General features: G+C 43.1%; 5 protein-coding genes and 2 pseudogenes across 9 annotated transcripts; 1 reads left to right on the forward strand and 6 right to left on the reverse strand.

Moving 5' to 3' along the window:
- Positions 1–3,212: 3,212 nt before the first annotated feature.
- SPA17 (sperm autoantigenic protein 17) lies at positions 3,213–18,994 on the reverse strand. Its single transcript, XM_055415975.2, has 5 exons — positions 18,867–18,994; positions 17,602–17,782; positions 11,155–11,225; positions 9,289–9,363; positions 3,213–3,524 (listed from the first exon to the last, which is right to left on the reverse strand). Exons 2-5 carry the CDS (start codon positions 17,753–17,755, stop codon positions 3,381–3,383), a joined length of 444 nt encoding a protein of 147 aa, XP_055271950.2. The 5' UTR covers positions 17,756–17,782; positions 18,867–18,994; the 3' UTR covers positions 3,213–3,380.
- Positions 18,995–19,005: 11 nt separating this feature from the next.
- SIAE (sialic acid acetylesterase) lies at positions 19,006–58,371 on the forward strand. 5 transcript variants are annotated; one of them, XM_088832380.1, is made up of 11 exons: positions 19,006–19,197; positions 23,745–23,906; positions 32,994–33,169; positions 42,919–43,057; positions 46,895–47,072; positions 48,694–48,803; positions 49,546–49,679; positions 53,987–54,144; positions 54,400–54,524; positions 55,105–55,298; positions 57,160–58,371. In XM_088832380.1, the coding sequence occupies exons 1-11, from the start codon at positions 19,131–19,133 to the stop codon at positions 57,409–57,411; spliced, it is 1,695 nt and encodes a 564-aa protein (XP_088688506.1). In that variant the 5' UTR covers positions 19,006–19,130; the 3' UTR covers positions 57,412–58,371. The 5 variants fall into 5 exon arrangements, with proteins under 5 accessions (XP_088688506.1, XP_055271942.2, XP_055271944.2 ...); XM_055415967.2 differs by lacking the exon at positions 54,400–54,524 and having other exon boundaries at positions 19,013–19,197; positions 23,745–23,915; positions 32,997–33,169; positions 55,106–55,298; XM_055415969.2 differs by lacking the exon at positions 54,400–54,524 and having other exon boundaries at positions 19,014–19,197; positions 32,997–33,169; positions 55,106–55,298.
- Positions 58,372–58,623: 252 nt separating this feature from the next.
- Positions 58,624–73,454, reverse strand: TBRG1 (transforming growth factor beta regulator 1). Its single transcript, XM_055415971.2, has 9 exons — positions 73,074–73,454; positions 70,894–70,964; positions 70,046–70,278; positions 69,322–69,458; positions 68,880–69,026; positions 65,293–65,390; positions 64,953–65,063; positions 64,417–64,559; positions 58,624–62,302 (listed from the first exon to the last, which is right to left on the reverse strand). The coding sequence occupies exons 1-9, from the start codon at positions 73,221–73,223 to the stop codon at positions 62,157–62,159; spliced, it is 1,236 nt and encodes a 411-aa protein (XP_055271946.1). The 5' UTR covers positions 73,224–73,454; the 3' UTR covers positions 58,624–62,156.
- A 3,518-nt stretch (positions 73,455–76,972) lies between these two features.
- Positions 76,973–77,313, reverse strand: LOC129548981 (large ribosomal subunit protein mL53 pseudogene; annotated as a pseudogene).
- Positions 77,314–78,135: 822 nt separating this feature from the next.
- Positions 78,136–85,501, reverse strand: PANX3 (pannexin 3). The gene is made up of 4 exons (XM_055415972.2): positions 85,321–85,501; positions 84,216–84,358; positions 81,236–81,450; positions 78,136–78,775 (listed from the first exon to the last, which is right to left on the reverse strand). The coding sequence occupies exons 1-4, from the start codon at positions 85,499–85,501 to the stop codon at positions 78,136–78,138; spliced, it is 1,179 nt and encodes a 392-aa protein (XP_055271947.2).
- A 35,082-nt stretch (positions 85,502–120,583) lies between these two features.
- On the reverse strand, positions 120,584–121,574 carry LOC129548347 (olfactory receptor 8A1-like; annotated as a pseudogene).
- Positions 121,575–135,836: 14,262 nt separating this feature from the next.
- On the reverse strand, positions 135,837–136,766 carry LOC129548976 (olfactory receptor 8A1). The gene has a single exon (XM_055415973.1). It carries the CDS (start codon positions 136,764–136,766, stop codon positions 135,837–135,839), a length of 930 nt encoding a protein of 309 aa, XP_055271948.1.
- Between the last annotated feature and the right edge of the window lie 6,465 nt (positions 136,767–143,231).

The raw sequence follows: 143,231 nt of genomic DNA on the forward strand, positions 1-143,231 counted from the left end.
ATAAAATAAGATCATGGGAAAATTTCACAGGAGAAAACCCAGTTTGAAGAAAATATAGCACCTGCTGAAATGTTTTCAAATGTTAAGAAACTCAAACTCAAGTTGTTTTGAGGTACAGAGAGGAATGATTAGGTGAATTTTATTGAGAAATTAGGGAAGAAAGTATTTATTTTGCTTTAGAAAAACAACAAAAGTGAATGATACTATTGAGTGTGGAAAATTATTAAACACTGAAAGAAATGTTGGTTTAATTAGCAAATTTTGACATTGATGCATGTTCTAAAATATTTTTTTAAATGCAACACTTTAAAATGAAGATTATTTTAAACTAAAGTGTTCTGGGAAATTCCCTGGAGGTCTAATGGTTGACAATAGGCTTCCACTACAGGTGGCATGAACTCAATCCCTGGTTTGGGAACTAAGATCCTGCATGCCATGGCAGGTCAAATTTTTTTTTAATTTAAAAATTAAAAAAATTAAAGTATCTTGGACCAGAATAACTGTATGAAAAGGCAAACATATTTTGTTATAGAAAATCTAATCTGACTTAAAAAAGAAATGAATTAAGATACCTGTTTAGACGCAGAATCATAGGAACAATCAGATTCTTAATCTGGGCCTCATTTCTCACTCACAGAAACACTGATCGAGCTCTGTACACAGCACAACAGACACCATGTCCCTCCAGATGATACTGGATTTACATTTACTGAAAAGGACGGACTGATGATCTTGACAGAAGACTCTTTTTCTCTAGATACAGTGTTCATATGAAACGTTCATATGCACGTTTTATGAAAAATGCATGTTCATAGACTCTCACACGCAGCCTCCCACAGAGCAACATTTTGCGTTTTAAAAAAAAGTTTGTTTTTTCTCTCTCACATGATCTTCATTTTCTCCTAGAATCCAAAGCTCTTTCTTTTGGGAGGTTCCCCTGTCTGCATCACACAGCTCCAAGGAATACCCTTTCAGATTGCAATTTCTGTGGCAGGCGATTTAAATCCCTGCAGGTCTGTTTGTTAAGCTCTCATTCACTGTTTTAACTATTTCCTTTTTTTCTCGATACTTCCCCAGCCTTTGCTTGTGACAGAAGATTTAATAGGCAGTACAAGTGTAGTGAGAAGCCCTATGGATTCAAATATTGTGAAGGGTATTTGTTGTTTGCTGCCCAGCATCCACTATTGCTTTCCCCTGACAATATTACACTATTTCCTGTAAGGGACTTCAAACTGCCTTGACTTTCAGCCAGGTGACCGGTTACTCCAGGGAAGTGTTATAAGCAAAGGCCTGGAATATTCTCCTCTGTTGGCTTTTCCTGCTTGTGCTTCTGTGACCACCATGAGAAGAACATGCCCCAGGTAGTGTTTTCAGCCTAGGCTCTGAATAGGAGATGTGAAACAAAGGGACTGCAGATGCCTCTAGGGCTCACAGCCTGAAGCAGACCTTCCACAGCCAACCCACAAAGCCTTAGCTTACAGCAGACCTGAACCTGCTCTTGAGCCTAAAGTCCAGCCCAGCTCGCTTGGGTGTCTCTAGAGGTAAAGAATCTGCCTGCTAGTGCAGGAGATGTAAGAGACATGGGTTCCATCCCTGGGTCGGGAAGCTCCCCTGAGGAGGGCACGGCAACCCACTCCAGTATTCTTACTTGGAGAATCCCATAGACAGAGGAGCCTGGCAGGCTATAGTCCATGGGGTCACGAAGAGTTGGACATGACTGAGCATGAGAAAAAAATGTTTGAAATCATTGAATTTGGAGTGGGTTGTACAGCATTAGTGCGTCAATGACCCAGATAGAGGGAACTGGGATGCTTCATGGGAGAGATGATGGGAACTAGAACCAGGGTGGCAACAGAAGCGGTTAGATGCCGGGTAATTTTAGCCATAGAGTCTACAGATTTTGCTGACAGATTGTAAACGAGGACTCCTGTGCCACGACTAAGACCTGATGTAGCCATAAGTTAGTAAATAATATACTAAAAAAAAAAAATAAAGCCAAGACTGGACGGAATCCACAAGTGTGATCACTTGAAAAGAGGTCCAAGGACTAAGGTTGGGGGCATTTTGTATTTGGTGGTTGAGGTGTTGAAGAATCAGCAGCACAGAAGATTGAAAAGGAGCAGCCAGAGAGATAAGAAGAAAATCAAACACATGCTAATAAAGTGTTAATTCATATTCCTTGTCCTAACACCACCACCATTTCTTTCTTTTCCTCCACCAAAAATTACCATCCCTAGATGTGTCTGTGTATGCGTGTGTGTCTGCGTGTATACTGACTACATGGAAGACACAGTTTTAATCACTTCCCATGTATAATAGAATTATTGAAAAAGTTAACTGGCATCTTATTTTATAAGATATATATTCACTAGGGAACAAGTCTTTATCTCTTAAATCAGGCAGAACATTACCTTAGTCTGCTGGTAGATGGCAACAGCACTAATTAAAAGATAAGACTCCATTTTCTCTCTGTTTTATTCTGGGAAGGGAACTAAATCTTTTGGCCTAAGACATGAACCCTGCAGTCTTTTTGATATTCAAGGGTGGGGAAGCCTCAAAAAAAGGAAAACTAAACTTTCCAAAAATAAGGCATTGAGAGACTGAGTGGTTCACTGAAAAATAAAAGGCATAGGCTCTCGAGTTTGTGAAACATGTATTATTATTTACAATTTAAAGAAACTTGGGAAATTGTAGCTAAAGAATAGAGCATCTATGACATTATGATAGGTTTTGTTTTGTTTGCAAATATTATATATTAGTCTAGTTCTGTGCAATTCTGGAGAGCAAGACAAAAGAAAAAAAAACACAATAAACTGCCAGCTGCATGAGTGTAAGAGCAGATGTTTACTACTAAATCCCAGCCCATGAATCATGCTCAATGCGTTTTTGCAATAAAAGATTGTCTGCATGCACGACAAATGAAAACCAACGAGTGAAACTTCCAGGGAGACAGGTTTTTGACTCAGTTTATCTTTCTAATAAAATTTGAGTTACTAAAAAACTAAGTGGACTATTTTAGAAAGGCAGTGAAATTCTTTACTACTGGGAGTGAAACAAGAGACAAAGGACTAGTTTTCAGGGATGTGATAGAGAATATTAGGTCAGACACTCTAAATCCAGCTTTGTAATTCTAAATCCAAGGACCTCTAGACATACACTTGGGAGAAGTATAAATAAGACTCATGATATCAGAGAAATCTTCAAGAGGCATGTGTTCAATGGCATGTTTATTAAACAAATGCTCACGACAGATTTTTCACAACAGCAACAAATGTTATTTCACTACATCAAATCTCACTTACTAAGAAAAAAAGACAATCACAACGAGGTTGATGGATTTGGATTTTTTTCTTGTTTTCTGTGGGGTAACGCCAGTTTCATCACTTGTTTTCCTCTGTTTTCTCTTTTTCAAGATCATTCGATTTCATTTTCTTTACCTCCTCTCTGGCTAAGTGTCCCCGGAAGGCTGCCTGGATTTTGAGAGCAGCATTCTCTTCCATGTCCTTGTCTTCTTCAGGAGATTCCTTCCCGGAAAGGAGAACAAGTAAGAGACTTTTAAACATCCCCCATATTTTGATGCCATAAAAATAAATGCCTAAATTTAATCAATTTAGGGATGTAACAATTGAGATGGGCTGCTTCCTGAGGGAATTTTACATATCATCACATTGTACATGTACCAAATGTTGTCCTGGTTCAGTCACTAAGTTGTGTCCGACTCTTTGCGACCCCATGGACTATAGCCCTCCAGGCTCCTCTGTCCGTGGGATTTCCTAGGCAAGAATACTGGAGTGGGTTGCCATTTCCTTCTCCAGGGGAACTTTACAACTTAGGGACTGAACCCTTGTCTCCTGCATTGGCAGGCAGATTCGTTACTGCTGAGCCACCAGGGAAGCCCTATATACCAAATAGTGAATGCCAAAATAGTAGGCATTTTGTTTTGTCACTCTTTGATGTGTCTCTGCAATAATAGATCGCTGTCAATTTCTTCCTCCCTGAAATAGCTCCTATTTAACAGCTTCTTATTTAACATTTTTTGGGGGGAAATAACTCAGAATCCTTGAAGCAGGGTAAAAATGCCAAGAAGAATAGTAAGTGTGATGTTCAAAAGAATGGTGATTACACAAAATGGATTAAAGTGTTCTTAAATTCTCAATGATTAGCTAATCAGAACCATACATTAAAATGAAATGCCACAGAGGAATCCATTTAATTCGACAAAATCAGTTTTAACATGATTAGTTGAAAATTGCATATAGTTTCCATCTTTAAAAAAAACAGGTATAATTTACAGATATTGAAATGCACACATCTTCATTATACAGGTCAATAGACATACAGCTTTTAATATATTTTTAAAATTTTAAAAGTGATACATATATATTTAAAACCTTAAGCACAGTGGTAGTGAAGGTTTTCTCTGTCTTACAAAGTTCTACACCTAAGAGGTAACTGTTATTATCAGTTCAGTTCAGTTCAGTCGCTCAGTCGTGTCCGACTCTTTGAGACCCCATGAATCGCAGCACGCCAGGCCTCCCTGTCCACCACCAACTCCCGGAGTTCACTCAAACTCATGTCCATCGAGTTGGTGATGCCATCCAGCCATTTCATTCTCTGTTGTCCCCTTCTCCTCACGCCCCTAATCCTTCCCAGCATCAGAGTCTTTTCCAGTGAGTCAACTCTTCGCATGAGGTGGCCAAAGTATTGGAGTTTCAGCTTTAGCATCAGTCCTTCCAATGAACACCCAGGACTGATCTCCTTTAGAATGGACTGGTTGGATCTCCTTGCAGTCCAAGCGACTCTCAAGAGTCTTCTCCAACACCACAGTTCAAAAGCATCAATTCTTCGGCGATCAGCTTTCTTCACAGTCCAATTCTCACATCCATACATGACCACTGGAAAAACCATAGCCTTGACTAGACGGACCTTGGTTGGCAAAGTAATGTCTCTGCTTTTTAATATGCTATCTAGGTTGGTCATAACTTTCCTTCCAAGGAGTAAGCGTCTTTTAATTTCATGGCTGCAATCAGCATCTGCAGTGATTTTGAAGCCCAAAAAAATAAAGTCTGACACTCTTTCCACTGTTTTTCCATCTATTTCCCATGAAGTGATGGGACCAGATGCCATGATCCTAGTTTTCTGAATTTTGAGCTTCAAGCCAACTTTTTCACTCTCCTCTTTCACTTTCATCAAGAGGCTTTTGAGTTCCTCTTCACTTTCTGACATAAGGGTGGTGTCATCTGCATATCTGAGGTTATTGATATTTCTCCCGGCAATCTTGATTCCAGCTTGTGCTTCTTCCAGCTCAGCGTTTCTCATGATGTACTCTGTATATAAGTTAAATAAGCAGGGTGACAATATACAACCTTGACATACTCCTTTTCCTATTTGGAACCAGTCTGTTGTTCCATGTCCACTTCTAACTGTTGCTTCCTGACCTGCATACAGGTTTCTCAAGAGGCAGGTCAGGTGTTCTGCTATTCCCATCTCTTTCAGAATTTTCCACAGTTTATTGTGATCCACACAGTCAAAGGCTTTGGCATAGTCAATGAAGCAGAAATAGATGTTTTTCTGGAACTCTCTTGCTTTCTCCATGATCCAGCGGATGCTGTCAATTTGATCTCTGGTGCCTCTGCCTTTTCTAAAACCTGCTTGAACATCTGGAAGTTCATGGTTCATGTATTGCCGAAGCCTGGCTTGGAGAATTTTGAGCATGACTTTACTAGCATGTGAGATGAGTGCAACTGTGCAGTAGTTTGAGCATTCTTTGGCATTGCCTTTCTTTGGGATTGGAATGAAAACTGACCTTTTCCAGTCCTGTGGCCACTGCTGAGTTCTCCCAATTTGCTGGCATATTGAGTGTAGCACTTTCACAGCATCATCTTTCAGGATTTGAAATAGCTCAACTAGAATTCTATCACCTCCACTAGCTTTGTTCGTAGTGATGCTATCTAGGGCCCACTTGACTTCACATTCCAAGATGTCTGGCTCTAGGTCAGTGATCACACCATCGTGATTATCTTGGTCGTGAAGATCTTTTCTGTACAGTTCTTCTGTGTATTCTTGCCACCTCTTCTTAATATCTCTACTTCTGTTAGATCCATACCATTTCTGTCCTTTATTGAGCCCATCTTTGCATGAAAAATTCCCTTGGAATCTCTAATTTTCTTGAAGAGATCTCTTGTTTTCCTATTCGGTTGTTTTCCTCTATTTCTTTGCATTGATCGCTGAGGAAGGCTTTCTTATCTCTCCTTGCTATTCTTTGGAACTCTGCATTCAGATGCTTATATCTTTCCTTTTCTCCTTTGCTTTTTGCTTCTCTTCTTTTCACAGCTATTTGTAAGGCCTCCTCAGACAGCCATTTAGCTCTTTTGCATTTCTTTTCCATGGGGATGGTCTTGGTCCCTGTCTCCTGTACAATGTCACCAACCTCCGTCCATAGTTCATCAGGCACTCTTTATATCAGATCTAGTCCCTTAAATCTATTTCTCATTTCCACTGCATAATCATAAGGGATTTGATTTAGGTCATATCAGAATGGTCTAGTGGTTTTCCCTACTTTCTTCAGTTTAAGTCTGAATTTGGCAATAAAGAGTTCATGATCTGAGCCACAGTCAGCTCCTGGTCTTGTTTTTGCTAACTGTATAGAGCTTCTCCATCTTTGGCTGAAAAGAATATAATCAGTCTGATTTTGGTGTTGACCATCTGGTGATGTCCATGTGTAGAGTCTTCTCTTGTGTTGTTGGAAGAGGGTGTTTGCTATGACCAGTGCGTTCTCTTGGTGAAACTCTATTAGCCTTTGTCCTGCTTCATTCCGTGCTCCAAGGCCAAATTTGCCTGTTACTCCAGGTGTTTCTTGACTTCCTACTTTTGCATTCCAGTCCCCTATAATGAAAAGGACATCATTTTTGGGTCCTGACAGAATGTGGTCCACTGGAGAAGGGAATGGCAAACCACATCAGTATACTTGCCTTGAGAACCCCATGAACAGTATGAAAAGGCAAAATGATAGGATACTGAATGAGGAAATCCCCAGGTTGGTAGGTGCCCAGTATGCTACTGGAGATCAGTGGAGAAATAACTCCAAAAAGAATGAAGGGATGGAGCCAAAGCAAAACCAATACCCAGTTGTGGATGTGACCGGTGATAGAAGCAAGGTCCGATGCTGTAAAGAATAATATTGCATAGGAACCTGGATTGTTAGGTCCATGAATCAAGGCAAATTGGAAGTGGTCAAAAGGAGATGGCAAGAGTGAATGTAGACATTCTAGGAATCAGCGAACTAAAATGGACTGGAATGGGTGAATTTCACTCACATGACCATTATATCTACTACTGTGGGCAGGAATCCCTTAGAAGAAATGGAGTAGCCATCATGGTCAAAAAGAGTCCGAAATGCAGTACTCGGGTGCAATCTCAAAAACGACAGAATGATCTCTGTTCGTTTCCAAGGCAAACCATTCAATGTTACAGTAATCCAAGCCTATGCCCCAACCAGTAATGCTGAAGAAGCCGAAGTTGAACGGTTCTATGAAGACCTACAAGACCTTTTAGAACTAACTCCCACTATAGCTGATTTCAAATATCAAAGTGATATTTGGGGTAGTGTAGATATGTGCACAATTGTCTCTTAAGAGCTAGCTTTAGCACACCACTGAATAGAAGCATTTTGAGAGTGGACGGAGCCTACCCCACCATCACTTGGAAGTAGACCATCAGGCAGAATTTTGTAGAGTGAAATGCATGGAAGATGAGTAGGGACTCACTGAGTGAAGCCAGTTAATTTCACTGTAATAAGTAATTCCCCATGAGAATAATTTCCCCATAAAAAATTTCCTTTGTTATGTCTGAACCTTTGCCACTGTGTGCTGGGGACAGCCTCGATTAGTGAAAAGTTCCCCAAGTGGAAGAGGAATCTGAAGGATCAAGGCTGAGACTGTGATTTCGGTCTGTTCTCCTTAGGGAGATTTTTCCCATCTGTTGATAATCTTGGAAAATAAGATTTTCTTTATAAGGGGAAGAATAGTTTTCTTTAAAGAGGCAGGGCTAAAAATGATCCAGCAGTTAGTACATCACTGTTACTGCTGCTGCTGCTGCTGCTAAGTCACTTCAGTCGTGTCTGACTCTGTGTGACCCCCCAGACGGGTACTGTTACTAGTTATCTAGAAAGCAAAATCATTGTTTTCAGTTCAATTCAGTCACTCAGTTGTGTCCGACTCTTTGCGACCCCATGAACTGCAGCACTCCAGGCCTCCTTGTCCATCACCAACTTCTGGAGTCTACCCAAACCCATGTCCATTGTGTTAGTGATGCCATCCAACCATCTCATCCTCTGTTGTCCCCTTCTCCTCCTGCCCTGAATCTTTCCCAGCATCAGGGTCTTTTCAAATGAGTCAGCTCTCTGCATCAGGTGGCCAAAGTATTGGAGTTTCAGCTTCAACATCAGTCCCTCCAATGAACACACAGGACTGATCTCCTTTAGGATGGACTGGTTGGATCTCCTTGCAGTCCAAGGGACTCTCAAGAGTCTTCTCCAAAACCACAGTTCAAAAGCATCAATTCTTTGGTGCTCAGCTTTCTTTATAGTCCAACTCTCACACCCATACATGACCACTGGAAAAACCATAGCTTTGACTAGACGGACCTTTGTTGGCAAAATAATCTCTCTGCTTTTTAATATGCTGTCTAGGTTGGTCATAACTTTCCTTCCAAGGAGTAAGCGTCTTTTAATTTAATTGCTGCAATCACCATCTGCAGTGATTTTGGAGCCCCAAAAAATAAAGTCTGACACTGTTTCCACTGTCTCCCCATCTATTTGCCATGAAGTGATAGGACCAGATGTCATGATCTTAGTTTTATGAATATTGAGCTTTAAGCCAACTTCTTCACTCTCCTCTTTCACTTTCATCAAGAGGCTCTTTCGTTCTTCTTCACTTTCTGCCATAAGGGTGGTGTCATCTGCATATCTGAGGTTATTGATATTTCTCCCGGCAATCTTGATTCCAGCTTGTGCTTCATCCAGTCCAGCGTTCCTCATGATATACTCTGCATATAAGTTAAATAAGCAGGGTGACAATATACAACCTTGACGTACTCCTTTTCCTATTTGGAGCCAGTGTGTTGTTCCTTGTCCAGTTCTAACTGTTGCTTCCTGACCTGCATACAGGTTTCTCATTATTTTAGCAATATGGATAAGAGACTGGATTCATATTTGGAGTATAATTTTAAATTGAGTGAAGTAGTTTTTTTTGTAGGAACCCAACAGTGTGCATGGAAAATATAACTTACTAAGACTGTCTTCTCTTTCATTGATGTCTGAGAGTTTTCTTTTCCAGGCTCATGTTTTTCAGGTGATTCTTGCTCCTGGAGAAAGGGGAGAGGTCCAAATAGGTAATGTTTCCAAAACAATAAAGTCTTAGATCAAACTGTTTAAAGATGATTAAAGATTAAATTATTGATAAGTATTGGAAATTAAATATATATTATTTTTAAATAAGGAAAGCTGGTTGGATAAAAAAAGAAAACTCTCATGGGATTAGCATAAACAAATATTAAAGACCAAGGAACTGGTTGAAAAAAGTTTGACCTTCTGCTTTTGGAATGTGTGTAATATTGTTTTATATTAAAAATAAACCATTGTTTTATACTAAAACTTGATATGATGCTGTAATGAACCTTGAACAAAGAATAAAAAAGAGATGCCAATAGTTCCTCAAATAGGAATGAAATAAATCCTATTTTGTTCCATAATGTGAAGTCAAGTTGACTTTTTAATGAAGTTTGTAAATTAAAAACTAAGTCAAAGAAGTAAGTTTTGCTGTGGGGAAGGATTTAAATAGAAAAAAGGAAGCCAGTTCTATCCTGACATGGTTACCAAAATCTTCCTGCAGAAGAACACCATTGTTAATTCACAACCTATGGGAAGAGCTTCTTTAATTCATAAAACATAAATATAAGGACTTATAAGCTAATCAAATAAAGCCTTTAGAATTCAAAAGAGAAAAAAATACTCTAAAATTGCTATGTGACTTAAGATTTAAAATTTTTCAACATTATTCCTTTGCTTTCAATATAAAGGAACATAGAGAATCTAGTTAGATGAAAATAAAAAGAACACCCCTATGTCTGGCAGGCACAAATGGATGGAACTTCACTTTTGAACTCAGAGAATAAGTCTCAGTGGGATTTGCCCAGAAAATCCCCCAAATCTACTCTGTAGCATCATCAAAATTTGACCTTTGCTTACTAATTCTAGTACCTGTTGATGCTTCATGGCTAATGTATTATCATAGTTGTCTAAAGTAGTGCTTCTCAGACTACATCCAGATTCTGGCGTAACTACAAGTTACTTTGTGGCTCTTGTTAAAATTTAACTTCTGATTTGGTAGAACTGGGGTAGAGCCTGAGATTGAATTTCCACCAAGTTCCAAGTTGGTGCCAAAGACGCTGGATCACACATGGCCTTTCTCAACCAGTGTTCCTCATTGGAGTCACAGAACATAGAATGCTTTAAGTGGTTATTTTCTCAATTTTCCCAAGGATGGTACATAAACATAATCATTCTAGATACAAGGGGGAGACACTGATTCCTGACATGCAGTGGATGCCTTGGGCTTAGGGCTTAATTATTTCAAGGAGCCTTGGTTGAGAAAGGCTGGTTCTGAGAATGCTACTGAGAAGAAGATGGGTTCAGACTCTGAATAGGTTGGGTTAAGAGAGAAGGCTCTATACCATCTTTAATTCTAATCAGTCTTTTGTAAGATATCAACAATAATGAATAATTGTTTTATGTGTTTTGTTTTATTTTATTTTATGAAATAGCATTCATTAATTCAACCACTGTTTATTGCACATCTGCTATTGATAAGCACCGTGATACTCAATAACATTTGCACAATAAGTGAGAGTAACTATTCTATCTCTTTCAAGTACATTTTTCCTGTTGATCATCTGTAAATTTAAACTAAGTATGGTATACGATTCAGATACCTTAGAAAAGAATTTCTTTCCAGAAAGAATAGCACAATTAGAAAGATTTCATAAGATATTTGTAACGCCTTTCACAATATTCATGATTATGGGCAATCCCAAGGATCTCTGTATTGGAGACAGGGAGAAGTATTAACCAAATCCAAAAGCTTATTGGGACCATACCTTGAATGCATGGTTGTTATAGAAGCGGTCATCAACCTTAGCCCCCCATTCTGCTGGATCAAAGCTGGTTTCTAAATAACAAAAATATAATTCCAGACTTACTTTGAAGTTCATTAAAGTAAATGCAGACTAGTAACATAAAATGCTTTCTTTTTCAAATTATAGGTCCTTTACTGAAGGACCCCTGAAAATTTTATTGACATTGTACAGAGCCTAGTGCTGTGGATATAACCAGTGATGATGATGAATTAAACATTAGATGAACCCTTGAGGATATTTAGAAAGGCAGTTAAAAAGCCTACTTGATGCCTTCATAGAAGTTATAATAAAATGGGAGTGGTAGAGAACAAAAGCCAATACTTAAATGTCAGTATATAAATGTATTATTATATACTTATAGAAACTTATTATACATTAGTAAACATAAGAAAAATGTATGGTGAATAGTGAGGAAATTTGGAAAAATGAAAGATGGGAGAAGTTTTTTCTTAAAAAAAAAGTAGGCATATTATGTAGTCAGGTAGACAGAAGTATTTATATTTAAATAGAATTTTTCTTTAACTTTTCATGATGAAGTATTTCAGACTTAGAAAGTAGAGAGAATAATATAACAAATTTCCAAGTGCACATTACTCAGATTCAATAATTACAAGCTCATGATTGATCTTATTTTATCTGTAACTTCATTCATTTTCCTGCCCTTTCTTCTGATTATTTTCAAGCCAACCCCAAGCATCTTACTATTTCATCTATAAACACTTGCATCAGCATGCATCTCTGAGATATAAAGCCATAATGCCATTATCACGCCTAAAAATAATACCAATAATTCCTTAATATCATCAACTCTCCAAATTCCTCCCATTATCTGGTATTGCTTGTGCTCAGTTGCTCAGTCATGTCCCACTCTTTGCAATCCCATTGACTGTAGCCCGTCAGGCTCCTCTGTCCAGGGAATTTTCCAGCCAAGACTACTGGAGTGGGTTGCCACTTTCTACTCTAGGGGATCTTCCCGACCCAGGGATAAACCTGTATCTCTTGCATCTCCTGCATGGGCAGTCGTATTCTTTACTACTGAGCCACCTAGGAAGCCCCATTATCTAGTGTATTTTTAACTATTTATTTTTACTGTTGATTTGTTCAAATCAGGACCCAAACACATAACCTTTTGTAATGTCTTTTAAATCCCTTTTAATTGAAACTTCCCTATCTCCCACCCCACATTTTTTCCTTGCCATTTATTTATTGAGGAAATTAAGTCATTTTTCCTTTGGAGTTTTCCACAGTTTGGATATTTCTAATTCCTTTCCTATTATGATTTTTTAACAAGTTCCTCTGCCTTTGAATTTCCTGTATATTTCCAGTTAGATCTATAGGTTTGATCTGATTCAGGTTTGATTATTTTTTTCCACAGAAATACTTTATAGGTAGTATGGTATAATTTTGTTAGGAAATATATATCTGGTTGTTTCTCTTTTTCACAGTTTTTATGGGTCCGTTGATGATGACTCGCTTAGATAATTTCTTTAGGGATTGCAAAATGGCATCGTTCTAATTTGATTATTACTTCTCTATTTCTGGAGTATACAACAAAAATTACTTTACCTATTTGGTTACCCTGAAATACAGTTCTTACAGTAAAGACAGGTTAGAGGTTTGACTATACCAATTTTTAGATTAATAAGTAAATTTCTTAGGATCTTCTCAAGGAGTGTTTTGTTGTTGTTTGTTTTGCTTTTCAGTAAATAATTATGAACCAATGAACATTTAAGAAATGGAATGAATTTCAATCCCCTGCATTTATTCATTTTGCTGATGTTCTAATTGTCCAAAACTGGCCAGTATGAGCTTATTCAGGTGTTCAGATGTTCCTGAGGCCTATGGAAACAACTCTAATAATCTTTGATAGTTTTTTTACTTTCTGGTACAAAAAGGTGATGAGGCTAATCTTGCATACTTTCTGTTCAGTTCATGGGATTGGTTAGTTCTCCAGGAAGCCCTGGTTTTTGGAAAATGGTAGTTAGAAGCCACAGTCTAGGGACCAAGGGCTCACTGGTACTGGGCTGGTCATTGTTTTGAGGCCTTTAAAAGAGTGTATAGAGCTAGAAAATAATACTGTCATTTTTTTAAAGAGAAATACATCATGAAGCCACACTGACACTTTTCAATTCAAATTTAGAATTATGGGAGTTTATTAACTTCTTTCTTTTTTTTTTTTTGGCTTAAAACAATCATCATTTTATTTAACCCATGATCCTGTGAGTCAGTTGGGGAAATTTTCTGTTCTGGGTCAACCTAACTGAACTCTGCATTTTCAGTCAGCTGGAGGGTCAACCGATGGCTGGGCAATCGAGGATAGACTCCCTCACCCGTCTGTCTGCAGTTAGCAAGCTATTGAGGGAGCTTCCGCGGTTCTCTTCCTCTGCACTTTTTCCCACTCCTCCTCCCTCTCACAATTTGATTTTGTGCAGGCATCTTTCCCCCATCATCCCAACTCCCTATATGTAGCATGAGCCTCAGGGAAACTGCTGGAGAATTGACACGATAATTAACATAACTGCATTTCCCTTGCTGGTGATTGGTCAGGAGAAGGCACATGGCCCAGGTCTGGCCAATGAGGAATGTGGGCAAATCTGTTCAGAATGCCCCTAGGAAAGCTTTCCTCATTCCATGGAAAAGCCATAGAGAGAAATACCTAACTCTGATTGTGGGCTTGTTATGCCTGCTGCTGCAGGTGCTGCTAAGTCGCTTCAGTCATGTCTAACTCTGTGTGATCCCAGAGATGGCAGCCCACCAGGCTCCCCTGTTCCTGGGATTCTCCAGGCAAGAACATTGGAGTGGGTTGCCATTTCGTTCTCCTAACTTCTTTCATTTTTATATTTGTATGTACTTTTTCTTACACTAAAAATCCTATTCCTAATACCAATAGGATAGTTAATTATTTGCTATGTCCTACAATGTATAAAAAACTTCAAAATAACTATACTGTAATATTAACAGTGATAAATGAAAACAATTGAAGATTTTTTTTTTAAACTTCATTTTGTTTTTAGGCTATATCCATCAGGAATGCACAAAGCACTGTGTTATAAAGTACCATGAAATAATTCTTTTTTCTGTGGTCATGTTACCCATTTAATACTAGTTAGGTTCATTTATTTCATTTTACTTCTAAATTTAGAAATTGTTGAACAATTTTAATTCTATTTTTATAACTTTGTTAAACATACATGATTTGACTTAAGATATAGTCAGAGAAGTCTAGCTTCTATGCTATTCCCTCCACTCTGTTCCTTCTCCTGGTAGGGGTAAAAATAATTTTTAGAAAGATTTATTCTCCTTTTAAAAATATGTGAAGTTATGTATTCATATCAATACCTCTGTTAGATAATTGGTAGCATACTAAACAGATTTTCCTCTACCTTATTCACTTAATATGCCCTGAAGATCACTCTATAGCATCATAGAGATCTTCCTCATTTCATTTTTGTTTTTTACAGCGGCATGTTTATCAGTAGTCTAGTGTAGACTTACTCAAGTTTATTTAAAAAATCCCCCCTATAATGAATATTTGGGTTGCTTCAAGTAACAATACAATGAAAAGTGAATAAAATACGGGTCAAAGGTAAAAATAGATGTAATTTGGTAGATATTGCTAAGTCCCCTCCTTGGGGTTGTTATCATTTTGCATCTCCTCCAGCAATGTATATGAGTGCTTGTTGCCTACAATAAATTGGCACACTTTTGGCTTTTTGTCAACTTGATGAGTGGAGTCCTATTGGAGAGTGGTGGAACTTCATTGTAGTTTCGGTTTGGACTTCTGTTATTCTGTTATCATGGGTTATTTTGAATACATTTTCATATGTTGAGGGTGAGTCATTTGCACTTATTTTTGTGCAAATTGTCTGCTCATATCACTTGCCCATTTTTAATACAAGGTGGTTGTTTTCTTCTCATGATTTTGACAAGTTTTTTATTCAGTACATTTATTAACGCACTGTAATAGAATTTGCAAACATTTTTTTCTGTCATTTGTAGTTTTATTTTCCATGTGGTGATTTTTGTAAAAGTAAAAATCTATTTCTATGTTGCCAATTTTATCAATATTTTCTTTAATTGCTTTTGGATTTTTAAAGTATAGTAACTTAGCTAGCAAAATTTTTTCCTCTTTTATTGTAACATAAAAAAAACTATCCATGCTTTCTTCCAGTATTTGTATGGTTTCATTTTTTAAAATATTTAAATTGCTGATCAATTTGGAACTTTATCCTGGTATATGATATAAGAAATAGATCCAATTTAATCTTTTAACATCTTTATCTCAAGATCATTTAATAAAAGCCCACATTTTCCCTAGAGGTTTGATACCACTTTATGTCATATACAAAAATATTTCCTGTCACAAAAAAATCTTCACGATTAAGATGAATAATTACCTATGAGGAATGCTGGCAAGGGAATTCTTGCACTCTGTGAGAGACTAGGCGAGGGGACTCTTCTCTGTCTTTTTGGAAAGGATAAATTCTGATCCTTGGATCACCTCGTTTACATGAGTGGAAATGGGTGTGGTACTTACATTTTTCAAAATAGTTTTACCCATTTTGTATTAGTTAGAAAGTTTGTATTCTGAGACCATTAATCTGAATTACCAGTTACTTTAATTATCATGACCTGGCCACAAATGACTCATATGGTTTTGTAATGGGATGTTTCTGAGGCCTAAAATCAAATAAACAAAGACTTTTTAGTCATGGGTTTGTAAAATTAATGTTATAATAAGAAAATTAACATTCATTGCAATTCACCTCTTACTCTAAAGGATTTCTGTTAATAGTTTTTTTAGTGGCATTTAAATTTCAGATTGGGTAACAAATATTCACACTGACAGGAAATGGAAAAGACCAGCAATTCAGAAAATTGGCAGAGATTCTGAGCTTGGTAAAGGTAGAGCAAAGAGGAGGAGGTGGAGCTACGTAGTGTGTATGGGTAGTGTTTCAGTTCAAGCCTCATGGTAGGTTTCCTCCCTCAGTAAAACGATTAAAATGGAAAGATTATTTGCTTGTGACTATTTCTTGCTTCTTGTTGTTGTTTAGTCACTAAGTTGTGTCTCTTTGCGACCCCATGAACTGTAGCCTGCCAGACTCCTCTGTCCAAAGGATTTCCCAGGCAATAATACTGGAAAGAAAGTGAAAGTGAAGTCGCTCAGTTGTCTCCAGCTCTTTGCTACCCCATGGACTGTAGCCTACCAGGTTCCTCCATCCATGGGATTTTCCAGGCAAGAATACTGGAGTGGGTTGCCATTTCCTTCTCCAGGAGATCTTCCCCACCCAGGGATTGAACCCGGGTCTCCCGCATTATAGGCACATGCTTTACTGTCTGAGCCACCAGGGAAGCTCAATAATACTGGAGTGGGTGCCATTTCCTTTTCCAGGTGATCTTCCTGATGCGGGAATCGAAACCAGCGTCTCCGTCATAAGCAGGAGGATTCTTTTGCCTTTGAGCCACACCAGGGGCACCTTTAGTACTCTGTTGGAATACTGTTATCAAAAGTAATGATAACAGCTTAAACAAAATGGTTGTTCTAGTCAGGGTTTTTAATAAAAACTTATAGCTGAGAATTTGGAAATTTTATTTATGGAAGTGAAGAAACTCTGCTTTGGCTCTCAGCCGAAGAGTTAGCATGAATCTTAGTATTTGGACAGGGTGGGACCTTGGAAACACAGAAAAAGAACATAAATTACTTTCCCAAGCTGGAAATTCACTTTTCAAAGCAGTTTTTCTCTGTACTTTTATTGAGGAACAGTTTCATACACCCCTGCGAATACCAACTTATTTAATCTAAGGAGTATAATTTTTTTTTACAACACTCAATAATACTTTCAAGTAAGGAGAGTCAAAATATAAAGAGAACCAAAGAGAGTCAACTGCCTGGGAGGCATAGGAACAGTATGCAGGAAAAGAGCTAGGCTGGGTGTTCTCAAGAGCTCCCCTTCCACCCCACCTGTCCATGAGAAATACAAAGAAGGTCTGGGTGATAAACTGGTAATCTTCATAATGTGAAATAATGTGATTCAAGGCACCCGCGTGTGTTCTAAGCCACTTCAGATTCTTTGCGACCCCATGGACTGTGCCAGGTTCTTCTGTCCATGGGATACTACTAGAGTGGGTTGCCATGCCCTCTTAAAGGGGATCTTCCCAACTCAGGAATCTAACCCGTGTCTTTTAGCTTTCCTGTAGTACTACTGTATAAAGTTGGGTACTTCACCCTAGTGCCACCTGGGAAGCCCCCCAAAGGCTGTTTCAAATAACAAGAACTATTAGTTGAAAGCTCCCTGCCTCATAAAGGATTTCTGTGGAATGAGGCTGGTCTTAAACAAGTCTCACCATAATCAAACGTTTAGTCTCCCTCTCTTTTATTTTTAAAAGCCTATTTTTTAAAAAGCTTACTTTCTCTTTTCTCTAGAAGATTCTCAAAATATGCTGCGGCAAAAGCTGGTATATTGTCCGGTTGCTCCCTCAGAATCTCGCGTGTGAGCCCTTCAAGAAGATTTCCAAATCCTTGTGGAATTCGGTAGTGGGTGTTGGAAAATGGAATCGACATCTCCTTGGGAGGAAGTGTCTACTGTACCTAGAGATGCATGAAAGAGTACTGTCTTTAAATTTGTCTCATTTCACTCAGATAATCACAACTAAGACCACAAATTACTTCTGAGACCCCACATTTCTGGACTTCAATCCTTTCCCCCCTAGTACAACCCAAGTCTGTCCATTTCTTCCAAAGAGTTTTGAAATTTTCCATTATTAGAACATTAAAAATATTTAATAGGTGAAATCATTTTTAAAAAATTACAAAAATCACAGATTTTCACTATGATACTAAGTACTTTCTCATCTCTCCCTTTAAAAGGGTAATTTTTCCAATCCCACAGAAATTTAGGGAATGATTGCTAAAAATTCATCTTAAATTGCCGAAAAAAAACCCTGTTTAAGGTCTTTAAAAAAGTCAGTCATTGAAACTAACTTGTCGAATGAATGTGTTTTGGACTTAAGTCGTTCCCCTGGCTTCCACTTCTTAAGTATGACCTAGGATGCCTCGTCGAAGCATCTCTATACTTGTGGAAGAGGCGGTGCGGCGAGAGCTGGGGGCAAGATCACGACATAGCAATTCCAGCCTCAAAAGGTTTGGGATTCTTACTTTTTTGTTTGTTTGTTTTGTTTTCTCTCTTAGCATACAAGGGCCAGATAAGGATAGCTGCTAAGCAGCGGGTTGGGCTACTGAGTCTGCAAACAACACTCAGGGACCTGGCCTGTTTGTGACAGCGTCACTGCGAATAAGCCCGGAAGTCGTGGTGGGGGTCTCGGTGGGGGTCTAGAAGGCTTAATGAGGCCGAATCTGTGGACTTTCTTCTCCTTCTTCTCCTTTTCTTTTTTTTTGACGGAACAGGAGGTGAAGCACTGAATCATTGGTTGTGAAGAGGAAGAAAGCCTGGACCGATGTGGGCAGTGGAGGACGGTCGGAAAGGGACCACAGGTCTCCTGGGGGGCGGGGATGGACGTCGAGGATCTGGGATTTCAGACTCGCAGAATGGGCTACTGGGCTCCCAGCCTGACCTCGGCTTCCCACTTTACGGGAGCGGATCCTGAGAAATTACCAGAGACGAAGGGAAGGTGAGGTCTCTATTTCAGAGAGGAAATGGGGTAAACCGCCTCACCTCTGCGTTCTCTCAGAGCTGGAGCCGATGGTTCCGGTTGTTTTTTCTCGTTGCCGGGGAACTGTTTCCTCCCCCGCCCCCGCTCCCTCGTTCCGCTACGGTGGCCGAAGAGAGACACGGGCGCGCCCGGCGGCCGCGGACGGCTTCGCGGACTGACTGGCGTGGGAAGGGCGGAGTCAGGCCTTTTCCGCCCCGCCCCGCGGCCCCGCCCTCGCTGGCGTCCATCCCCGGAGGCCTGCGCGGCGGGGACGGCTTCTGGCCAACATGATTGCGTCGGAATTTGTCTTGGGTCTGCTGCTGCGGTTATTCCTGCAGGCCCACGTAAGTGCAGGTGAGGCGGCCGCGCTCGGCCCGACCCCTGCCCATCCGTCGGCCTGAGAGGACTCCGAGATTCCGCGTCCTCTGCAGGACCGCCCCCGGCACCTGCTTCTCTAGGTCGGGAAAGGATGCCGGGGCTGGAGCCGGGTTCTACGGCCCAGGCCTAGGTTGCAGGTGTCTGCTGGGCCGGAACCCAGGCCCGTCTGCTTCCTCCACTTCCTTCCATCGCCCTTATGACGCCTCGCGTGGGGCAGCGAGAGAGTTGGGTTTATCTCAGGAGGGGAGGCCCAGGTGTGCCTAGACCGAGGCTCTTAGGGTCTTTAAAGAACTGCGGGGGAACTCGAAGGGGAGGGGGCGAAGCTAGTTAGATAATATTTGGAAACGGGTGACTGAGTCATCCAAAACGTTTCAGTGCTGCCCCCTCAGTGGTACAGTTGGGGAGGGTTTGCCCCGGGCTGGATTCCTTGGGGGAATTAACTTTTACTAGTTTAAGTGGTGATGATGGCTAAGACAGACAGCCCCCTCACCAGCTCGGAGTATTTAAGACAGCTTTGATTACTGCTCGCAGGTATCGATAGTGGGATAATAGCCGTCTTCTTGGGGAGGAGGAGGACGCATTTTGACTATTGTCCTGGTCATATCGTGTCGTTTGACCCCGGGCTGGACGCTGGGTCACAGAAAAGAAAGTTTAAGTGGTAGAACAGACGGCGTGCAGAAAAAGGACTGTTGCTTTATGTATGAATCCGCAAAGTACACAGATGCAGACAAACTGCAGCTCATAAGTGGTTTTCCGGGTTTAACAAAGGCATAAACTAACACTCTATCATTTCCTGATTCATCCCCACACAGTGACCTTTGAGTCCAGTATATGAAGTGGGGAGAAGGGAAAGAGGGCCATTATTAGTTTTTATGTTAACTTTAACAGAAGTATTTTATTTATCTTTGCCTTTGGGTCATATTGTTACATAACCTTCATTAACAATGACTATTTTTTTATTCATTGATGCTCTAGATTTTCTTTCGTTGGTATTTGGTTGCATATCCTGACTTCTTCAAATCATTCCCTCTCTTCCTATGTTCATCATGTGATGGACAGGGAGGCCTGGCGTGCTGTGATTCATGGGGTCGCGGAGAGTTGGACGCGACTGAACTGAACTGAACTGAAAATGTGTAGCAGTGAAGCAATAAAATGAACACCCAAGGGCTTTACACACAATTTAAGAGCTAGACTGTTGCAGTTTTATTGAGACTCCAAGGATATTCCTCCCCAAGGGAGCTAATAGTTCTTCACCAGAATTAACCACTGCCCTCATGTTGTCAGTCTACTTTAAATGACTACTTTTAACATCCCAGAACACTAATTCCTGTTTTTCTACTCTGACACCCATATGAAGACAAAATTGAAGACCTAAAACAAAAATTCAAATGTTAAGTGTCTTGTAGTTGACAAAAACAATGACCAGTCCCACCACTTTTCTCGTTCTGTTTTGTCCATTGCTGCAGTCCTTGGTATTGTACCACTATCTACTGTTGTCAGCTTGGAATGTGACCTTTGTAACGACAAGGAATGTGACTTTTCTTTGCTTTACCGCCAGTGTCTAACTGTGGTAGAGTAGTGATTGCAGTAATCTTGGAATCAGGTGGCTTGAGTTCTTGTCCTGTCCTGAACTACCTGTGTGATTTGGGGCCAAAGAAGTTAAACATCTGTCACGTGTCTAGTTCTCTGCCTGCCACAGTTAAGCTCTCCTGTAGAATGTAAGCTTCCTGCTGGCAAGGAATTCTGTTTGCCTTCCCCTCCTTCCCCACCGCCCCACTTCTTTCCCTGTTGTATCCTCAGTGCCTAAAATTGTGCCTGGCACATAGTGCATGCTAAGACACTTCAGTTGTGTCTGACTCTTTGCGACTCCATGGACTGTAGCCCGGCAGGCTCCTCTGTCCATGGAATTCTCCAAGTAAGAATACTGGAGTGGGTTGCCATTTCTTTCTTCATGGCACAGTCAGTTCAGTCGCTCAGTCGTGTCCAACTCTTTGCGACCCCATGAACCACAGCATGCCAGGCCTCCGTGTCCATCACCAACTCCCGGAGTTTACCGAAACCCATGTCCATTGAGTCAGTGATGCCATCCAACCATCTCATCCTCTGTTGTCCCCTTCTCCTCCTGCCCTCAATCTTTCCCAGTATCAGGGTCTTTTCAAATGAGTCAGCTCTTTGCATCAGGTCCCCAAAGTATTGGAGTTTCAGCTTCAACATCAGTCCTTCCAATGAACACCCAGGACTGACCTCCTTTAGGATTGACTGGTTGGATCTCCTTGCAGTCCAAGGGACTCTCAAGAGTCTTCTCCAACACCACAGTTCAAAAGCATCAATTCTTCAGCGCTCAGCTTTCTTTATAGTCCAACTCTCACATCCATACATGACCACTGGCAAAACCATAGCCTTGACTAGACGGACCTTTGTTGACAAATGAATGTCTCTGCTTTTTAATATGCTGTCTAGGTTGGTCATAACTTTACTTTCAAGGAGTAAGTGTCTTTTAATTTCATGGCTGCAGTCACCATCTGCAGTGATTTTGGAGCCCAGAAAAATAAAGTCTGACACTGATTCCACTGTTTCCCCACCTATTTGCCATGAAGTGAACATAGTGGGCAACTTTAAATATTTGTTGAAATAAATAATATGCAAATTATTTTTAAAAATTACCTAATCTACTTGGGTCTCAGTCTGTTGATCAGTAAATAACATGATTCTACCCTAGGGTGTAAAAGATCCTTTCCTTCTCTAAAATTCTGTAACTCAGAATAGAGTCGTGCACAAAGAGGTTCAATGAATGTGTGTGGTCAACAGTAGACTGACTGAGGGGGTGGGGGCAGGTATTTTTCCCCAACATTTGGGAAGGTGGCTGCACACACCCAGAACCCCTCATCTGCAAGGTCTCATGCGGTCAGCCAGCCCCCTCCAGTATTCTTGTCTGAGAAATTCTATGGACAGAGTAACCTGGCTGACTAAACAACAATAACGCCTGCAGCAGCCAGTTTTCTTCAATCCCTTCCCTACCCCATCCTCTTTCTGCCTAGCTCTTAGGCCTTGGATTTTCAGGTTTTGTTCCATTTGAAGCACTTGCCCAAGACTAGGCCTTCCCACGCATGCACCTCTTCCCTTCCCTCCAGCAGGCTGCCAAAAGTGCTTATGCAATTCTAGACTGTTGTAGTCTCCTCTTAGGGCATTTTGCTCCTGGTGGCTGTGCATCTCCAGCCCATTGGGTCTTCTGGATGATCTTTGACTGTCATGTAGATTTTATGATGGAAGAAACTCCTAAGAGAGAGCTGGGGATGTCTAGGGACTGGGCTGTTACTTGAAGTGCAGGACAAATAGGCCACCGAGTCTGTGTAGGCGATCCAGTTAGTGAGGCTGCCCTGTTAAGTATAGCCTGAGGGGCTGTCATCATTTGGAGCTTCCGGGGAGAAAAAAATGTCAACTTTGTTAGTTCTGATTCTCTTTCCTGCCTATCATTTTTGTTTAAAACACTTGAAAAAAAAATCTTAATTTTGTTAATTATTTTCTTCTAAGGGGTTTTGGTCTGTTTTCTTCAGATAAAGTGGGATGTAAGTGAAAAAGTTTTTTTTTTTTTCCCTTCTCATTAAGTTTTGATGAGGAATTCACTGAGATAATTTGGATAGATACTTGTTATTAATAAAATACTTCAATATAGGCTGGAGGTTAAAAATAGGAATGATCTCGTTAAAGTGAATTCTTATTCAGCCTTGTTAGTGACTGTCTAGAATAGAATCCACAGTTTCAAGGGCTCTTTCTCTTTTCATATAATTTAGCTTGCAAAATGGGCGAATTGCAAGGAAAGTCTTTTGGTTCAGATGCTTTAACCTTCTGTCTCTCACTGACCTTATTTTTTGCATCTTAATTGATTTAATTTACTTTAGAAGTCAGACTTGTCACATATACTCATAAAGGTTTATTTAGAATTTTCAGTGGGTTGTCAAAAAAACACAATAAGGAGAGTTATTTGAGGTAAATTGCACTGAGAGAATGGAAGAGGGGAGATAAAGAGTGGAGGGAAAAGATTAGAAAGGGCTGTGATGGAGAGAGGCAGCCTCTTTATTCCAAGCTATGAGGAGTGGGAGTGGTAATGGAAAGTAGGGAAAGGATGTGGTTTATTTTTCTCATAAATACCATCTGTGAGATGCATAAAAAGAGCGTGTTTGGTGATTTTGGGGGGAGGGAGTCAAGCATTAGGGCCAGGCCTGAGAGCAAAGGAACATGACGAGCTTTGAAGGGGAGGAGGTACGTATTAAATGGGTTGCCCCAGGCTCTTTGAATTTTCCTTACTGGTCATCTTGTTCTATGATGCATACTGCTGGAAACTGTCCTTGTAATGCTGCTTACCTAATTAGGAGGAATAAGATCTGGTTTTAGAAAATTGAAAGGCCAGGGTAACTTGGAATTCTCACGTATTAAGACTGCGTGTTCCTCGCTGTTTCACCAGATTCAATCTGGCACTGAATCTTTCCAAGGATGCTCTTCTAAATGTTTGGTGAATTTTTCAGATGTTGGTTTTCGCTTTGCTTCATACATCGACGACTACATGGTGCTGCAGAGGGAGCCTGCAGGGGCAGTGATCTGGGGTTATGGCGCACCCAGAGCCACAGTGACAGTGACGCTGTGCCGAGATCAGGAACCCATCATGAAGAAAGTGACCAGTGTGAAAGGTAAGACAGGTCAGCCTCTGTTCAGCTTTTGTCTTCTTCTGCCACCTGCTGGATGATGTGAAAATGAATGCTAATAGTCCAGCTCAGTTTACCCATCCATCCATCCATCCAAGTTACTTGAGTATTTACCATGGGCACTGAGGATCCAAAGAAAAATAAGAGTCAAAGAGTCTTTGATAAGAGTCAGAGCCCCTGTCCTCCAGGATCTCGTGCCGTAATGGGGATAGACACAAAGCCATATAGTGAGTGTGGTCAGTGCTGCTGGGAGGTGGACATGGAGTGTCATGGGATGCAGAAGAGAAGCACCTCACTCAGGTTGGATGGTAAGGGAAGGTTTCCACTGGAAGTGACATTTGAACTGAATCACGTGTACTGGGAGGGTTAAGAACCTAAGCCCTGGGATTCACCATTCCCATTCAGATCCTAACTGTTTCTTAATGGCTATATGCCCTTGGACATTTTATTTAACATCTCTGCGTCACAATTTCTTTATTTTAGAACAGTATAAAAATAATATTTAGGATTATTTTGAAGATTAAATGAATTAACACATATCAAGTACTTCGAACAGTGCCTGGTGCATAATAAGTACTGAATAAGTGTTCAGTTCAGTTCAGTTCACTTCAGTCGCTCAGTCGTGTCCGACTCTTTGCGACCCCATGGATTACAGCTCCCTGTCCATCACCAACTACCCGAGTTCACTCAAACTCGTGTCCATCGAGTTGGTGATGCCATCCAGCCATCTCATTCTCTGTCGTCCCCTTCTCCTCCTGCCCCCAATCCTTCCCAGCATCAGAGTTTTTTCCAGTGAGTCAACTCGTTGCATGAGGTGGCCAAAGTATTGGAGTTTCAGCTTTAGCATCAGTCCTTCCAATGAACACCCAGAATTTATCTCCTTTAGAATGGACTGGTTGGATCTCCTTGCAGTCCAAGGGACTCTCAAGAGCCTTCTCCAGCACCACAGTGTTAGCTGTTGTTATTTCTGGGCTTCCCACTGGCTCAGTGGTAAACAATCTGCCTGACACTGCAGGAGATGCAGGTTCGATCCCTGGGTTAAGAAGATACCCTGGAGAAGGAAATGGCAACCCACTCCTGTATTCTTGCCTAGGAAATCCCATGGACAGAGGAGCCTGGTGGGCTATAGTCCATGAGGTCACAAAGAGTCAGTCATAAGCTAGTGACTAAACAACAACAACATTGTTATTGCTGTCATTATTATTATGTTATTTAGTCAGTCACTCGGGTACTTACTAAGTCACTACTGGGTGTCAGATACAGGGTTAGGTATTGGTTATCCAATGATGAGCAAAACGGAAAAGCTTGGAGGTTAGTTTAGGAAACAGAAAAATAATAAATCAATTACAGTGAAGCGTGATGCCACAGTGGGGAAGTATAGAGTGCTGTGGGAGTGCTTAGGAGGGATAGTAAACTTAGTCTAACTATCCAGGGTCAAGAAGATCCCCTAGAGAAGGAAATGGCAATCCACTCCAGTATTCTTGCCTGGAGAATCCCATGGATAGAGGAGCTTGGCAGGCTACCGTCCATGGGGTCGCCAGAGTTACACACGACTTGGTGACTAAACCACCACCACCACCAAGGCTTCTTTTGAAAGATGAACAGGGCACACCAAATAGAGGGAGCAACCTGGGAAAAGGTATGGAGGTGTGAGTGAGCCTGGGTTACTGGAGGAGTGACAGGCAGGTTGGTTTGTCTGGACCACTGACAAACCACATCAGTGTGTGACTGATGGTGGATGGCAGACGATAAGGCTGGAAATGTAGGGAGGCTTGTTTGTCATTGCCAGGGAGTATATACTCTACTTTGGATAGATGGCTTTTAAGCAGCAAAAGAACACAACCAGATCTGTATTTTAGAAAGATTACTCTGGCTCCACTGGGGAGGAAGAATTGGAGATGGATGAAATGAGAGGTAGGTGGGCCCTGTTAGTAGGCTCTTATGATATTCATGCGATAGACAGGGAAGGCCTGACCCCAAGTAGTGGCTGTGAGGATGTTCAACAAGGTGAGAATTAGCAGTTAGCAGACTTCATGAGCAGAGAGGTCATACAGAGGAGTCTCTGCCTAGAAGAGATAAGGATGTATTAGGTAGTGTGTGGAGGAGCTCGAAGTTCGAAGATGCAGGAGGGCAGGCTCAGGGCTGGGTCAGGTGGAGACCTGGTTGTGTTATGTCTCAGTTAGACGTCTCTCTACAGCTATGGGAAGTTGAGGTGAGAGTCAGACAGGTGAGGAGGCTTCTCTGGGGCGGCTGGTGTTAATGTGGGGGTTGGTGGCTTGAGAAGGGACTTGACTATATATGTGACAGCGAAGCTTGTTTAAATTTTATTGGCCCCTGAAAACAAAGATCACCTGATTAGTTTTGTCGATGTACAGGACCAGTGTTCAATCCAGAGTGATGCAGCCGCTGGTGCAGACTTCTAATAATTCATTTCCAGGGCCTTCCCTGGTGGCTCAGTGGTAAGGAGACACGGGTTCCATCCCTGAGCAGAGGAGACCCCACATGCGATGGAGCAGCTCAGCCTGCCCACCACAACTACTGAGCCTGTGCCCTCGAGCCCGTGCTCTGCACCAAGAGAAGCCCCCACAACGAGAAGCCCATGCGCCACAGCTGGAGAGTAGCCCCCATTTGCCGCAACTGGAGAAAGCCCTTGTAGCGACAAAGACACAGGACAGCCAAAAATAAAAAAATAAAATAATTCATTTCTTTCAACAAACATAAAAAAGTATGTACTAAGTACTAGGCATAGATGCAAGGTAAGTGCTTCTGGTTCTTGGGTTTTAACAAGACTTTTTAGCAGAAGAAGCTTATTGGGTGAAATTCAGAGAGCCAAAAGGGAAACTTAAGCTGATTGAGAAGTTGTTCTCTGTTAGATATAAATGCTATTGGTGGCTTGTAGGATGTACTGAAAATGAAGAATTTGGGAGACCAGTAGTGCTTTCTTTTTGTGTTGTGTCATCTCAGAAATAAGCAATATGGAGTACAGGTCGTGGTACTCTCAGTAAAATGACGTTGACTTAAAAGAGCTAAAGAATTGATGCAGTTTAATTAAGTTTTGGCTTCCCAGGTGCTTCAGTGGTAAAGAATCGGCCTGCCAGTACAGGAGATGCAGGTTTGATCCCTGGGTCAGGATTATTTTTAGTTAATTTTTAATTATTTATTCTTTAAAAAAATTATTTAATTTTTTTTTGACCGTGCCCCACAGCATGTGGGATCTTAGTTCCCCAACCAGGGACTGAACCTGCACACCCCCCAACCCCCCTGCCCCTGCACTGGAAGCACAGAGTCTTAACTGCTGGACTCCCAGGCAAGTCCCAAGAATTGATGTAGTTTAAAAATAAGAAATAGGATTTCTTTGGTGTTAATAATTAATACTTAGGCAACAGAGATTGCACACTACTGTAGAAACAGGGAAAGCACATATGTAGCCTTTCAGTCATAAAAAGGTTCTTATGCATTATTTTTAGGTTTTTTACCCATTCATGGCTGTTGCAGGACCATGTTTGGAGTGGCCTGAGACAAGGCATGAGAGTAGGTGGTGACAAGAAGAAATGAAAGCTGATAATTAGGAGATGAGCCCCTCTCCTTCTTTAGTGAAACTGTTCACTTATCTTGAGTTCAATTCTGTAAATGCCAACTGAGGGCGTATTATTTATAATAAGCTAGAAACCCTAGAGAATTCAAAGAAGAATGTAAGTAGTGTCCACCCTCCAGGAACTCACTCACTTATGCTATCCTTTCCTTTCCCATTTAGCAGTTTAGGTTCAGGTTCAGTTGCATCACTGAAAAGTGATGCATCATTTGGAGTCTGGATGTATAGCAGCAACTGAAGGGAACCAAGTGATTCATGGACTATTGATGGTAGTTTCACAGGAAAAGAGATTGTTGTTATTGATGGGGTCGGAAAGGGGGCAGATCTATTTGGTAGGCTCTCCACACTGGCTTGGTAGAAAAAAAAGGTACAATAGTTTACACAGATCCATAAAATAGCTTCAGTGGACAGCTTGCTCTGTCTTGCCCATGAAGCAACATGGATAAAGTGTTATTTGGAATAAAAAAGATAGACATGTAGGAAATGTCACTGGGAGGTGAAGAAAATGTGTCGCAAAGGAGACACTGTGGGCCTTTTTGAAGGGTTGACTCCTATTTAGATTCTGATGATGACCCTGGGATTTTCAGCCAGACTACCTCATTTGGCCACTCTGTCCATCTCTGTTAATATTTAACTTATAATTATATAATCCCCTAAGTGCCCACTGCAAAGCGTAATTTAATGACATAAAGGGTTTTGTCCAGTAGACCGACACTTGAGCTTTGGGAAAATTGAGATCTGAGGGATGGCTGGGAATATGGTAAGGTTCTGGGCCTGTTCAAGGTATGTCGTCAGGTGACACATAATGCTTCTCTCAGACACAAGGAGTAAACTTGGGGCAAAGGGTCTGCCTCCTCTCACTTTGACACACGTGGGGGATGCACCTACAGGTGATAAAATGAAAGTGTATCTGCTTGAGTTTGTCATCATGATTGAGGTAAACAGAAAAACACAAAAAGCCTAAACCTCTTAGAAAGTAAAAAATCTCCTGTGTTAGTTTTCTATGTCACATAGTAAATTATCACCAACTTAGGTGCTTAAAACAACTTCCTTTTACTATCTCTGTAGATCTGAAACTTGGCCATCGTTTAGCTGGGTTCTCTACTCAGAGTTTCAGAAGGTTGAAATCAAGGTGCTGACTGGGCTGAGTTCTCATCTGGAGGCTCGACTAGGGAATGATTAACTTCCAGGCTCTGTTAGGTTGCTGGCAGAGTCCTGTCCTTGTGCCTGTAGAATTCATGGCCCCATCTCTGCAGCTTCACATCTCTGACCTCTAGACCCTCCATAAAGGGCTCACCTTCTTTAGGTCAGGCCCACCCAGGACAGTCTCCCTTTGAGTTAACTTCAAGTCAACTGATGAGGGATTTTTGATTATACATGCAATCCCCCTTCATCCTTTCCAGGTAACATAACCTAATCATGAGGATGGCATCTAATCCCCTCTCCCATTTTCTGGTGATTAGAAGAAAATCATGAATTCTGCCATCACTTGAGGAACTCTGCAAGGGTATGACTTATTGGGGGTCATCTTTGGCTGTGTCTGGCATAGCAGGCTATAGATTAAGGAACTTCAAGGAACAGTTTTATTGATAGAAAAATATTTAAGCTTTTTTTTTTTTTTCATTCATGGTGGTGGTAGAGATGAGCTTTATACAGAATAATGCAGGTCTGGAAGGGGTAGTTTGGGCAGTAAGGCCTCCTTTGCTTCCAGGTCACTTCCACAAACCAGTGAGCCTGTCTGCGGTTGGTGGGGTGGCAGGGTTCTGTCGAGGAGCAGTGACTGGGGGCTTCTTCCTGATCTAAGTTTTTCCTCTTGGAAAGGGAAGAGTTGTTGGATAATTTTCCTTTTTCTCTTCTTGGCTGCTGAGATTTGGCACAATAACCTGAAAAATAATTAACATCTGATGTGAATGGCAAAGAGGAAAAAAGCAAGATGTGCTTTCTGACTAATCATGTCTCTAGACCCATTCTTTTCTTTTTTTTGCCTTTGATTTGTTAATTCTTCCCATTTTGAGGTGGGGGCTGGTCTGGGGGATGGAGAAAACATGGAGAGAGCTCTTTTCTTACACCCATGGCTGGAAAATGAAGAGAAGAGGGACAGTGAGAAATAGGCCACCAGATACGCTAGTGGTTGGGCAGGAAAAACAGAACCCCAGTCAGTTTGCGTGGCTTTCTTGTCACTATAACCCGGCACTGGGGTTTGCTCTCTGCCCTTACTTGTGCCCTCCTGGCACATGGTGAGCACAGTGAAGGAAGGACATGTGTCCTCCTGGATGGAAGAAGAAAGAATGGAGGAAGCAGATGTCTGACTGCAGCAAAAATGAGCACTTATAGAAACCTGGGCCTGGATTGGTAAGAGGTATTATATGACGGCAAGTGATGGGGACCTGGAGGAATGACCCAGAACAGCTGTTGCTCAGAAACCCCACTGGGGTCAGCAAACGCCGGCTGGATAGTGAGCTTCAACTCTTGGTGGTCGGTCACTCAATGTTATCCCTTGGACTCAACCTAATGGACTTGGTGGGTCAGTGGTTTCTGAAATCTACAAGTGGACTTCACTGGCCTATGGCCAGCTCCACTTTAAACAGCCAGTCCTAAATGGATGGGCCAAGGCTGAGTCAGTGCTCCCTGTGGACCGTCCCGCCCTAGGTTTCAGTCTAAGAAACAGTCTTCACGAGGACTGCGCTCCTTGGTATATACACTTTGTTGTTCAGGCGCTAAGTCACGTCTGACTCTGTGACCCCATGGACTGCAGCACGCCAGGCTTCCCTGTCCTTCACTATCTCCCAGAGTTTGCTCAAACTCATGTCCGTTGAGTCAGTGATGTCATCCAAACATCTTATCTTCTGTCGCCCCCTTCTCCTCCTGCCTTCAGTATTTCCCAGCATCAGGGTCTTTTCCAGTGAGTCCATTCTTGGCATCAGGTGGCCAGAGAGTTGGAGCTTCAGCCTCAGCATCAGTCCTTCCAATGAATATTCAGGGTTAATTTCCTTTAGGATTGACCGGTTTGATCTCCTTGCAATCCAAGGGACTCTGAAGAGTCTTCTCCCGCCCTTGGAAATAAATCTGCATTGTTTTAAACTGATTGTTTCTGAGTTAGTTTGACCATTAACCTCTCTGTAGTGGAGCTGGTTTCTCCTGCGTTGTGTGGCAGTTAACTTTACTTGACCCTCATTGTGTCAGAGTTTTTCTTTTATGAAGTTGGAGAGGAAAAGAGCTAGAAACTAAAAGAACTCGGGGACTAGAACAGAAGGAAGTTCTCAAGGTCTTTGAGGAAGTTGAGAGGTTTCCTAGGGGGAGCGGTTCTGGAGAACAAGGCTCAGATCTCAGATGCCTGGTTCTCTTCAGACACTTTGGGCTCTAGGGGGAGTGCCTCCTCTGGCTGAGGTAGCGGGGTGGTGCTGTGTTTTGCCCAGCTTCCTCCCCCTTTCCTTCTTTGCCTTTTTATTGCTGGGCAGCAGTGCTTTCCAGAAGCTCTGGTGAAAGTGGTTTTCCACACCAGCCATATTGCTTGGATGGAGACTAAGTGCAAACACCTAATTAATAGCAGTGACTCAGAATAGCATGTGTTGTCGTAGAAGGCTCAAAAAATAGCCCTGTCCTAGGTTTTCCAGGGATTGACCACATAATCACAAATGAGTAGTGCTGATGGCAGGAGGACAGAACTCTGATAAGAAGCCTGGGAAGACCTTGGCAAGACTGTGGTTGGTACAGATTGGACAGTCTGCCTGCTCAGATGAGAGCGCCATACGGATCACCTCACCTGTGCAGTGCAATCTGTGCTCGCTGCCCACTGATTCCAAAACAGTGGTTTCTGTGCTTTAGCATTCTGCATTTAATGTGTTGATGTCTGTGGCGACTGGTGGTGTAAAAACAATAGCAGACATTTGCTCCTGGGCTCAGTTGACCTCTCACGGGTGGGAATAGCAGACTGTCGGCCTTGCTTCTAAGAGGAGTGACCCGTGAGCCCTTTCACTGTTGCCTAAGGGTTTTGGACATTTCTCCCAGACTCTGAGTAATCCTTTACCACTTCAGCCTTTGTCTGGACTTCTCCCCTGAGCTCTTACTGACTAGGAGGATCTTAGCATGTGGTACAGAGTAGGCACTTGGCTAGTATTTTTGTTTTTTAGTATTTTTATAATTGATATTTTTTTCTGGTTGGTACAATAACCTTGGCTTCCCAGGTGGCTCAGATGGTAAAAAATCCTCTTGTCAAGCAGGAGAAGTGGGTTCAATCCCTGGGTCAGGAAGATCCCCTAAGAAGGAATGGCAAGAGAAGGAATGGCGACGCATTCCAGTATTCTTGCCTGGATAATTCCATGGACATAGGAGCCTGGCGGGTCCGTGGGGTCGCAAAAGAGTTGGACATGACTTAGTGGACTCAACAACAACAACCACCACCATGGGATGCCTCATTTGCAGTTCTTGCCATTCCTTCCCTTTGAATTGACATTGATCTGATGGGCACAAATTATCAATTAGTCCATATTCTTCAACATTATGCCAAGAATATTTCTTTTAAAATGATCATCTCTCTATTTTATCTATTTTCTGCTTCCACTTCTTCGACTTTGTTCGTGTGGTTTGGTTCTCCTCGGCATAATTTTGCCACTTGGAAGATATTCTTCTTGAGTTTCCGAGTATGATGTTGGCAGTGGTGGTGGTATGCGTGGGTGAGAGGTGGGAAGGTGGTAGGGGGGTGGTTCCTAAGGAATATGCTATGAGTTTCTGAAATAGGGCCTTGGATGGCTTTTCATCTCCTTAATTGAGTCCGAAAACATTAAGACTGGTAAATAACTCTGTGAAAATATTTAATTGGGAAAGTCTAAATATCTTCTTCAAAGAGAGATGAATTTATTTGCCCCCTACTACTTCTCTGTGTCAGTTTATCCACTCACCTGTTTATCTGTAGATAGAAGAGCCCAGAACCACTGGTGTTTTTAATCCCCAAGAGCAACATGGGGAGGAGGTGGGGGTGTTGATGACAAGGATGATACCATCAAGTAAGTTTCAGATGATGAATGGTTTTCTCTAACCTGTGCTCACATTTGGCTGGATAGTTACAAGTTAGTTTGGGGTACTGTAAATCTATTAGATTATGATTTTGTTGATTTTGACAGTTTGGTGGTATAGTAAGAATTTCCATCTTGTGTTTTTGTATTAAACTCCCTTGCATTTAATATCTGTATTTTTGTCTGTCCTCACTTAGGATTGTGAGGATTATAACTGGGTGATTTATTTTTCTTATAAATGCTTCAGTTAAAAGTAAGGAGGGATTGGTACAGACTAAAGAGAGCCACACTGCTGCTTTTGTTATTTCTGTTGACATGTCTAAAATTTGGCCGGTCTTCATAGCTTTGGATCCAATTCATCACAGAAGAGGGGAATTGCCACAAATCAGTCTGATGCATGACTCTGGGCTTCAGTTTCATTTTGGTGGATTGATTCATTAATTCCTTGGAGCCTTGTTATTATTTCAGCAGACTCTAACACCTGGACGGTGGTACTGGATCCTATGAAGCCTGGTGGACCTTATGAAGTGATGGCACAGCAGACTCTTGGGAGGATAAATTTCACCCTGAGAGTTCATGATGTCTTGTTTGGAGACGTCTGGCTTTGCAGTGGGCAAAGTAACATGAAGATGACAGTTTCACAGGTAATTTGCAAAGTCTCAGTGATAAATAACGTTGATGGTGAAGAAAAAGAAGGAAGAGGAAAGGGGCAAGGAGGAGAAGGAGGTAGAAGCCAAGATCTGTTCTAGGTGCTTTCTCTGCATGTGCTAATTAATTCAGTTTAACAACTTCACAGGGTGAATACTTATAAGACATTCATATCTCACAGATGAGGATGCTGGCCCAGCTGAGGTTAAGCTCCTGCTTAACATCACAGCATAATTGTAGAGCCGGGATGTGAATGTGACCCCAAATCCTGCTTTGCTAGTCATGGCCAGTGTGCTGTCAGTGTGTGGGGCACTCCTTTTCACCTTCCTGGGCTAAAGGCAGAAGCGAGACAGTATCTGATGGTAACGGAGATTTAATAGCAAATCGAGGGCCATGTAGGTTACTCTTCTTTTTGAATGGTCTTAGAAGATGAGCTTCTGGAGACAGCCTAGGAGATCAAAACAATTAGATTTTGTTTTGATACTGAGCAGCTAACACACTCTGTCTTTTGTTGCCATGGAGATTTAAAAATTGAGACTGAATGTTGGCTTTGCCTCTTACTGGTTGTATGGCTTGGAGCAAATCACTTGGTGTTTATGAAACTTTGTTTTTAAAACATGCTTTTAAAAACTGTGGTTAAAATGAATATAACATAATGTTTATCATTTTAACTGTTGGTAAGTGTACAGTTCAGTTCAGCAGCATTAAATATATTCACAATGCTTTGTGTACACAGTCACTACTATCTGTCCCCAGAACTTTATCATCATCTCTAATGTTTTCTCTGTACCCATTAAACAGTAAATCCCCCTTTCTCCTCCCTCCTGCCACTGGTAACCTCTGTCTTGCTTTCTCTCTGTGAATTTGCCTCTTCTCGGTACCTCCTAGAAGTGGAATCATCCAATAGTTCTTCTATGTCTGACTTATCTTTCTAAGGATCATGCTTTGAAGGTCCATGCATGTAGCATATATCAAACTTCTGTCCCTTTTTGTGGCTGAGTTTTTTTCCATTGGATAGGCCACATTTTGTTTATCCGTTCACCTGCGGATGAACACCTGCGTTGTTTCCACCTTTTGGCTATTGTGAGCAATGTTCATAGCAATGTTAAATCAATGCTGTGAACACTGATTTACAGGTATCTGTTTCAGTTCCTGCTTTCAGTTCTTTTGGATATTTGCCTATGAGTGGAATTGCTGGGTTAGTTCTATGTTTAACTTTTGAGGCCCCATCAAACCATTTTCCACAATGGCTGTACCATTTTACATTCCTACTAGCAATACACCAAGGTTCTAATTTCACTGCATCCTCACTGGCAGGTGTTAGGTTTCATTTTCTGATTATAGCCACGTTAGTAGGTGAGAAGTGGTATCCTAATGTGGTTTTGATTTGCATTTCTCTAACAACTAGTGATGCTGAGTATTACTTCATGTACTTATTAGCCATTTGTATGTCTTATTTGGAAAAATGTTTATTTAGGCCTTTTGCCCATTTTTGAATTGGGTTGCTTATTGTTAAATTGTAGGAATTTTTAAAATATCTTCTAGGTATTAATTGCTTGTCAGATGCATGATTTGTAACTGTTTTGTCTCATTCTCTAGTTTGTCGTTTCATTTTTTGAGGGTGTCCTTTGATACATAAAAGTTCTCAATTTTTATGAAGTTCAGTTTATCTGGGTTTTCTTTTGTTGTTGTCTGTGCTTTTGGTATCATCTTCTTGATACTGTTGCCAAGTCCAGTGACATGAAGATTTTTCCATTGTTTCTTCTGGGAATATTTTAGTTTTAACTCTTAAGTTTAGGTCTTTGAGTCTTTTTGATCACTTTTTTATATGTAGTGTAAGGTGAGGGTCTAACTTCATTCTTTTGCAAGTGGATATCCAGTTCTCCCAGCACCAACTGTTGAAAAGATGGTTCTTCCCTTATTGAATGGTCTTGGCACTTTTTTCAGAAATTCATTGGCTGTATATATGAGGATTTATTTCTTGGCTTTTTAGTCTATTCCATTGGTCTATATATCTCTCCTATGGTAGTACCATACTGGTTGAATTACTGTAGCTTTGAAGTCAGTTTCAAAGTTGGGACATGTAAGTCTCCTCCAAGAATTTCTTTTGTTAGTGTCAATTTTTCTCTGTTTTAGTCATGGCCTTGTAGATTAATTTTTCTTAAATTTTGAAAACTAGCATTTTTTTCTCCCAGAGGCTTCACTGGGCTCTGTTTAAGCCTGATAGAAGGTCAGGAGGAAGAGCACTACAAGGGCTCCCAGGTAGGGATGGGCATACTCAGTAAACAGAAAACCAAGTGCAAACAGGGGGAATGCCAGCCTGTCGAAATGTTGTCAGGAAACTCAACTTGAAGTGTCCCTACCTCCATTGCTATTAGAGCAATGAGTGAGTCTGACACATAATGAGTGAGTCTCTTAAGTGAAGCAGGATAAAGAGGACATCAGAAGGGCTTCCCTGGTGGTCCAGTGGTTGAGGATCTGCTTGCCAATGCAGGGGATACAAGTTCGATCCCTGGTCTGGGAAGATCCCACATGCTGCAGAGCAGCTAAGCCCGTGAGCCACAACAATTGAACTTGTACTCTAGATTCCAAGAGCCGCAACTAACTTTAGCCACTTGCCCTAAAGCCCATTCTCAAGAGGAGCCACCACAATGATAAGTCCGGACACCACAACTAGAGAGTAGCCCCTGCTTGCCACAACTCGAGAAAGCCTGTGCACAGCAGTGAAGACCCAGTGCAGCCAAACACAAATTTAAAAACAATTTTTTTTTAAAGAAAAAGACATTGAAAAAGTCATCAAGGAAGCAAGCTTCTTAATTGTTTACTGGTACTGGTGGCTCAGAGGTTAAAGCGTCTGCCTCCAATGCGGGAGACCCGGGTTCGATCCCTGGGTCGGGAAGATCCCCTGGAGAAGGAAACGGTAACCCACTCCAGTATTCTTGCCTGGAGAATCCCGTGGGTGGAGAAGCCTGGTAGGCTACAGTCCACGGGGTCGCATAGAGTCGGACACGACTGAGCGACGGAACGGAACGGAACTCTAGCAAAACAAGAGTGGTAGAACAAAAGCCTTGGGGTCTAAGATTTCTTTCTGGAAACAACTCTGCTTTCTGATTGAACACAAAAGCAGTCCAGAATAAAGGGAGTGGATTTCTGGATAGAGTGGGATGGGGTTTTGCTTTTGGGCCTCAGAATTGTCCTTCCTTTGTTTAGTGCAAACTATCTGATTTAAAAATAAAAGTAAGGGAATCATTGCTGTTTCATTTATATTAGGATCAGGGCTGGACAGTAGCAAGTTCATAGTTATATTTAAAGTTTATCAGCTTAAAACACTGCTGAAAGGTTAGAAGATATTTTTTTTACTCACTCTCAGACCTCCAGAGAAATTCATGTGAATTAAGTCCTTTGACACATTTGAGATTAGGGTTGATTTTCTTTGCTTGTCTTTATTATCTGATTTTCCTATAATGAGCATGAATAACTATAGTTTTTAAGAAAAACAAAGTTTTTAACAAAGTTATAAAAACAAGAAATTGATATTCACTTAACTGATACCTTAAATATCAAAGGCTCAATTTACAATAAAGAGGCATGTTATATAAGTAAGAATCTTAGGAATAAATGATTTAATTTACATTAGGGATCAGAACTAATATGTTTATACTTTGACATGTACTTTTATTTGTTTCCATTAATAGGTTAAGATCTTGAAAAGATTATTATCTTCCCTAGTAGCTCTTTCTCTAAAACTCAGTTCCTTAAGTTGATTTTTATTTTCTTGCCTTTTTTTCATTATCTGCTTCTTTATTTTTGAAAGATATTTAAGTTTGAGTTTTAAAAAACTCTACAGCTAGACCATGATCTCAATTAATCTTTAAAAAAATGTATAAAATTGAGCCCTTGCACATACTTAAGGTCTCTTGTTTTGCGTCTGTAGCTTCTGCCCCTTCTGGCTTCTTTTTTTTTTTTAAAAAAAAGACCAGTTAATAAATAATGCTTTTAAAAATATTCTACTTCAGACATATCTATTTCCTTTCATTATTTTCTAGTTTAAAAATCTAAATTCTTGCATTTATGTCTTCCTAGTACTCTTGCCTGGGAAACCCCATGGACGGAGGAGCCTGGTAGGATACAGTCCATGGGGTCGCTAAGAGTCGGACACGACTGAGCGACTTCACTTTCACTTTTCATGCATTGGAGAAGGAAATGGCAGCCCATTCCAGTGTTCTTGCCTGGAGAATCCCAGGGACAGAGGAGCCTGGTGAGCTGCCGTCTATGGGGTCACACAGAGTTGGACACGACTGACGTGACTTAGCAGCAGCAGCAGCAACCAATATTTTACTTAGTCTTGCTTTCTACCCTACTTAAATATATGGAAACCTTTTAAATTTAAATGTTTATTAAATTGGACTTAACTGGGCTCCATTTTAACATCAGTGAATAGAAGCAAAATTGAAGTTTCATCTCTTGATAGAAGGCATGGTTTTATATAGAAGTGGGATTGCTGTTAACTCATTAAGGAAAACAGTATTTTCCTTAATGCTTTAATTGCAGTTCCCTGTTTGCACAGAGAGGCATGGACCAGATCTGTTTGTATCTGCACAGTCAGGTTCTCAACTGCACTCTGTGCCAGGGGATCTCATCCCATTTTCTGTCAAGCTAAGTCACAGTTTGATTGTTAAGACTGAACACATTTTTTCTGCCTGGAATTTACTCTTAAGCATCTTCTATATCGAACTAAGGCTATACAAGCTCTGAGATACAGGAAAATAGAAAAAAGATTCCATCTGAAAAAGCCAAGTGTTAATTTTGTTTGTTTTAAAATCACGCGCTTAGTCTGCAAGACAGCATTTTAGGCGCTGACAGTACCAAAAGCCAAATTTTCTAGTCTCTTAACACTCTGTAGAACTTTGTGTTTGGATCATGAAGACGCTTGACATGACTCCTCCTGTATTCATTTTCCTCCCTTCCCCTGAAGACTCCCAACACACACACACACACGCACACACACACACACGCACACACACACGCACACACACGCACACACACGCCTACAGTGCCTCTCTTTCCCCTTCTCACACACACACATGCACACACACGCACACACACACGCCTACAGTGCCTCTCTTTCCCCTTCTCATACACACACACGCGCACACACACACACACACATATGCCTACAGTGCCTCTCTCTTTCCCCTTCTCACACACATACACACACACATACACACACGCACACACACATGCCTACAGTGCCTCTCTCTTTCCCCTTCTCACACACACACACACACATACACATGCGCACACACACACACGCACACACACACGCACACACATGCCTACAGTGCCTCTCTCTTTCCCCTTCTCACACACACACACACGCACACACACCCCCACACACACGCCTACAGTGCCTCTCTCTTTCCCCTTCTCACACACACACATGCACACACACACACACACATGCACACACACGCGCACACACACGCCTACAGTGCCTCTCTTTCCCCTTCTCACACACACACACACACGCCTACAGTGCCTCTTTCCCCTTCTCACACACACACATGCACACACACACATGCGCACACACACACACGCACACACACACGCACACACATGCCTACAGTGCCTCTCTCTTTCCCCTTCTCACACACACACACACACATACACACACGCACACACACCCACACACACACGCCTACAGTGCCTCTCTCTTTCCCCTTCTCGCACACACACACACACACACGCACACACACATGCATGCACACACGCACACACACGCCTATAGTGCCTCTCTTTCCCCTTCTCACACACACACACACGCACACACACACACACGCCTACAGTGCCTCTCTTTCCCCTTCTCACACACACACACACGCACACACACACACACACGCCTACAGTGCCTCTCTTTCCCCTTCTCTCACACACACACATGCACACACACACACACACACACGCCTACAGTGCCTCTCCCCTTCTCTCACACACACACACATGCACACACACACATGCACACACACATGCATGCACACACGCACACACACGCCTACAGTGCCTCTCTTTCCCCTTCTCTCACACACACACACACACACACACGCACACACACACACACGCACACGCATGCACGCACACACATGCCTACAGTGCCTCTCTCTTTCCCCTTCTCTCCCTCCATGTGACATTTCTGGGGAGACAAAATTTCCACTATAACCAACCACTCTTCACAGTCAAATGAAGGAAATGGCAGATTGTGTGCCCATCTTGTTGTTAGGGTAAAGTGGAATTTTAAAATCGAGTGTTATTTATAACACCGAGTGAGATGTTTATAAATGGCGGAAAGTCTAAATGCTCATCTGTCACCTTCTAAGTCAGGGTACAGCTTAAGACTTTGCTATTTCTAGTTAGGCTCAGAAGAAGATGGCCAGTGTTCTGGCCGGGAAACCCGGTTTTCCGTATCTCAGCAGTCGCCACATTCCTGCTTTACGAATCGGGCAATTAAAATCCAGAAGAGAAGGGCTGGTGCCACTGTACAATAAAAGGTTCCCAGGAGGTCTGAGGACTGGCTTATTTATAGTTATTCTCTCATCTTACATCTGCCATATTGTAATGTGGTAGAAGGTAAAGTGGTGCTTCCCTGGTGGCTCCATGGTAAAGAACCCGCCTGCCAATGTAGGAGACATGGATTCAATCCCTGGGTTGGAAAGATCTCCTGGAGAAGGGAATAGCAACCCACTCCAGTATTCTTGCCTAGGAAATCCCAAGGACGGGGGAACCTGGTGTGGTCCACCAGTCCATGGGGTCGCAAAGAGTTAGACATGACTGAGTGACTAACACCCTCACTGCAAAAGCTGATATTATTTTGTAAGCTAATAATAATACGATAATTACACAGTCCATCACTGCCCTTTGGACACAACTGAGCGACTGAGCACACACCACACACTCACACCCACACACCCACACACACACATGTGCCTTGCTCCCTTGTGCAGACCCCATGCCACAACTCTCTGAGGAAATAGATTCTTGACGTTTCTTCATTAATTCAAGAATGTGGTGTAAAGGTTACAAAATGAACACTGGCGAGCAGCTGCTTTGATGGTGAACCGTGGGTCCCCAGAGAGGCGCAGGGCTCTCCCCGTCGCTGCAGCCTTAATGACTTCAAATACCTTGGTCTTCATTTACATCCTCATTTCAATACTTGGTAGAAAAATAATTACGCCGAGGTGTTTGATGAGATGAAATTTGATCTCAGCAGATGGAGGAAAGCTTCCCCTTTCATCAGCAGGAAAACCAAGTGTCATTTAAATGAAAATCTTCCTGAAATCTCTTTATTCCTAAGTTTGCTGCCAATATCCCCGAGGAAATGCTTCCATCAAAAATGGCTTGGTGAGACCTACTGTAAGCACAGGGAACTCTCTGCTCAGTGTTATGAGGCTGCCTGGATGGGAGAGGAGTTTGGGGGAGAATGGATACATGTATATGTATGGCTAACATTGTTCCTTAATCAGCTATACCCCAATACAAAATACAAAGTTTTTTTTTTTTTAAAGGCTTGGTAATTCTGGGAAAGGATACCCACTTCAGAAGTAATTGTCATCAGGTCCAGCAAGAATTCTCCCCACCCCCATTTTTTGCTAACACTTTCTGTGGCTTTTGAGTTTTGGCTTGAAATACTGCACACATGTGAGTTTGAAAATGGAAGTTTTCCAGCCAGGGCTTTGGATTCAGTTCCGTGTGTGCTGGTAACAATAGGGGACGATGCCACCCCCTCCCCCAGTTCATTTGGCCTTGCCATACTCTGGAGTGTTAGCAACGGGTCACCGCGCCACATCCCAAGCTGGCCCTGGAGTTCCCAGTCGGTGCGGAAGCTGGTGTGGGTGGAGGGAGCGAAAGCAGTTTCATCCTCCGTTTCCATGGAAGCAGCATACGATCCTTAGCGCTCGGTGCTGAACTGAATTTCAAGGGAGGTGACTTTTTACAGGTACTTGCCGCTGAAAAATAACTTCCCTGCCAAAATAGACTGAGTGCACTAGCCTGTTCTTCGTCTTCAATGTTTATTCTGCATGAAACTTGCCAGGCAAGATCCAGAACGGGCAAGCCTGGACTTCCTGTGGAATTTTTCTGAGACCATGTGTAGAAGCCCAGTAACCCTGGCAGCCCGGAGCCACGTCACCCAGGGAGCACTCCAAGCTGCAGCTCCCACTGGGACCAAAGGGCCATTGCCTTTGCATCTGGCCGGCTTATTGGCCACAGCAGGCTCAGCGGCAAGTCAAAAGGCGGTTCCAGGGGCAGCGCATCTCAATGACATGCTGTGTGGGGGCACTGCGGCTGCTCCTGCCCGGTGGGCCGCAGGGCCAGCTGTATTCTCTGCGGTGGGTGGGAGGGAAGGCGAGCCAGCTGCACACCCTGTGGCCAGCGGCCAATGGAGAGCGGCCCGGCCTCCCGCAGCCTCCACAGTCTTGTCTCAGCTGGAGCTCTGGTTCCCTGAGGCGAGTGATAACTGGCCTTCTTGAGGCTCCTATTAGGCCTTTGTTTTGGGACGACCAGACTGTCCAGAGGGGTGGAGAGGAGACTAGAAAAAACAAACACTCATTGAAAAGCAAAACAATATTTTTATGACACAATCATTTTTATTTATTAAAATATTTTTAATTGGAGGGTAATTGCTTTACAAGGTGGTGTTGGTTTCTGCTGTTCAACAAGGAGACTCACCTATGAGTATATTTACATTCCCTCCCCTGCCATCCCACCCATCCAGGTCATCACAGGGCACCGGGCTAAGCTCCCTGTGCTGGACAGCAGCTTCCCATCAGGTACCTATTTTACACATGGTAGTGTAAATGCTACTCTCTCAATTCATCCTCCCCATCTTTTTAAAAAATAAAGAAAAACATGCCTACTCCACATCAGGATTGAAGGAAATAGCACTTATGTGTGAGCCCCGAGAGGAAAGATGCTTGATAGGTTAACAAAGAAGCCATCAGGTGTAGCACACGTGTTCATGTCCAGAGGAACCCTTAGCCAGTCCTGCCACATTCTTGGCAGCCGGTGAGGTTTCATCCAGGGGTCTGGGAACAAGTGACGTGCCTTTGGATAGACTCTTCTCTTTGTCTGGTTTCTTGGGATTGATCTCAGTAATCACCCTGGACCTTACCTTCCAAACTTCCCAGCCTCCTGTGCTTTTCTTGGGTGATTTTCCAGGACTGAGATGAGAAGATAAGCCTTTTGAGGCTGATTTCAGGATGTTTCAGGAGTTCAAAAATCGTTTTTCAATTGTTTCTTTTTAATACACATCTCTTATGGGGTATGGATTATATAAATCTACCTCTCCATGGCCTTTTTGGTTCCTTTTTTTTTTTTAGAAGATAATGCTATGGCTTTAATGGATACTTTTCCTGAATAGAAATATTTTACTTTCAAGGTGCCGACCTTTTTTAGCCCAAACCCATCCACAGCTCCTCTCATCCAATACAGACTTGTCCTTGAGATTGCAGATGTCGTGGTGTTCCCACCTTCTTTGGGGATATGACTTATCACGGTGTCTGTGGGTCAAGGTGGATCCAGGCAGTCTGGACCAGCCCATCGCTGGTTTAGATTATGCATTGTTTCTGTATCCTGAAGGCGCAGAAGGAGCTGCAGGCGGGGGCTGGGTGCCGTAGTGTTTATGAGGGGGCAGCAGCAGCATCAACCGTCCACTTGGTTGGTGTAAGAAACGATGTCCCTGCTTCTTTTTCAGGTATTTAACGCCACAGGCGAGCTGTCGAACACGGCTTCCTATCAGTCTGTCCGCATCCTCTCCGTGTCTTCCACCCAGGCTCAGCAGGAACTGGAGGACCTCGCCAAGGTTGACCTGCGATGGTCCAAGCCCACCTCGAGTAAGTGATGGCTGGAGCGCATGCCAGCTCCTCTGTGAGTGGTCGGCGCCCTGTGTGGCATCTGTGAGCCCAAATTGTGTTCTGTTGTGTCTGTCAGAATTTGCCCATCCATTTACTCATTTCTTATTGATCTGCCTGCCCCGCCCTGGTTCCTGGTGGCTCAGTGGTAAAGAATCTGCTTGCAATGTAGGAGACGCAGGTTCGATCCCTGGGACAGGAAGATCCCCTGGAGTAGAAAATGACAACCCACTCCAGTATTCCTAGCTGGGAAGTCCCATGGACAGAGGAGCCTGATGGGCTACAGTCCATGGGGTCGCAAGAGTCAGACACGACCGAGCAACTCAACTACCACCACCCACTTACTGATGGTACTCGTTTCATGCGTTTCTTCCCAGGACTCCACAGTGAGTCTTGCCCCCTTGCTCTGAGCAGATGGCGCTTCCTCCAGCTTCATCGGCCTCATGGAAGCCACTCAGCACAAACTCCGCCAGAATCTCCTCAGCGCCGCCCGGCGCTCTCCTCTCCTCTTTCTTCCTCCGTTTCTGCATCTGAACACAGCTGGCCGTTTCCCTCAAGGCTGCCCCTGACTTGGGCTCTTACCTTCTCCAGGGCCTCCTCGTAGCCCTCGGGCTCTCTCCTTTTACCCCACTGTCCAGCCTGCAGGGAACCTTTACTCCAGGCTGCTCTGCGCCGGTCTGTGTTCTGGGTCCCGAGGGTGCAGCTGTGATCAGGACCCAGTCCCCACCTTCAGGGCTTCACTTATCTGTCAGGAAACCAGGCGAAGCTGAGCATAACACAGCCCTTCTCCTGGAACCGCTCCTCTCTGCTTTGCTTTGTTAAACCCTCTTAGAACATCTTTCCATTCTTTTCACTGTCTTCCCGAGTGTGCACTCTTTGTTGTCCTTCATCACTAAGCTGCATCCGACTCTTTAGACCCCACGGACTGCAGCACGCCTGGCTTCCCTGTCCTTCACCGTCTCCCAGAGTTTGCTCAGACTCATGTCCATTGAGTTCGCGATGCCATCCAACCATCTCGTCCTCTGTTGTTCCCACTCTTTAACCCTTTATAATCTGGCTGCTGTGTCCGGGTCAACAACTGGTTCCCCCAAGGTGTCTACTGTCCTGTGATGCGCTCTGGACAGCCCGTGGCATCGGCTCTGCTGACCGCTGCTCCTGGAAGCTGCGCCTCCCGCTGAGCTTGCGCGGTGCTTCCTCTCCCTCCTGCTCCCTCTCCGTCTGCACCCTGCCTGTTTCTTTGCTTTCCCCAATCCCTCCCTTGTGCTGTTTATAGTCCCTTTTTTCACCTGTACATGCTTTACCTTGGTAACCTTGGTTACTTCTACATTTTCAAGTATTCATTCAGCAAATATCTGGGTGTCTTTTGTGTGCTCGGCGCTATTCTAAGTCCTGGGAGTGATAGAGAATAAAGCAGGCAGGCTCGCCTGGTCTCCTGGATGGAGCTTACAGTCTAGTGGGAGAGTACAGAAGAGGAATAAGAAAATTAGTAAGTTATATATGAAGTATCGTACTATTGAGTATCACGCTGTCTGAACTTTCCCTTTAAGAACTCAGGAACTGAATAGATTTGGGTAAAAATTTTTTTAATGAATCCTTTGGTCTATGAACTCTTCCTGCATGTCCTCCAAAACCCAGGAATCAGTTAGATTCAGATAAGGTATTATACCTTGCTATCGGTCCCCTTTCAGTCTCTGAACTCAGAGACTCAAATGTTTGAACATCAAAGGATAGGTTAGATGGTGGTACGTGCTGAGAAATAAATTACATAATATACTTATGCAGGGCAGGGGGCAGTACTGCTGGGACTGGGGTGGGCTGGTGGTTTCCAGTTCAGAGTGGCCATGGAGGTCCCGCTGAGAAAGGCAGCATTTCCGTAATAACTTGACAGAGGTGAGGCCATGCAGGTGTCTGGGGAAGAGCCTGGTAGGTCAGGACCCTCTCATATTTCAAGTCTCTTCTGCCTCTTCTACTGTCCTCTTATCTCTGACTGCAGTTGGGAAAGGTCTCTGATTTTTTTTTTTGGCTCTGCTGGGTATTCATTGTAGCACACAGGCTTCTCTACTTGTGGCTCATGGGCTGAGCTGCTCTGTGGCACATGGGGATCTCAGTTCCCCAATCCAGGGATTGAACCCATGTCCCCTGCATTGCACGGTAGAGTCTCAACCACTGGACCACCAGGGAAGTCCCGAGGGTCTCTGATTTTAAAGACGCTTGTATTGAGCTTGGACCTCTCTGGATAATTCAGGACAGTTGCCCCCTCTTCAGGTCCTTACTGTTGAAACATCTATAGCGTCCCTTTAGCCACATACAGTTCACTCACAGGGTCCAGGCCTTAGCCTGGAGACACCTTTGCTGCCCACCACACATTCTCATTCCCACGCCTTTCCAAGTGACTTTCCATTTTCTTTACTCCAACCTCCCCTCCACTTGTCTCTTACACTATTCTCCTTTTGTAATTGATACTCTACTCAAATACTTGAGAAACTTTCCAGTTCTGCAGGTGTCTGTACATATTGTTTCTTTTGCCCAGAATGCTAGCTCTGCTTACGGCATTCCTGTCTCCCAAGGTCTCCCCACCTCCCTCCCTTCCCTCTTAATTACCTTCTCCCTCTACCTCCCCATCAGTGAATCCACCCTTATTCCAGCCACCACTGCCACCCAACACCAGCCAACAAACATTCACTGACTCTGTACTGGGTTCCAGACGCTGAGAATACAGAAATCCTAATGGTTTAGTGAGGTGAGGGAAACCCCCAGGCACAGAGCAGGACCAGAGCACAGGGAAGGAGCCTGCCTTTCCTGAGCATGTTATGATCTGCCTTTCATTTGCTATTCTTTATTTTGCTGTTAGAACCCCTTAACATACTTTTGTACTTCTTAAAGCACTAAACCATATTTTGCAATATATTTGACTTTGTTGAATATTTGTCTTATTCTATAGGATAGAAGACCTCTGAGCAGAGGTTCCATGTCTTTCCTTTTCCTTTCTATATCACAATCATCTAGAAGTCCCTGGCACCTGGTAGGTGCTCAATCCATTTTAATTGATTTGAAACTGATTTTCAGCTCCTCCTACCACACTTTCCACCTTTCGAGAGCCAGAAATGTGCTGTTTGGATCTTTCATGCGCCAAGGCAGTGACTTACACCTCGTGGTTCTTTGACGGCTCTTGGGTTGGGTTGATCCCACCAGTTGCGTGTGTGCCTGTTCCCCTGTTCAGCAGCCTTCTTCTGATGTGGAAATCACCCTTTCTGGTCTGTGTTGGTTCCTGGGCTGTATGGACGAATGAACTCAGTGGTGCCGAACTCTGAAATGCTGGTTTTGGTTTCTGTTGCTTTCCCTTTTGGCCAAACTCCCCGTCATGTGTTTGTTCTCATCTTCATTACCGTGGCTTTAAGCTCGGATATAAAACTGCCTGGAAAAAATATACCTTTCTTCTCGACATTCTCTGCACTTGGTTGTGCCCTTCCACAGAGCTAAGTAGGGGTGGCATGGCTGTTGGGTAGGAGTGCAGGGGGCGGGGATTGGGGGCCGGCAGCCTTTCTGCCCCTCACCTGTTGCAGAGGGGTATCAATATTCCTAGGTTCTCAGGGCCCTGCACGTGGTGGGGAAGCCTCCTTGCCTTGCTGAATATACATGTATATTTGGCTTTCTGCTAGCCAGCCAGCTGCCTCTCCATTTTCTCTTGCCCTTGGAAAGTCTTAAAAAGGAATGCAAGGCCTGACCCACACCCGAGCTTCTCACCTAGGTCCACCCAGGAGCTCCAGGCCGTGTCCACCTACTTCTCCCCTGACTGTCTCTATCTGTTTCTCTGAACAGAAAACTTAGGCCACGGAAACTTCACGTACATGTCAGCAGTGTGCTGGCTCTTTGGGCGTTTCCTGTATGACACCCTGCGGTATCCTGTGGGGTTGCTCTCCTCCTCGTGGAATGGGACACCCATTGAAGCTTGGTCATCTAGAAGGCCCCTTGAAGCCTGTGGGGTCCCGAGATCAGGGTAAGAAAGCATCCTCTGGTCCAGGAGAAAGCCTGTCAGGAAATTCTGTGAGAGAGAAGGATCATGGTCTCCTTGGGGAAGTCAAATATGAGCTGAATGTACAAATATGTGTTAAATGTATGTGACTTATTCAGGTGTTATTTTCACTGTCATCACCACCACAATCATTTGACGGTATGTCAAGAAGTAATTATGACCCTTTTCCTTAATAATAGGGATAGCTAATATATTTTTTTAATCAGATATTTTTAACTTTTTGTATTGGGATATAGCCAGTTAACAGATAATGTTGTGATGGTTTCACGTAGACAGAAAAGGGACTCAGTATACATGTATCCGTTCTCCCCCACAGTCCCCTCCTGTCCAGGCTGCTGCATAACATTGAGCTGAATTCCTTGTGCTATACTTCGTTGCTTATCCATTTTAAATACAGCAATGTGTATATGTCCATCCCAAACTCCCTAACTATCAATAGGGATACGTTAATACTTAATAGAAGCTTTCTAAATGCCAGATACTGTCATAAGCACTTTATATGATATTAACTCATTTAATGCAACACTCTCTTGAGGTGTGGGTACTAGTAACACATGAGGATAAAGGGACTAATTGCGAGAGCGGTTTGGTGACTTGCTTGGGAACGCGACTAGTGAGTGATGAAGTCTGGTGTCAGTATCTGTGCTGTTAACCATTGTGAGAACAAACCTAATCTCACAGCTTGGAAGAACACGGTATCTGTGTCGTCAGAAAACGGTATTGGAAGACTGCTGGTGAAGGCACACTCAGGAAAAGTGGATCAGGAATAATAGTGGTTCGGGCAGGGGCAGAGAAGAGGCTAGTTGATAACTTCTTGACACTAATGTTGCCATGGACATGGATACTATGTGAGCTGCCTTCACAGAACTTGTCTCATCAGTTCTGGCAAGAGCATGGATTTGAGCTCTTGGTGTGTCTTGGGTAAAGGCCTGCCTGCTGGGAAGTGAAGTCCTCCTGCTTTGGAAAGGAAAGACTTACTCTCAGTAGAGGTGGAAGAATCTAAAGCCAGGCTTCCCAGACCTCAGGGGGCATGGCAGGGACAATACCAAGGGGCCATGGGGGTTCTCACACACAACCGCTCCAGGAGAGATTGACACAAGTTTTTCCACAGAGACAACTCAGGGCCATGTTCCAAGTCATCAGAAAATGTGCCTTCTGACCTGGCTATCTCATTTATGGGAATTTAGCCTAAGGAAATAATGAAGACTGTGTATAATGATTCAGCTCTCAGGAAGAGAATCATGGCATTGCTTATAAAAGCAAAGAACTTAAGCTCAGTGTCCATTCAGTGAGTGCTGGTTAAGCAAACTTTTTGCCTGTGTGATAGACTCATTCACACCTGCCCGCTCCGCCCCCCACCCCCGCCCCTGGTCTCAATCACTTGATGGAAACGGAGACAGTGCCACTGAACTCACACGAGCCGACTGACACATGTTTTCATGGAAACAGAGTGGTTGAATTGAGCTCTGAGCTGCTTTCATCAGGGGTTTGCCCCGAGTGAAGCTGGATAGATACCTAGCTCAGGGATTATCGTGGGATCAGTCACTGGTTCTCTCCTGACACTTGTGTGTCTTCCTCATTTTAGGTCCATGCCATCTGACCATAAAATTGGTCCGAGTGCACACTCTGTTCTCTGGAATGCCATGATCCATCCGCTCCGTAACATGACACTGAAGGGGGTGATATGGTACCAGGGTGAGTGTTCAGTTTCCTGGTTTTCCATTATATGAGTCAGCTGTTGCCACATAACAAACCACCCTGGAACTTAGTGACTTCAAACCATTGTAATTTTCTTTGGCTCACTATTCTTCAAGTTAGCAGGGGAGTGTTTCTGTCGGGGCTGCTTTGGCTTGTTTCTGCTGGGATCTCCTATGTGTCTCTGGCAGCCTGGCAGCTGTCTGGTGGCTGGATGACCCAGGATGGCCTCTGCCTCATGGCTGTTGACTGGGGCTCCTGGTTCTCATGCGGCCTCTCATCCTTCAACCAGCTGTGATAGTGATGGTTCATTGCTCTGTGTCCGGCTCCTGTGACCCCATGGACTGTTGCTCACCAGCCTCCTCTGTCCATGGGATTCTCCAGGCAAGGATACTGGAGTGAGCTGCCACTTCCTCCTGCAGGGCATCTTCCTGACCCCGGGATTGAACCCCAGTCTCCTGCATTGCAGGTGGATTTTTTACTGACTGAGCCACCAGGGAAGACCTTCAGCAAGCTAGTTCAGCCTTATTTACCATCTACCTGGCAGTGTCAGGCTTTCAAGTGTGTCAGGAGAGAACAAAGTCCAGAGCCGATTTGCTCTTGCAGTCGTGTTTGCTGATGGCTCATCGGCCAGAGCAAACCCAAGGCCAGTCCAGAGAGACCTCAGGATGGAGGCTAGGGAGCAATGTGGGGTCATCTTGTGTCTACTCCAACTCCCTCTCACAGTTTGGACTGTTTTCAGGGGAGTCCAATGTAAACTTTAACAGGGACCTGTACAATTGTACATTCCCTCTGCTCATTGACGACTGGCGCCAGACCTTCCACGATGGCTCACAGGGGCAGACAGAGCGCCTCTTCCCGTTCGGATTTGTCCAGGTAGGTGCCAAAAGAAAGAGGGTGTGTGGGCTTTGGTGGGGGAGATGCTGCTGAGACCTCTTCCCTGGAATCTGTGTTCCTTGCTTTTTGCCCTCATAGCCTGCTTGCTGTTCATCTCAGCTCACTGACAGGACAATTAAATCTTAAAAAAATTAATAAATAACCAGTATGTGGGCTCCCAGTGGTAAAGAATCCGCCTGCAATGCAGGAGATGTTGGTTCAATCCCTGGGTCAGGAAGATCCCCTGGAGAAGGCAATGGCACCCCACTCTAGTATTCTTGCCAGGGAAAACCCACGGACAGAGGAGCCTGGTGGGCTACAGTCCATGGGGTCGCAAAGAGTCAGACACGACTGAAGTGACTTAGCACACACACAACCAAGTTCTGAAGTGCCTCACCTTGCCTGTTCACACGACCCCTCCAGAACCAAGATGTCCTAGCGGGGCAGTAGTTCTGACTTTCCTGGAACATAGGAATTAAACAAGTAAGGTGTGACAAAAACAAGACCCGCCTCACAATATAAGACACGAAGCAGGCGTTAGTATTTGAGTTGGACACCCCTGTCTGTAGGCGTCTGCCTCTGGTAGCCCACAGATGCTTCCCTCTCACCATCCCCGCTTGCCTCCCCCCACCCCGTTTCTCTACCCTATCCTAGTTCACAGGCCTTTTTTTGGATAAAAGATTTTTATAGACTTGCTTTCCACTTATAATTACTTTACAATCATTTCCTTTCTCCTTTCTTACACTTGTTTTGACTTTGAACCAGAATATTCTGCTCATTATTTTCAAAATAGCAGCGCCTGTCACCACTTCTGTATTACTGTTGGTAGAAACTACATTTGGTCCTTGGAGGTACTTTTTTTGCCTCTCAGCCTGTGTACATGGTGAGTGGAATGTGACTTCAATCAACTCAGGCCAAACATACGTTTCCGTGTTTATTATATGCCACAAACTGTGTGAGCTGCTAGAAATATATAGCAGGAAGCAGAGGGACCTGCTCCTCGTCCTGTACCCCTGGTTTAGTAGAAGTGCTGTAGCCTCGGGCGCCAGCTTTATCATCATCAACAACAGTCTGTCGGTCGCTTGTGAAAAACTGGGACGATAAATGTTTAACTTCAAAGGAAACTGTCAAATACAACAGTTTAATGGTTCTGAGCGTAGTCTGGGGATTTGAATCTCAGCTCTGGCACTTCCTTAGCTGTGTGATTTCAAATAAGACATCGAACCTCTTTGTTATTTTAAGTCTTAAATGAGCTAGTCCATGTAAAGCTTGGCACAAGTGAGAAAATGCCTGTGTTTATTATTATTATTGAGAGAAGTCGGAAAGTCTGGAGGGACAGTTGGTCTGTAAAGGAAGATGAATTGGCTTGATAAAAGGGCTGCATGTGAAGCCATGGTGACAGTAACGAGCACACAGTTAGAGGGGGGATGCAAGGTCTGTGGAGAGGGCAGGGCTACATCCACGTGTCTGCGAGTTTAATACTGATGTGTGATCTGAGGCACGGGGAGAGAGAGGAGCCGGAGTTCAGGGCTGGAGACCCTATTATTGTTGTCCTTCAGTTGCTAAGTTGTGTCTGACTCTTTGTGACCACATGGACTGCAGCACGCCAGGCTCCCCTGTCCTCCACTGTCTCCTGGAGTTTGCTCAGATTCAGGTCCATTGGGTTGGTTATGCCATCCAACCATCTCATCCTTGGAGAAGGCAATGGCACCCCACTCCACTACTCTTGCCTGGAAAATCCCATGGACGGAGGAGCCAGGTAGGCTGCAGTCCATGGAGTTGCAAAGAGTCGGACATGACTGAGCAACTTCACTTTCACTTTTCACTTTCATGCATTGGAGAAGGAAATGGCAGCCCACTCCAGTGTTCTTGCCTGGAGAATCCCAGGGACAGGGGAGCCTGGTGGGCTGCCATCTCTGGGGTCGCACAGAGTCAAACACGACTGAAGCGACGCAGCAGCAGCAGCAGCATCTCATCCTCTGTTGCTCTCTTCTCGTCCTGCTTTCAATCTTTCCCAGCATCAGGATCTTTTCTAATGAGTCAGGTCTTCGCATCAGGTGGCCAGAGTATTGGAGCTTCAGCTTTAGCATCAGTCCTTCCAGTGAATATTCAGGGTTGATTTCTACAGGGTTGACTGGTTTGATCGTCTTGCAGTCTAAAGGGCTCTCAAGAGTCTCCTCCAGCACCACAGTTCAAAAGCATCAGTTATTCAGCACCCAGCCTTCTTTATAGTCCAGCTCTCACGTCTGGACACGACTACCAGTCTCGAGGGAGTATATGCTTTTTCAAAAGGATTTTGGAGAAACGGTGAACCAGACTACAAACCGCAGATGCTATTGTAAAATCCTGCAAGTGCAGCCACTTTTATATTCTTTGGCTGTGACATGCCTTCTTTAGCAGCAGTGTTTCTCCTAATCCCTGCAAGTGCCCTGCTTTATCTCAGGGGAAAAACACAGGAATTTCCTGTGGGTGTAGAGTCTGCTGGTGCCCCCATGTGGTCAATCTGTTGTAATACAGCTGATGAAGTAGTGGGGAATGACTGCAGGAATTCTCAGCCAACTGCCATTTTGAAACAACTTCCTTGGCTTGAGTGGCTCTTGGTAGCATTTTTCCCTCAGCACTTCAGGCTAGAACTCCCCCTAGACTCTTCCAGGGGGTTCTTGCAGGGATCCACATCATGGCACCCGTTGGCGCACATGGCCCCACTTTCAGCCTTCTCTCTTGGGTGTTGTGTGGGAAGCAGCAGGGTTACTCAGTGGATGCCATTTTCTAGTTTTCATGACATTTCATTGCGAAGCTCCACCACCTTTTATCATTTCATGTGTTAAGGCCAATTTGCACAGGAGAGTTTAATAAGAATCAGTGGTGGGGAAAATGTCCTCTTTCTTTCAGTGGGAGAAACCACACGACCAGGTGGCAACAGGGCATGGCTGCTGGAACGTGCGAGGGACTGGGGTCTTTGATGAAGTCTGCTATGTGCTCAAGGAGAAGGCAATGGCAAGCCACTCCAGTACTCTTGCCTAGAAAATCCCATGGATGGAGGAACCTGGTAGGCTGCAGTCCATGGGGTCGCTAAGGGTCGGACACAAATGAGAGACTTCACTTTCACTTTTCACTTTCACACATTGGAGAAGGAAATGGCAACCCACTCCAGTGTTCTTGCCTGGAGAATCCCAGGGACGAGGGAGCCTGGTGGGCTTCCGTCTATGGGGTCACACAGAGTTGGACACGACTGAAGTGACTTAGCAGCAGCAGCTATGTGCTCAAGGGTAGATGCTGAAGCTGAAGCTCCAATACTTTGGCCACCTGATGTGAAGAGCCGGCTCTTTGGGAAAGACCCTGATGCTAGAAAAGATTGAAGGCAAAAGGAGCAGGGGGCGATAGAGGATGAGATGGTTAGATAGCATCACTGACTCAATGGACATGAATTTGACCAAACTCTGGGAGACAGTGGAGGAGAGGAGCCTGGTATGCTGCATTCCATGGGGTTGCAAAGAGTTGGACACGACTTAGCCACAAGGGCAGAGTCCTTTCCACTTCCATACAGAGCTTTGCCCTGTGTTGTATACAGATGTACAATAGGTCAGTGACCTGCCACTTTGTAACAGACGACCTCAGAACTTTGGGGCTGACAACAGCAGCCACTGCGTTTGCTCCTCATTCCATGGGTTGGCCAGGCAGGGAGAGGTGGTCCCCCAGAGCGGCTTATCTCTGCTCTGAGACATTAGCCAGGCTTGCTCATGTGCCTGCAGCTGGAACTGAAGGATCCAGAATTCACGTGACTGGACCCTCAGCTGGGAAGGCTGGGACATGAACTCCTCTCTCAAGACCTTCTGGTTCCCAAGGCCGCTGTCTCCACATTTCTTCAGCAGGGTAGCGGCACTTTTGTTCCGTGGCCCTCTCAGGATTCTGAGAAGACGAAACCAGAAGGCAAGCACTCCTGAGGCAGAGACTCAGCTGCTCACTGTCACCTCAGCTGGATGCTGTTTGTCAGAGCAGCTCACAGGCTTAACCCAGGTTCAGTGCGAGGAGAAATAGACTCCAGGTCTTGCTGCGAGGAGTGGGCTGGAGGGGCCGAGTTCCACCACGGCTTGTGGGATGAGCCGTTCAGCCATGTGGGTGAGAGACTCAGTAAGAACGTGTTGGATCAGCCTGTGGGCGAGTGAGTGAAGCAGAAGCAGGGTCTGCTTGTGAAAGACTCCAGTGTAGGTTTCTTTAAAAATTTTTTTTCTTAATGTTTTTCTAGCTTTTTTGAAATGTAGTTTTCTGATGCAGTGAAGTTCTGATGCACAGTGTCTGCTTTCTAGTTATCTTCCTATTTGTTTGGTGAAGCCCCGAATGATGGACTTCCCCAGATCCGTTGGCATCAGACAGCCGACTTTGGCTATGTCCCCAACCAAAGGATGCCCAACACCTTCATGGCTGCCTCCGTGGATCTCTGTGATAGGAACTCACCTTTTGGCAGGTAGGTGCTTCTCGGGCTTTGCTTGAACAGTAATATGTGTTCTCTGTGGCCTTCTCTTGATGTTCACTTGTGAGGGGCCCTAAGGAATGGAGCCTAGAAGCATGATTTATCCATCATTCACACCCTGGATGTGCTGCAGTAACTAAAATCCCTCCCCACCCCAGGGCCTTGATGTCACCGAACCTTATTTTGTGTTGACACTCCCATATCCAAAGAAGGTCCACAGAGGGGCTTTGCTGTCATCGTCATTCACAGATCCAGAGTGTCAGAGGCTCCGGGGGAGTTTGTGCTTCCACAGCTGCCTAACGGTCTCATATTCACAGCTGGATGCTTCCACCCGAAGCAACACAAGTCTCTTCTGCTCACACTGCACTGGCCACAACAAGTCCCATGGCCATGTCTATTTTCAGTATGAGCAGGAAGTAGAATTCTACCACAGACTCAGAGGAGGACTACCGGGACGTTGGTGAACAGCCCTGATGACTACCGCCTGCTAGGATACCAGGGAATGTCAGTGTGACATGAAGCCCAGTGCAGACTGTCCCGATTACAGTAGGAGCTTGAATGAATGAATGTTTGTTGAGTGAACACATAAAACCTGGAGGGGGCCAAGTAGTGAAAACCTGATTCAGATGAAACACTTTGAGAACTTTGAGTGCTTGTGAGTCTTACGAGAGTTCTCCTAGGTTAGTTCCAAAGTCTGCCCTCCCTCCCTCCCTTCTCCTCCCGTTTTCCTTCCTTCCTTCCAAGCCGTCAGTTATTTCAGGGTTGTTGACACACAGAAGACCCATCTGTGGTTACAGTTCACCATTTCTCTTAGACTGACTAGCCCCAGGTCACTGGCTGTTAGATTCAGTCTCACCTTCCTAGGGTTCTTTGTATAAGATTTCCTTTTCTTTTTCTTAATGTGACTATTGTTGAGCCCAAACTGGAAGTTCTCTCCCCGTTCTTCGTCCTGTAGCATTCACCCTCGAGATAAGCAGACCGTGGCCTACAGGCTGCACTTGGGGGCCCGTGCCTTGGCTTACGGGGAGAAGTTGATCTTTCAAGGACCACTGCCTCAGAAGATAGAACTCCTGGCCGACAGGGGGCTGCTCAACCTCACATATTCACAGCCAATCAAGGTGCAGAGGCGTGACGACAAGATATTTGAGGTGAGAGCTGCAGAAAACAATAGGGGTTCATCCTGTGTGCAGATCAGGATTTCCTCCACACCGAGGCTCATCTCTAATTATATACGAGGCAGGTCTTGGTTGGTCAGGGGCTAAGTTTATCTCTGAGTGACAAGTAAGCAGCTCTTGATTCATTCACTTAGAGGCAATTTTGATGGGACAAAAGCGAATTTAAAAATTACATCAATAGTAAATAAAAAAATATATAAATATTATAAATCTAATTTTATAAAAATATATAATTTTGTTTAAAATTTATAAATCAAATAACTAAGAAATATTAAAATTAATTAACAAATTAAGAGTCCATATTAAAAAGATATTGTTTTTGTATTTTCCCTCCCAGAGCAACCATTTTTGCTCAGGACAGGTAGCATTATTTGTGGGTACCTATTTGAAAGGAAAGGATCTTGGCTGCAGAATATTTCCCTCATCCTTGGACATCTTTTTTTTGTCGTACTATCCTAAATTCTGATTTTCTTTTGAGTTTAATCTCTCCTTTAAGAGATTTAAGTGTGGTGATTTGCAGCTTAGTTTGAATTACTCTAATGGGCTTCCCTGGTAGCTCACTGGTAAAGAATCCGCCTGCAATGTGGGAGACCTGGGATCCATCCCTGGGTTGGGAAGATCCCCTGAAGGGAAATGCTACCCACTCCAGTATTCTGGCCTGGAGAATTCCATGGACTGTAGTCTGTGGGGTTGCAAAGAGTCAGACATGGCGGGGTGACTTTTACTTTCACTGTAATGGAACTCTGTACTTGCTTCTAATACCTGGTGAGGATCATTCCACTGTGGAACTAGGACTGTTGATGAAACAGCTTATTTAGGAGTCTCCTAAGGTTGAGGCTTCCTTATTGGCTCGGTGGTAAAGAAGCTGCCTGCCGACGCTGGAGACTCGGGTTGAATCCCTAGGTTGGGGATTCCGATCCCCAAGAGAAGGAAATGGCAACCCACTTCCAGTATTCTTGCCTGGGAAATCCCAAGGACAGAGGAGCCTGGTGGGCTACAGTGCATAGGGTCACACAGAGTCAAATACAACTAAGCAATTCAACAACATCAAGGCCAGGGTGGTGGCTGGAGGCGTCCCAGGGTGGAATACTTAAATGCGTGAGAAGAGGGCATTGGAGGGACAATGAAAGAATGTAGAAAACAAACTGTAATTATACAAGAGTTCGTGGGGCTGTTCCTCCTCTGGAATCCCCCTGCCTCAGGTGCTTACTTAGCACCTAACTCCACTAGGCTTCCCTGGATGCTGGGTTTTAGGTGAGTCCCAGCTCCCTAGAATCTGTGCATTCTGAGTTCCCCTCTGTAGTCAGCTGCTGGCAGTCTGACTGGCCCTGGAGTCTGAGTTGGGGCCAGGACAGATTTGAACCTTTGGGAACTGGGTATTTTAACACTCCCTTCACCAGAATCGCTTTCTGACTTGAGAACGGCTTACCATCCACAGTTCTGTGTGGCCCTTCACCTTCCCCCAGCTCTGCTGGGAGCCAGAGAGCAGCCCAGAGGCTGGCTTGCTCACTCAGATTCCTGCCTGCTTGGCGGGAGGACCACAGGAAGATTGTTCAGGGGAGCCTTTCCTAAGTGCTTCTTGTCTCCATGCTGTCTTGTCTCTCTCAGTAATTTGCTGTTTTGTTTCTTCATCTCAGCTATTTATCTTGTGAACTCTTATTGTCAAATCTGTGGCTGTGATAACCAGACCGAGTTTGTCCTGGTTATTGTAGAAAACGTGTTCTTGGTCAAAAGCAGCCCTTTTCTCCCTTCAGTCTGTCTGCAGAGCAGTTCCATCTCTCGGCACATCCTGCCAACTATTCTAACCATTCCTTTCTGTGACTCTCCTGTTTAGGTCTCCTGTTGCAGTGACCACCAGTGCAAGTGGCTTCCAGCTCCCATGGGCACCTTCTCCACCCAGACCCTGGCCCTGAACATCACGTCTTGTCATGACACCCCAGCTGCTCTTCGGTATGCCTGGACCCCATGGCCGTGTGAATATAAGCAGTGTCCCCTGTACCACCCCACCAGTACCCTGCCAGCTCCTCCCTTCATTGTTCTCATTACAAACCCGAGCCCTGGCTCTCACAGCAGGACTGCTAAATGATTTCATAGCAGTGCAATCACGTTTTAGACACAAGTGTGGATCCTTTAGATTTGGGCATTTAGGAGTTTAAATGACAACTACTGATTTTTAATGGAAATTAATCAAACTGCCTCACTGACAGCACCCGGCTAGCACACGGCTGTTTCGATTTTCTGAGATGCCAGGGCTGGTAGGCGAATGCAACGCTTGCCTTCTGCCCTCAGCCACACCAGGTACCCATAGTAGACTAATTACCAACTACAAACAAGTTGAATCCGTGTCATTCACTTCCTTCATTATTTGGAGTGAACAGTCTTTAACACTTTTGTGTTACCTCTAGACTGTGGAAACTCAGGATTGGAAGAGATTTCAAGGCCGTGGAGGCTGACGAGCATTTATGTGTTTGTTTTTTACTAAAATCTGACAAGTGGTTATTCCATTTCTGTAGTTTCCATTCTAAGCTTCCCAACAGTTTTTCCTCATGTGGAACTGAAATGTTTCTTCTGGTACACAACAGTCTTTCAGAGAATTGAAGAGGGCCCTGTTCTGTGCTAAGCTAAAACCAACTCTGTTCCTTTAGTCTAAATGATAATGTGAACGTTTAAAACAAAGAAACCACAGCCACGTGCAGGGATTTTGGGAGGCGTGAAGGGGCGGCTATGAGGTGGTGAGAGAGGGTGTGATGGGGCAGCCTGTGCGGGAACCACATGACTGCAGAGGTCACTGAGGGTAGATAGCGGTATCTGGCTCTTGACAGGTAAGAGGTTTAACAGCGAAAATAATCCAGAGGGGAGAACAAAGAGTCTTAAAGTAAAGCTACATAAGCATTTAGAAAAATAATCCAGATGGGACAAATGTGAAAGAGGGCTTTGGTGTATACTGTTGAGAATCATAATGGTGTTTACTGGCTGATTAAAAACAGCTGAAGGCACTTGGTAATTGTCATCTATTAAGAAGCTGGAAATAAAAGTAACATCCTGAGTCATGGGTACACATTGATCTCTAGACAAAAATGGGTTTGGAACAGGCTTACAAATTGTCCTTTGAAGCTGAGAAAGGAGCGAGATTTATCTGCGAGTAGTTTCCATTGTCTTAATGTGAAAAACAGGCACAGAACCACACGCATCACTCTCGACACCTGCCCCAAGGGGTCCTAGTGTAACTGAACGGCAGGAATGCTTTGTTAGTGCCAGGATTTTATTTAAAATTTTATGTATTTTTAAATTTTTTGGCTGCACCACACAGCAAGCAGAATCCTAATTCCCTGACCAAGGATTGAACCCGTGCCCCCTGCAGTGCAGTCTTAACCACTGGACTACCAGGGAAGTCCCAGTACCAAAACTTTAGTTAGCAAAAACCAAAACAGCTATGCAGCATGCAAGCAACTTTGGCTTCTTTGAGGACTTCTAGTGTACAATTGGAGAAGGCAATGGCACCCCACTCCAGTACTCTTGCCTGGAAAATCCCATGGACGGAGGAGCCTGGTAGGCTGCAGTCCATGGGGTTGCTTAAGAGTCAGACATGACTGAGCGACTTCACTTTCACGCATTGGAGAAGGAAATGGCAACCCACTCCAGTGTTCTTTCCTGGAGAATCCCAGGGACAGGGGAGCCTGGTGGGCTGCCATCTATGGGGTCGCACAGTCAGACACGACCGAAGTGACTTAGCAGCAGCAGCAGCCGTGTACAGTTAACTCCTCATACCTGCACTTTGGCCTCTGATTCATTTGACCTCACAGAAACCACGAACCCTGCACCAACTCCTGAGAAAAAAATGAATCTACTGTCTACCCCCAACATACAGGCGCTCAGTAGCTATTCTAATCTGGAAGGAGCAAGAGACAGCCAAGAGCTCTAGGCTATGCTCCCTTCCCTCCTAGTAAGTAACCTAGGGCACACCATATAACTAGTTAGATTTCGGTAGTGGATATCTTCATGCAAAGTCATGTGAAAATTAATTTATTTTTAATGGTTGAATAATTTAAAACATTCTGTAGGAATTCAGTTTATTTCTCAAATGAAAATAATACTGTTTGAAAATGAAATTCGTGATCACTGTAGAAGACCTGGAAGCTCAAGAAGAGTAAAAGCAGGTAAAATCACTCCCAAATTCATCATCTGGACAGTGTCTTGGTGAACATCACTTGATTTGTTTGGGTCACATTTTACATACCACTACACTGTCTAGTCAAGGCAATGGTTTTTCCCGTGGTCATGTATGGATGTGAGAGTTGGACTGTGAAGAAAGCTGATCGCCGAAGAATCGATGCTTTTGAACTGTGGTGTTGGAGAAGACTCTTGAGAGTCCCTTATACTGCAAGGAGATCCAACCAGTCCATTCTAGAGGAGATCAATCCTGGATGTTCATTGGAGGGACTGATGCTAAAGCTGAAGCTGCAATACTTTGGCCACCTCATGCGACGAGTTGACTCACTGGAAAAGACTCTGATGCTGGGAAAGGTTGGGGGCGGGAGGAGAAGGGGACGACAGAGAATGAGATGGCTGGATGGCATCACCGACTCTGTGGACATGAGTTTGAGTGTACTCCGGGAGTTGGTGATGGACAGGGAGGCCTGGCGTGCTGTGATTCATGGGATCGCGGAGAGTCGGACACGACTGAGCGACTGAACTGAACACTGTATATTATTTTGGAATTGGTGTTTTTGACTTATTCTAACAAAATAATTTTCCTAGGTAAAGTGGAAAGAGATTTCATTTGCTTCAGTTTGTGGGTGTCCCATACTTTAACCAATTTGCCATGAGTGGACATAGAGGGTTTTAAACTAATACTGTGATAACTGTTACATGTCAACATCATTCTGCACTTAATCTCTTAGGGTCCTTAACATGGACTAACAGGTTTAAGGATAAATATGTTTAACATTTTAATACCTACAGCTTAGCCCTTCCAAAGGTTTCAACAGTTGACATTCCCACCAAAGTAGAGTCCCATATTTTCCCCTATTCTCACCGACATTGAATACTGTCAAACTTAAGAAATCTTTAACAATCCAATAGATGAAAAAAATTAAGTGTATAGCTAGGACAGTATTTTTCAAGTTATTTAAAACAATGATTCATAGTAAAAACACTGTATCATTCCCCATGTGTACTGTGTGAATGGGAGATAAACACCTATATACACAGTATAGTTGAATTCAACCTTTCAGCATGTGATGCAGCCGAGTATGTTCTGTCTTCGAATTTAATTTTAAAAGATGTGGGTCTTGACTGCCAAAGTTGAAAACAACCAACAAGGCTGAGATTTGTAGTTTGAAAAACACTTCTACGGAAGCTACAAATGAATACTTATCAAAGTAAACCATGCACTAACTTATGGGCTTCCCTGTGGCTCAGCTGGTAAAGAATCCACCTGCAATGCAGAAGACCTGAGTTTGATCCCTGGGTTGGGAAGATCTCCTGGAGAAGGGAAAGCTACCCACTCCAGTATTCTGGCCTGGAGAATTCCATGGACTTTGTGGGGTCGCAAAGAGTTGGACACAACTGAGCGACTTTCACTTCACTTCATGCATTAACTTATAAAAACTTTTTTAATATCTTTCTTAAAATGAAGCTCACTGTGAACTTGTAATTAACTTGGGCTGTAACAGAATGGAAAGATACAGGTTATGTCATAAAAGCAGCAGATACCATTTCTGTGTTAAGTGCAAATGGGTTCTGGAATCTGATATAGAGAAATAAGAAAAATGAAAAACATGCAACAGTTTTGAGTGACCTTTCTATCCCTGATTTGCTATTATCCATATTTGATTATATTTTTGCACTGTAAAAGTCATACAAACTTTTAAGACCATAATTAAGAGTCATAAAATGAACATTAGTCACTTTAGCTTCTGATACGTTATGGTGGCCAGTGTGATGTGCTCTAAAGGCTGCATTTGATCCGTCCCTCGGCTATCCAGATACAGTCCCATAAAATGCCAGGCCCCGTTTGTTTTCTGTTAGTGGCTATGGATTGTAGCACAGTGACAACCCAGTTCTCTCCACTCCTTCCCCATCCTTCTACCTCTGGCCTCCTTTGGTTCCTTCCATTCCAGCCAGCCCTGGTTCCTGGCTGGTTGACAGTGAATCATCACACAAGGTACGGTGGAGGTGAACTGGCTGGGCTTCGGTAATAGGGTAAGCCTCTACCTTAATGCTAATAAATGGAGTCCAGAAAATTCTGTTATATGGAATGCAGTGTTATTACACAACTAATGAACTGACGGGGTGAGTCTGTTACGGAGGATGGGACCCAATCATGTTATTTGTGTTAGTCTATGGCTTCAATGTATTCAGCGGAGCCACAGAGGGGATGTAGACAAGGCTAGAGATGATTTTTTGGATCCTCTTGTGAAATGTGAAAAAGATGAACAGTGGGCCTTGGACTGGACCTTCCAGCTTGGGGATGAGTAGGATCTGATTCTGATCACACTGACATGAAGATAAAGCAGCAGCTGGCTGCAAGGGCTGAGACAGTCAACGACCCAGGCTCAGAATCAAGGGTGGAGGGTTGTCAGAAGGTGTAAAATTCTGATTATATCGTGATGACAAGATGAAAATAAGCAGAACTGTCAACAGAAATTTATTACTAAAAATAAAACAGCTGAAGTTTCTCCCAGGTAGCTGTCACCATGGGAACCTCTGTGACAAAACATGTTAATTTACTATCTTCTTCACTCCTGAGTTGCTGCCTGCTTCTATATAATCTAATTAAGCTAAAATACCCATCCTGATGAGAATGATGTGGTATCGATCCCTTTTACTTCAATCCGAAGACCGAGATGGGCTACAAGGTGATGGAGACTTCAGGTGCTGTAGGTGAGCGTCTACCAAGGGTTCATGGGTCAGGAACATGGGTTGGTAAGAAGACACAAAGGCTGTAGGCTGAAGCTCCGGGAGGTCCAAGGATCCTGGAGAAAAAATTCCTTAAGTTCCACTGCTGCCTGGGAATCTTAGGAGACTGGCCTGATCAAATACACACATATCCTTTTAATTCTTTCAACTCCTTCACATCTGGCAGCCCAATTTTGCCCTTGTTTGATGAGATAGGACAGATATTTACTTTTACAATGAAGCAAACTGGCTGAAATACAGCCAGTGGTGCTGGGAAAGCTAGAAAGCCACTTGTAAATCAATCACAGCCCTACACCCTACACAAAAATAAACTCAAAATGGCAAAGACTTTATATAAGACACGACACCATAAAACTAGAAGAGAACACAGGCAAAACATATGACATAAATTGAATGTTTTATGTTTTCTTAGGTCAGTCTCCCAAGGTAAAAGAAATAAAAGCAAAAATAAACAAATGGCATCCAATCAAACTTACAGGTTTTTGCACAGCAAAGGAAACTATAAAATGAAAAGACGACCTATGGACTGGGAGAAAATATTTACAAATGATGCGACTGACAATGGTTTTGTTTCCAAAACATACTAATAGTTCATACAGTTAAAAAAACCCAATTGAAAATGACCAGAACATCTAAACAGACATTTCTCCAAAGAAGACATACATATGTCCAATAGGCACATGAAAAGATGCTGCTGCTAAGTAGCTTCAGTCGTGTCCAACTCTGTGTGACCCCATAGACAGCAGCCCACCAGGCTCCTCTGTCCCTGGGATTCTCCAGGCAAGAATACTGGAGTGGACTGCCATTTCCTTCTCCAGAAAAGATGCTTATCATCCCTAATTATTACAGAAATGAAAATCAAAATTACAATGATTTACTACCACCTCACGTTAGTTAGAATGATCATTTAAAAAGTCTACAAAATAATAAATGTTGGAGACTGTGGAGAAAAAGGAACCCTTCTACACTGCTGATGGAATGTAAGTTGGTGCAACCACTGTGGAAAACAGTATGGGGGTTCCTCAAAAAACTAGTTATAAATATGATCTAGCAATCCCACTCCTGAGCATATACCCAGACGAAACTATAATCCAAAGATATGTGCACCCCTATGTTCTAGCAACATAATAGTCACGTCACTGACAGGTGAATAAATGGAAGACGTGGTATGTAAACATATATACACATACATACACACAATGCGATGTAACTCAGCAATAAAAAAGAACGAAATTATGCCATTTGCAGCAACATGGATGATGGACAGAGGTTATTATACAAAGTGAAGTCAGTCAGAAAGACAAATACCATATGATATTGCTTATATGTGGAGTATAAAATACAACACAAATGAACATATCCACAAAACAAAAACAGACTCATTGACATAGAGAACAGACTTGTGGTTGCCAAGAGAGAGGAAAGGATTGGGAGTTTGGGATTAGTAGACTAGACACGCAGACTAGTATATACATGGATAAAATGCATGGATATTTTATGGATGGATGGATAAAAACCATCCATAATGGAAAAAAAAACAGGGTCTTAGTGTATAGCACAGTGAACTATAGTCAATATCCCGTGATAAAACAGAATATAAAGTATATATGTATAACTGAATCACTTCGTTGTACAGCAGAAATTAACAGTGTAAATCAAACTACAATAAATGTTACAGAAAACAAAAAAGGAGAAAACTGGGGCTGAAACAGATTAAGTAACTTGCCTAAGGTTACAGAGCACAGTAGGCAAAGCCAGAGAAAAGACTATTTTCTCATTTCTAGTCCAGAGCTCTCCCTATGACTCCCATGCTGGATCCTCTGGTCACTCCACTCATTTGTGGGGGGAATCCATGGAGCATAGGCAGGACCAAGGCCATGAATTTCCTCACTACATATTATGTTTCAAGTCCCACAGTAAACTTCCCCTTAGAGTTCTGCTGAGGACATCCAGTTTAGAAAATGAGCTGCTCTAAGTTCTTGGTGAGCCCTGCCACCCCAGGATCTCAGCCACGCGTTCAGACTTCTGCTAGGGCTACCTGTGGCTGGAGCAGGGCAAGCCTTTGTCACTCACTGTCCAGGTCAGTGGGATACTCGGCGATGAAGGAAGAGGGAAGGGTAGCCTAAAAATGGTCAACTTTCAAACCAGAACGGAAAAATAAAAAAGATACCTTGTAGAATGGGATCACTATGATCTTCATCGAAGGTGTGTCTCTGAAAGGCTTCAAAGCTTGTAGCTATGTCATTCTCTAGCTGTTCTTGTGGCGGGGGGCTGTCTCCAGGTTTGCACACATCAAACTTCACCCACTGGTAACTGCAGGACCAAAGGGAACATTATTGAGTTGTCTTTTGGCTGTTAACAATCCATTCGTTCCTCCAAAGGGATCAGGTATTTTTTTCTTTAGGTCTCTCCTATATATATCTGAAAAACATATTAACTAACCAAAACTGAAAAGGACACAGACAGGCATCTCTAGTGACACTTATTCTGCAGGACTTCCCCATCCGTTTGGTGTCATGATGCACACAAATGATAAGACCTTCAGGACAGCAGGGTACCGTCCACAGGCCGCAAAAGACAATTCTGTGCCTTATGTACTGAAGCAGCTAATAAATAGATGAACAAGCAGAGCAGTGACCACCAGTTTAGTCCCTGGCCCACTGGTCATGGAGCTTCTTTCAAGGAAATGGATTCGACCCCACTTACTTGACACATTTTCGAGCTCCTGGACAACTCTGGATCAGGTTGTGGATGGCTGGATGAGAAAACCCAAAAAAGTCAGCTCCAGATGGATGCAGGTTGGGTATTAGTTTTCCCCTAAATGGGAGAGAGAGAATTTTTGCTTGAGAGCTGAGAGATGAGTATGAACACAGAGTGGTCTTTCCTGACTTGGAGAGTCTGGAGACTGTAGCTGCCAAGATACGCCAAGGACATAGGCTAGCTTTCTATACAATAAGGGATCTCTACTCATTAAAAGCAAGAGAGAAGGTCTTACTGTACCCCAACTGACCTTTCTAGCCTGCCTTCTAGTTATTGGTCAACTTACATAGCCACGCTGATGGTCTTGAGCAGCTCTGCGTGACAGGCATCAGCGGAGGAGCTGATGATAGCATTCTGGGGGTCGTCTTCAGGAACAATTTCAAACTGAGAAAGATAAAGGAGCAATAAGCCCAGTCTTCAGGGAGAAGGTGGTAGGTCACACTGCTGCTACTGCTATTCTTCACTCTGGAACCTGAAGCAAGGTGTACCTCTTGTTTAACAGTGTCTTGGCTGTTAGACACTCCAAGCCATAAAACAAAGAAAGGCTTTCAACTGTTTGATTCTACACCCTTTGTTTAACTACTGTCCAATGCTTAATTTGTTCCTTTCCAGATGCTTTCTTATCCACTAACATATTTATAAGCTATACAGATATTTTAAAACAAATGAGATTGTTCTCCACATAATCTTACGTTGATTTTTACAGTATCTATGAAGAGATCTAGGCCATTCTGACTACAAATCCCCACTTCACTTTATTTTTTGAGTTGTAAAATATCTTGATTGTTTATAAAAAGAAACTGTTAGATCAAAATTCTACTGAGGAATTTTTGCCAGGAAAGTATTTTGTAACAAGTGCGATCTAGCTAACAATTTCCTTTCGAGTTTTCTATACTGTTTAAAGACTTTTGACAAAAAAAAAAGAAAAAGAAAAGTTCTTTTCTGTAACAGGTTCTATATTTAGTCAGTTAAATTCTTTGATCAGTTTTCTATATAGTTCACTTAAGCAGTTTCCAGTTTTTCAAAGTTTAATCAAATTATCCCACAGGATTAATCTATTTTCTGTATACCTCTATATATACACCCACACACATATACACTATATACATATAGTGTGTATGTGTTTATAATTATGTGCATTTATCATTTTTTTTTAAGACTCCAAAACAAACCTTACTGAGTAGCTTCTACTACTGTTAGTTTTCTTCTGTGGTTATTATTTCATTTGATTCAATCTTCCTGTGTCAAATTTCAGAGCTCTTTCAACTTTGTCAATAATATATTATCTTGTGAGTAGTTTCAGTCAGAATGGTTTTGTTATTTCAATGACATATGTTGCAAATTTAACATTCTGATGGTTTATATTGCTTTCTCAGCTAATTCATGAAAAAACTGTGAGCAATTATCTTCAAATATTTCAGGGTTGCTCTTCTATTTGATATTGATCACGCCAATCCCAATCTTTTATAGTGTGTGTACACTTATATATCCTATCCGAGCAAAGCACAGTTAAAAGCTTAAAATGTATTATTTTGGTCTTGGGATCTTTCTCTACTTCATTCTTTTAACTGTTGTGTATAATATTACACAAGGTGGATATATGTTAATTTTTAACCATTCTCCTACTGATGGCTATTTAGGCTACTTTTAAATTCTTGCTATTGCAAACAATGTCACAATTATACTGTTATATGTAACTCTTCTGTTCACATTTACGCATTTCTCTAAGACATTGTAGAATATCTAGAAGTATCCTGGACCAAAAATTCACACATTAAAATTGTTGATACTACCCCAGCAGCCTTCCAAATAAAGGAACTTTACAATTTTCACTCCTACTAATGCCATTTGTACTTGTTTTCCTACATGCTGGCCAACATTTGCTGTTATCTATCTGATATTTGCGTATGAGAAAAATAAGATCTTTCTATTTTCATCTCCCTAACCACGAGTGATGTCTGCTCTCATCGACCATCTGCACTGTTTCTGTGAAATACCTGTTTTTTCCCCATCTGATTGCTTTTGGATTTTAATCCACTGTGATATGTTTTCTTCTTGTTTGTTGCTTGAATTTTAACTTTGATTATGGTAGTTTTTGTCATTCAGAAGTGTTTAAAATTTTAATAGTCAAATCTGTTACTATTTTCCATTATGGCTTCTACTTTTCACATCTTGCTAAAGAAAACCTTTCACCTCACCCTAGGACTATAAAAATATTGTTCTATGTTTTAACATATTACGGTATAGAACATTCTATGAAGCTAAAGCAGGTAAAACTCATTCTGGCATTTATAGTCAAATAGATAAACAGAACTGTCTGGAAACACAACAAAGTATTACATGTATTTAGTATACATTAAAGGTGTCACTTGATGTCAGTTAGGGAAAAAAATGAAAGCTCAGTCTGTAGAATTCTCTAGGCCAGAATACTGGAGTGGGTAGCCTTTCCCTTCTCCAGGGGATCTTCCCAATCCAGGGATAGAATCCAGGTCTCCCGCACTGCAGGCAGATTCTTTACCAGCTGAACCATAAGCAAAGACACTTCACTTCAAAGGTGGCACTTGATGTCAGTTAGGGGAAAAAAATGAAAGCTCACAAGGTACCTGAAAATTCTGTCTGGATGGACTAATGGCTTAATAAAAAAAACAAAAAACCCTACAGAATCTTTGTTTTCAAAAATACTTTAGCATTTGTCTTTCAGGGCTCCCTTGGTGGCTCAGATGGTAAAGAATTCACCTGCAATGCAAGAGACCCAGGTTCAATCCCTGGGTTGGGAAGATCCTCTGGAAAAGGAAATGGCAACCCACTCCAGTATTCTTGCCTGGAGAATCCCATGGGCAGAGGATCCTAGTGGGCTACAGTCCATGGGATGGCAAAGAGTTGGACTGAGCAGCTAACACTTTCAGAGGAAATTAAGGACCAGCTTGTTGGTTGCCATTTACATTCTATTAGGATTCTGATTAGATTTTCCTTAAATATATAGATTTGTTATAAACACTGCTACAACATCAAGTCTGTCTGTTAGAACACTTTCTAAAGAGAAATGCTGCATGGCCACGGTCATCAGAACTGTCAGCTGCATTTAAGAGCCTTCTAACAAGGATAGGAGCGATGCAGTATTATCCACAAGTGGCAGGCAGGTTCTCAGCTTCTGCTCAAAGCTTCCACCCCATTTTCCAGCCATCTGCAACATCATCAGACAGCGAAGCCTGCAACTCTGACAACAGTCCATCTTCCCCAAGGATCAGAGGACATGGTGTGGGAAAATGAACCATCTTGAACCACAGCACTGAGAGGACGCGCAGTCAGGGATTTCCCTGGTAGTCCAGTGGTTAAGAGTCTGCCTACCAAGGCAGGGGACACAGGCTCAATCCCTGGTCCCAGAAGACCTCACATGCTGTGCAGCAGCTTAGCCTATGCGCCACAACTACTGAGCCTGCATGCCTAGAGCCCGTGCTCCACAAGAGAGAAGCCACCGCAACGAGAAGCCCGTGCCCAGCAATGAAGACCCAGTGCAGCCGAACATAAATGAATAAATTAAAAAAGAAAAAGAGCACGTGCAGTCAGAAGTGAATACGTAGTTTCTCTGCTGCCTCCATTTCGGTTCCACCTGAACTGGCAGAGTGTCACACTAATCCTCCCTGAGTGTAAGCCTGCACTCCACACGCGAGCAGTTTGGCCAGGCCTCACACGGTCACCGCTAATGTGACGAGCAGAATGGTTCAGGGCAAGGGGTGTCAGTCGGGGAATCATACGGATGCAGATTCATATCCCGGCTCCATCACTTACTGGCAGAGAGCCTTTCACAGAGAAGGCTCTCAGAAAAAGAGGGGAAAAAAACTGAAACCCAGCAGTTATCCTTAGGGCGGGTACCTGAGGCTGCGTGCCACCGTCCTTGATCTGACACGTGTACAGACACTCCTGGTCCGGACTCCTCATGCTGGCGTAGACCCGAGTGCTGCAGTAGCCCACGGGGTAGATGGCAGTCTCGTCATGGAAGCCAGGTCGGTCGGTGATGATCTGGAAAAGAAAAGATCCCCCCAACTTGCTACTGAGGTCGCTGGAGAACTGAAAAGCCCAGGGTATGGTGAAAGCTTCTAGAACCACCTTGGGGCTGCAAAGAGTGACTCAGATCAGAGACAAAGAGTGCTGGATGTGCAGTCGATGAAAACAATCTGCTTTCCCAGGGACTGAAGCTTTTCAGGGGTTGGTCTGGATCAGCAAGGGACTGCTGCTAATGGGAACAGGGAGGGAAGGCTCAACCCCACTCCCGAATCTCTGCCTCTCCTCTCTCTTGGTCGCTGGGCTCACTCACCTCCCCCAGGCTATACACTGTTAGGCCCCCCAGTCCGATGGGGAACACAGGCCGTCCTGAGGGGTCCAGGGCAATGGGCTGAACCGGCTTGCGAGCACCTGCCTCCATTTTCTTTTTCTTGGATGTTTTCTTCAGAACTGAAACGCAAATCTGGGGTCACCCACTTTAGGTCCCTCCCGATGCTGAGGGGAAGGGAAAAAACTGACACGATGCTAAGAGCAATGAGCCAATCCTGGTTCTACGCACGCACTGAAAGGGCACATGGGGCTCTTCCCCAAAGCCCTGTTTATCTTTCTAACCCACCCACCTGGCTGTAACCAATTTCAGCATCAGTGCTTAGGCTCTAGAAGCCTTATATTTTGTAAGGCCTCTGGCTTCACTTATAAGGTCAGCAATTTCCCAATCCATCCGTGTGCTCAAAGGCCACTGAGCCCATTTCCCTGCCTCTAGGAAAGACTGAACTAGAGGCTCCCAGACAGTTGGGAGTGTAGGAGAAGTGGGGGAGGCCCTGAACTGCTCCCATTACATTTAATCAGGTCTCACTGTGAGTCCTCTACCCAGAGTGGCTTGAAGACACTTGGTTTTCAAGGGCTTTTACCAGGGGTGCTTAAGGACCAGTGAGAGTTTACATCATCTTTGTGGCTGAGTGTCTGCCAGTCAGGACCAGGTTCCTGTCATTAGTTGCTGAGCCACCAGGACAACTGATATCCTCTCCCCAAGGTACCTTCCAGTTTGTTGTTCTCTTTGCCTTTTTCTTTTTTCTCCTTCTTGGATTTCTTCCCAAATGGTTCCTCAGCCCCAGTGCTCGGCCCAGACACCGGTCCAGCTCCCTGGAGGGTTCCCACAGAGCTGGCCACACTGTAAGTCAGGGGCAAACTGGAGCTGTGGGAAGGAGCTACAGCCTGTACGTCCCCTTCGGTTAGGGCCTGTAGCTGGAGGAGCTTCTTCAGCAAGTACCTGAGGTTGGAGGAAAGGGAACAGGGGTATGAGCGTCTGTCTTGTCTCAATTCCATATTTTATTCAAGTACTAGGAAAAGTCAGTAGTACATGCAAAGATTATCACATTCACAAAAGTAAAGTTCTTACTGGACCCTGGGAAAAACCAAGCTCCAGAGGATAACACCTCAAGAAGCTAAGGATAAAGGACTACAGTGCATCCCTTCTGCATATGGAGAGCCCTTCTAACTGGATGCTGGAAGATGTTATGCTTGCAAAGGGCACATATCATGAGCTGCTCACTCATAGAGTACTACATACTGAATAAATATTTGTAGGAAAAAAAAATGCAGTTTCTTTTATTCCTTGGCTTTTGTAAGAGCAGAGTTATAATGAAATTACTTATTAGATGTGGTCAGAGGGTTTAGTCAGAAAGATGGAGAGAGCTGTTTCATCATCACAGTCTAACATGACCTGGGTTGCTATGAACCAGTAACGGGCTGTGAGTTTCTCTGGACCACACTGGTGGCCGGTGCAAAATACAAAAATCTTGATGGAGGAAAAGACCCCCAAGAGCACCAACACCACATCAATCACCAAAAATGTGATTCTGAACACAAAGCGACCCCAGCTCACCGTCTCTCTTCTTTTGCTTTAAGAAATTTTTCCTCAAGACGAGCAATTTCATCACAAATAGCAGCATTTTCCTTGAAGAAAGATTTGGAATATAATCACACAAAAGGAATAAAAGATCAAAGTACGTTGAGAAGAGGACCTATATTCCAAACCAAAGAGGTATGGGTTGCTAGGGAGAAGAGCCAGTCTACATTGCAGACAAACTGTAAACAAACCTGTAAGTAAAGGCAGGGCCAATTTCTACTACAGGCAGAGTTCCGTTCTGTTCTGTCGCTCAGTCGTGTCCGACTCTTTGCGACCCCGTGGACTGTAGCCTACCAGGCTTCTCCATCCATGGGATTCTCCAGGCAAGAATACTGGAGTGGGTTACCATTTCCTTCTCCAGGGGATCTTACAGGCAGAGTAGTAATTTGGAAACTGCACCATCTTTGAGTGAATAGGGGGAGTTAGTAATGATTTCGCCAGAACAATACAGCAAAGTAGGGTTGTCCCAGGAAAAATCAACACATATTGTCACCTTAATTAGCCTTCAGCAACCCACTCCAGCGTTCTTGCCTGGAGAATCTCAGGGATGGGGGAGCATGGTGGGCTGCCATCTATGGGGTCGCACAGAGTCTGACACGACTGAAGTGACTTAGCAGCAGCAGCAGCAGTGAGAAGGCCATACTGCTCAAATCTATAGATACTTTAGCTCAACCCTTTTAACAATGGGGAACGTCCTCATTCCCAAGTGCCTTGACTCTTCAGTTCAGTCGCTCAGTTGGTCCGACTCTTTGCGACCCCATGAATCACAGCACGCCAGGCCTCCCTGTCCATCACCAACTGCCGGAGTTCACTCAAACTCATGTCCATCGAGTTGGTGATGCCATCCAGCCATCTCATTCTCTGTCGTCCCCGTCTCCTCCCGCCCCCAATCCCTCCCAGCATCAGAGTCTTTTCCAGTGAGTCAACTCGTCGCATGAGGTGGCTAAAGTATTAGGGAGCCTATAAAACCAACCTAACCCAAAGCACACCATGCAGTAATGAACCTTAGAGAGAAAAATCTGGATGGAACAAAATCAAGTCTAGTCTATAAAATTTTAAACTTCACAACCTATTTACATGTATTCAAGCATCATCTTTCTTTACTGATGGCTCCATTTATCTTCCAAACATGAGTCCTGAGGGGACTGTTTCAATCTGGATGTTCCACAGTTGGGACCTCAAATGTTGAAAGATCAAAACAATACCTTTTTTCTTCACAAAACCTTCTTCATGGGTCTGATGGAACCAATAACCTAATAATACAGGTGCCAAGCTTTAGGTACCGCTGATATTTAGGGATAAAAGAAAGGCAACATCAATTAGACACCAAATTCTTTTAATTCTGCTTTTCTTACTTCTCTCCAGTGCACACAGCAGGCGCCAAATAAATGTGCTCAGAATAAATGTTCTAATTTCCAGACCTTTCCTTGTGCGTCCAAAAAAACCTAAGGGATGTTTAAATTTTGGTATGCGAAGAGGTAAGGTGTTGATTCACATGTAGGAAGACATTTCAGATACTTGCTGTCTCCAAGCACTGAGCTGAGCTTGAGCAAGCCACAATATCGTCTAACAGTTGTGGCTGGCAAACCAGAAAGAGTTCATTCATTCAATAAACCCGGTGCATCTACAATAAAAGATCGGCAGAAAACTCGGAAGACTCAAAAGAAGAGATAAGAAGCGGGGACTACTTAAAGTTTCATGTGCCTGTTTAGGGAAGGGGTCGGCTGTGGGTGTGCGGAGTGCGTGGGAAACAGGCTGCAGCAATGGAAGTAAAAAACTAGAATCAGGTGTTTGACTTGTTGGAGTCAGGGTTCTGCCAGAGTTCGCAAGTTTCTCTGGAGAACCAAAGGCATTTCCAAGGATTCTGTGGCAATAAGGATAATGACTAAAGCTTACTGACACATCTTCTAGGTACTGGCCCCTTAACGTTCCTCATTTAATTTTCATTAACTCAGCAAGGTAGTTAGTTATTAGCTCTCATCTGCAGACGAGGAAACAGAATTACAGGAATTACATAATTCGCACGAGGCTAACAAGTACCGTAGAAGAGCTAACATTCTATTAACACTGCCACTCTGGGAAGTGGAACAGTTTGGGGAAAGATTTCGGGAGTTAGGAGAGGCTACGGCTGAAGGCCCGAGCGCCGGCATACTTACAAACACCGTGGCTTTGGCCGCTCTGCGCAGCCGCAGGTACTTGAGCCGGTACTTCTCGTTCTGGCTCTTCTTCGGGAGCTTTTTCATCCTGGCCTTGCTGGACTGCAGCGGGTCTCGCGGCGAGGAGGCCAGGCTGCCCAGCAGGCTCATGGTCCGGCCCCGCTATGGGGGCTCCAGGGCGCGGCCTGCATTGGCCCTTCCGCTGAGGAGCGGCCCTCAACGCCGGCTTGGTCTGGGCTGGGCTGGCGGCAGCGGGCCTCTAAAAAACGACCTCTCTGGAAGGTTCACCAGGCGCGTGGCTAGGCCAGAAATCCTGCAACCGAATCGACTCCAGGCGCCTCCTGCACTTCCGCGTCGGAAGTCAGCCGCGACAGGAGGTTACGTCACCGCGTCAACCTCACGTAACTTCCGGTGCTGGGATCCCGGCGGTCGCGGCAGGGCGGATCCGCGGCTCGGGAGGCGGGGAGGAGGACGGGGCCTGGTGAAGAGGGAGAGCGGTTGGAAACGACCGTTTGAGACGTTGTGTACGTGTGTGTGTTTAGCTGAGGCTTGTTACTGTTGAGCTAAAGACCAACACACAAAAATCACACGGTTCCTAAGCCCGAAGTGTTTCAGCACCTCTTTCCACGTTCCTTACAGACTGGCCTTCCCCGATTGTATGACGCGCTGGAGCGCCATGCGGGGACTGCTGTTGTCGTTGCTTCTTTTCTTCATAGAGCTCGCATAGATGTTTCCTGAGGGCCTAGTACGCTGTCATTTTACTGGGATTACCGTGGTGAATACAAAAAAGAAGTCCCCTCTTTCAGATTAGAATCTAGTAGGGAAGATGGAAGATTTAAGCAGCACTTTTAATAAGGAGCTTGCACTAAGTAGGCACTCAATAAATATTTGCGTAAGGAAACCAAAAGTATGTCTCTGTGCTTAAAACTTATATAGCTCTAACTCTGTAACCAAGGTCTGCCTAAAATCAAGGAAGTAAAATAGACATTTAGAATGCGGTTGGTAACTGTACTGGGTTGGAAGGCAGAAGGCTTGCAGTATTCTTTTTTCCCCTCCAGCCATGCCACTAACTAGGGTGAGCCTAGTTAGTGACCACTAACCACTAACTTGAGTGAGCCTCCGAGTCCCAGGCTTCTCAAAACTGAGTATGCTCTTTAGAATGATGAAGTGAGAGAGTTATAAACTGAAAGAGTCTGTTCAGTTCAGTCGCTCAGTCGTGTCCGAGTCTCCGCGACCCCATGAATCACAGCACGCCAGGCCTCCCTATCCATCACCAACTCCCGGAGTTCACTCAAACTCATGTCCACAGAGTCGGTGATGCCATCCAGCCATCTCATTCTCGGTCGTCCCCTTCTCCTCCCGCCCCCAACCTTTCCCAGCATCAGAGTCTTTTCCAGTGAGTCAACTCGTCGCATGAGATGGCCAAAGTATTGCAGTTTCAGCTTTAGCATCAGTCCTTCCAATGAACACCCAGGATCCATCTCCCTTAGAATGGACTGGCTGGATCGCCTTGCGGTACAAGGGACTCTCAAGAGTCTTCTCCAACACCACAGTTCAAAAGCATCAATTCTTTGGCGACCAGCCTTCTTCACAGTCCAACTCTCACATCCATACATGACCACGGGAAAAACCATAGCCTTGACCAGACGGACCTTTGTTGGCAAAGTAATGTCTCTGCTTTTTAATATATTATCAAGGTTGGTCATAACTTTCCTTCCAAGGAGCAAGCGTCTTTTAATTTCATGGCTGCAATCAGCATCTGCAGTGATTTTGGAGCCCAGAAAAATAAAGTCTGACACTCTTTCCACTGTTTTTCCATCTATTTCCCATGAAGTGATGGGACCAGATGCCATGATCTTTGTTTTCTGAATGTTGAGCTTCAAGCCAACCTTTTCACTCTCCTCTTTCACTTTCATCAAGAGGCTTTTGAATGCCTCTTCACTATCTGCCATAAGGGTAGTGTCATCTGCATATCTGAGATTATTGATATTTCTCCCAGCAATCTTGATTCCAGCTTGTGCTTCTTGCAGCCCAGCGTTCCTCATGATGTACTCTGCATATAAGTTAAATAAGCAAGGTGACAATATACAGCCTTGACGTACTCCTTTTCTTATTTGGAACCAGTCGGTTGTCCCATGTACAGTTCTGCCTGTTGCTTCCTGACCTGCGTACAGGTTTCTCTGACACCTAATTACTGTTGTGTATACTCAAAATTTAAACTTCTAGAATTGTATATGGAAATTAAGAAAAATATGTACACTGTCAAAACAGTAAATTAGTGGAGAAAAGTCTGAAGCTTAAATAAGAAACTTATGATCAGTTCAAAAAAAGAGGTTTAGAATAAAAAAAATCCAGGTACTTCATTTCTGGAAATTGTAAGAATAGTGGCAAGAGTCCTAATAAAATGGCTTTCACACAGAGAGAAAGGTTGAGTCCTTTATGTCCATCCGTAGTGTAAGCTGCCCCATTGGACCTCATGTTTCTGGTGTGCTTTTATAAACATACTCCAGGCAGCCTTATAGATTCATGTCTGGAAATTGCCAGGAATACTTTCAGCTGACCAAGTATCCATACTCATTCCTTTCATACTATAGATTGGCACTTTACCTTGGAACCTGAATATGGGTAGTTCTAATTGATAGGAAGAGTTTTCTTTCTTCTTTTTTTAATCCTTATTTGCGAACTGCCTGATTTATTTGATGTTCACCTGTATTTTGTCCTTGTAGGCTTCATGATCTGACTTTGTTTTCACTATTCCTCCACATATATTACATGTATCCTACCTAGTGGGAGGGAAAGTACTGTCATTTATTTTAGTTTGCAAGCTGCTCTGGCCAATGGATTTCTGTGGCATTTACATTAACATTTTAATTTTCATTAGAAACACTTCCTTATGATTTATAAAACAGTTCATGCAAAATTCAGAAAATATAAAGATTTTTAAAAATTCATACATCTGCTACACGAAATGAATCACTTTTAACACACGTTTAATTTTTTAAATTGAAGTATAGTTGATTTACAATCTATTAGTTTCAGGTGTACAGTATAATGATTCAGTATTTTTGCAGATTATACTTCATTTAAAGTTATTACAAGATAATGGCTAAGATTTCCTGTGTTATACAGTATATCCTTGTTCTTATCTGTTTCATATGTAGTTTGTATGTTTCATACTTTATGCGTATTTACATAGGTTGGATGATACTGAATATAATATTTCCTCTTTTGTTCACTTACCACTGTTATAGTCATTTTGTAGTGTTATTATAACTTCTTTATGAATGTAACTTTAGATGGCAGTTTAATATTCCAGTTGTGGTGTAATAATTTTACATAATTATTTATTTCCATGTTTGACTTTTTTTTCGTTTCAAATTAGTTTGTTTAAGGGTTCCAGTTTCACGCCTCAGTGAAGTCAAAGTGAAAGTGAAAGTCGCTCAGTCTGCCCGACTCTTGGCGACCCTGTGGACTCTGTAGTCCAATAGATCTCATGTATTTTTCACATGCTTCTTTGCTCTTTAGTTCACCTAGTTCTGAAGGGTTACCAAGTATCATCTTGATCAGTCAACCATCTTCATAACAAGATTTGTTTTTTTTTTTCAAGATTATCAGTTTTATTTTGGACAAAAAGTGTTGCTGGAATTTGGAGAAAATTGATAATAGGTACCCTGACTATATAGCACAGAACTTAAGAAACTGAAATAAATTCTAATTTGTCCGCACCCCTCCCATCTTTTCTCGTCCCAGAAACACTGGTTAGGTTTGTAGTCACAGACCTCTTTTCTTTTTTTGGCGTTCTGTGGCCCTCCAGATAGTGATTTGAATAATTGAGTTCTTCTTAAATAAGTGTCCTTAGCAGTCTTGGGTTAATATCTGTTGATTGGTCTCTTCTGTGGTGTCAGCGCCCGGTATTGGCACTCGGCTTGTCCCCGCTCGCCGCTGTGCCCCTGGCCTGGATGTGGGAGGTGAAAACAGTGAGCATTTCCTGGGCGGTCAGGTGAGCGCCGCGCATAATCAAGCGATGCCCATCTCCGAAGAGCACGTCCACACAAGGCTCGGAGCCGTCTTGCCTCACGTCCGCAATCACTGAGCAGTGGAGGTTCGTGCAGCGAACTTTCTCGCTGCTCACCACCTGGAGGAAGGTCCTCGTCGATTCCACGTTCTTCTCGAAGGGGCAGAACTGAACCTGAACCTGCTTGACTGAGCGGAGGCCGAGCCGAGCCAAGGCCGCCGCCATGGTGACACCCGCCCCGGAAGGACTCGCCCATAACAAGATTTGTTGACACACCCTGGATTTTCTGCTAGAGCTTCATTCATTTCAATTATTTCTCCTGATGAAGAAGGATAGAACTCTCTAGCAGCTTTTATGCTTTCCAAAGCACCAGAGTCCTCTTGTTCAATTTTTTTCCTGTCTTCAGGCAGACTACAGCAAAAACACCTCCCAAAGCTTCTTGTTCCCTATGTATTCAGAAGAATATTTATTTATTAGTGCCTAAGATGACACAGCCTTTAGGTAATTTATTTAAGAGGAAAAGACAAGTACATGGGCTATATTAATACAGTGTAATAAGTTTTATCTCAGAGGTAGGTATCAGATGATATGGCAACACTCAGGGGAGGAGCGTGGAGATGGGGATGGCTTCTTGAAGGAGGAAACCCTGGGCAGACTTTGAAGGAGAGCATGGTAAACTGAATGTTTATCCTTGAAAGGTCATGGAGTAAATAGTGGGAAAAACCTGCCTCCAGGAACAGCCTATAGAACTTTTTCCCTCTTTACAATGTCTAGACTTCTAGTTTCAGTGTTCTTCTTGTCTTCATATTATGCTCTAGACCTAGTTTATGTATATATTTTTATTCTCCAGCTCCAACTTTCAGATTTGTTTCCATATGATGATTTTATCTTCTCTTCTTCAGGATAACATAATATAGGATGTTCGATTCAGCTAAATCCAAGCTTAGCAATCCTAACATGGGTGTTTTTGTAAATTAGTGCATGAGGCTTGTGAAAAGGGGAGAGATTTTTACTTTCCATAGGACTTCTTGCTTCACAGTTTCTTAACTATGGATTTTCATCACACATCCCGTGGGTGAGATGTTTAGGTTTTGAGGGTTCTAAGCCAGCCAATAAAGTCATGAAATCAACCACGGTGTCAATGTTGTGCTTCTGGGTGGCTGTGTCCTTCAGCGCACAAAGGACACTCAACCAGCTAAAAGAGATGAGCTCAGAGATGTTGGCTCGGAGGAAAAGAAGGATCACATTGAGGTCATTGATGGGACAGCCCAGCATTTTTCTGCTGAGGAGATCAAAAGCTGGGAGCATCTCGTAGATGGAGAGGAGCCGTTTGTCCCACCGGCAGAGCCGTGTGAGGTTGTATAGTATCACTGGAACCAACAGGGTATAGATGGCTACGCTGGCGAGACTGACAATCTGGAAGACAGACAAAGAGGTCAGCCTGCATGTGATGAGGTCAGGGATGTGGGTCTCATCATGTAGCAGCCCTGTCTTGATGGAACAGCTGAATTCCTCTTGGAAGAAGACGTCCAGGTGAAAGTGGCCCAGGTACAGGTAGGTGGCGGAGGTGAAGAGGAGCAAGAGGGCGTTCCTCAGGAGGTAGGTGGCCACTAGTGAGTGTGAGCGCTGCTTACAGGCCAGGTACCGCTCCAGCAAGGGGAATTCAAAGTACCGTTCTTTCCGAGCCCTGGGCAGGAGAAGAAAGTGGCCAAGGTTAGGAAGAAGCACTTAAAACTATATCCTGAGGGGGCTTCCCTGGTGGCTCAGTGGTAAAGAATCCACCTGCCAATGCGAGAGGCATGGGTTCAATCCCTGGTTTAGGAAGCTCCCACATGCCGAGGAACAGCTAAGCCCCCGTGCCACAACTACTGAGCCTGTGTTCTAGAGCCTGGGAGTTGCAACTACTGAACCCACGTGTTGCAGCTACTGAAGCCCATGTTCCCTAGAGGCCGTTCTCCACAAGAGAATCCACTGCAGTGAGTAGCCGCTGCTTGTCACAACTAGAGAAAAGCCCATGCAGCCCAGCACAGCCAAAAAAAAAAAAAAAACCAGTCCCTGGTGGCCCTGTGGTTAAGACTCCACGCTTCTAATGCAGGGGTCCTGGGTTCGATCCCTGGTCAGGGAACTAGATCCCATGTGCCGCAACCAAGACACAGTGCAGTCAAATAAATAAATACAATTTAAAACAAAATTAAAAACAAATAAACTATATCCTGAGAGCTGTGTGGGGGAAGTAACAGAATCTGTGCATGATCCAGCATGGTATTCTTGGCTCACAGGAACATCTGTCTTTTTTGAGCATAACCACTCCTCTCCCCCAAAGCAGGCATGTGAGTGTATCTTAATTCTCCAAGTGATGAATGCAATGCAGTAAACCCAGCAAATGAGTAATAAATGACCGATCACTCTGGATTTCTGCCCAGCTGAAATCTCTAAGCTGAAGCAGGATTCTTAGGAAGCACTGATTTATTAAATTAGCACGGGACTGGGATTCTAAATTACCATGTTCTGGTTTTCAGTCTGCTTACTTTGTGTGTGAGTTTTAGGCCAGTTCATTCATTTTATAAAAATAAGTGTGCTTACAAGTGTTTGTTGAGAGTTGTATTTAGGTATATGTAATCCAGTCTCTTGGAGAAGGCAATGGCACCCCACTCCAGTACTCCTGCCTGGAAAATCCCATGGAGGGATGGAGGAGCCTGGTAGGCTGCAGTCCATGGGGTTGCTAAGAGTCGGACACGACTGAGTGACTTCACTTTCACTTTTCACTTTCATGGATTGGAGAAGGAAATGGCAACCCACTCCAGTGTTCTTGCCTGGAGAATCCCAGGGCCTGGGGAGCCTGGTGGGCTGCCGTCTATGGGGTCGCACAGAGTCGGACATGACTGAAGTGACTTAGCAGCAGCAATTCAGTCTCTGCTCTGAAGAAGCTTACAATCTGACTTTCAGGGAAAGGGCAGAGGAGACATGCAAATATGAAATGAAAATAATGCTTGATTTGTTGCTAAAAGATGGATACAAACCACAGTAGTTGTAAAAGTTAGGAGACAGACCACAGTGTGAGCTGGAGTGTTCAGAAGCATCTCTGGAGAATGTTGTTTTAGATTGGTCTTCCAAAGGTAGATAGGGTTCAGAAAGATAGACAGGGGAGGAGATATTTTCAGAGGATAGAAATGTGCACAAACTAGGGTTTCAAATCTCAGCTCAACTGTGCTTAGAGGAGGCCTGTCCTGGCCACCCAAATTAAAACTGTGCCTCCCTCCACCTCCCAGCTTTCCTGAGTCCCTAACCCTGGCTCAGTTCTCTTTATACCACTTATCTTCTATCATATAATTTATTCGTTGTCTGGTTGCTCTCAATACAGTGTTACCCTTTCCTCCCTCAACACACATGTACACACATGTCTCCACAGCACCCAGAGCTGTGTCTGGTGCTCCATAAATGAGAGATGAGTGCTTAAATGCATGAATGGCTTGTTTGGGCGAAAGGAAGGAGACTGCCCAGGGGGCGTGGAAGGTTTCTGTTACTTGGAAGTTTGAGAGAAATTTGACAAAGTAGTTGATGACAGTGTGTGGAGGGCCTAGGAAAAATATTTGGGAGGACTTGGATCTTTTTTTCCTGCAGGCCTGGGAGAAGCCATTCAAGGTTTTGTACAAGTGATCTTTTAGGACTTCTCTAGTAGTCCAGTGGTTAAGAATCTATCTGCCAATGCAGGGGACATGGGTTTGATCGCTGGTCCAGGAAGATTCCACATGCCATGGGACAAATAAGCCCTTGGGCCACAACTACTGAGCTCGTTTGCCCACCCTAGAGCCTGTGCTCCACAGCAACAACCACTGCAATGAGAAGCCTGCTTGCTGTGCAGCCAAAAACTAAGATAAATAATTTCAAAAACCTCAGTAGAGATTTTTTAAGAAGTGGTCTTTTAGAGGTTAACCCCTTTGTGACGCTTTGGGTTCACCTGTAAACTGGAGGCACACTCCTTTTCCCTCTCCCTGTACCGAGATGATAGCACATTAATGAGGTGATGTGTTAAGCACTTTGAATTCTAGAGAAGGATGGCACAGAGTAGAGTTTCAAGATTACCCTGCAAGGTACCATTTTAGTGCTCGTCGGAGTCTTTCGGAAAGGAGTGGAGGAGAAAACTCACTTCTCCAGCTCGTCCCAGAACACATCAGGGTCCGAGCTCTCCTGTCGGATCTTCAGCATGTGCTGCACCAGGCGGATGGCGCGGTTGTAGGACTTGTCCAGCTCGCTAATGATGAACAGCAGGTCCGAGCTGAGGGCCGGCACGGCTGCATACTGCCACAGCAGAACCGGCAGGTACATGGCCATGGCCAGGGCCAGCAGCGAGTAGGGGAGGGCCTGCAGGGGAAGAGAAAGCTGAGGAGGGTAGCCCAGGGTTGCCCAGACCTGGCAGCCTTGCAGAGAGAGTGCTGAGGGAGGGATCTCATTCGCTGATTCCTGCCTCGGAAGGGGAAGGCAGAGAGAGACAGAGAGACAGACAGACAGATGGGAAGGAAGGGAGGAAGGGAAGAGAAAGAGCACTAGCTGCCTGTTCCCACTGTCCATGCATGTTATCCTGGGTAGCCACCTAGAGGTCATGGCCATGGTCATTATGGCAGTCTAGGGGAGAGCCCCTCATTCTCAATCTTCCACTTTTCTTGCTCTGATCACTCCAGATTCTTAACATCAGACATCCAGAGTTCACTAGCCTTCAAAATGCTGCCGGGGGCCCTGACATGGCTTTTATTTCGACTCTCCAGAGAGGAAGTCAGAGCCCATTTTCTCCATGTAGTCTGATCTCCACCCCTCCCCGCCCCATATGCAGTGGCTTTTTCTCCTCTCTGGATTCTTAGTAAGACCAAACTACACATCAGGCACTGTCTTAGATTCCTTGGGTGCTGTGTCTGGTCTCTGTGTGTGGAAGCTGATGTCGAGGTGTGTATAAATTTGGTGTTCTTCATTATAACATTTGCTCCCTGAGATGAAGGATTTTTCCTTCTGGTTCCTTTTCACACTCACCACACCTGACAGGTTGGGCCCACTCTTTTGCACACAGTAAAAACTCTACTTATAGAGACTTAGTTAAGGACATGTGTGCTGGGTACCAAATATGCATTTTTCATTCAGGGTCAGGTACTGTCAGTATTTCTATTCTATAGACAAAGAAATTGAAGCATGAAAATGCTGAGAAACCCCCACAGGGTTATGTGTCTAGTAGGTGAGTGAGCAGGAATTGGATCCAGGCAATTTGATTTTGGAGTTTAATCCCTTAATAAATGGGCTTCCCAGGTGGCTCAGATGGTAAAGAATCTGCCTGCAGAGCAGGAGATGTGGGTTCAATCTCTGGGTTGGGGCGATCCCCTTGAGAAGGGAACAGCTACCCACTGCAGTATTTTTGCCTGGGAAATCCCATGGACGGAGGAGCCTGGTGGGCTACAGTTCATGAAGTTATAAACAGTTGTATATGACTGAGCAAATAACACACACCTTTAATAAATACTTGACTATAGCTTCTCCAAACTATAGTTTGAAGAAAAAGAGGGAGGGTGCATATTTGATTGTGTGTGTGTGTTTCTGAACTAAATGAGAGACAGGCTAGGAAAGTCATATTAGGCCACGAGAGAAATGGGAACATTTTCACTCCTGTCTAGGAAATTATATTTCTTGAAAATGAACTCTTCACCCTAGAGCTTCTGTTTCAATAGGTTTAAAGTGGAGCCAGAGAATATGGGCTTAAAGAGCTCTCAGGACATTTCATGATTGACAGTTTGATTCTTTTCTGACATGTAAATCCCCGCTGCAGTACTTTGAACTTGTTACTGTCTAGATCCTGCTTGAACACTTCCAGAGACAGACACGTCATGAACTCTTTCTATGAAGTCTGTTTTTTTTTATTAAACTTTTTATTTTATATTGGAGTATAGCCAATTAACAATGTCACGATAGTTTCAGGTGGACAGCAAAGGGACTCAGCCATACACATACATGTATCCATTCTCTCCTAAACTCCTCTTCCATCCAGGCTGCCACATAACATTGAGCAGAGTTCCCTGTGCTATACAGTAGGTCCTGGTTGGTTATCCATTTTAAATATAGCAGTGTGTACACGTTGCTCTTAAACTATCCCTTCCCCACATCTTTCCCCCCGGTAAAATCTCTGGTTTTGTCTGGGTCCTAGAACTGTGGCATTTTGAGGTGTACATTGTTATAATTGTCATAAGCTGTAAATTGTCATAACTAGAAAATGCTATGAGTGACCTCTGTTTAAAACTGTAAATTGTACATACATATTACTTCTGCTCCCTCATGAAACCTCGCTAGAATGACAATAAAGAGATCCCCCTATAATCCTATAAGGACAAGGAAAATAGGAGAGCAGACAAGAGTGACAGAGTGTTGAAACCTGGGAAGCAGTTGTGTAATAGAAGGTACCAGCTGGCAGAGAGGATGCGGTGTTGAGATAGGGGCCATAAGCTACTTTTCACCACACACAGAAGCAGAAAGGCTCAGGAATGTGAGATAACCAGATATGTCTGCAAGTGGGGATGCAAGTGGAGCTGGAAACAGGAATACTGAAAAAACAGACCCGCAGGTCCTTTCTGAAACATGATGCCCTCAGCCAACCACCCTTATGGTTTATTCTTTGGAAATGTTAAATCAGACAGATTCTGCACCCGGGCTATTGAGGGCAGGAGGCCATACTGAGAATGGGGCCAGGGGACAGTGAACTGTGTAAGTACTTGATGCTGACACCCACAATTGAGTTCTGAGAGGGTTGGCAGACAAGTTTGATGCCAGCTGCCTGCTGCCCCTTCTGCACAAATTAGGGACTGACTGATTCTTCTTGGGAAAACTGGCCAGTCTAGAATATCAGATTGCAGCTCTTATCAGCTGATATTTGAGGTTTTCCTAATGAAATGACCCAAAGGGATCCCTTTAAACTGACTGCTTCAACCCGAGGTAGTCAGATAGAAGCGAGTGAGCAAATATATGACCAGATATTTGAAGAATGCCCAAAACATGAAAGTCAATGACCAAAATAAAATGGCAGGGGCAGGCAAGGAGAGAACCTAATGACTCAGTTCCTCCCCCTCCACCCAGTGGGAGAGCCCCAGCCACTTTACCTTGTGAGGCCAGAGGGATTTCGTCTTGGACTGGCCAGACTCATCCTGTTCATGGTGAACCAGGGAGTCCCAACAAGAACTGTCCACGTAGGCAGCCTGCCGGATGCTGAAGTTACTGGGACAAAAGCAGCTGATGGGAGACCCTGAAACAGGAACAAAGCTTGAGGCATCCCTGGGTAGGGGTGGAGAAACAGGCAGCTGGGGGACAATCAGTTTAGAGCTTTCCAGGGGTTACTTCCAGAACTCTGACCATCTCTGTATCTGTCAGGCGCTGTCTTCTTCCCAGGCCCTAGCTTTCTGGGTGAATAAAGAAGTAGGGGGAGGCTGACACATCTCCCTGGGAAAGGTAGGGAGCTCACTATGCAACCAGAAAAGAGAGCCAGAAATCCCAAATCTGAGGGACTCCCCTGGTGGCCCTGTGGCTAAGACTCTGTGCTCCCAATACAGGGGGCCCGGGATCAATCCCTGGTCAGGGAATTAGATCTCACATGCTGCAACTAAGACCTGGCACAGCCAAATAAATAAATGAATATTAAGAAAAACAAATCCCGATTCTGAGAAAGCTCACAGTGTCTTTAATAGAGGTGGCAGATTTGGTGAGTTAATCTAGCTCCTAGACCACTTGGTATACGCATGTTAGCGTCTGCTTACAGGGCTGGGATTCGTGAAGATGAAAGAGTGGATTTATTGAGCACCTGTGATGCTGTCAGGCTCTGTCAGGCACTTAACATGTGTTCTCAAGTCAATAATCCAGGAGGTGGCGAGTAAGAAAAGGCCCCAAGAAGATAAGAGATTTATCTAAAGCTTGGCTAATTAAAACCTTTAGAGGTCCTAGAAAGATGATACGACTCTAATGTCTTTCATCCATATGAAAATCAAAATAAAACTAATTGTTGCGATGATTTAAAGCATACTGGAATTGAGGCTATTTTTTATTGCAAAATTTTGGAAATGACTTTCAAAGTTTTTCTGCATCTCAGCTTTGCTGGCATCCTAACCAGATGCATAATCTGCCTTTTGGGTGATGCCCGGCCCAAGTCATGTGATCTGGACAGGGTGGGGACTGTCTTTCTTCAGGGCCTACTGGGGCTTGGAAGCCACTTACCGGAGGAGAACTCCTGGGCAAAGGCCAGTGACACCAGCAGCAGGGGGAAGCCCACGGCTACGAACTTGACCATTCGGTCCAGGGGGAGCTCCAGGCGCAGTCCTTTGAGGCGGGGGCCCTTGCGGTCGGGTAGCAGGGCATCTGAGAGCATGTACTCTGCAGCTGTGTGTGCAAGCGACATGCTGTGTCGAGTTTGGGTCCAGGGGCTGCAGAAGGGGGTCCCGGAGAGTGGGGTCCCGGAGAGTGGAGTCCTGGTAGGTGGCAGCTTCAGGGAGCTGGCTTTCAGCAGACGGTGCCTGCAGCCTGGGCTTCAGGAGTATCTGTGTGAGGAGCGGACACTGGTTCTCTAAATAACTAGCCAGGCCTTGAGCCAGGCACCTGGTAATTAGAGGGAGACATCGCCCAGTGGGTCGTTACTGGAGGAGGGTCGGGTGTTGGCTGGGGCTGGTGCCAGGCCACCCTCTGGACCGTTGAAGGCAGACACAGTCCCGTGGCTTTAAGCTGCCCTCTCATTAATCAAGTATTTTTGGTGGGGTGGGGGAGAGGAGGAGGGCTGTCAAGCAGGCCCCCGGTGTAATTGGTGTGGAATCTGGGTGGAGATTGCTTACATGTGTGGAAGGCCCTCATTTTGTGGTTTGGGGTGGGAATGGAGCCCCCAGGACTCCGCTAGGGTTGCTGCTCCTACATAGTATTCTCTGTCCCAGTGATGATTTTTGCTTCAGGTCCAGGCTCTTTCCCAGAAACTGATCTGTTTTTGGCATTATGTCCTCTGCCCGGCCTCTGGTCTGTTTCTAAAATGTTTCAACCATGTATTTACAATTTCCTTATGTTTACATTTTTTTTTTTAAAGCTCCCATTAGTTCTCTAGAAAGCTGAGCGATGGGTGGGAGTGTTGACGTGCAGAGAGAACATGACTTGTGAAATCTGGAGGGAAAGTCTTCACTGGACACCCAGCAGCACTGTTTTTTTTAATTTTTATTGAGTGACTGCAGGAAGCACTTTTGGCTCAGTATTCTCATCTATCAAAAGGTACTATATTGGTTGCGAAAAATTGTAAAGATTGATGAAGAGTATTGTATGGGAAAATGGATTGTAAACTGTAAAGCGTAGTGCAAATGTCAACGTTTTATTTATTTATTTAAAATTTATTTAGCTGCGCTGGGTCTTTGTTGCTGTGCGTGGGGTTTTCTCTAGTTCTGGCGAGGAGCGGCAACTCTAGTTGTGGTGCTTGGGCTTCTCCTTGCGGTGGCTTCTCTTGTTGCGGAGCACAGGCTCTAGGGGCATGGGCTTCAGGAGTTGCCCCTTGGCGCATGGGATCTTCCTGGACCAGGGATCGAACCCGTGTCCCCTGCATGGGCAGGCAGATTCTTAACTACTACACCACCAGGGAAGTCCAGCTCTTACTCTGATTTGGTGGGGTTGGATGGGTAGTTGGCAAAGCAAACACTGGGGCCTATGGTAATTGTTGAGGCAGTCTGAGCATGGGTTGGAAAATAATTTCCAGACACAGAGCATTTCAGAAGGGAGTGAGGTTATTAAGAACAAAGAGCAGAGATAAAGTGGGCACTGTGAGCACAACGGGCTGACATTCTGACAGACCAGGGAAAGCCAACAGTTTTCATGGGTTAATAACCAAATTTTATAGCTTCAAGACAAAGACAATTCCTGCTGGAAGGTTGGTGTTAGGTGATTGGTTGGGGCGCTATAGCGTGTTTACTGGAGTGGGCATCTTGGCCTAACTGGGAGTCAGGAAGCTTGTTAGTGATGATCAGGGGGCTTTTGACAAGGTTACAAAGGGGCTCAGTCAGCCTCAGAAGTGACCTTCGTTCTGGGCTTCGCTTCCGTGGCCTTGGTGTAAAGCCTCGCACCTGTGGACTTTGGGGCAGGGCTCAACAGTAATCTCTCTAGTACCGCCCTTAGACTTGGCAAGAGAGGACTTGATCTTGGCTTTCAGGCTGGTCCCCTTTGGCTGTGGCCTCCCCACAAGGCAAGGAGTGCGTGGGGCCACGTGAATGTGCCCATTCAGAGCCCATGCATCTGCTCTAGACCATTCTTCCCACACCGGGGGTGCTGTCGTTCCTTGCTCCAATGGCCCCCGTCTGCCTCCAGGCCTCGTGCAGGCCTTTTCCTCAGGTGCACCATCCCATCAGCAGATTATGCTGCTGATGTGCACCCCCTCACTGAGCGGGTGTGGACGGAATTTAGAAGTCCTGGGTGTGTCCACATGTGCAACTGTGAGGCTTCTTGCAATGTGGGACTTAGTTGGGTGGGGGAGATGGGACCTGAGCAGATTGCTTATGTAATTTTTTTTCCTTTGACTGTGCTGTGAGACTTGTGGGATTCTAGTTCCCCATCCAGGGATCGAACCCAGGCCCCTTGCAGTGGAAGCACAGAGTCCTAAGCTCTGGACCGCCAGGGAATTCCCAGGGACCTGGGCAGTTTGAGGATTCTCAATTTGAATCTGACATTCCTGATCATTATGAAGGGCTGTGTGTGTGTGTGTCAAGGTAGGCAGATTATTTCATTTAAATTTGCTAACTTGATTTACAACTTCTAATGTAATGAAGTACTTAGATACATGGCATGTAGGCTGGCATTACCTCTCTCCATCCCCAGGCTAGAGGCCAGCTCTGATTCAGAGCTGCCCTGTGTGTACTAACTATGGATCCCGACCTAGGAGCTAGAGAAAGGGTCCTTTATTTCTGTTCCTCATCGGCCTCTCCACACTATGTGTTTTTGCCAAACATTATTGATTTGTATGCTTGCATTTTCTTTTGCCTTTTAAAAATACTTTACATTTCAAAACTAGATAGCCGATGGGAATTTGCTGTATGACTCAGAGAACTCAAACCAGAGCTCAGTAACAATCTAGAGGGGTGGGATGGGGAAGGCGATGAGAGGGGTGTTCAAGTGGGAGGGGACATGGGTAAACCTATGGCTGATTCATGTTGATGTTTGGTAGAAATCAATGCAGTACTGTAATGCTATTATCCTTCAATTAACAATAAATAAATTAAAAAACAGTTTACATTTCAATGGCATATATAATATATATTAATATACACATATCCCATATATTTTCATCTGATCAAGGAATAGAACCTCAATTAACACCCCAAAAGCCACCTTTGTGCTCCTTTCCAATAACCATCATTTCCCAAGAGGTAACCATTATCCCAGTTTCTAATAGCATAGATTAATTTTGCCTTCCTTATGCTTTATAGAAATGGAATCATGGGTGTATATGCTTCTGTGTTTTGCCTCTGTTGCTTTACATGATATCTAGGAGAATCCACTTTAATGACTGATTTTATGCTCTGTGTAAGTGGAATCATATGTATGTATTTTTTTGTGTGTCTGGATTCTCTGCTCAACGTATTTCTGAGGTTCATCCACATTATTATATGTGTCAGATTCCTATTCCTCTTTATTGCACAGAAATACAACAACTTGTTTGTTCATTCACCAGTCAATGGACACTTGAGTTTCTCATTTCTGGTTCTTATAAAATAATGCTACTGTAAACATTCTAATTCTTGGTGTCTTGTGGGGAATATATGTATGCATTTCTGTTGGTTATATACCAATGAGAACTGGTCTAATGGAATTGCTAGGTCATAATGCTTTGCATATATTTGTTTTCAAATGATTGCTTTTATTTACATTTTCATCAATAGTTGGGTGAAAGTTCAGTCCTATTTGCTACATATCCTTATGTTTTTGCAATCAAAAACATTTGGCCATTTTGGAAGGTGTGTAATAACGTTGAATTGGGGTTTATCTCGCATCTCTCTGATGCTGAATGAAGTTGGTCACTTTGACCATGTGGAAATTTTCTTTTCTGAAGTGTATGTTTAAGCCTTTTGCCTGCTTTTCTCTTGGGCTGTATATATTTTTGAATATTTATTTGAGAATTTCTTTTTACATCCCGTATATGAGGCCGTCATCAGATATTTGTTATATTTTTACCTCCCGGGAGTCTCAGCTCCTTGTTGGGTGCTGGCAGGACGCCTTAGTTCCTCAACAAGTAGACCTCTCCCTGCTCCCCACCTCTCACAGAGAGAGAGAGCGAAGAGGAGAGCCACTGTGCCTTTAATGACCTGACTTCTGAAGTTGGATTTCTATTTCTATTTTTTTTCTTATTCAATAAAAGGAAGTCATGAAATCCAGCATGTTAACGGTGATGGAAATTGGGCTCCACATTTTGAAGGGAGTGTCAAAGGATTTGTGGAGTATTTTAGGCCATGATTCCTGAGGAAATTTTTTTTCCATCCAAATTGTCAAATTTTGTCATCCAAATTGTCAAATTTATTTGCATACCATTATTCACAATATTCTCTTGTCATATGGTATTACTATCTTATTTTGGAAAAAAAATGTTAAAAATACAGCAAAGTTGGAAGAATTTTCCCATGAACATCTGTAATAGTTAATTCTCTCAGTAGCATTTTACTTGGCTTGCTTTGTTAGTTATCTGCTTAACTATGCTCCTCTGAAGTGTTAGTCACTCAGTCATGCCTGACTCTTTGTGACCCCATGAACTGTAGTCTGCCAGGCTCCTTTGTCCATGGGATTCTCCAAGCAACAATACTGGAGTGGGTTGCCATTTCCTTCTTCAGGGGATCTTCCCCACCCAGGGATCAAACCTGGGTCTCCTACATTGCAGGCAGATTCTGTATCATCTGAGCCACCAGGGAAGCCCTTCTACTCCTCTATCCATCCATAAACCATTTAACTTTTTTTGGATTCACTTCAAAGTAAATTACAAATATTGATATTCAGTTCAGTTCAGTTTAGTCACTCAGTCATGTCCGACTCTTTGCGACCCCATGAATTGCAGCACGCCAGGCCTCCCTGTCCATCACCAACTCCCGGAGTTCACTCAAACTCATGTCCATTGAGTCGGTGATGCCATCCAGCCATCTCATCCTCTGTCGTTCCCTTCTCCTCCTGCCTTCAGTCTTTCCCAGCATCAGGATCTTTTCCAGTGAGTCAACTCTTCGCATGAGGTGGCCAAAGTATTGGAGTTTCAGCTTTAGCATCAGTCCTTCCAATGAACACCCAGGACTGATCTCCTTTAGAATGAACTGGTTGGATCTCCTTGCAGTCCAAAGGACTCTATACTTCTCCCTAAATACTTCAGCATGCACATCACTAACTGTACTTCAATATTTGCTTACAGTTTATTTTTTTAAGGTAACAGTTATGTGCAATGAAATGCACAAAACTTAAGTATGCATACATAGATTCTGACAGATGCAAACACCTGTGTAATCCACACTTCACCGAGACTAGGACATCATCACTCCAGAAAATTCCCTCTCTTTCTTTTTTAGAGGCCCTGGTTTTCTGATGAAAATCTCCACACGTTCATCTAACTCATTCATCTTCCGTTTTCTTTCGAATTAATGAATTAATTGCCATGCCACATGGTTTATGGGATCATAGTTCCCTGACCAGGGATTGAACCTGGGCCCTCGGCAGTGGAGCACAGAGTCCTAATCCCTGGACTGCCGGGGAATTCCCATCTTCTATTTTCTTAATCATGTTAATCAGAGTTATTTTAAAATCCTTATTGCTAACTCCAGCATTGGAGTAACCCATAGATCTGCTCCTATTATCTACTTTTTGCAAAGATTACTGTTTGGAATTTGCACTGTGTGGTGAACACTGGGGCTGCTGCTGCTGCTAAGTCACTTCAGTCATGTCCGACTCTGTGTGACCCCACAGACAGAAGACCACCAGGCTCCCCCGTCCCTGAGATTCTCCAGGCAAGAACACTGGAGTGGGTTGTCATTTCCTTCTCCAATGTGTGAAAGTGAAAAGTGAAAGTGAAGTCGCTCAGTCGTGTCCGACCCTTAGCGACCCCACGGACTGCAGCCTAACAGGCTCCTCCATCCGTGGCATTTTCTAGGCAAGAGTACTGGAGTGGCTTGCCATTGCCTTCTCTGGAACACTGGGGCTAAAGGACCGTAAGAACCAGAGATGCTCTGGCTGATGCTGTCTTTCACCAGAGACGGCCCCTGTTTCCTCTTTCAGGTGTACAGGGAGAGGGGCTGACCCCTGAATCCCGTCAGGGTCTGAGCTGAGTTAGGTCTGTGCTGGAGTTTAGTGAGAGTCAGTGTACATTTAGTTTTTCCAATTCCTAGAGTCTGATCGTTCTAGGATTTTGACTGAGCCTGTGGCTCAGAAGGTTAAGAATTTGCTGGAATGCAGGAGACCTGGGTTGGGAAGATCCCCTGGAGGAGGGTATAGCAACCCACTCCAGTATTCTTGCCTGGAGAATCCCCATGGACAGAGGAGCCTGGTGGGCTACAGTCCATGGGGTCACAAAGAGTTGGACAGGACTCAGTGACTAAGCACAGCACACAGCACAGTTGAGTCTTTGTCTCCTTAAGTTCTGAAAGATTGTGACAGGGTCTATTTTTCTCTTCAGAGGATTTCAGTTTAGCACCTTAGCCTCGGCTCTGGCTAGTGCTTTGAATGAGACTGCCTTGGTGAGTCTGATCAGTGACTTTAATGTGGGACCCTTCTCTTTGCAGTGTATTTGTTTCCTAATTGGCACAGAGTGGAGGAGATTTCATTTTGCATTTTAGAGGCTTTTAGTTTAGTCCACACCTCCCCCGCACTCAGGAAATGTCCTGCAGGGAAGACTGGGCATGCATTTGAAGTCTCTCAAATTTCCAGTTGTTCCCTCCACCCTTGTAACAACCACTAAAAGCTTTGATGGTTCATTTTTCCTTGACAGAGGGCCTCTACTTGGATCAAGACCAATGGGTGAGTTGGCACTCAGAAGCAGGAAATTCTTCCAAGGGAAAACTTGCTGGACATTGTTTTCTTACCCCAAATGGTTCGATCTCCTGTGGAATTTAACTTCATCTTGTCTTCATTCCTTCTACAGCTTCTCGATTTCCACAAAACATACCTTTGGTAATCAACACAGCCTTCTGTATTTGTTGCTGCAGAAGCATTTTCCTGCTATGACATACTGTACTTCAAAGTCTGTCCATGATAATTTTAATATACTAAAATGATTTTGTTTTATATTTTACTGTTTCTTACTTTTTAAAACTCAGCTCTGTACCTCTCAAGTCCATCCACGTTGCTACAAACACAGATATAATGAATTGTTTCTACTGCTGCAAAAGATTTCATCTACTTGATTGTTTGTTGATGAGCGGTTATTTTGCCTGTATTCCTTGTACCACACATCATGCATTTTCCCTATAGTTCCACAAAAGAATTCAATTGGGATATACATCAAGGACTAGAATTTCTAGCTTGTAGGGCAGAATATACTTAGCTCGATTTGCTTCTATTCTAGCAGAAAGTGAAAACTGCTCAGTCGTGTCTGGCTCTTTGCTGTCACATGGACTATATAGTCCATGGAATTCTCTAGGCCAGAATACTGGAGTGGGTAGCCTATTCCTTCTCCAGGGGATCTTCCCAACCCAGGAATCGAACTGGGGTCTCCTGCATTGCAGGCAGATTCTTTACCAACTGAGCTATCAGGGAAGCCCTAGCTCCATTTGGGTGGTATCATATTGCTCCTAGAATGGCTGTGGTGTGCAAGGTTTCTTATATTCCCACATTTTCACCAAGAGTTTTTGTTTAGTCACTCTCGTGTCTGACTCTTTGTAACCCCATGGACTGCAGCATGCCAGGCTTCCCTGTCCTTCACCATCTCCCAGAGCTTGCTCAAACTCATGTCCATCCAACCATCTGGTCCTCTGTCATCCCCATCTCCTCCTGCCTTCAATCTTTCCCAGCATCAGGGTCTTTTCCAATGAGTTAGCTCTTCGCATCAGGTGGCCAAAGTATTAGAGCTTCAGCTTCAGCATCAGTCCTTCCAATGAATATTCAGGACTGATTTCCTTTAGGATTTACTGGTTTGATCTCCTTGTGGTCCAAGGGACTCTCAAGAGTCTTCTCCAACACCACAGTTCAAAAGCATCAATTCTTGGGTGCTCAGCCTTCTCACTTCCATACGTGATTACTGGGAAAACCATACCTTTGTTAGCACCATCTAACTTGATATTTTTGTTAGTCTGTTGGATGTTCTCAAAGTGTGATCTAGGAACCCCTGAGAGTGCTTGAAGCCCTTTTAAGGAGTCTGCAAGGTCAAAACTCTTTTCATACCAATATTGGCATTATCTGATCTTTAACTCTCATTCTTGCATGAATGTAAACTTTTCTGGAGGCTACAAAATATGTGATATTTCAATGGATTGAATGCAGAGGCAAATATGAGATTCCATCTATTTTTAAATTAACATTAAGCTAGATATTAGAGAGACATGCAAAACTACACAGGAATATCATTCTTATTACTAAATTTTTGTTTTATTTTGGAATATATAGTTACCTTTCACAAAAATATTCACGTTACCTTGTAATAGATTTGTTATTCTTACTTTAAAATAAATAAAGATTTTCAGCTTTAAATTCTATTGGGGTAAATATAAGTTGATGTCTCTCTCATATATAAAAGCTGTTTGTTTCTTGATGTTGTTTAAGACTGCAGGCGGATCCTGAGATTAAATGTTTGAGAGCTGTTGGTATAAAGTTGGTATAAAGCAGGACATGATAAGAATATGATGAAATACTGGTCATGGGTCAGCATCAGGTGGCCAAAGTATTGGGGCTATTTTAAGGGTAAGATCCTTAAAGTACTGATGAACTTTGTGTCGGAGAAGAAGATCCTCTCCTTTGAGGATGGCTTGTCATAGCTCTACTTCTTGCTTATATTGGTCATGGCTAAGGGTTCGGAGAAGGCAATGGCAAGCCACTCCAGTCCTCTTGCCTAGAAAATCCCATGGATGGAGGAGCCTGGTAGGCTGCAGTCTGTGGGGTCGCTAAGGGTTGGACACAAATTAGTGACTTCACTTTCACTTTTCACTTTCATGCATTGGAGAAGGAAATGGCAACCCACTCCAGTGTTCTTGCCTGGAGAATCCCAGGGACGGGGGAGCCTGGTGGGCTTCCGTCTATGGGGTCACACAGAGTCAGACACGACTGAAGTGACTTAGCAGCAGCAGCAGCAAGGGTTACACACTGACCCATGACCAGTGTATCATCATATTCTTATCAGGTCCTGCAGGTAGTTGCAGTGTTTGTAATGTGGTTGGTTGGTTTCAAACATAGACATTGTGCCTTGTATTAACATTGTCCTTTGTGAGTTACTCATCAGTCTTTACTTTTCTTGTCTATTAGCACAGATGACACCACCCTTATGGCAGAAAGAGAAGAGGAACTAAAGAGCCTCCTGATGAAAGTGAAAGAGGAGAGTGAAAAATTGGCTTAAATTCAGCATTCAAAAAACTAAGATCATAGCATCCAGTCCCATCACTTCATGGCAAAAAGATGGGGAAATAATGGAAACAGTGATAGACTTTATTTTCTTGGGCCTCAAAATCACTGTAGATGGTGACTGCTGCCATGAAATTAAAAGATGCTTGCTCCTTGAAAGAAAAGCTTTGACCAACCTAGACAGCATATTAAAAAGCAGAGACATTACTTTGCCAACAAGGTCCATCTAGTCAAACTACGGTTTTTCCAGTAGTTATGTATGGATGTGAGAGTTGGACTGTAAAGAAAACTGAGCGCTGAAGAATTGATGCTTTTGACCTATGGTGTTGGAGAAGACTCTTGAGAGTCCCTTGGACTGCAAGGAGATCAAACCAGTCAATCCTAAAGGAAATTAATCCTGAATATTCATTGGAAAGACTGATGTTGAAGCTGAAACTCCAATACTTTGGCCACCTGTTGCAAAGAACTGACTCACTGGAAAAAACCCTGATGCTGGGAAAGATTGAAGGCAGGAGGAGAAGGGGGCAATAGAGGATGAGATGGTTGGATGGCATCACTGACTCAATGGACATGAGTTTGAGCAAGCTCTGGGAAATGGTGAAGGATAGGGAAGCCTGGCGTGCTGCAGTCCATGGTGTCGCAAAGAGTCGGACATGGTTGGGCGACTGAACTGAACTGAATAAGAGTAGCTGCAGAGATCCACAGATGATGAATTTCCGAGGAGAGTAGTAAATGGGAGTGTGAAGTTGAGGATTAAGAAAAGTTGGAGCAGTCTAGACTGGGCGCCTCACTGGTGCTCCCTGGAAGAGAGGGAGCTGGGCCCCTGGTTGCCTTGTTGATTCCCTGAGAATGAACTCTGTTTCTGGAGAGCCTTTTTCTGCAGCCACTCCCTTCTAGGTGGCAGGCCTGTGCCAAGGCCAGGAATGAACATCTCCCCCAGAACTGTTTCATGTGTTCTCTGCATCTTACTGCTGCTAATGTTTGTTAGTAGTCACACCCGGTGGGCAGTGTTTCAGAGACCAGCATGGTTAGAGGAAACGGGCAAGGCCTGGAGTTTTTCCCGCTTACAACTTCCTCATATATTTAGATATAAAAGTTTCTGTTTTATTTCTTGGACATGCATTTCGCTTCAGAAATGTAATCTCCCCTTTCCTATAGCCAATTCCAAAATATTCACCAGAACATGATAATGTAAAGCTGACATTATCCCAAATCCACGGAATACAGTGTGGTGTTTTTATATTACTTACTGAATGACAAGTCATGTCCTTATCTATAAAATGAGAAATAAAAATATCAACTCCCATGGTGTTTTATAAGCACAAAATGGGATAATGCATATGGAAATATTTTTTTCAAATGCTCAGTTGTTATAGAAATGTGAATTGTCGTTAGGCCTCTGGAAATTGACCTTAGTTTTCTCCTGGACTTGAAGCTCTATGATTTAACTCAGCAGGTATCTTCCTACTTTGGGGAGGTTGAAAGTGAAAGTGAAAATGTTAGCCCTTCAGTCATGTCTGACTCTTTGCAAACCCATGGAATACAGCCTGCCAGCCTCCTCTGTCCATGGGATTTACCAGGTAAGAATACTGGAGTGGGTGGCCATTCCCTTCTCCAGGGGATCTTTCCAACCCAGGGCTCAAACCTGGGTCTCCAGCATTACAGGCAGATTCTTCACCATCTGAGCATTCTGGGTTCAGTTCAGTTCGGTTGCTCAGTTGTGTCCGACTCTGCGACCCCATGAATCATAGCATGCCAGGCCTCCCTGTCCATCACAAGCTCCTGAAGTTCTCTCAAACTCATGTCCATCGAGTCGGTGATGCCATCCAGCCATCTCATTCTCTGTCATCCCCTTCTCCTCCCGCCCCCAATCCCTCCCAGCATCAGAGTCTTTTCCAGTGACTCAACTCTTCGTTTGAGGTGGCCAAAGTATTAGAGTTTCAGCTTTAGCATCAGTCCTTCCAATGAACACCCAGGATTGATCTCCTTTAGAATGGACTGGTTGGATCTCCTTGCAGTCCAAGTGACTCTCAAGAGTCTTCTCCAACACCACAGTTCAAAACATCAATTCTTTGGTGACCAGCTTTCTTCACAGTCCAACTCTCACATCCATACCTGACCACTGGAAAAACCATAGCCTTGACTAGACGGACCTTGGTTGGCAAAGTATGTCTCTGCTCTTTAATATGCTATCTAGGTTGGTCATAACTCTCCTTCCAAGGAGTAAGCGTCTTTTAATTGCAATCTGAGTTAGTTACCAGCTAAGTTGGAGGGCAGCAGCTGGGATGAGAGCATCACGTGGTGTTTCCTGAGAAACCATCCCCAAAAGAAGGAGTCTGCACACCACCAGGCCATGTATTATCAGTGTTAATGAGCTTGACTAATTGAATTTTAATGTGCACAGATGTCAGAGAATACCATAAAGACACTGTGTTAGGTCCCTGCACGTGGCCTGTCTGTAGTGTGGCCTGAGGTAGCCAAAGAAGAAGGAAGAGGATAAAGAACAAGGGATTATAGACACCCACAAAAACACGCATGTCATCACAGCTGAGTATTTGTGACAATATTGTATATAAGCTTGCGGGTATAAGTACCAAAAATAAAAGATGAAGTAGGCTATAATACTTCGTGTATTTATGCCAATAACTGGGTTTACTTTGCATATGAAGTTGAATCCAACAAATTGGTGATTGGGCTTAAGTCCTATGATTGCTCAAAAGCCAGCATCTCTGACTCTAGACCAAAGGCACTGTTCTACTAAAGAAAGATTCAGTTCAGTTCAGTCGCTCAGTCGTGTCCGACTCTCCGCGACCCCATGAATCACAGCACGCCAGGCCTACAGCAACTGAGAGTTTTTTAGCTTGAAATATCGGGGATTCAGAAAAGTTTTGTAGCTTAAAAAATTGAGCAAATTAGGCTCGGAATGTAGTTTATTCTGAATAAAATAAGGAAACTAAGAAGAAAAGACGTGCTCAGAGGAGCTCAGGAAAACTCAGGTTAGATGAGGTTAGACGTAGGTGGAACCAGAAATGGAATATGACACTCACAGATCAAAAGAGAAATGATTCACGTGGGGAACCAAAACCCTCTCTACTCTGTGCCCTCGGTATTGGGGTCCCAAGAAGTCTGTCCTTGACTTCCTCTTCTCATGCCACATTCTCCCCCTGGGACTGGAGTATGTGGAAATATTAAGGAGAGGCACATGGAAAACCATGGGGACAATATCTACTCTGAGAAAAAATAAAATGGAGCAAGTAGGGAAACATAATCATAGTACATAGTTAAGTGCTGAGAAATGAAAATTGTGATGCACCCATATTGAGAGGAGAGGAGAAGGGCACTGAGGGTGCAGAATATAAGAAAACTAAATCCCAGTCAAATCGAATTGGCAGTAATTCCCCAAGCAAATAATGATGAAAAAACTGTAACTACTATTCTAGGCTCTGAATTATGTCTCAGTTAGATGAATCAATAAATAGCATTGTAAGCATATTAGTTAGAAAATCCTGATTTTAATCTTTGCTGTGTGACCCTGGGCGAATTATTTGGCCATGTGAAGCCCAAACATTTTTAGTTACAAATTGGGAATTATTCAGGCTTCTCAAGCAGTGCTAATGGTAAAGAATCTGCCTGTCAATGCAGGAGAGGCAAGAGATGGCGGTTCGATGTCTGGGTCAGGAACATCCCCTGGAGTAGGGAATGACAACCCATTCCAATTTTCTTGCCTGGAGAATCCCATGGACTGGAGCCAGTCAGGTTCTTTTGTCCAAGGAACCGCAAAGAGCCGGATGCAACTGAGCATGTGTGGACATGCGCGCGCCGCGCGCGCGCGCGCGCACACACACACACACACACTTGAAAAATACTGTTTCAAAAAATTTAAACTCTTGTGTTATTATTATTATTATTTACATGTTTCTATCATGGCTCTTAAGCAAGGCACTCATCTCCATTGGCAGTGGCAAAGGACTCAGATTTTCACAGAAGCTTTCAAGAAGCATGGATCTTTACTGTTGGGAATCTAAACTGACAGACAGCTCTGTGTCTGAGATGTATTTCCTAAAATAAAAATAATTTAAATTCTCGCTACTTTAGTTGCCTAACTTATATAATTAATGCTATTTGCATAATTCAGTAGAGTTTATGCATTCTTTTCACAAGTTTAAATTTTTAATCCTCATAAAAATCTTGGGGGCAGATGGTATTTATTAGCAGGAATTATGATATGCTTTTTTTTAATTGGTGAGGAAACTCATGTGCAGATAGATGAAGAGAGTTGTTCAAAGTCACAGAACTAAGAGAGGTGACTTGAACTTGACCCTGAAAATTCTGTTCTTTTCTCTTGCCTGTAGTTCAGTGGTTCTCAACGGCTGGTCCCCAGACCAGCATCATCAGCATTGACTGGGAATTTATAAATTCTTGGGCCCCACTCCAGACCTATTGGAAACTCTGGAGAGGGAGCCTGGCAGTCCAAGTCTAAATAGTTTTTCTAGGTGATTCTGATGTACGTTAATATTTGAAAACCACTGCTTTAGTTTGTGGGCTTCCCAGGTGGAGGTAGTGGGAAAGAACCTGCCTGCCAGTGCTGGAGATGTAAGAGATGAGGGTTCTATTCCTGGGTCGGGAAGATTCCCTGGAGGAGGGCACGGCAACCCACTCCAGTATTCTTGCCTGGAGAATCCCATGAACAAAGGAGCCTTGTGGGCTACAGTCCATAGGTTCACAAAGAGTCGGATACTACCGAAGCAACTTAACATGCAAGCATGCTCTAGTTTGTAGCCTCTTAAATCTTCACACTGGTATCTCTCAGGCATTTGCTTTATTCTTGATGTCTTATTATCAGCATTGCATAGTGAAAAAAGAGGAATGGTGTATTGTTTTCATCTTCTAGGAAACAGAATCTCAAGAAATTACTCAAGGACTTCCCTGGTGGTCCAGTGGTTAAGAATTCACCTGCCAGTGCAGGGGACACAGATTCGACCCCTGGTCTGGGAAGATCCTATAGGCCCTGGAGTACCTAAGCCCAGGCTCCACAACCACTGAGACTGCACTCTGGAGCCTGTGCTCTGCAACAAGAGAAGCCACTGGAACGAGAAGCCCATGCACTGCAACTAGAGAGTTTATCCCCCATTTGCTGCAACTAGCAAAAGCCTGTGAGCAGCAACAAGACCCAGTGAAGCCAAAAACATAAATAAATGCACAAATAAAATTCAAAAGAAGTTACCCAAGTTACTCAAGGTCACACAGCTAGTAAAGGGCAGACCTGGGCATGACCTAGAACCCAGGACTTCTGACACCAGCCTATCCTGTCCTCTCTGTAACATGCTGATTTTCTATAACTTACTTTTATATAGGGCTTTATTTTTTCAAGTTAAATAGGTTCATTGAATTTCTGGGGACAAATGGGATATTATTGCTGTATTTCATAAGCATTTTTTAAGGTTTCAAAAGCAAGATATGTGCATGAAGCAAATGAGAAAATATAAGTGGATGAGAAAAAATAAGAAATTAAAAACACCATATTTCCTCTGCATTCTTAATTAATGTCTGTCCTTCCTGATATTTTTGTATGGACACATATGCCTTTCTTTTTTCTGAAATGAGATCATATTACATATACTGTTTACAGCTTGCTTTATTGGGTTGCCTTTTAAGATACGTGGTTTTATATGATTCCCTTCCCACTGAACACACACACACACACACACACACACACACACACACACACACACTCCACTAACAATACCTGCCCCAACCATGCTCCTTCAGGCTTCAGATTACAGTGGTAAAGACAGGGAAATCCACATTGCATGGGAAGCTTTATACCTTCAACTGTAGTGCCAGAATGGCTCTACTTATGCATAACTACAGTTCTGAGTTGTGTCTATTATCCACATTTCAAGATGGGGGATTTTAAGTTCAGTGAGAGGTTAAACAAATTTCCCCTGTCATCCAGCCAGGAAGTGGCAGAGCCAGGGTATGCACTGAGATCAGACTAATTCCGAAGTTTATTTTCTGAATGCTTAGCAGGGCCATATGATTTGTAATTCAAGTAGGATGCATCAGCTTTGAGAGGGGTTGAGTTGAGAGCACTGTAACAGCCAAAATGGCAGAATAGGGAACTTCCAAAGTCCTTTCATTGACAAAAAGCAACAAACAAAAGTGACAAAAATGTTCAAAATAGACTTTCTTGGAACTCTGGGTACTAACCAAAAGCTTGTAGCAACCAGGAGAACACATGCTCAAAAAAACCCCAACAAAACAAAACTGACTCTCGGTAAGAGAGCTCTGTGGCATTGAAACTTATCCTGACTGCATCTCCTGCTCTCAAGCCAGTGCGGGCCCTGGAGACAGCAGGCTGTATTCTTGGTATGTAAGAACCAGTACTAGAAGGAGCATGACAGACCTTATTCCCCAAGAACTGAGGTTATTTGTTTTGACCTGCCTGGTGCCTCTCTGAAAGATAATAAAAGGGCTTGCCTCTGTTTTGCCTGACCTGGTCACCTCCTTCTCCCCACTGGCTGATGGAACTACAGGGAGAAGAGGTTGTGTGTGGAAAATGTTCAAAGGCAAATGTATCCAGGCAGCACAGTGGTAAAGGATCCATCCGCCAATGCAGGAAATGCAAGAGACTTGTGTTCGATCCCTGGGTCAGGAAGATCTCCTGGAGGAGGAAATGGCAACCCACTCAGTATTCTTGCCTGAAAAATTCCATGGACAGAGGAGCCCGGTGGGCTACAGTCCACGGGGTTGCAAAGAGTCAGACACAACTGAGCGACTCAGCACACATGCACACCCGTATCAGTAACTGTCACCTGGGGCAAGGAATAACAGTAGGGACAAACACAACGTTAATCAAGAATATTGGGCAGAATGGCTAGAGAATTATGTGTTTTGGAAATAAGGGCTTTGAAAAGAGCCCACACATTCCTGGGAACCTAGAAGAGCACACACATCATTAAGGCTGGGCACATGACCTCTGGCCGACCTTCAGACAGCATTATTTACAATAGCCCCCCAAATGGAAGCAACCCAAATGTCCACCAACTGTTGTATGGATAAATAGTTAAAATGTGATATGTCTATACAATGGAATATTATTCAGCCCCCCAAAATGATGTGGTTATATATGTTACAACATGGACAGTCCTTGACAACATTAAGCTGAGTGAAAGAAGCCAACATGAAAGGCTGCATGTTGTATGATTCTATTTATATGAAGTGACCGGAAGAGGTAAATCAGTAGGGATGGAAAGCAGATTACTGGTTGCCAGGGACCAGGAGGCAGAGGGAATACGAAGTGATGGGGTTTCTTTTTGAGCCAGTGGAATATTCTGGAATTAGTGCTGATGGTTGCACATTAATGCGAATGTACCCCAAACCACCGTATATACACCTTAAAATGGTACATTTTATGTTTTGTGAATTTTACCTCAGAAGCAGTAAAAATAAGGGGCTTCCCTGGTGGTTCAGATGGTAAAGAATCCACCCACATTTCAGGAGACATGGGTTCGATCCCTGGGTAGGGCAGATCCCCTGGAGAAGGGAATGGCAACCCACTCCAGTATTCTTGCCTGGAGAATTCCATGGACAGTGGAGCCTGGCGGGCTACAATCCATGGGGTCGCAAAGAGCTGAGATTTTACCTCAAATTCTGCCTCAAAAAAAGTAAACATAAAGCAGATAAAGCAACATCACAAACACACAAAAGGGCTGTGCTAATAGCTTTGAAATGCATCGGAAATGATGCTTCCATGGCAACAACTTCGGAAGTAACTTCAACTCAGAGGAACTTTTCCTGATGTTGCATCATTCAGACAAGAGCCCTCAGAGGATTTTAGAGAAAAGTCAACTTTTAATGAACCTCTGAGGTCTTATTTGTCTTGAGTCCCAGGGAGAGTCTGCCTTCTGGGGCTTATTTGAAGTTTGTGATAATGAATTGTTTTTCCTCTATTTGTAACATTTGTGTTGCTGAAGCAAGCGCCACTTTTCTCTAATGTAAATTTCGTGCAGTGGGATTGAGGACGAGGACTGGGATTTATTAATAATCCTGAAGGATGCAGTGAAATTCTAAGTGAAAAATCTATAAATAAGTCACTATTACTTCTGAGTCTTGGTTGAATACTGGCCACAGAGAAATGTAAGCAATCATTGATGTGTGTTCATACCCACATAAACATAAACAGGCCTTGAGGAAGATGGGTTTTGGCCTCTGTAGTCTGATTTAATAACTTCTCCAAGGGAACTCTAGCATTTAACTTTGACCAAGAATATATCTAACCTACCCACACTCTGAGATTTGAATTTTTCCCATATTGTGATTTCTTGCTCTGGCTGAGAAGCCTGTCCTCATTCAGATAACAGTGACCTGAAATGAGGAATGTGGAGTACAGGTGATCACACACACGCTTTATTAGTCCTTGAAGAAATGGCTTTGTCATATCCCTTCCTGAAGTCAGTTGTAGAGAGTATGGAATTTAGAGGTGCCAGGGCTGGGTATTTGGAGTGCAGAATTAGGTATACTTAGGTACCATCATGAAATGACTTAGGATTTCTTAAATCCTAAGAAATCTGTTCCTCTAAACTCTCACTGTATCTAAATTTTTCTTTGCTTTGGGTTTAGGTATGGCTACTGAAGTGCGTGGTAAAAATATATTGCCGAGGGGGGATGGTTTACTGAGGCGCGGTTACCCAGATGGACATTAGAGTAGCTGATATAAGCGAGGACAACTTCGGCCATGTCTTTTCCAAGTCTTTGCACAAGTATTACCTCCACAGTGAGTCCTAACCTCACCAATCCACCTACATTTGCAGCCCATGCTCCTCATTTTCTATCATCTTTCCTTCTTTTGTTTATGATCATGTTAGGAATTGAGAAAAGTCTCTTTCATATTTACCCAAACGTTTTTACAATTTTAGGTGCTCTCCAAGTTTATATTTACATCTCCAAGGTTAATTTTTACAATGTTAGGGGCTCCACAGTCTTCCATCTTTTCCCCTTCTGCCTGGAGAACTTCCCTTCATGTTTCTTGTAGTACAATCAACTGGCAGCAGATTCTCCAAAGCTTTTGTTTATATAACTTACTTATTTCACCTTCAATTCTGGAAGATGTTACCACTGAATATAGAATTCAAGATTGACATTTCTTTCTGTACTTTAAAGATGCCATTCCATTATCTTTCTTCCTTATGTCTTTTGCATTTCTGATGAGTAGTCTAGTCATTCTTATTTTGTTCCCCTGTATGTAATGTGCTGTTTTTCCTCTGGTTGCTTTTAAAGCTTTCTCTTTATATTCATCAATTTGACTATGATGCAGCTTTGTGCAGTTTTATTTTTGTTTATTCTGCTTGTAGATTCATTGGGCTCCTTGGAAATGTGGGTATATAGCTTTCATCTAACTTGGAAAAATTCTGGCCATTTTATATATATATTGGCTTAAAATATTTTTAATTTTTTTTTTGCTTTCCCTCTTTACTTTTATTGGCCATTATATATTTAAGTATTTTTCTTTTTCCCCTTTTCTCTTGCTAGGACTCAAATTTCACCTGTGTTAAACTGCTTGATATTGTTCCATACGTTCAGTTCAGTTCAGTTCAGTCACTCAGTCGTGTCCGACTCTTTGCGACCCCATGAACCACAGCACGCCAGGCCTTCCTGTCCATCACCAACTGCCGGAGTTCACCCAAACTCATGTCCATTGAGTCAGTGATGCCAGCCAGCCATCTCATTCTCTGTCGTCCCCGTCTCCTTCTACCCCCAATCCCTCCTAGCATCAGACTCTTTTCCAGTGAGTCAACTTGTCACATGAAGTGGCCAAAGTATTGGAGTTTCAGCTTTAGCATCAGTCCTTCCAATGAACACCCAGGATTGATCTCCTTTAGAATGGACTGGTTGGATCTCCTTGCAGTCCAAGGGACTCTCAAGAGTTTTCTCCAGCACCATAGTTCAAAAGCACCAATTCTTCGGCGATTAGCTTTCTTCGCAGTCCAACTCTCACATCCATACATGACCACGGGAAAAACCAGAGCCTTGACTAGATGGACCTTGGTTGGCAAAGTAATGTCTCTGCTTTTTAATATGCCATCTAGGCTGGTCATAACTTTCCTTCCAAGGAGTAGCGTCTTTTAATTTCATGGCTGCAATCAGCATCCGCAGTGATTTTGGAGCCCCCCATAATAAAGTCTGACTCTGTTTCCACTGTTTTTCCATCTATTTCCCATAAAGTGATGGGACCAGATGCCATGATCTTCGTTTTCCAAATGTTGAGCTCCAAGCCAACCTTTTCACTCTCCTCTTTCACTTTCATCAAGAGGCCTTTGAGTTCCTCTTTACTTTCTGCCATAAGGGTGGTGTCATCTGCATATCGGAGGTTATTGATATTTCTCCTGGCAATCTTGATTCCAGCTTGTGCTTCTTCCGAGGCTCTATTCATTCTCATACCAGTCTTTTCCCTGTTTCACTTTAGATTCTACTGCTATGGCTTCAAGGGCTTTGACATTTTCTTCTACCGTGTTGAATCTGATGTTAATGCAGTGTTGAATCTGATGTTAATACAATGAAGTGATTTTTTTTTCAGATATTATATATTTTTAAGTATTAGATGTTTCATTTAAAATATCTTTCATTTCTTTTAGTGTGCTTGAAAAAGCACACTAAAAAAGGTATATCTAAATTATTGAGCATATTGAGTATATTTATAATAGCTAATGTGAAGTTTCTATCTGCCGATTCCATCACTTCTGTTATTTCTTGGCTGTTTCTGTTGACTTACTTTCCTGCTGTTCACAGGCCGCATTTCTCTACTTCTTCCATATCAAGTACTTTTTGATTGTATATGGTCATTATAGATTTTATGTTGTTGAATGTTGGATTTTACTCTATTCTTTTAAAGTGTGCTGGGCTTTTTTCCGGCACGTTTTACTTATTTTTAGAGTCAAATTGACCCTTTGAAATTTATTTTTGAGCTTTCCTAGGGTACATCTAGCCCAGGGTATGCCCCCTGGATTTATTGACATCTCTTTTCTCTTGTTAGTAAGAATTGGGATGATGCCAGGCTGTGTGAGCTCTGGGAATTGTTCTGCTTATTGCTCTTTGGTAATTGTTTTTGTCCAAGATGCTCTTTTTGTTCTTCTTTTTTTAAACCTGGCCTCATGGAATTTAACTGTATTAAATCCCCTACATATAAACCTTCATGCTGTGAACTTTCAAAGATGTGAACGTGTGCTCGCATGTCCAATCACCTGTTAGTTCCCGTGTCTGACTTACATTGTCACGTGCTTGCATCCTCTACGAGTGGTTATGCTTTTGTGGACTTACTCTTTACAGTGCTATGTAGAGTTAAATAGTGCAGTATCTTTATTTCAAGCCCAGGATGTCCAAAGCAAGCTTAAAAGCAGGAGTGATGTAGCTGGTATATACTATTAAACTTGTTAAGGAACTGTACTGTAAGATAAAAATGTTTCCTTTTTTTTTAATGTATTATTTGTGTGAAAAGTATTGTAAACCTATTATAGCACAGTACTATGTGGCCGATTGTGTCAGTTGGGTATTTAGGCTAACTTTGGGGGACTTATGGACAAATTGGTCTTAGGAACATACTCTCAGAATGGAACTCATTCGCATGTAGGGGACTTACTGTACTCAGATATGGTATCAAGTCCAAGCCTCAATTAGACCTCTATGCAGGTTTGTGGAATTCTTGTTTGCGTAGTTCCCTCTGTTCCCATATTCGGCTCCCCAGATTCTAGCTGCTTTGGGCTCCCTGAACTCCAGCATCTGTCTCCTCAGTTAGAGAAACCACCAAGCTCGGTTTGCTTCTCTTTTCTGGCACCCTTGTTTGGAAATTGCCTCTCAGAAGAAAGTCAGAATGATCACATTTGGTTTTTTTTTTTTTTCTTTTGCCAGAATTAGATTCTTTTGCTCCCTTTTGTCAATGTCTGAAAACAACTGTTTCATATATTCTATTTTTCTAGTTGTTTAAAAACATAAGGAAAATCTGAACCCTGTTGCTCCATCAAGGTTGGAAAAGAAAGTCTCAACCCCAGTTTTTCTTGAAGTGTGTTTTCTGTAATTTTAATCTGCAATTCTTATATGAGAAAAGTTGAGCATCTTTTCATACGTTTAAAAACCATTAATATTTCTATTTTCTTGGAAATCTCTTTGTAGTTTTTGCCCAGTTTCTCTGGGGTTGTAGGTCTCTGGAGTCTCAATTTATAGAAGCTCTTTATTTTTAAGACATTAGCTCTTTATCTGTGATATAAATATATATTTGGATACATCTGAAATTTACTGCTTATGGTGAGAAAAAGGAATCTAATTTTATTACTTTTCATGTGGTTGTATCCAGTTGTAACATTACTATTTAAGAAAATGGGAGCCCATTTTTTTCTCTGCTGCTTTGAGATGCTACTTTCATCACAGATTCCATTTCTGTTGTTCTCTAGTCTATCTGTGAGTGTTATATTCTATTTCAACATTCTACCATTCTATTCATGTGTTAACACCAACCTGTTTTAATTATAGAAACTTTGCAATGTTTCCATACCTATTTAGGGTTCGCTTCTAAACAATGTGCATGTTCAGTTTTCATGCTATTCTTGCTTGTTTATTCTTTCACATAAACTTTATAATCAGTGCAGCTTTCTCTTGAAAAAAGCCTGATGCTATTTTTATTGAAATCCTATTATAAACAAAGTTATACCTGATCTATTCGGTTGAGTGCTCCAATCCAAGGCCTTGAAATGTCTTTCTATATTTCTGTTTGTCAGGTGTGTTTGTATCATTAGTCATATAGGTTTTGTTAAAATTCTTGTTAGATTTTTGCTTAGGAATTTATTTTACTTTTCTATTGAAATGAGATTTATTTTATATGTTCTAACAGGTTATTGTATGTATATGAAGTACACTGATTTCTAATCTTATTCCTGCAGTTTTACTGGTATTATTTTTAGTATATTTCCATTGATTCTTTTGACATTTCTGGATGTATAATAATATAATCTGCATATAGTGGTAGTTTTACCATTTCCATTCTGATTCTTCGGCCTCTAAATCCTTTCTCTTGGTTAATGGCATTCTCTTGTCCCTTCTACACAATATTAAGTAATAGAAGAGGTGGTGGGCGTCCTGTTCTTGGCCCAGGTTTTAACAGGAATGCATTAGGACTTCCCCAGTGGTCCAGTGGCTAAGACTTTGCGTTTCCAATGCAGTGAGCCTGTGTTTGATCCCTGGTCAGGGAACCAGATCCCACTTGCTGCAATTAAGGATCCTGTAGGCCAGAACTAAGACACCTAGCACACCCACATAAATAAACAAATAATATGTGTTAAAAAAAACTCAAAATAAGAATGCATCTGTATTACTTTGCTAGGGCTGCCATAACAAATACTATAGAGTAGGTGGCTTAAACAACAGAGATTTATTTTATCGCAGTGTTGGAGGCCAGAAGTTCAAGATCCAGGTACCAGTACGTTTGGTTTCTCCTGAGGATATGCGTCCTGCCTGGTTTGCAGATGGCCGCCTCTTCCCTGTGTCATCACATGGCTTTCTCTATTTGTGCACACACCCCTGCTGTCTCTCATTGTGTCTGAATATCTTCCTTTTCTAAGGACATAGTCTGGTTGGATCAGGGCCCACCCTAGTGGCCTCCCAGGTGGTTCAGACAACAAAGAATCTGCCTGCAAAGCAGGAGACACAGGTTCAGTTCTTGGGTCTGGAAGATTCCCTGGAGAAGGGAATGGCAACTCACTCCAGTACTCTTGCCTGGAAAATTTCATGGAGAGAGGAACCTAGCAGGCTACAGTCCATGGGGTGGCCGAGTCCCACAGGACTGAGCTCCTAACAGTTCACTTTCTTTCACTATTGGCCTCATTGTAACTTAAGTACCTCTTTAACGGCCTTATCTCCAAACACTATCGCATTCTGAGATACTCCCTTATTACCTCTTTAAGGGTCTTATCTCCAAACACTCTCACATCCTGAGATGCTGAGGGTTAGGGATTCAACATATAAATTTTGAGGGGACACAATTCAGCTCATTACAATAATGGATATTTTAAACTTAAGAATGGCCGCAATTCAGTGGCAGCCGTGGGTAGCGGACAGTCTGGGGTATCGCCCGGGGGGCTCCAGCTTTTCCCTGCGAGTGTGCAGGGGCGGGAGGAGAGCCGGGGAGCGGGTGGGGAGCGGGCCGAGCCCGGGCTGCGGCTGCGGCCGCGGAGCGGCGGCACCCCAGCCCCGCCAGCCAACCCCAGCGCTCGAAGGGAGAGGCGAGGTCTGGACGGGGTGGCTGGACCAGTGGCAGACTCAAATCCAGGCCAACTGTATGGCTGTCTGAGGTGTTGGAACAGAAGGAGGTCCATTCCTGTTGGTGACAACACTGTGGCCCTGTTCTGGGATGACCGAGGTATAAAGGTTTCCCCCAAGAGAGAGCAGCTGAGTCCTTGCACCCTGTGACAGCTGCTGTTCCCAGCCCTGAGCCCATCGGAGGTCCTGCAGCAGTGGCGGTGTGAGGAGCTGTGCAATCAGTTATAACTGAAAATGTCTGACAGTCTGGATAATGAAGAGAAACCCCCAGCTCCCCCACTGAGGACGAACAGTAACAACCGGGATTCTTCGGCACTCAACCACAGCTCCAAACCACTTCCTATGGCCCCTGAAGAGAAGAATAAGAAAGCCAGGCTTTGCTCTATCTTCCCAGGAGGAGGGGATAAAAGTAAAGTATCAGTGGCCAGGTGTTGAAAAGGGGCTAGTTTATTCTTTCATTGTCGCTTTCTTTCTCAATCATTTCTTGAGCATGGGCTGTTCAGGGCCTGCCTGACTTTTGCATCTCCATCTTCAGAGGTTGCATTTTATCAGAGGATGATGTTTGATTGACTTACTGTAGGTTTACAGAAAATACACTTAAATGCTGTGTTTGCCTCTCACATAACATCAAATTCAGCGGTAAGCCACGGGAAACCATAGCTAGAAGACTGTTTTACAGATATGAATAGTGCCTTTCTTTCTGATAGAACTTAAAGGAGAATTTATAGTAATCCCTTCCTAACTACAAGTTGTCCTTATTAGGAATTTGAGTACTGGTGGATTTACTTCTGTATACCATTTTGACAACCATGAAAATGTTGAATTGAGCATACGGAAGTCAGTCCAAGTGCCATGTTATTGTCTGTCTGACTATATAACAAAGTATGAAGAAAAAAAAAAAAAAAGAATGGCCGCAATTCATCAACAGAATTGTCTATCAATGTAGAGAACAAATATATGGACACCAAGGGGGGAAATGGGTGGGGTGGGATGAATTGGGAGTTGGGGATTGACATAGACACACTATTGATACTATGTATAAAATAGTCAGCTAATGAGAACAGGGAACTCTCAGTGCTCTGTGGTGACCTAAATGAGAAGCAAGTCCAGAATACACATAACTGATTCACTTTGCTGTCCAGTAGAAACTAACACAACATTGTAAAGCAACTATACTCCAAAAAAAATTAAAATAATTGTCTATCAATTCCTGCTTCGTTTAGTATTTACAATAATGCTGCTGCCGATGCTAAGTCACTTCAGTCGTGTCCGACTCTGGGTGACCCCATAGATGGCAGCCCACCAGGCTCCCCTGTCCCTGGGATTCTCCAGGCAAGGACACTGGAGTGGGTTGCCATTTCCTTCTCCAAAGCATGAAAGTGAAAAGTGAAAGTGAAGTCGCTCAGTCGTGCCTGACTCTTAGCGACCCCATAGACTGCAGCCTACCAGGCTCCTCCATCCAGGGGCTTTTCCAGGCAAGAGTCCTGGAGTGGGGTGCCATTGCCTTCTCCATTACAATAATGAGCGGTACTGAATATGGTCAAAAGCTCTTGATCCCACGCCTTCTCATCCCTTCGGGTATTTCAAATCCTCAAAGTTCCATTTTCTTCCTTGTACCTTCAATATAGTTTTCTCTACTAATTTTTTTCTTCAGTGTACAAACAAAAGGGTACCTTCATTACCCTAAAAATGTGCCCCCCATGTCCCTTCTCTCTCTTTTCGTTTAATTGTAAAAATTTTAAGAATAGTGAGGCATACTTAAGACTTCCTGTGTACCTTTAAAGGCTGGTGTTCATTTCTAAATGTTATACCAACTCTCCTCATACCCACTGCAACTCCTGTACAGATATACTTGTAAATAAAAATCTGGGTTTTCTTTCTTTCTATTTTGGAACTTGCTGTGTAAAGACCAGGTGTTTCCTGGGCTAGAAGATGAACCCTGAGCACCTTTTATTCCTGTCCTTGAATTTTAGGCATGTCGCCACTAGGTGGCAGTAGGAGTCATCTTCTGAACTGACACTGAAGATGTTTAGGCCTTTGCTGATTTTAAAAGCAAATTTTTAGAAGGAAATGGCAACCCACTCCAGTGTTCTTGCCTGGAGAATCCCAGGGACGGGGGAGCCTGGTGGGCTTCCGTCTGTGGGGTCACACAGAGTCGGACATGACTGAAGTGACTTAGCAGCAGCAGCAGCAGCCACCCACTGAAAGAAAAGCAAAATAGCTAGGTAGGACTTTCACATTCGGGACAAGGGCCATTCAAGTGTTGAGACAGCCTAGGGATGTTTCCCTGTACGTTTAGTGATATCATGTTGTCTAAGAAATTCTCTTCTGAGTGCTTAAGGCTTTGTCGTTTTATTCTGAAAAATCTTAACTCAAATAAAACCTGAATCCCTATCATTTAGCTTCCATGAAGTTTCGTTACTAGAGCCAAACACTACTTGTCTGAAATCCTTCATTCTTTATGCCAACTAAACCCTGGCACATCCTCAGAGCATTTACTGGGGTTACAGAGTGTCTGAATTCTGTTTTGGAGCCTCGCATTGGCTCATAAATATACCTGATTAACTTGTGGAACAGCTGAGAGAATACAGACTTCCAACCTGTTCCTTCAAGGGTGTCTGTGTTTTTTATCAACCTAATAGATTTGCATTCTAATTGGCATATTGAGAGAGAAGAAAGGCTGGTTTATTGTCTGCCCTTTTTCCACTGTGAACTCTGCCATGAATGCTTCCAGGAGCAGCTCCACCTGGTTAACCCCAGTATGTCTGACTCCCTGACTACAATTTTAGTGTCACTGGCCTGAGGCACATGGGCTACCACTTGAGGATGGATAGTAGAATTTGAGAGGGGGTTAGTGGTACTTGTCAGGTCTTCTGAAATACGTATCATTCCTTGTATGTAAAGATTTTGATATTGAACAAAAAAATGAGATTGTTTAAGGTGTCACTTATGAATAAACTATGCTTTATTGGTGCTTTAAATTGCATATTTATTTTAGATAAGAAATGTTGGTAATATTGGCATATGTTAGATATTGTTATATAAATAATACAGTTTTGCTGATTCTGGGGATTAATCAAAATGGATAGAGAAGTTCTAAGTTCAAGTTAGTATGTTAGGTCAAGTTATGTGTTCATCTTCTGAGATGTTATTTGGAACATTAGAGCTAATTTATTATAATGAAAGTATAAACTTTGAGGTATGCTAATATTTTCCCCAGAAGTATGATTGGCCTAAAAGGTCGACAAGAAAATGTTCAGAATGAGTCTGGCTTGACTTGTTCATCCATCAGTCCCTAGTGACCTATTTTTCATTTGACAGTTTTGGAATTCTGCATTTCCCAGGTTAAACCAGGTATTCTAGAACTGAGCTATCCTAGTTTCATTTTAAGTGGTTCATTTGTCTCTGAATGTGGCTCTCATTGCAGAGGAAGCCCTGGTGTGGCTTTGGGGCTAGGAATAAAGGCTGGTAGCACTGCTTTGTCCTGTGAGCTGCCACATGTGTCACCAAGTGCAGAACACAAGTGGCCTGCAGTGTGACCATCTGGGCAGGCTTGAGGTTCTTTCCCTGACACCTAGGGCACCTGACGTTTGACTAGCCTCCTGGAAAATATTTCGTATCAAGCATTTACTTGGAAAAATTAACCATGTTCTTTAATATTTACTGATATTTGTAAGCTGTATACCAATATTCTTTTTGTCATTGATTTTCTCACCATGAGAGATATTTAAGTGAAACTTGTAAATAAAAGAGGCAAAATGAAAAAAAAAAAAAATAAAAGCAAATTTTTTTTTCAAAGTAGATTATAATTCTTTTTTCTATGCTGAGCAGCATGTGAAACATTAGTTCCCTGAGCCAGAGTCAAACCTGTGTCCCTGCAGTGGAAGCGTGGAGTCTTCATCACTGGATTGCCAGGGAAGTCCCCTTTGCTGATTTTTAGACCCTGCTTTCTACTTTTAAAAATGGAAATACATTTTATATAATGTATATATATATTATACGTACACATATGATTTATTTAATTGGGAGAGTATATAAATATATACATTCAGGGCTTTCCTGGTAGCTCAGATGGTAAAGAATCTGCCTGTGATGCAGTTTTGATCCCTGGGTCAGGAAGATCCCCAGGCAAAGGGAATGGGTACCTACACCAGTAATCTTGCCTTAATAATCCTATGGACAGAGGAGCTGGGCAGACTGCAGTCCATGGCATTGCAAAGAGTGGGACACAACTGAGTGACTAAATACATGTACATAGTATCCAAATATTTATATGTAATATATATGTATATTTATTTTCAAAAGTAAAATAAAAGCAAGCACTAGAGTTTGTATGGAGAGACTGTTAAAGCTCTGCCTGATTTCCAGGTTCACAAAATGCGTGCATGAATTTTGGTCAGCTCTGTAGGGATCTAGCGCAGAGATTCCCACCTGCATCAACCCTGGGCCCCCGGGCCAAATGGGGGAGGGAGACAGAGTAGGCTCCTCCCTCCACTGTTCTGGGGTAAGCAGTGCCAGGGTGGAAGTGAAGTTGTGAGTGGTAGTGGCTGAAATATGAAAGTTCACGTGAGAACTTGAAGGCCATGATTTCTGGTTTTCTATAGGCAACCCACTCCAGTGTTCTTGCCTGGAGAATCCCAGGGACGGGGGAGCCTGGTGGACTTCCATCTATGGGGTCACACAGAGTCGGACACGACTGAAGTGACTTAGCAGCAGCAGCAGCCATAGTAACTCTGGGAGAGTGTTTGAGGGAACCACCTCTTGATTATTACTTAGACCTCTGATATAATTACATGTAAAGTAAAACTCTTTAAAAAATAGCATCTTATGGCCACAATGACACGGACACATGATGTTTCTCTCTGTCATTGGGCAAGGAACCTCAGGCATAGCCTTAATCATGGTCTTTAGCTCAGAATTCCTGCCAGGATGATGTAGGAGCAAAGTGAAAGTGAAGTCGCTCAGTCGTGTCCGACTCTTTGCGACCCCATGGACTGTAGCCTACCAGGTTCCTCCGTCCATGGGATTTTCCAGGCAAGAGTACCGGAGTGGGTTGCCATTTCCTTCTCCAGGGGATCCTCCCGACCCAGGAATTGAACCTGGGTCTCCTGCGTTGCAGGCAGATTCTTTACTGGCTGAGCCACCAGGGAAGCCCGTAGAAAGAAAGGGACCAGGCTTTTCTTTTCCTATCGTAACAGAGAATGGAAGGATCTAGGTTCAGGACTGTTCCTCTCTCCCTAATCTGAGTGTTCTCCCTTACAGGAGCAGGAGAGAAGGGACTATAGGACCCTCTCTGATGACACCAGGGTGGGAGCGGCTGTGTCTTGTGACTCTTCAAGTCCTTTCTAACCGAGAGCTGTGCACTGGAATGTTTTGGATTAGTATTTTGGTGTGGCTTTGTCACCTCCCCTTGTTTGATCTGCATGAGAGGAGGAGAGACCAGAATGTCTCTGGGTCCCTTTCAGGGGCTCAGTCTTTGGACTTTCTCTGAGCTGCTGTGTGGGTTGGATTCTGATGCACAGCCTGGAGCAGCCCATCCTGGACTAATGCTGAGCCTTGGGTAGGGGCGGAGGCGGGGGTGGGGCTGGGGCATGAAGATCTGTAGACACTGCTTACCTATGCGGGTGAATTTACAGGGGAAGGGGACACTTAAATGTGGAAGGGGCAAGAACAGACAGCCACTGCTGCCTTACTCCTCTTCCTCTGTGTGGAATGGAATATCTCCGGCCATATCAATAAGCAAGGATGTCACAATCAGCAGTGATTTCAAGCTTCTAAATGTGAATGAGGGCTCCCCAAAGGGAACACAAGACCTGCGATCCAGCAGATGCTGCCACGCCCCAGTGGTGATTGCTGAAGAGCTGGTGAGGGGAGGGGGCCAGTGGGATACAGAAATAAAAAAAACAGGATTTGGCCCCAGATAGCTGAAGTGCATATGAAAGGAATGAATTCAGCTACCGCAGAGGCTTGCAACTTCCCATACAAAAAAGAGCACTAAATTCCTTACTTGATATCTAGTTTTCCTTACATAACAATAATCTCTGATGTTCAGACTTACCTGTTCCCCTCTGTTGCAAACTTGTATATAGCCTGACTCCCTCTCCTGCCTCCTTGAAACAGTTTTCTCAGGGCTACTGAGATGCTGTCTCCTGCACTCAGAGTCCTAAACATTCCCACCAAATAAAATAACTACTTTCAGGCTGTGACTAATTTTTTAGTTGACATCTGCATGAAGAATAGCCATTCTCTTTACACAGAGAAAGAAATTCTCATCCTGGAGGTAAGGAACTGGTTCTACCTCTAATGTTGTGTGTTGTGTTCTGTGTTAGTCGCTCAGTCGTGTCTGACTCTTTGTGGCCCCATGGACTAACCTGCCAGGCTCCTCTGTCCCTGGGGATTCTCCAGGCAAGAATACTGGAGTGGGTTGCCATTCCCTTCTCCAGGGGATTTTCCCGACCCAGGGATCAAACCTGGGTTTCCTGCACTGCAGGTGGATTCTTTACTGTCTGAGTCACCAGGGAAGCCAGTCTACCTCTAATGCAGTTCTTTTCTAAACCTAGCGCTCACTACCCATGAGACATGGCTCCGCCACGATTGCTAGTCCGGGCTGACTTCACACACAGAACTGCAGCCCTTTGCTTCCTCCTGATCTTAGGGAAGCCAGGGCTTCTTCACCACTCTATAACTGCTGAGGCTCTCAGCTTCCCACATTCTTCTTTTCTCTTATCTTTACTTTCTCCTTCATAGCTCTCTTCATCTCTCACTTCACCCAAAATGATAACAGGGCTTAGGTCTTTTACTCATTTTGTGGTTGGTGGTGATCCCTGGGTTTGGATCCCTGTGGTCACTATTGAGATTCGGTTCTCTAAGAATTCCTTCCTGCTCATGCTTGCTTCCTGGGTTGCTGTGTTTTCTAGAGCCATGACTTGACCGGGAGATGTGGGCTGAACCAGTTTTGTGATCACAAGAGCACGGGCCCTCACAAGTGTGCTGTGCAGCTTGCTTCCTCCGGCTCTCCTAGATTAGCACCTGAGCACAGCAGCGGGGTTTCATGTCACTGGGCGTGAGCTTCACAGTTCCCAATCTTGGCGCCGTTATCTCATGCTTTTACTCACTTTATCACTTAGGCATCATCTTTTTTTCTTCTTAATTATTTATTAATCACTGATATTTATTTTTTATCTATTTACTAGGCCACACCATGCTGCATGTGGGATCTTAGTTCCCTGACCAGGGATCGAACCTGAGCCCCTTGAGTTGGAAGGACAGAGTTTTAACCACTGGATGGCCAGGGAAATCTCAAGGCATCATCTTTTTTTTTTTTTATTTTATTTATTTGGCTGCGAACTCTTAACTGCAGCATGTGGGATCTAGTTCCCTGACCAGGAAATGAACCCTGCATTTGGAGCGTGGCGTCTTAGCCACCAGGCCACATGAGAAGTCCCACCAATGCATCATCTTTGATGAGGACTTGTCCAAAGTTTCAGTGCCTGCAGGCTCAACTCAGTCTTGATCACGTTCTCTTTCTCTTCTTCATTTTTCACCCTCCCCTTCCTCAGTATTCAGAGCTCTCTTGGAGCTATAGGTTAAACCATGCAGTTTGAGTGCTGCTGTTTTTATGGGACTTTGAAGGAGATTGTCTTAGTTTTCTGGGCAAGCCCTCCATTTCCTTGACCTGGACTCCAACCTTGCCTCCTACTAGCCTCCTCCCCGGGAACTAAATCTGACTGCGGCCCTGTCGTGTATGGAAGGAGCCCCAGAAGCAGGAGGGCGTGTTCCCTCCTGCCTTTACTTTGCTGGGTCCTGTGCCTCGTTCACCCATGACTCCTTACCCTCCCTGCCTCGCCAAACACACAGGTTTGCTCTTCTCCACAGAGCCTGTGCAGTAACCCCTCACCTGTCCAGGTCAGGTGTACCTTCCAGTTCCAGCAGCACAGGGCAGGAAGGACAGGACCCAGCAGAGCCAGGATTAGGACTGGCAGGGACACAGCTTCCCCCACCTCCCCAATATATGGACTTGTAGAGAGATTTGTTTTAAGCAATTGGCTCACATAATTGTGGGGCCTGGCTGGTCCAAAATTTTGGGGCATACTGGCACCTTGGAAATTCAGGTAAGAGTTGATATTTTAAAAAAGTTTATCTATTTTTGGCTGTGCTGGGTCTTCTTTGATGAGTGGGCTGTTCTCTAGTTGTGGCAAGCGGGGGCTACCCTCTAGTTGCGGTGTGCAGGTTTCTCATTGTGGCGGCTTCTCTTGTTGTGGAACACGGACTCTAGACTGTGCCGGCGTCAATAGTTGCAGCACGTGGGCTTGGTAGTGGCTATTCCCGGGCTCTAGAGCACAGGGCCAGTAGTTGTGGGACACGGGCTTAGCTGCTCCATGGCACGTGGGATCTTCCTGGATCAGGGATCGAACCTGTGTCTGTTGCTTTGGCTGGCAGATTCTTTACCACTGAGCCTCCAGGGAAGCCCTGACAGTTGATATTAGTTCTGAATTTCAATCCCATCAGACAGGCAAGCTGAAAACTCAGGTAGGATTCTGTGTTACAGTCTTGGGGCAAAATTCTTTCCTCTCCAAGAAACTTCTTTGCCTTCCACTGTTTGAATGACACCTACTCACCCTAGGGAGGATAATCTACTTTACTTGAAGTCAACTCGTCATGATGTTAATCACACCTACAAAATACTTTCACAGCAGGATCTAGACTAGTGTTTGATCAAACAGCTGGACCCATAGCCTAGCCAAGCTGACACATAAAACTAACCATCATGGTCTGCCCTTGGTCAACTAGGCACCCATACACATCTCCCTTAATCGTACTGATGTCTTTATAAAGATAAAGATAATAACAACTCCAGCTTCCATCTAACATGATATGACCGAGTTGACACATAAGATGAACCATCACACCACTCTCCCCCAAAGCTCTCCTATTACACTCTTCAGTAGACTCAGTGATTTAGCCATAATCACACCTGGTGTGTTGTTTAGTGGCTCTGTCATGTCTGACTCTTTGTGACTCCATGGACTGTAGCCCACCAGGCTCCTCTGTCCATGGGATTCTCTAGGCAAGAACACTGGAGTGGGTTACCTTTTCCTTCTTCAGGGGATCTTCCCAACCCAGGGATCAAACCCAGGTCTCCTGTATTGGCAGGTGGATTCTTTACTGCTGAGCCACCAGTTCAGTTCAGTTCAGTCGCTCAGTCGAGTCCGACTCTTTGCGACCCCATGAATCACAGCACGCCAAGCCTCCCTGTCCATCACCAACTCCTGGAGTTCACTCAAACTCATGTCCATCGAGTTGGTGATGCCATCCAGCCATCTCATTCTCTGTCATCCCCTTTTCCTCCTGCCCCGAATCCCTCCCAGCATCAGAGTCTTTTCCAGTGAGTCAACTAAAGCCCTGTAATTTCACCTACATTTCCCTAAATATACTTGGGTTTTTCTGCACCTCCATGTCTTCTTTCATGCTGTTTTCTCTGCTTGGGTCCCTCCCCCATCCTCTGTGATTACCAACATATCATTCAGGACTCAGAGCATGAGTTATCAGCACTTCATAAACCTGACAGGACATGTCTCAGTGAAGACTGAGATTAAAGTAAAGGTATGGCCAATTATCTGTCATGAAAGTAAAGATACACCTTAAACATTTAATAATTTGAAAACAAAATCATAAATTTTATAAAATGGGTGATGAGCTGTTCGTTGTGTTGATGACATAGGCACCTTAACAGACAGCAAAGAGGGTGTGTGTGTGTGTGTGTGTGTGTGTGTGTGTGTGAGTGTCTGTGCCTGCCTCTGCTATAACAGTGAATGTTTAAAAAATAAATGCTAACTATGTCGGACATGACTAAGCGACTGAACTGAACTGATGTCGCATGTTAAATATTAAACAATAATGATATCATTAGCTTCATGTAGCTTTGGAAATAATTCTGGGGATGTAAAATTATTGTAAGACATTTTCCACCAAAATTGAGGCCCCCAGGATGGGGGCTTCCAGTGCTAAAAGAGGTGAAGTGCCAGGCAGACCTGGTGAGCTGGTCACTCTAGTGTCACCTTTCCTTAGTTAAACTGAATAAGTTGCCTATGAATGTGGAGATCAGGGCAGACGAGGAAAGGTAAGGATCTGACGAGTGGGTTTCAGGAGGCATTTGAAATTAGAAGAGCACAGTTACGGCAGGATTAGTACACTGTTCAGCAGGAGCACCAGCCTAAAGCAAAGGGGATGACTCAGAGCCAAGAGTGTGGGCTCCAGAGTCACTTAGACTTGGGTTTGAATCCCAGTGTCTTTGTTTACCAGCTGTGTGACCTTGGGCTAGCTACCACACTACATTCCACAGTAAATGGGGAAACAATGGTACCAAACTGTTGTGAAGTGTAATTGAAATATGGCGTATAAAGCATTTGGGAGAGTTGTGTGGCTAAGAAGAAGAGTCCAAAATCATGTTAGTGGCTGGCATTATTATTACTGTGACGAAGAAAGCCACATAAAGGGATCAGGTAGAAGTTCTTGGGGGAGGAATAAGTAGGGAGGAGTCAAAGAGAGGAGAGGAGGAAGTCTGGATGAGAAAGCTCTGGGCATCACTTCCTGGTCACTCTCAGATCCACCTCTCTCTGTCTTGTATACTCCCAAGTGCAAAAAAGTAGCAACTAAGTTGAGAAATACCTTCTATATAGAAGAAAATTAAACAGTGAATGACTCTCAAACTCACTGCTGAAAGTTTAGTTTTTATTGATGTGTATTTTTTATTGATTTACACTATTATATTTTTTCCAGATGTACCGCATTATTATAGGTGACTCCAATGGCAACCCACTCCAGTATTCTTGCCTGGGAAATCACATGGACAGAGGAGCCTGGCAGGTTACAGTCCATGGGGTCACAAAGGGTCATACCTGACTTAGCAACTAAACTGGCATTTAAAGTTACTATAAACTGATGTCTTTATTTCCCTGTGCTGTAAAATACATCCTTGTGCTTTATTTATTTTATACATAGCAGTGTTTCTTAATCCTATTCCCCTAGTGTCCCTCCCCCCAGTAGCCACTGTTTAGTCTCTTTACCTGAGAATATGCGAAAGTTTAAAATTAATGTTAAATTAGAATTAAGAGAGTAGAGTTCTACCATAGGACTCAGGATAGAGGGCATGTTTCCTAAATGAGAGAAATGACTTTAAAATCATCTGGTTTTAAATAGATCTGAGAGTAGAGAGAGGGAAGGAAGGAAGAGGGAAGGAGGCAGAAGTCACCCAGACATTCAGAGAAGGGACTGTATCCCATCACAGGTGGTGAGCATTCAGAAGGGTTCCCTCTGGGATTCATAACAACTTATTTTTTTTCTTTTTTTAAATTTTAAATTAATTTATTTGTTTTAATTGGAGGCTAATTACTTTACAATATTGTAGTGGTTTTTGCCATACATTGACATGAATCAGCCATGGGTGTACTTGTGTTCCCCATCCTGAAGCTCCCTCTCACCTCCCTCCCCATCCCATCCGTCAGGGTCATCCCAGTGCACCAGCCCTGAGCACCGTGTCTCGTGCATTGAACCTGGACTGGTGATCTATTTCACATATGATAATATACATGTTTCAGTGCTATTCTCTCAAATCATCCCAACCTCGCCCTCTCCCACAGAGTCCAAAAGTCTATAACAATTTATTTTTAAATTTGAGCAGAATGTTGACATTTGCATCAAAGCAATTTTCCCTCAGAGTTTTCTGCATGGCAGCCCTTACCTCCTTATTCCTCAAGCTGTAGATCAGGGGGTTCAGCATGGGGATCACTGTGGTGTAGAACACGGAGGCCATGTTCTCCTGGGCCAGGGAGTTGGCTGTGGAGGGTTTCAAGTACATGAATGCGGTCGTTCCATAGAAAATCCCCACGGCTGCAAAGTGGGAGCTGCAGGTGCTGAAAGCTTTGGACCTTCCCTCTGTGGTGCTGATACGGAGGATACTGGACAGGATGAAGGCGTAGGAAATTAGAACTGTTAAGCTAGTAACTACAATGTTGAATCCAGCCAAAAAGAAGACTGTCATCTCAATGTCATGGGTGTTAGAGCAAGAGAGCGTCATGAAGGGGAGGATGTCACAGAAGTAATGACTGATGAGGCGCTCACAATAGGGCAGTTTCAACATGAGGCCAGTCTCTATGGTGAGCCAATGAGCCCCATGGTATAGACCCCAGCCACCAGCAGGGAGCAGACTCGATGAGACATGATGATGTTGTAAAGCAGAGGTCTGCAGATGGCAGCATAGCGGTCATAGGCCATCACTGTCAGCATGTAACACTCAGCAATGACAAACACCAGGAAGAAGTAGAGCTGGGCCATGCACCCTGCATAGGAGATGGTGTTCTTCTCTGACACAAAGTTCACCAGCATCTTAGGGGTAATGACAGAGGAGTAGCAGAGATCCACAAAGGACAGGTTGCTGAGGAAATAGTACATGGGGGTGTGAAGCTGAGCATCCAGACCAATCAGTGTTATCAGGCCCAGGTTCCCTACCGTGGTGATGGAATAGATCCCAAGGAAGAGGAAGAAGAGGGGGAGTTGGAGCTCTGGGTGATTTGTTAAACCTCCAAGAATAACTCTTTCACTGTAGAGTGATTTTCTGCAGCCATTCTACTCTGGTTGGGGGACCTGTGTGATGTGAGAGAAGAACTGCATGAATTGCTGCTTCTTGCACTGCTTCGTGAAGCTAGTTTTGAGAATCTGGGCCAGCTGAGCGATCCTGGTGTATTTCCTGATGAATATTCCCTCATCCTGCTGTTTGTTTCGGGAGGAATACAAGACCCTGAGTATTTCAAAGATGAACCAAAAAGGGAGCAAGATCTGGAGCTGCTGCCACTTTCATGTTTCTCAAATAGCCTAGCACAGTGGGTCTGGCAACCCACTCCAGTATTCTTGCCTGGAGAATCTCCATGGAGCTTAAAGAACTTAATGCAAATAGAACCAAATGTTAATATTCTGTATCAACAACATTTGATGCAATATGAACAAAAGATTAAAGTCCAACACTTAGCATAGCATCTGGTGTTTAACGGGTCCTGCTCAGTAAGTATATGTTGAATACTCTAGGACCAGATTTTTTCTGCAACCCAAACTCTCAGATGCAGTATGAGATATTATTTGAAGGTCTGTGTTCTCACATTCTTGCTGACTCTTAAAGTTTTTCCTTAGAGATGGAAAAAGATTCCTGAGGATGGAAAAAATTTTTAAAGTATCGTACCCTGTGCCAATTCACTGGCTTGGTAAGGACTGTATCAATCTATTCTCATCAGCCCTGGTTGAAAATCTATGTGGATACATGTATGGGCTTGGGCTTTAGCAGAATCCATGCACCCAAAGCATTTGTGGGTCCAGCAGGCAGATCTTACTTTCATTGGCCTCTTGAGTCCTAAAATGACAGTGTGAGGCTGCAGTCCCTGGAGACCTGACTCCCTAGCTACAACATAGCTCCTCTGACAGAGATGTCCAGGCCCTCCTTGGAAGCTGATCCCATTCACTGTCCATCTGCTCCTTCTGCCCTTCCCCTCCCTCCATCACTATTTTCACACTAGTGTAGTGTTATCTTCTACCTCTACTTTCCAGGCTTGTCTTCTGTGAGAGGAATCATCACTTAGATACTAAAATGTCATTTACAACCACATACAGAGTTAAGGTAAAAGATTAGTTCTCCAGGCTTTTTACTCCCAAGCTCTCTCTAAGAATTCTGGGTACACACATCTTACCAAAGAGTTGCGTGTCATCTTCAAAACCCCCTACAAATTTCTAAACGCAAACTGAAATTCAACTAAGCCCCTATCTGCACTAACAGGTGGACTGTTACAAGGTCTTCCAGAGTCCTCAAGCTCCACTTCCTTCCTCAACTCCAATCTATCCTCCATACCTACATACCTACATCACCTTCATTGGAGAGAAAAGACAGACAGAACAAGACTTGAAGCATTTCGTATGCCTCCCTGTCGTTCTGAGTTTAAAGTCCTCAAGATAACGTTCAAGATCCTCCAGGATCTGGTGTTCACCTTATTCAGCTCATATCTCCCACGGATCTCTCATACAAACCTGTTGATTCAATTAGGCTTAATTTCTATCCCACACAAGCCAAAATCACCGTATAGAGGAAAAAGAATTGACCTAACAATAAAAATATCTGAATTCCAGATATTTTTGACATACACTAGCTGTGTACCTTTGGACACGTCCTTTGCCTCTCTGGGTTCGGTTTCCCTATCTATAAATAGAATGATTGAACCAGATCATCTTAATAATCCTCCCAGTTTAAGAAAAATTACTCTGTGATTCCTATAAAACCAACCAAATCCATTTCTTTTTCAAAAGTCTGTAGGTCCTCCATGGATTCTTTCTAAGCACTCCAGACCACACTATTCTCTCCGTTCTCTGAACTCCATGTCTGGAATTCAAAACAAATCAAACAGAGCATTCCTGGACCAACATCATTGGCATCACTTGAAGACACTGGAGATGTAGATTTCCAGGCCTCACCCCAGACCTACCAAGTCAGGAACTCTGGGATGGGGCCCAGTGATCTGTGTATCACACTGTCTCCAGATCCTGTTGGTAATAAGCAGTAGAGTTAATATCAGAGATATATCTTGTTTCAGAAATGAAATTCTTTTATCACTTATGCAAGTCCTGAATATTGAGTGAATGTGAACATACAGTAACCTATCTCAGATTGATGAAGTGTCAGGGGGATATGGTAGTGACAACAGTACTGTTGAATTTCAAGTCAATTTCTGTGTCTGAAAGATGAAGAGTTGGGTGATAACAATTTCTAAGGTTGCTGTAGAAATAAGATGGGATAATGCAGTTAGAATTTTTTTTCAAGATGTCATTTCCTATACAAATGTGAGTTGTCAGTAGATGTCTGGAATGTTTTCCTAGTTTTTCACTGGCCTCAGGCCCTACGGCAGTGGTACTCAACATTGGCTGTATATTATAATCACTTAAACATTTAAAAAGTGTCGATATTTATGTTCCACCCAGAGAGATTCTAATTAATTCATCTCTGGTGAAGCCTGGACCCTGACATATAGGATATTCCAGGGTAAATGCTCACCAGCTACTTTTATTATTGTTCTTATTTTCATTTTTTGATCATGATATCAAACCATAATCTCCCTAATGATGAAGCGCTTAAGTCCTAAGATATGTCCTAAGAAGCATGGATCATCATTGCTGGATATGATACCTGTAGATATCCCTTCTCTGACAGGTAGTCTTTAAGTTAAAGTCTTAAATTTGCACTATTTTAATTGGTTACTTATACAGTTACTAGCTTTTGTATACTGCTCTTCAAAAGTCATTCTCATTAACTCCTCTGAAGCATACTGCATGTGAGGAGAAATGTGTTCAGAGTAGAATTTTCATTCACATGTTTATATGGAGAAAACTGAAGTGCCAGACACTAAGTGACTTTCCAGAGACTTTCTAATTATGAAGAATTTGGAACTGAAGCTGCTTTCTTCTGATCATGAACTCTTCCCTTTGCCCAAGTGTGTAGCCTTACAAATCGATGCACCTAGAGGTCTAAGCAATGTTGTGATTGAATGTGTTTTATCCTTGATGTCTTATATGCATAGCATATAAAAAGGGGAATGCTGTATGATTTTCCTGTTCTCTAGAAAATAGAAGCTCTAAAATTTAAATAAGTTACCAAAAGGCGTAAAAGTAGGAAGACACGGAACTGGGTCTAACTAAACCTTAGGACCTCTGTCTACCAGTTTGTTATTTGTCCACTAAACTATGTTACCTTGTTCTAGATTATCTTCTTTGTAGCAGTTTATTATTATTTAGTGAAGTTAATTTATTGAATTTTTGGACAAGGATGATAGATTTTATGGCCAATTTCAGATGCATTAGAGAAAAATTAGCAGGACTTCCCCGGTGGTCCAGTGGTTAAGAATCTGTCTGCCAGCGCAGGCCATATGAGTTTGATCCCTGGTCTGGGAAAATCCCACATGCCACAGAGCAACTAAGCCCGTGCGCCACAACTTCTTAAGCATGAGTTCTGCAACTACTGAATCCTGTGCCCTAGATCCCGTGCTTTGCAACAAGATAAGCCACTGTCAAGAGAAGCTCCTGCACAGCAACTAGAGAGTAGCCCTCTCTTACCGCAACTAGAGAGTAGCCCTCTCTTACCGCAACTAGAGGAAGACTTTGTGCAACTCCAAAGACCCAGGGCAGAAAAAAAAAACAAACTAATTTAAGAATTAAAAAAGAAAAATTACCAAGCCAGTATATTTGCATTGGAGAAAATCAGGAATACAAATAAGCAAAAATAAAATAACCTTCCTGCTACTTGGAGACAAGCAATAGTCATCATGATTTTTAGGTTTTTTTCAATGCTTCAATGCATATATACATCACCGATTCAATGGACATAGACTTGAGCAAACTCTGGAAGACGATGAGGGACAGGGAGGCCTGGCATGCTGAAGTCCATGGGATCACAAAGAGTCAGACACAACTTGGAGACTGAACATCAAAAAAATATGTATCTAGGCTTCCCTGGTCGGAGAAGGCAGTGGCAAGCCACTCCAGTACTATTGCCTAGAAAATCCCATGGATGGAGCAGCCTGGTAGGCTGCAGTCCGTGGGGTCGCTAAGGGTCGGACACGACTGAGCGACTTCACTTTCACTTTTCACTTTCACACATTGGAGAAGGAAATGGCAACCCACTCCAGTGTTCTTGCCTGGAGAATCCCAGGGAAAGGGGAGCCTGGTGGTCTTCCATCTATGGGGTCACACAGAGTCGGACATGACTGAAGTGACTTAGCAGCAGCAGCAGCAGCAGCAGCAGCAGCAGGCTTCCCTGGTGGCTCAGATGGTAAAGTATCTGCTTGCAATGCAGGAGACCCAGGATTCCATCCCTGGGTTGGGAAGATCCCTTGGAGATGGGCATGGCAACTGACTCCAACATTCTTGCCTGGAGAATCCCATGGACAGAGGAGCCTGGTGGGCTACAGTCTACAGGGTCCCAAAGAGTCCAACATGACTGAGCATGTCATTTCACTTTCAGGTACGTATCTATATATGTATAAGCATACATGTATTTTAAATAATTTTTGTAACCTTTTAAAACGTATCAGTTTATAATTTTATAAAGCATTGTATCGTTTCTATAATAATAGTAACTTTAGCACTAGTTTTCTTTTTCTAGGTGTAAAAATCCTTGATCATATTAATAGTATGAAGACAAGAAAATCTGAATTGCACTATAAAGTCTACATGTAAAATTACTGATGGTTAAATTGCTAACTTTATAATAGTTACTATCAGAGGTAATAAGATCTTTTGAGTATTATTTCCATTCATTGTAAAAAAGAAAAACATTCTTGCAGGGAGCAACAATAGATTAAAAATATCTTACAAGTTCCCTTCTACTCAAATTCTACCTCTTAAAACTTAAGAAACATAGAAAATCCACCTAGAATATACCACTGCCAGAAATCACAGGGCCGTACAGAGTGAACAGTACTTACTTAGTGAGGTGCAGATGGGATATTCCTAGACAGCATTGACTTAATTATTGATTCCCACAATCATCTAATAATATAAAATAGGAAAACATGAGCCCATATTTGATATCAGTCACTCCAATTCCTACCTCCACTTCTACCAGACCATCAGAGGCTCAGGATTGCTGCCCACAAGAACACAGCACATGAAGAAAAACCACCCGGAGATGAGGGTAAACATAGGGTTGAAAATAGCCTACATTAGACACAAGAGTTGATGAAAGAAATATTTTTCTCATAGAATTGTTTAAATTGTAATTAAATACCTCTGCTGAAGTATAGCTGTACACAGTCTCCTGGAAGTATTTGGAAATGCCTTGATTTTGACAGTTAGGAAATCAATATCAGGAGATGAGAGGACCATAGAGATTTACATCTAATCCTAAATTTACTCCAAGGGGTCAGCACCGTCATGTAAAAAGGGTCCATGAGGTTGGGAGATGTGTGGGTATGTTTATATGTATATGAACAGAACTTCTCCTGGGAGGCAGTCACCTCAGAGACTGGGGCCCTTCGCAAAGGACAATTAGAGTTTTGATTTGTACTTGGGCTGTGAATTAGGTTCTTGGGTCCCAGGTGTGTTAATTTTCCTTTTATTGGGGAAGTCAACTTGCTGTTTGAGAAACTACAGTCTAAAGCCTCCTTTCAAGTAATTTACCATCAATGAACCCATCACCATCCACATCATCATCATTACAAGCAGCCCCACCAGCCCCACTACCCCCACGGTTATCATGATCAAGAACAGTCAGTCACTGTCATTATGGTTTTACACATCATTAGTTTTCACGATCCAGCATAGTCAACTATGATTAAAAGGCTTATTTGAAAGCATTTAAAAGATAGAGCTGACCATTTTAATAAAACTATGTAATTTTACTAAAGGAATGTTAATTCATAAGGAGTGCTAAATTTGTCAGCTTGATGTTGGACCTCTAGATTGACTGTGCAGAATGGCAGGAGGTTGAGGGCATAAGAAGGTAGATTTATAAGAATTCTTCACTTGTATACTCTCATTCATAAGGAAAATATGCTGATAAGAATGTGCCCTTTTCAAGACTACATTCAGTAATATATTATCTGTGAAAATGCTGCTAGTGAAGATTTTTAAATTAAACTTTTGAGTTAAGTGTAGATTCACATAGGGGTACAAGAAATAATAGAGAGAGATCCTGTGCACCTTTGATCAATTTCCCCCAATGGGGACAATTCGAAAAGTTATAATACAATATCACACCCAGGATGTCCTTGGAATTTGCCAAGCAAGAATATTGATGTGGGTAGCCATTCCCTTCTCCAGGGGATCTTCCAGACCCAGGATGAAGCCCTCATCTTCCTCAATGCAGAAAGATTCTTTTCCATCTGAGCCACTGGGGCAGCCCCACAAGTCAATTGATCTTCAGATTTCCCCATTTTTATTTATACTCATTTGTGTTTATGTAAATTAACCTCAAAGCAATTTTATCACATGCACAGATTATGTATCCATCACCACAGTTTATATAGAAACATTTACCTCACCTTCATTTTCTAATTTTCAAACTAATAATTTAGTTTCTTATTATCTACCAAAGAAAGCTAGTTATTTTTCTTTAGGATCTTTTTATTCTTCCTAATTTAACCATATTTTATGTGTTTCAGTGCATTGCAATCATTGTTTACATAGCTTGACATTTTCTTGCTTGGAGAATTTCATGTGTAGAGAAGTCTGTTTACACTACATGGGTTGCAAAGAGTCAGACCCGACTGGGTGACTAACACTTTCACTATGTACCCACTAGAGATGTTAACACTTGAAAATGTGACAATATCATTCTGTTGAGAATGGAGAGCAAGTGAAATTCTTTTTTTTTCATAATCCATGTATTGCTTTATTTTTTGACAATGAACCATTTTACTTATTACAAGCAAGAAGCGGGAGAAGATAAAAGAAAGGGAGGAATGGAGTAACGGGGGATGGTTCTTCTTACGGTTTTGTCACTAAGTTGTGACTGATCAAGTGAACTTCTTATACAGTGTTGCTGCTGCTGCTGCTGCTAAGTCACTTCAGTTGTGTCCAACTCTGTGTGACCCCATAGACGGAAGCCCACCAGGCTCCCCCGTCCCTGGGATTCTCCAGGCAAGAACACTGGAGTGGGTTGCCATTTCCTTCTCCAATGTGTGAAAGTGAAAAGTAAAAGTGAAGTCGCTCAGTCTTATACAGTGTTAATGGAAAATAAAATTAAACAACCTCTTTGTAGGATTGTTTGGTAGTTTCTTTTAAACTTGCCTATGGCCAAACAATTCTTAGATATTTATCTAAGGTAAATGAAGACATAGGTTCACAAAGAATTCTGTATATGAATGCTGATATATCCTTTATTCATAGTAACTCAAACTGGAAACTACCAACTGTCCTTCAACAGGTGGAAAAAAATTTGTGGATCTATACAAGCAATGGATTACTACCAATAGAAAAGAAATATATTATTGATACACACAACATTATGAAAGACTTCAAAATCATTGTGCTGGATAAAACATATCAGACACTGTTGTGTACTGTGATCAGGGAAAACTAATCAATTGCTATAGAAAGTGAGTCAGTGGTTGCATGAGTTTAGGATAAAGGGGAGATTGCACACTTTGAACTTGTGACTTAGCCCCATTTTTTTTTATTTTAAATTTATTTATTTTAATTGGAGGCTAATTACTTTACAATATTTTATTGGTTTTGCCGTACATTGCCATGAATCCGCCCCAGGTGTACATGTGTTCTCCATCTTGAACCCCCCTCCCACCTCCCTCCCCATACAATCCCTCTGGTCATCCCAGTGCATCAGTCCCGAGCATCCTGTATCATGCATCGAACCTGGACTGGCGATTCATTTCACATATGATAATATACATGTTTCAATGCCATTCTCCCAAATCATCCCACCCTCGCCCTCTCCCACAGAGTCCAAAAGACTGTTCTATACACCTGTGTCTCTTTTGCTGTCTCGTATACAGGGTTATCATTACCATCTTTCTAAATTCCATATATATGTGTTAGTACACTGTATTGGTATTTTTCTTTCTGGCTTACTTCACTCTGTATAATAGACTCCAGTGTCATCCACCTTATTAGAACTGATTCAAATGTATTCTTTTTAATGGCTGAGTAATACTCCATTGTGTAAATGTACCAAAGCTTTCTTATCCATTTGTCTGCAGATGGACATCTAGGTTGCTTCCATGTCCTGGCTATTATAAACAGTGCTGCGATGAACATTGGAATACATGTGTCTCTTTCAATTCTGGTTTCCTTGGTGTGTATGCCCAGGAGTGAGATTGCTGGGTCGTATGGCAGTTCTATTTCCAGTTTTTTAAGGAATCTCCACACTGTTCTAGTTTGCATTCCCACCAGCTGTGTCAGAGGGTTCCCTTTTCTCCACACCCTCTCCAGCATTTATTGCTTGTAGACTTTTGGATAGCAGCCATTCTGACTGGCGTGAAATGGTGCCTCATTGTGGTTTTTATTTGCATTCATCTGATTATGAGTGATGTTGAGCATCTTTTCATGTGTTTGTTAGCCATCTGTATGTTTTCTTTGGAGAAATGTCTGTTTAGTTCTTTGGCCCATTTTTTTGATTGGGTCATTTATTTTTCTGTAATTGAGCTGCAGGAGCTGCTTGTATATTTTTGAGATTAATTGTTTGTCATTTTCTTCATTTGCTATTATTTTCTCCCATTCTGAAGTCTGTCTTTTCACCTTGCAGCCCCATTTTTTTATTTGCAAAAAGTATATAGATGATCTCACATTCTGTGATTATTGATTGATTTTGAGTGTTAAGATGAACTCTTTTTTTTTTTTAAAAAGAGAACCATTTTATTGTAGTATAATCAACATACAAAATGATGTACATAATGTGTACAATATTATTAGTCTGAAGATTAGTATACACCAGTGAGGCCTTCCCAGGTGGCACTAGTGGTAAAGGACCTGCCTGCCAGTGAAGGAGACATAAGTCATGGTAAGTAACTGTTGCGAATAGTAATTAAAAGAAGGCATATAAAGAATTTATGCGTTGTGTGGCTCAGAGTGAGTGCCCTCAAACTCGGTAGTGGCTGACATTATTATTACGTGACTAAGAAATTCACATAAAAGGATCGGGTAGAAGTTCTTGGGTAGGAATATGTAGGGAGGAGTGGACAAGAGGAGAGGAGGAAGTCTAGATGAGAAAGACTCTGGGAATCACTTCTTGATGACTGTCAGATCCACCTCTCTCTGCCTTGTGTACTCCCAAGTGCAAAAACTAGGAAGTGGGTTGAGAAATATTTTCTACATAGAAGAAAATCAAACAGCAAATGACTCTCAAATTCACTGATAAGGTTTAATTTATTTATTGAAGTGTAGTTGATTTACCAAATTATGTTTGTTTCACATGGACAGCATTTTTATAGGTGACTCCATTTAAAGTAACTATATAATAATGGCCATGCTTCTTTATTTTATACACTGTCATTGTGTGCTTAATCCCCTGGCTTTCTTCTCCCCCACCACCCCAAGTAATCACTCTTTTTTCTCTATCTGTGAGTCTGTGAAACTTAAAAAATTGTATTAAATTACAATTTAGTTAGTAGAGTTTACTAAAGGACTGGCTTCTGAAACAAGGAAAAGGAAGATAAAACCAGCTGGTTTAAATAGAAATGAGAGAAGAGAGAGGGCAGGAAGGAGGAAGAAAGGAGGCAGGAGAAGTCACCCGGTCATGCAGAGAAGGGACTGTATCCCATCCCAGGTGGCAAGAATTCTGAGGGCTTCCCTCTGGGATTCATAACAAGCTATTTTTTTTTTTTTGATTTATTTATTTTTTATTGAAGGATAATTGCTTTACGGAATTTTGTTGTTTTCTATCAAAGCTCAACATGAATCAGCCATAGGTATACATATGTCCCCTCCCTTTTGAACCTCCCTCCTATTTCCCTCCCCATCCCACTCCTCTAGGTTGATGCAGAGCCCCTGTTTGAGTATCCTGAGACGTACAGCAAATTCCCGTTGGCTATCTATTTTACGTATGGTAATGTAAGTTTCCATGTTACTCTTTCCATACATCTCAGTCTCTCTTCCCCTCTCCCCATGTCCATATGCCTATCCTCTATGTCTGTTTCTCCACTGCTGCCCTGTAAATAAATTCCTCAGTACCATTTTTCTAGATTCCATATGCGTGCTTTAGAATATGATATTTATCTTTTCTTTCTGACTTACTTCACTCTGTATAATAGGTTCTAGGCTCATCCATCTCATCAAAACGGACTCAAATGCATTAGTTTTTATGGCTGAGTAATATTCCATTGTGTATATGTACAACAACTTCTTTATCCATTCATCTGTTGATGGACATCTAGATTGCTTCCATGTTCTAGATATTGTAGATAGTCCTGCAATGAAAAGTGGATTAATATATCTTTTTCAATTTTTGTTTCCTCAGGGTATATGCCTAAGAGTGGGATTGTTGAGTCATATGATGATATTATTCCTAGTTTTTTAAGGAATCTCCATACTGTCTTCCATAGGCTTATCAATTTACATTCCCACCAACAGTGCAAGAACATTCCATTTTCTCCACACCTTCTCCAGCATTTATTGTTTGTGGACTTTTTGATGATGTCCATTCTGACTGGTGTGAGGTGATATCTCATTTTAGTTTTAATTTACATTTCTCTAATAATGGACAATGTTGAGCATCTTTTCATGTATTTGTTAGCTATCTGTATGTCTTCTTTGCAGAAATGTCTGTTTAGGTTTTCCCCCCACATTTTGATTGGGTTATTTGTTTTTCTGTTATTGAGTTGTATAAACTAGTATATTTTGGAAATTAATCCTCTGTCAGTTGTTTCATTTGCTATTACTCTCTCCCATTCTGAGGGTTGTCTTTTCAGCTTGCTTATAGTGTCCTTTGCTGTGCAGAAGCTTTTAAGTTTAATCAGGTTCCACTTGTTTACTTTTGTTTTATTTTTGTTACTCTAGGAGGTGGGTCATAGAGGATCTTGCTTTGATTTATGTCATCGAGTTTCTGCCTATGTTTTCCTCTAAGAGTTTTATACTTTCTGGTCTTACATTTAGGTCTTTAATCCATTTTGAGTTTATCTTTGTGTGTGGTGTTAGGAAGTGTTCTAATTTCATTCTTTTACATGTAGCTGTCCAGTTTCCCCAGCACCATTTATTGAAGAAGCTGTGTCTGCCCCATTGTATATTCTTGTCTCCTTTGTCAAAAATAAGGTACCCATAGGTATCAGGGACCTGCCTCGATATGGCCCAGGGTGTCCTCGGGATGAACGGTGTCAGCATCAGCGAGAGAGAGAGAGAGAGAGAGAGAGACAGGGGCTGATGATTCTTTGGTTTACGCAGGAAACCGATAAAACCCCAGCACGGGGTTTGCTCTGTTTACGTAGGCTGCAGGCGCCCTCTCGAATCACTGGAGGCACCCCACCAGGGCACCCCCTCGAGTGGGTCTTAGAAGCCCAGGCAGATAAGTAAATGCAGAGGGCCCAGCGCTCCAAGGATCTCAACCGGAAAAAGGAGAATAGAGAAAAGGAGAAAAAACGACACGGGGAGACCAAACTTCAGTGAGCAAGGCCCAAAACTTTATTTTCCAGTGCTGCTTTTATACCCTAAGTTGTGCACATAAAAAATAGAGAAAGGGAGGTATAGAGTCTCACCAAAATCACCCGGGGTCAGCAGTCTTGACCCTTATCAGGATCAGGGCTTATTTTTGTATGTCTCATGATATACAAAAGTTTTAGGTGGTTTACATCATCTTCTGGCTAGGAGGCCTGCTAACAGTTTATGGCCCTCTCTCCTAACAAAGGTTAGTCAGCTAGAAAAAGGTTTATATTCTTTCAAGGTGATTTTCCTAAAGTCAGGCGCTATTCTCCAAAGACACATGACAAGGTTATATTCCTATAAGGCAAGGGTGTAGTGAGCTACAAGAAAAGAATTTATTAACTTAAGATCTGATGTGGTTAAATCAAAGGCTACTACTTATTTTCTCTGTATGTGATTAATATATTTCTAAGGATACGATAGATAGAAAATATGGAAACTTTGCAGCAAACATTGATTCAACAATGAAATCTTTTTTAGTACTATTCTAATGATTTTAACTTCTTAAACAAATTCCTGTATTTTAGAATATTAGGCTTTCTGTCCTTGCATGGCTGGGTGGCTGTAAACAGTCACATTTGTAGTTGTAAGTGCCCGGACAAACTTGTCAGGCAAGTTAGAAAGCTATCAGAGGGGCTTGGATTGGAACACTCCTATTAAGCCGAGGAGAACTTTTTAACTACAGCTCTGAATTAATGTTTTCAGAGAAAGGTGGTTGGGGGGAAGCCCCCATAAGTATTAGAGGACTTGGTAAGAGGTGTAAGATAGTAAGGCAGTCAGACTCCGGTTTTCTTTGGGGTAGATGCTCGGTTAAGTCTAGGGGGTTCCTCGAGTCCTGATTAGCCTTTGCCTGTCAGGCCTCTTCCTCAATTGACCTTTGCCACGGGTAGGATTTCCCTCGCTGGCTCCTGGCACATAGGTGCATGGGTTTATTTCTGGGCTTTCTCTCTTGTTCCATTGATCTGTATTTCTGTTTTTGTGCCAGTACCATGCTGTCTTGATGACTGTAGCTTTGTAGTATAATCTGAAGTCAGGAAGGTTGATTCCTCTAGCTCCATTCTTCTTTCTTAAGACTGCTTTGCCTATTCAGGGCTTTTTGTGTTTCCATATGAATTGTGAATTTTTTTGTTCTAGTTCTGTGAAGAATGTCATTGGTAATTTGATAGGGATCGCATTGAATCTGTAGATCACATGACACGAATGAACCTATGAAACAGAAACAGACTCATGGACTGAAAACAGACTTGTGGTTGCCCAGGCAGAGGATTTTGGGGGAGGGATGGAGTGGGAAGTTAGACTTAGCAGATGTAAGCTTTTATATAGAGAGTGGATAAACAGCAAGGTCCTACTATATAGCACAGAGAGCTATATGCAGTATCCTATGATAAACCATAATGGAAAAGAATATTTAAAAAGGATGTACGTATATGTATGACTGAATCACTTTGCCATATAGCAGAAATTAACACAACATTGAAAATCAACTATACTTCAATTTAAAAATAAAAAACAACAAGAAAAGTGAAGTGCTGTGTCTACAAACTTACTTTTCTTTAGACAATGAGTTAATTTTAAGTAGTTCAAGAAAAGAAGAATACAAACGAGATGCATTATCGAGAGAGAGGGCTTTCGATGCACTTTCAACTTTTCTGAAAGCTTGAAATTATTCAAAATAAGGTTGGGAGGAATAGTTAAGCCTCCTAGGCTACTCTGATGTGAGCCAAACACAAGGCACACTGGACAAGAGGACCCCTCCTGTCCCATCCAGCCTGCTGACTGAGGCTCCACGTTGTGGCAGGGTCCCAGCAGTGTGGAATTACATCACAGTGACCCCTAGAGGTGCTGTGCACTCTGGGTAGACTGAGTCTGGCCCTTGGCCAAACTGTCAAGTTCATGAACAAAGAAGAGAAGCCCATCCAATTATCCCATCTCTCCTGCCCTAAATTATACAGAGTGCAGTGCATCTAGTCAGCCCTCTGACCTAAGAGTCAGTCCCTGGAAGTGGGGCTCCTATGCTATCCCATGATAGGTCATCTCCATGACGACAAACAGCACAGCAGGCTGGATGGACAGGCTGGGCGTGGAGACAGGCAAGAGCAGGGGTCCAAGGCTGACGTGGGTGGTGGTCCACCCTTCACCAGCTCCACCAGAATGAATTAGAGAACCAATCAAGGATGGGATTGAGGGTCCATAGAAAGGAAGAGCAGACAAGGTGGACGTGGGAGTGAGCAGGGAACAGAACTGCAGAGCCTGGGGTTGGGACAGGCTGCTGATGGGAAATTTGAGGTTCATCATGTTGACACCAGTGACATACATGGACTCACAAGGATGAGGCCAGGAAACACGAGGGAATGCTCACGGTCACTCCTAGAGCTGGCCTGCAGGCTGAGCCCGGCTCCATAGGAAGCCATTTCCTCAAGATCAGACTCTGCCTCTCCTGTTGGGCTCTATTCTAAGCCCTTGGCCACTTGTGTAAGATCCTCCTTGTCACACATGATACTGGTCAAACAGTCTCAATTCACAGAACAAAGAACCTGAAGTCTTGAAATAAAGATGTCACTGGCAGTCCAGTGATTAAGAAGTCACCTTCCAAGGCAGCGGGTGTGTGTTCAGCCCTTGGTTGGGAGCTAAGATTCCACATGCCTCCTGGCCAAAAACCCCTCTGCCCTTGGGGACACATGTCAGGTAAGTCAAGCTATTTTTAAAATTGAGAAAGAATAATAACATTTGTATCAAAACAATTTTCCCCTCAGAGTTTTCTGCATGGCAGCCTTTACCTCCTTATTCCTCAAGCTGTAGATCAGGGGGTTCAGCATGGGGATCACTGTGGTGTAGAACACGGAGGCCACGTTCTCCTGGGCCAGGGAACTGGCTGTGGAGGGCTTCAAGTACATGAATGCGGTCGTTCCATAAAACATCCCCACGGCTGCAAAGTGGGAGCTGCAGGTGCTGAAGGCTTTGGACCTTCCCTCTGTGGTGCTGATGCGGACGATACTGGACAGGATGAAGGCGTAGGAAATTAGGACTGTTAAGCTGGTGACTATGATGTTGAATCCAGCCAAAAAGAAGACTGTCATCTCAACGTCATAGGTGCTAAAGCAGGAAAGTTTCATGAGGGGGAGGATGTCACAGAAGTAATGACTGATGAGGCGCTCACAATAGGGCAGTTTCAACATGAGGCCAGTCTCTATGGTTGAGCCAATGAGCCCCATGGCATAGACCCCAGCCACCAGCAGGGAGCAGACTCGATGAGACATGATGACGTTGTAAAGCAGAGGTCTGCAGATGGCAGCATAGCGGTCATAGGCCATCACTGTCAGCATGTAACACTCAGCAACGACAAACACCAGGAAGAAGTAGAGCTGGGCCATGCACCCTGCATAGGAGATGGTGTTCTTCTCTGACACAAAGTTCACCAGCATCTTAGGGGTAATGACAGTGGAGTAGCAGAGATCCACGAAGGACAGGTTGCTGAGGAAATAGTACATGGGGGTGTGAAGCTGAGCATCCAGACCAATCAGTGTTATCATGCCCAGGTTCCCTACCATGGTGACCAGGTAGATCCCAAGGAAGAGGAAGAAGAGGGGGAGCTGGAGCTCTGGCCGATTTGTTAAACCTCCAAGAATGAACTCTTTCACTGTAGAGTGATTTTCTGCAACCATTCTCCTTGGGGGACCTGTGTGATGTGAGAGAAGAACTGCATGAATGGCTGCTTCTTGCACTGCTTGGTGAAGCTAGCTTTGAGAATCTGGGCCAGTTGTGTGATCATGATGTCTTTCCTGATGAATATTCCCTCATCCTGATGTTTGTTTTGGGAGGAAGACAAGACCCGAGTATTTCAAAGATGAGTCAAAAAGAGGGCAAGATCTGGAGCTGTTGTCACTTTCATGGTTCTGAAATAGCCTAGCACAGTGGGTCTTAAAGTGCAGTTCCTGGACCAGCATCATTGGCATTATATGAAGACATTAAAGATGCAAATTCCCAGGCCTCACCCCAGACCTACCAAGTCAGGAACTCTGGGATGGGGCCCAGTGACCTGTGTATCACACTGTCTCCAGATCCTGTCGGTAATAAGCAGTAGAGTTAATATCAGAGATATATTTTGTTTCAGAAATGAAATTCTTCTATCATTTATGCAAGTCCTGAATATTGAGTGAATGTGAACATACAGTAACCTATCTCAGATTGATGAAGTGTCAGGGGGATATGGTAGTGACAACAGTACTATTGAATTTCAAGTCAATTTCTGTGTCTGAAAGATGAAGAGATGAGTGATGACAGTTTCTAAGGTGGCTGTAGAAATAAGATGGGATAATGCAGTTAGAATTTTCTTTCAAGATGTCATTTCCTATACAAATGTGAGTTGTCAGTAGATGTCTGGAATGTTTTCCTAGTTTTTCACTGGCCTCAGGCCCTAAGGCAATGGTACTCAACATTGGCTGTATATCATAATCACTTGCAACATTTAAAAAGTGTCGATATTTATGTTCCACCCAGTTCAGTTCAGTTCAGTTCAGTCGCTCAGTGGTGTCCGACTCTCCGCGACCCCATGAATCAAAGCACGCCAGGCCTCCCTGTCCATCACCAACTCCCGGAGTTCACTCAAACTCATGTCCACAGAGTCGGTGATGCCATCCAGCCATCTCATTCTCCGTCGTCCCCTTCTCCTCCCGCCCCCAACCTTTCCCAGCATCAGAGTCTTTTCCAGTGAGTCAACTCGTCGCATGAGGTGGCCAAAGTATTGCAGTTTCAGCTTTAGCATCAGTCCCTCCAATGAACATCCAGGATTAATCACCCAGAGAGATTCTAATTAATTCATCTCTGGTGAAGCCTGGGCCCTGACATATAGGTTATTCCAGGGTAAATGCTCACCAGCTACTTTTATTATTGTTCTTATTTTCATTTTTTGATCATGATATCAAACCATAATCTCTCTAATGATGAAGCGCTTAAGTCCTATGCTGGATATGATACCTGTAGATATCCCTTCTCTGACAGGTAGTCTTTAAGTTAAAGTCTTAAATTTGCACTATTTTAATTGGTTACTTATACAGTTACTAGCTTTTGTATACTGCTCTTCAAAAGTCATTCTCATTAACTCCTCTGAAGCATACTGCATGTGAGGAGAAATGTGTTCAGAGTAGAATTTTCATTCGCATGTTTATATGGAGAAAACTGAAGTGCCAGCCACTAAGTGACTTTCCAGAGACTTTCTAATTATGAAGAATTTGGAACTGAAGCTGCTTTCTTCTGATCATGAACTCTTCCCTTTGCCCAAGTGTGTAGCCTTACAAATCAACGCACCTAGAGGTCTAAGCAATGTTGTGATTGAATGTGTTTTATCCTTGATGTCTTATATGCATAGCATATAAAAAGGGGAATGCTGTATGATTTTCCTGTTCTCTAGGAAATAGAAGCTCTAAAATTTAAATACGTTACCAAAAGGTGTAAAAGTAGGAAGACACGGAACTGGGTCTAACTAAACCTTAAGACCTCTGTCTACCAGTTTGTTATTTGTCCACTAAACTATGTTACTTTGTTCTAGATTATCTTCTTTGTAGCAGTTTATTATTATTTAGTGAAGTTAATTTATTGAATTTTTGGACAAGGATGATAGATTTTATGGCCAATTTCAGATGCATTAGAGAAAAATTAGCAGGACTTCCCTGGTGGTTCAGTGGTTAAGAATCTGTCTGCCAGCGCAGGCGACATGAGTTTGATCCCTCATGCCATGTCTGGGAAAATCTCACATGCTACAGAGCAACTAAGCCCGTGCGCCACAACTACTAAACTGGAGTTCTGCAACTACTGAAGCCTGTGCCCTAGATCCCGTGCTTTGCAACAAGATAAGCCACTGTCATGAGAAGCCCACACACAGAACAAGAGAGAAGTGTTTACTTGCCACAACTAGAGGAACCCTTATGCAACTCCAAAGACCCAGTGTAGGCAAAAATAAATAAACTAACTAATTTAAGAAAAAAAGAAGAAATATTATCAAGCCAGTATATGTGCATTGCAGAAAATCAGGAATACAAATAAGCAAAAGTAAAATAATCTTCTGGCTCCTTGGAGACAAGCAATAGTCATTACTATTGTTTTAGGTGTTTTTCAATGCTTCAGTGCATATATGCATCACTGATTCAATGGACATGAACTTGGACAAACTGGGAAATGATGAGGGACAGGGATGCCTGGCATGCTGAAGTCCATGGGTTTGCGAAGAGTTGGACATGACTTGGTGACTGAATATCAACAAAATGTGTTATCTAGGTGTCTCTGGTGGCTCAGATGATAAAGTATCTGCTTGCAATTCAGGAGACCCAGGGTTTCATCCCTGGGCTGGGAAGATCCCCTGGAGATGGGCATGGCAACTGACTCCAACATTCTTGCCTGGAGAATCCCATGGACAGAGGAGCCTGGTGGGCTACAGTCTACTGGGTCCCAAAGAGTCCAACATGACTGAGCATGTCATTTCACTTTCACATATGTATCTATATGTGTATAAGCATACATGTACTTTGAATAATTTTTGTAACCTGCTTTTTTAATGTATCACTTTATAATGCATTGTCTCATTACTATAATGACAGTAACTTCAGCACTAACTATTATTTTTTTCTAGGTGTAAAAATCCTTAATTATATTAATAGTATGAAGACAAGAAAATCTGAATTGTACTATAAAGTCTACATGTAAAATTACTGATGGTTAAATGGTTAACTTTATAATAATTGCTATCAGAGATAGCTAAAATTTTTTGAGTATTATTTCCATTCATTGTAAAAAAGAAAAAAATTCTTGCAGGGAGCAACAATAGATTAAAAATATCTTACAAATTCCCTTCTACTCAAATTCCACTTCTTAAAACTTATAAAACATAGAAAATCCACCTAGAATATACCACTGCCAGAAATCACAGGGTCGTACAGAGCAAAAAGTATTTACTTTGTGAGGTGCAGATGGGAAAATCCTAGATGGCATTGACTTAATTATTGATTCCCACAATCATCTAATAATATAAAATAGGAAAACATGAGCCCATATTTGATATCAGTCACTCCAATTCCTACCTCCACTTCTACCAGACCATCAGAGGCTCAGGATTGCTGCCCACACGAACACAGCACATGAAGAAAAACCACCCGGAGATGAGGGTAAACATAGGGTTGAAAATAGCCTGCATTAGACACAAGAGTTGATGAAAGAAATATTGTTCTCATAGAATTGTTTAAATTGTAATTAAATACCTCTGCTGAAGTATAGCTGTACACAGTCTCCTGGAAGTATTTGGAAATGCCTTGATTTTGACAGTTAGGAAATCAATATCAGGAGATGAGAGGACCATAGAGATTTACATCTAATCCTAAATTTACTTCAAGGGGTCAGCACCGTCATGAAAAAAGGGTCCATGAGGTTGGGAGATGTGTGGGAGTGTTTATATGTATATGAACAGAACTTCTCCTGGGAGGCAGTCACCTCAGAGACTGGGGCCCTTCGCAAAGGACAATTAGAGTTTTGATTTGTACTTGGGCTGTGAATTAGGTTCTTGGGTCCCAAGTGTGTTAATTTTCCTTTTATTGAGGAAGTCAACTTGTTGTTTGAGAAACCACAGTCTAATGCCTCCTTTCAAGTAATTTACCATCAATGAGTCCATCACCATCCACATCATCATCATTACAAGCAGCCCCACCAGCCCCACTACCCCCGCGGTTATCATGATCAAGACCATAGTCAGTCACTGTCATTATGGTTTTACACATCATTAGTTTTCACGATCAAGCATAGTCAACTATGATTAAAAGGCTTATTTGAAAGCATTTAAAAGATAGAGCTGACCATTTTAATAAAACTGTGTAATTTTACTAAAGGAACGTTAATTCATAAGGAGTGCTAAATTTGTCAGCTTGATGTTGAACCTCTAGATTGACTGTGTAGAATGGCAGGAGGTTGAGGGCATAAGAAGGTAGATTTATAAGAATTCTTCACTTGTATACTCTCATTCATAAGGAAAATATGCTGATAAGAATGTGCCCTTTTCAAGACTACATTCAGTAATATATTATCTGCGAAAATGCTGCTAGTGAAGATTTTTAAATTAAACTTCTTCTTTTGAGTTAATTGTGGATTCACATAGGGATACAAGAGATAATAGAGAGAGATCCTGCGTACCCTTGATCACTTTCCCCCAATGGAAACAATTTGAAAATTATAATACAATATCACACCCAGGATGTCCTTGGAATTTGCCAAGCAAGACTATTGATGTGGGTAGCCATTCCCTTCTTCAGGGGATTTTCCAGACCCAGGGATCGAGTCCTCATCTTCCACAATGCAGGAAGATTCTTTTCCCTCTGAGCCACTAGGGAAGCCCCACAAGTCGATTGATCTTCTTCAGATTACCACATTTTTATTTATACTCATTTGTGTGTATGTAAATTAACCTCAGAGCAATTTTATCACATGCACAGATTGTGTATCCATCACCACAGTTCATATAGAAACATTTACCTCACCTTCATTTTCTAATTTTCAAAATAATAATTTAGTTTCTTATTATCTACCAAAGAAAGCTAGTTATTTTTCTTTAGTATCTTTATATTCTTCCTAATTTAACCATATTTTATGTGTTTCAGTCCATTGCAATCATTGTCCTTATATAGCTCAACATTTTCTTGCCTGGAGGATTTCATGGGTAGGGAAGCCAGGCTACACTACATGGGTTGCAAAGAGCCAGACCTGACTGGGTGACGAACACTTTCACTATGTAACCACTAGAGATGTTAACACTCGAAAATGTGACAATATCGTTTTGTTGAGAATGGAGAGCAAGTGAACTTCTTATACAGTGCTAATGGAGAATAAAATTAAATAACCTCTTTGTAAGATTGTATGGTGGTTTCTTTTAAACTTGCCTATGGCCAAACAATTCTTAGATATTTATCTAAGGTAAATGAAGTCATAGGTTCACAAAGAGCTCTGTACACGAATGCTTATATATCCTTTATTCATAGTAACTCAAACTGGAAACGACCAACTGTCCTTCAACAGGTGGGAAACAATTTGTGTATCTATACAGGCAGTGGATTACTACTAATAAAAAATATATTATTGATACACACAACATTAAGAAAGACTTCAAAATCATTGTGCTGGGCAAAACATATCAGACAATGTAGGGTCCGTATTGCGTACTCTGATCAGGGAAAACTAATCAATTGTTATAGAAAGGAAGTTAGTGGCTGCATGAATTTAGGGATAGAGGGTGATTGCACACTTTGGACTTGTGACTTAGCCCCATTTCTTTTATTTGTGAAAGGTATATATATATGATCTCACATTCTGCTATTATTGATTCATTTTGAGTGTTAAGATGCAATTTTTTTTAAACAGACCAATTTTATTGTAGTATAATTGACATAATGTGTACAATATTATTAGTCTGAGACAAGTATACACCAGTGAGGGCTTCCCAGGTGGCTCTAGTGCTAAAGGACCTGTCTGCCAATGCAGGAGACATAAGACATGGTGTCTAACTGTTGCAAATTGTAATTGAAAGAAGGCACATAAAGCATTTAGAAGAGTTGTGTGGCTCACATTAGGTGGCCCCAAACATGGTAGTGGCTAGCATTATTATTACTGCGACTAAGAAATTCATATAAAGGGATCAGGAAGAAGTTCTTGGGCAGGAATAAGTAGGGAATAGTGGAAAAGAGGAGAAGAGAAGTCTAGGTGAGAAAGACTCTGGGCATCACTTCCTGGTCACTCTCAGATCCACCCCTCTCTGCCTTGTTCCTTCCAAGTGGAAAAAACTAGGAAGTGGGTTAAGAAATGTTTTCTACATAGAAGAAAGTTAAACAGTGAATGACTCTCAAACTCAGCTAAAGTTTAATTTATTGAAAGGTAGTTGATTTACTATATTTGTTTCAGATGGACAGCATTTTTATAGGTGACACCGTTTAAAGTAACTATATAATAATGACCATGCTTATTTATTTTATGCATAGTAGTTGTATGCTTAATCCCCTGGCTCTCTTCTCCCCCACCACCGCAAGTAATCACTCTTTCTTCTCTATCTGTGAGTCTGTGAAACTTAAAAGTATTATATTAAATTACAGTTTAGCTAGTAG

Source organism: Moschus berezovskii, chromosome 25, assembly GCF_049115385.1.
Source record: "Moschus berezovskii isolate FMDL1 chromosome 25, NW_MosBer_1.0, whole genome shotgun sequence".
In the NCBI taxonomy this organism is placed as follows: domain Eukaryota; kingdom Metazoa; phylum Chordata; class Mammalia; order Artiodactyla; family Moschidae; genus Moschus; species Moschus berezovskii.

Excerpts from the sequence above, each read along its gene's own strand:
- SPA17 (XM_055415975.2), bottom strand. The coding sequence starts at position 17,755 with ATGTCGATTCCATTTTCCAACACCCACTACCGAATTCCACAAGGATTT. Across the intron at positions 11,226-17,601 it reads TCTTCTAGAGAAAAGAGAAA|AAACCAGCTTTGATCCAGCA; the intron begins GTAAGCTTTTTA and ends TTTGTTATTTAG. Across the intron at positions 9,364-11,154 it reads ATAACAACCATGCATTCAAG|GAGCAAGAATCACCTGAAAA; the intron begins GTATGGTCCCAA and ends CCCTTTCTCCAG.
- TBRG1 (XM_055415971.2), bottom strand. The coding sequence starts at position 73,223 with ATGAGCCTGCTGGGCAGCCTGGCCTCCTCGCCGCGAGACCCGCTGCAG. Across the intron at positions 70,279-70,893 it reads AAAGCAAAAGAAGAGAGACG|GTACTTGCTGAAGAAGCTCC; the intron begins GTGAGCTGGGGT and ends CTCCAACCTCAG. Across the intron at positions 65,064-65,292 it reads AAGACCATCAGCGTGGCTAT|GGGAAAACTAATACCCAACC; the intron begins GTAAGTTGACCA and ends TCTCCCATTTAG.
- LOC129548976 (XM_055415973.1), bottom strand. The coding sequence starts at position 136,766 with ATGGTTGCAGAAAATCACTCTACAGTGAAAGAGTTCATTCTTGGAGGT.
- SIAE (XM_088832380.1), top strand. The coding sequence starts at position 19,131 with ATGATTGCGTCGGAATTTGTCTTGGGTCTGCTGCTGCGGTTATTCCTG. Across the intron at positions 48,804-49,545 it reads GGGGGTGATATGGTACCAGG|GGGAGTCCAATGTAAACTTT; the intron begins GTGAGTGTTCAG and ends GACTGTTTTCAG. Across the intron at positions 49,680-53,986 it reads TCCCGTTCGGATTTGTCCAG|TTATCTTCCTATTTGTTTGG; the intron begins GTAGGTGCCAAA and ends TCTGCTTTCTAG.
- PANX3 (XM_055415972.2), bottom strand. The coding sequence starts at position 85,501 with ATGTCGCTTGCACACACAGCTGCAGAGTACATGCTCTCAGATGCCCTG. Across the intron at positions 84,359-85,320 it reads TGCCCAGGAGTTCTCCTCCG|GGTCTCCCATCAGCTGCTTT; the intron begins GTAAGTGGCTTC and ends TTCCTGTTTCAG. Across the intron at positions 78,776-81,235 it reads TTCTGGGACGAGCTGGAGAA|GGCTCGGAAAGAACGGTACT; the intron begins GTGAGTTTTCTC and ends TCTCCTGCCCAG.